Source organism: Columba livia, chromosome 9 (genome assembly GCF_036013475.1).
Source record: "Columba livia isolate bColLiv1 breed racing homer chromosome 9, bColLiv1.pat.W.v2, whole genome shotgun sequence".
NCBI classification, from domain to species: Eukaryota; Metazoa; Chordata; class Aves; order Columbiformes; family Columbidae; genus Columba; species Columba livia.
Window position 1 is genome coordinate 15,949,847 of NC_088610.1, and position 144,179 is coordinate 16,094,025.

General features: G+C 39.2%; 4 protein-coding genes and 2 long non-coding RNA genes across 9 annotated transcripts; 2 read left to right on the forward strand and 4 right to left on the reverse strand.

Annotated features, from left to right (window-relative positions):
* The first annotated feature begins 471 nt into the window (after positions 1-471).
* TFDP2 (transcription factor Dp-2) lies at positions 472-53,122 on the forward strand. 3 transcript variants are annotated; one of them, XM_065073008.1, is made up of 13 exons: positions 472-637; positions 11,935-12,028; positions 14,942-15,008; positions 24,770-24,873; positions 28,415-28,536; positions 30,922-30,969; positions 32,225-32,387; positions 32,918-33,064; positions 35,551-35,619; positions 36,164-36,315; positions 39,712-39,878; positions 44,997-45,102; positions 46,011-53,122. In XM_065073008.1, exons 2-13 carry the CDS (start codon positions 12,014-12,016, stop codon positions 46,192-46,194), a joined length of 1,344 nt encoding a protein of 447 aa, XP_064929080.1. In that variant the 5' UTR covers positions 472-637; positions 11,935-12,013; the 3' UTR covers positions 46,195-53,122. The 3 variants fall into 3 exon arrangements, with proteins under 3 accessions (XP_064929080.1, XP_064929081.1, XP_064929082.1); XM_065073009.1 differs by having other exon boundaries at positions 32,921-33,064; XM_065073010.1 differs by lacking the exons at positions 44,997-45,102; positions 46,011-53,122 and adding an exon at positions 43,756-43,948.
* Positions 53,123-61,298: 8,176 nt separating this feature from the next.
* LOC110361108 (uncharacterized) lies at positions 61,299-64,725 on the reverse strand. The gene is made up of 3 exons (XR_010474475.1): positions 64,597-64,725; positions 62,659-62,748; positions 61,299-61,433 (listed from the first exon to the last, which is right to left on the reverse strand). It is a non-coding gene; the product is annotated as an uncharacterized LOC110361108 (long non-coding RNA).
* A 394-nt stretch (positions 64,726-65,119) lies between these two features.
* Positions 65,120-90,946, reverse strand: ATP1B3 (ATPase Na+/K+ transporting subunit beta 3). Its single transcript, XM_065073013.1, has 7 exons — positions 90,640-90,946; positions 83,215-83,343; positions 79,047-79,154; positions 77,309-77,496; positions 76,522-76,572; positions 70,737-70,823; positions 65,120-67,456 (listed from the first exon to the last, which is right to left on the reverse strand). The coding sequence occupies exons 1-7, from the start codon at positions 90,746-90,748 to the stop codon at positions 67,286-67,288; spliced, it is 843 nt and encodes a 280-aa protein (XP_064929085.1). The 5' UTR covers positions 90,749-90,946; the 3' UTR covers positions 65,120-67,285.
* Positions 90,200-92,236, forward strand: LOC135580185 (uncharacterized). The gene is made up of 2 exons (XR_010474472.1): positions 90,200-90,320; positions 91,482-92,236. It is a non-coding gene; the product is annotated as an uncharacterized LOC135580185 (long non-coding RNA).
* Positions 92,237-110,771: 18,535 nt separating this feature from the next.
* Positions 110,772-132,803, reverse strand: GRK7 (G protein-coupled receptor kinase 7). Its single transcript, XM_005505893.4, has 4 exons — positions 130,046-132,803; positions 128,839-129,276; positions 115,762-116,033; positions 110,772-111,813 (listed from the first exon to the last, which is right to left on the reverse strand). The coding sequence occupies exons 1-4, from the start codon at positions 130,790-130,792 to the stop codon at positions 111,471-111,473; spliced, it is 1,800 nt and encodes a 599-aa protein (XP_005505950.2). The 5' UTR covers positions 130,793-132,803; the 3' UTR covers positions 110,772-111,470.
* A 1,170-nt stretch (positions 132,804-133,973) lies between these two features.
* RNF7 (ring finger protein 7) lies at positions 133,974-140,286 on the reverse strand. Of its 2 annotated transcripts, none has more exons than XM_065073015.1 (3): positions 140,029-140,286; positions 136,768-136,815; positions 133,974-135,290 (listed from the first exon to the last, which is right to left on the reverse strand). In XM_065073015.1, the coding sequence occupies exons 1-3, from the start codon at positions 140,197-140,199 to the stop codon at positions 135,234-135,236; spliced, it is 276 nt and encodes a 91-aa protein (XP_064929087.1). In that variant the 5' UTR covers positions 140,200-140,286; the 3' UTR covers positions 133,974-135,233. The 2 variants fall into 2 exon arrangements, with proteins under 2 accessions (XP_064929087.1, XP_064929086.1); XM_065073014.1 differs by having other exon boundaries at positions 140,022-140,235.
* Positions 140,287-144,179: the final 3,893 nt, after the last annotated feature.

The following is a 144,179-nucleotide window of genomic DNA, read 5'->3' on the forward strand; positions in this document are numbered from 1 at the left end:
TACCCGCCCGCACCGGGCGGCCGCTGTGGCCCTTCGCCGCGCCCCCCCCGTTCCCCTCCGGGCTGCACCGGAGCGCGACGCCCGCGGACCGTGCGGGGAAGCGGCGGCCTCTCGTCTGGGCCAGCCACGCCCTTCCGCCCCGCCTACCCCGCCGTCGCCCCGCGGATTCGCGGGCGGCATGTGTACACACACGCCATGCAGCCAATAGCGCGGGGAGGCCGCCTGACCTCACGCGACGCGGCGGCCAATGGGCGCACCTGGCTGCCAGACGCCGCCAAGCTTGTGCGGGGGAGAGGGACTCGGGCAGAGCACGGCGCGGCGGCGGCGCGGGGCGGCGAGCGGGGCCGGGGCCGGGGCCGGGCCCGGGGGGTGGCGGCGGCTGCCGAGCTGGAGCCGGGGCTCGCGGACTGGCCCTGGTGGGCTCCCGTCTGCGGGGCCTCCTCGCGAGCGGCGGGTGCGCGGCGCCGGCCCGGCCGAGAGGCGTCGTCGGCGCGCGGGGCCGGGCGGAGCGGCTGGCTCCCTGCCGCGCGCCTGCCGAGGGACCGTCGCCGTCTCGTCGCCTCAGCGCCGCTCTCTAGGCCCGGCCTGCGCTGCCGCGCTCCCTCGCCCTCTTCTCTCTCCGCCGCCGGGCTTGCAGGTGAGCGGGGACCCGGGGGGCGGAGCGGGCGGGCGCCGCGGCACCGTGAGGAAGGGGCAGCGCGTTTCTTCCCGGCGGGCCGGGGCGCCCCTTTCCCCGCCCCGCACCCAGCGGCGCTTAACGGGCGCCGTGTGGCGACTCGGGTCCGTCGCCGGCCCCCGCCCTCGCCGTGCCGCACGCGGGGCGGGCGGGGGATGCGGCGGCGGCTGCGGGCGCCTCCCGCGCCCCGGGAGGGAGCCGAGCCGGTGCGTGACACCTGCGGCGGCCGCGGGGCGGCGGCGTGCCCGGCTGGCGGTGACAGCCGCCCTGCGCGCCGCCGGTCACCCGCTCCTCCATTGTGGGGAGCGCGCCGGGCCTGAGCCGGCGCCGCCGCGGGTGTGCGAGGGGGCGGCCCTGGCTGCTGCCGCGGGGGGGCTGGGGCGGGAGGTAAAGTTCAGGAAGGGGCCGGGAGGCTCGCGGCCGCGCGGCGTGTGGCTGCGACTTGATAGCGTGGGGGTTGTGACTCACGGCCTCGCCGGGGGAGGGTCCGTCCGACAGCAACAACAACAAAACTTAATGGAGTGCCTCTTCCTGCACCCGCCGAGTTACAGGCCTTACCTGGCTGCCAGCCGTAAAAGGGTTCAGTGGCAGAGGTGAATCCAAATATAAACATTGTCTTTCGAATTGAGACTGCAAACAATAGGAGGAAAATACGGAATAAGGAAACATCCCTGAAAGGTGGAAGAAAACCGCGTCTGAAAGCGTGCTCCCTCGTTGAGTAAAGGCGGGATGCTGAGCCATATGTCAGAGCTTGTGCTGTTTTCCTCTCTGGAAAGGAATTTGGTTTTAATTTTCTCTCTAAATTTTTGAATTGACAGATAAAGTTAATAGTTTAAATTGATATACTGTGTAAAATTAAAAAAAAAAAATACTTGGTCAGTATTCGTCATTTGGAAATCACTTATTTTCATTACTTCGTTAATACTTCCAACAGCTGATAGACTTTTTTTCAGCTACTATCACTGCTGTAGCTTAATTTTACTGACAAAACAGAACAAAACATTGGAGCTTGTGTGATGTTGGAACTAATTGCAACTTGGTATAATCTTTGATTAAAAATAATTTGATGCTAGTACAAAATTATGTTATTAAAAGAGAAATGAATAATTTTTTCTCTATTTCTTTACCCATCCCAAATAAATTTTAGTTCATTTGAATATATTATATCCTGTCTTATACACAAAATGTATAATTTGTATACGTGGGGTAGAGACTCATGACAGATGACTGGTGTTATAGAACAAATGCAGAACTGTATTTCACAGCCCATATTTGTGCCAGTGCTGTGTGTACTCAAAGATGTTTTGTACATAGTGAAGTACTGAATTTCAGGAACTTCTGTTCAAAATAGCATATTGGGTGCTAACTACAGTACTTTGAAGAAACATGAAAGAGTAAGGAGAAGTTTGTGTTCTAGAGAAGACTTGGCAGGAGAGGTGGTCATAAGAGGAAATAAAGGACAGATTTTTCTCCTTTGAAAACTTTCTTGTTGTGAAGTGGGCCTAGTGCGTCTAGAAGAGAAAGGAGTTAAATGATTTAGTTCTATACTAAGGAAAGCACTGAAAATTATTAAATATTAGCAAGATTGTCTCATGGGAGAATTTAAGAGTGATCTTATTTCACTGTCAAATCATTGGGCTTTCTTTTAACCACTTCCTGTTTATACAGAAATCACTGTTATAACACAACGAAAAGAAACGAAACCGTTTGACTTGTACTATGTTGATGTAATTAATTTTACAGAAAACATGCACCACTGATAGGAATGCTCTTTATTGCTGCAGAGGGTTCTGACTGGCAACCTCACTGTTCAAAGTGATAAAGTACAGTTTTCAGTACAGCATCTTGACAGCAGCTACCCAGTGTAAAAGTGACAGGCCAGACAATTCAGCTGGGCAAAGGGCACAGTGCTGTTTGCAAGGGATGTCAATACTGCAGCAGAATTCTTGATCTTTGTCTGTTCTTGTATATGTTGGACACTACTGTAGGAGCCAAACATCTTGGTGTGGTAATAGCACACATATTACATCAAAGCTGATAGTATAAATGCCTGTTGTGGGAGCTGAAAGACTAGGTATATGCTAGGAAATACTGTAAAAAGGTGCAGATGCAGTAGGGAGTGATAGTTGTACAACTTCCTGCTTTGATTCTTCATGTGCTTTTTGTAACATCCAGTAGTAGAATGAATGTATTTGTCTCCCCTGTTTTTTGCCAGAGGGTGGGGCAGTAGTAAGGGATCTTATAGTTTCATTAATGGAACTTTTTTTCTGCTTTGTTTGATTTCCTTTGTGCAGTGATAGTTTCCAATACAGGTCTTTACAGGCTGTGTAAGTTTACTTTTATACCTTCCAATATTAATGGCATAAAAATCAATCTAAGCAAATCAAACTATATGCATATGATAGTTCAGTTTGCAGATTACTATATATTATAATACATGCTAATAATGTGTATTCTAATAAATGCATTAGTGGAATCTGTAACAAAAGCACAACTTTCTAGAATATTATATTTCTACTGAAATATGGAATAGTAATTAAATGAAAAGGTATGATGTTTGGAAATAACTTCTCCTAGATCTGCTATTCACTTAGTACTGTTAAAGAAATTCTTTGCCTTTCAGAACACACTTTCCAAAATCTACAGCCTCCTGAAGCCACTTTAGAGAATATTTGTCTTTACTGAAACCTATAAAAATGTTTAGATTTTTGCAGCACTAACTTGGTGAGAGTGCTTTATCCAGCTCACATTTAGTACTGGCTGCCACAATAGAGACTGCAACTAAGCTGGAAAAAGGTTAGCATTTGTTTTTGTTGGTATGCTTGGTTGTGAACTGCAGCAATACTGGTGTTGTCACATTTCATTTTTTTCTGACTTAGTGACAACGTTTAAAAGAGAGGTAGAAGACAACTTGATATTGTTAACTTCCCAAATCGCTTAAGCATGGATTGCGGAAGGGGCTCCCTTAGACGTATCTTTGAAGGCACTATCCAGAATTGTCATGGCACTGTGATCTTCTTGGTTTAGAGTCCTCAAGTAATTTCATAGACATAAACAGCCAGGTTTTTCACAAAACATCTAAATATGCTGGTAGTTAACATAGCTTCTAGAAATAATCCATTTTATAAAGGTGATGTTCCTTTTCTTTTGACTGGTTTTACATTACTTCAATGCGTGGGACATGCCCTGATGATCAGGTTTTATACAACCAGTAGTAAGAGGCAGCAGTGATGGTGGTTGAGATTATGCTTCTCCTGTTCTAGATAGCTGATTCTTTCCCAACAGTGAATGGAGTGCTTGTGTCCCAAACGTGATTTTTTTCTAACTTCTATAGACCATTTGTGAATATAAGTCTGGTCTTGCAGCTTTCTTTTTTTTTTTTTTTCTGTGGAAGTTAGGGCATGCTCCCCTGTTTGGCAAGTCAGGTTTCTCCTGTTTCATCAGGTTCCTGTTGCTGCCAGGTTTGTCTCAGTTTGGGCGGGAATAGCAAATGATTCAGTTCTGCCTTGCAACCTCTTTAGTTCTTTTGTTCAACAGAGTCCCTTACTAACCCTCTGTCAGGTGGCTATGGTCTGTCAGGGTGCATGAAAAGGTTGCTTTGATAGGAACTCATAATCCGTTTCCCCATGGTAGGTGTTAGCAGGTGTGTTCTGTGTGAATAAGTCACCGTTTTCATTCACTGGGTTGTTATTGGGGATTTCAGCCCAAGATGTAAGTGGAAAAGATCAAGAAAAATAAGATAATGTGTTCAGAATGAAATTGGCAGGGTGCTACAGGTAAACACTGTCTTTAAGGCTATGAACTTCTTGTGAAGTTGTATAGCTGAATTTTTAACGTGGTAGCAGCTATTATAAAGATATTTGTGGGAATTAAAAGTCTTAAAGCAAATGTACCAGTATTTGCTCATTAAGACTTGTGAATGCCAAAGCACTAACATACTAAAAGTCACTTGTGAACCGTAACAGTCATCCAAGTATTAAACTTTTCCCACATGAGCAATACTTGTAATTGCTAGAATAACTGCAATTGACCTGTAATAGAAAGTATGGCAGTAACATGACCACTAATTATGAATGAGATTAGGAACTGCAAGTGAAAGTGAGTTTATATCCCCAGAGTGAAATCAAAAACCTTTGCATGCGTCTCCATTTATTGTAAGGAAAGGGGTAACTTTCACCTTCATTATAAACTTGACCTTGAGACTGGAGGAATACATTTTGTTCTCTTAAATGTGCAATTTAAATGTTTATTTAAAATTCACCTTACAATTGCAAATACATTTAAACGATTTTTAAAAATCAATAGCTTCATCCATACAACTGATAAAATTTTAAGCTGTGTATTGATTCTTTATAACAACAGGCCTCTGCTGTCTGTCCAAACCAAATTATTCATCCTTCTTCTTGCCATAAAAGGAACTGGTAAAGCTGTGATCTGAACACAAAACAGCCCTCTTCTTCCTCATGGATTTTTAGAGCGTGCACACGCTCCAGTGAACTCTTCAAATGTATGGAGTAGTCTTCATACGTACAAACCATATCCAACCTTTTGTCACATTTCAACCCATAAGTAAATTTTCAAAAGATCATAATTGATTTTTTTTTCAATTTTTTTCAGAAACCAAGTCATGATGTGGTTCTGCAAATCAGACTAAACTGATCAAACAGCTTGCTAAATCTGAAGGGTTTGTTTTGTGCTGCGCACAGCCCTAGATGGTCATCTGAGCTGTCAGTGGGTTGCAGCATTTGGAGAAGTTTCTTATTCCTCCTTTTAGCCCCATTGTTGCTATTCTGACAGTATTCGAACTAAACTGGCTCACCAAGGGGGTCAGGTAGAAATGGGAAGGAGTGGAAAACAGAAGTAAGGGCAAAGTGGAAGATCTTTTTTAGCAATGATAGCAGAGGTAGGATCTTACGTCAGTGCAACTTGTTTCATGGAATTGTACCCTTTAGGTAATTTTGTGTGCTGTAATCAGTACTTTAAAGCTTGTGCATCACTAGAAACATCCCTTTCTGCCTTTGTAGTGAATTATAACTAAAGAAGTATGAATTTTTTTGTAACCTTTACTCTTCAGTGAATACTGTCATAATCTTCAATCCATACAAGAGCAGAGTTAATAATGGCTTTAAACTAGAAAAAAGCTTCTAGCAAATTGTAAGAAAAATGAGGGAAATAGTTATTAAGTCTTGCTCCATCATCAAGTTCCTTATCCCTGTATAACCTGGTGATCTTTAATTAAATGCAAACACAAAATTATCTTCAGTTCATTGGATGTTAAGATCCTTTCAGCCGCAGGGTGTAGACAAAAATGTATCTTGGCAGGATGATTAAACTGTTCTGTGTATTTGTCAATGTACTGATTCTCTGGAAATCTTAAAAACTGAAAATTAAAACTCATTACAAGACCAGATTAATATCTAGAGCTTTCTCTGATGTATCATACGGTATATGAGCTGGTGGTAGCAAGAAGCTTGTTTGAAGTCTCAGTAGTCAAAAATATGCTCTTTTCAGCTGAACTAAATTGAAAGAGGAGCTAATGTAAAATTGGCAATGCACAAAGACCGTCTTACCAAAATATTTTCAATTCATTCATATAGATCACTAAATTTTTTTCAAAAGTCAATCCACTGCTAAAATGTAATTTCTTAAGCCAAAAATATGTTTGTGAAAATAGAGTGTGCTCTTTACTCTGAAAGGAAAGTTGTACCTGCCTCTTTCCACTGAAGCAGTAGACTCTTAAATGTTGTGCCCTGTACAGTTGTCAGCTATGGAAAAAACCCTGGGCTAGAAACCCACTTAGAGAACAAAAGATGAGTTTATAGAATGAATTGTCTACTAAAAGATTTTCAGTTAAATTTCTGTTAATTCCAAATGTATCTGTGCTGATAAAAGTTGTCTAATAAAACTCAAAAAGAAACTTTAGATCATACTTTTGAAAGTGCTACATGTTATCCACTGTTTTGCTGTCAAGCCCTACGTACCTTATCTTGAATGACAGTAAGCTGGTTTGGGGAATTAAAAGAGCCTTCAAAGGTTCAAGTGCTTGGGAATTATTCCACATGTTTAATGTAACGTCCTCCTTGTTTGAGCAATAAGGGACATGCTTCACCTCACTGATTTTTGAATAAGCCATGAGTGCTGCTCCAATTCTTAGACATTTAGTTTACCACTAGTACTTGTGTGACACTGGGCTTGTCTAAGAGTGTGTCTGAGAAACTGAGTCCCTTGAGGGAGGAATATATAGTTCCAGGTTGGTGGTATTTGGGTCTTGGCACTGTCAGGACTGGACAAGCAGGAGAACTTGAGGCTCAACAGTGGAGTTAAGCTCATGGAGACTTTGAACACCTTCATCTCTGGGAGAGTTTGATTACAGCTTTGGATTTTCTTCCTGTGTTGTGTGTTCTTGTCACTTGTACATCTACTCAGACCTATTTTCATCCCCAGAGATTCAAGATATTCAGTAGTCTACATCAACAGTGCTCTTAGTAGTCATAATGTGTACAACAGTGAGAGTAAATATAGTAAGTAGTGGAAGTAATGGGGACGTAGCATTTGGGATCAAGTCCGAGAGTATTGAAAGGGAACCAATGCCTTTGTTGCCTCAGTATATGCTGCATGAGGTTCTTAAAGGGTCCTTTCCCCTGACGTGCTGTTAGCAAACCACAGTAAATGTTGGTTGTTCCTTATATAGTTTAAGTGATAGAGTTTATACTAATTGAGCTTGCATATAGGCCTCATCTGCTTTTCCAGGATTTTTTAATGTAAACTTGAGTCGTAATTACTGCTGTTGTCAGGAGGTGTCAGTTAATTTTTTCTGATGATACAGTGGCATTTTGCACAATCACAGCAACCTAGGAGAACCTGGTTAATTGTAGATACTTGTTTGGTTTTGTTCCTTCTGATTTCTTGTGTGTCAGCTGGTTCCTCCAACCCACAGCCTTTCCAGTTAGGTTCAGGTGGTTATATCTTCCATTTTCATCTTGATTTAAAGCAATCATGCTCATTTTGGTTTTGTGTCATGTAGCGGTGAAAACTGTACTTTGGATTCATAAGTTGCAGTCTTTTAAGTCATGTAAAAAACAGTAAATGATGAAGCTTTTAAAATTTTGTTTGTAACTCCCACTATCATTTAGCAGTCAAGTCACTTAGATTTTCTTCTTAGGTTTCTCTAATCACCTTGTGATTATCTACTAGGGCTTTCATGAAGGCATACAGTTGTTCACAGTAAAAACTGGAAAAAAAAGTTGTAGTACCTGCAAGACCTCATCATGCACATGATGGTGAGAGTTCCTTTCAAATGTTTCCTAAGAGCTACTTTCTAATTTTATTTTAAAAATAAAAATTACTGTTTGGTAGCTGAAGACGGTGACTTATTTCCCACTCTGTGTGTCAGACTCATTGGTTGGCTTTTGGAGTTCTTCAGTAAGTAACAAGCTGGATGTTATATGGGCATGGGTATTTCTGTCTTATGCAGTTTGTAGGTGAAGTTTATTTCTTGTATACATAAATAACTGATAAAACTGGGAGTAAGTCATCTGGAAAGGGCTCAGGAAAAAAAGTTGACAAATCAATGGAATCTTCTTATAGAGGTGCAAAATCTGTAATTTAAATTTCAGATATTTGATAACAAAGTTGTATTTCTGTTTCTTGGGATACCAATAAATTAGTCTGACTAGTACATACAGATATTTTCACTAAAATTGGTCCTTTTAATCTCAATTGCTTCAAAAAGGAGTTGGATATTGAAATGTTTTTTAGGAACAAGATGGGGAAACACTTCTTGGGAGCAGGTGGATTTCTGATAAGTACTTTGTAATTTTGAAATTTTACTGGTCTGAAAACTGAGACACAGTGAAGCAACATATGTGTAACAGGTGGTCTAATCCGTGTAGATGCTGTACGTAAATTAGTGGCTTAAAACTGAGCTTGTACTGATTAATAAGGAATCTTTTTGTCACTGTTGTCTTCTGAAATCAGCCTTGTAGTGCCATAGCTGTAAAGTTAGTATTATGGAGAGTTGTCTGAAGAATATAAACTAGTTTCTGGTGGAAAGGCTGGTGTTACACGAGTTTCTTTTTCTTGAAATCGATGGCACTTCATTTCCTCTTATCTGACCCACTTACTTGGAATAATTTTCACTTTGCACAACTCCTGATCAAGTAAATGAAAAAACACTCCTTGGTGATGATAAAAATCGTTCTAGTATACTAAATTATGTCTACATTTTTTTCTATGTTCCTTGAAAACTTTTCATCATAACAGTTTAGGTGAATGTCCAATAGTGGTCTTAATTTGTAGATGTTTAATACCGATGTAATACCTGCCTTAATGACACTTTCTGTTGTGAAGTGGAAGTGGGAGAATCTTTGTGTGGTGCTGGTCTGCATGAAGGTTTGATATGTGAAGTACGATAAGGATTTGAGAAAGCTAAAGAAAACCAGGATAGGTTTGGTAAAGCTTAATTTTCAGGGACAGAAAATAGACTGTTATGGTATGGGGCTTTATTCTTTTTTACTATTAGGTTTTAGCCAATATATGTATCTTAAAGGGATAATTTAAAAATAATACTTTGGACCGTAGAAAATAAACCTATGAAGGAATACGATCGTTTTCTGCAGATAACTGTTTTCTGTTTTGCATTGTTTCTTGTACTGGGATTCAGCTTCAGTATCACTGAAAGGTCAGAATATATCTGTCTTTTAACCTGTAATGAGAACAGGTAAGGATAAACACTCCTGTACCGTTTTGTTGTACCTAGAGCTTGATTATCTGTGCTTTTGTAAATTTAATGCCTAAACTGGCTTTTTAATGTCATTGGCATAAGTGATTAACAACATATGTTCGAGAAGAAACTACAGCTCAAAGTTTACAAAGTCAGATGGTTCAGTTGGCTCACTGTACTGTACAGTATTTGACCAAAAGGCAAAATTGTGGGAGTGGATTATAAACCAAGGCTTAGGTTATGAAGAGACAACCTTAGTTCCGATAAAGCAATCTTTGCATCTTGTGCTTCGGGCTCTAAACCTGTCTTTATGCAGCTTCGTTTCAGCAGAAACCAGCTAAAGAACAAAAAGGTTGAGGTTTATGTTTCTCTATCTGTGTGGTGCAAGCTGTCAAACAGCAATTAGGAATGAAGAGAATCTCTATTTTGAGGCCATCTGTGTAGGTTCTTTTGTCTGAACCTGACAAGAGGTCATGGCAGATGGTGGGGTCACAAAGTCTGGCTTCTCGAGCTTGACAAAATGTGTTCATAAAGCTGGAAGAATACCAACTGTTCGGACTGGCTGAAGAGCATTGTAGCAGAGGACTGTGATAGTTTATGGACAATAGCTTCTGGATCACTAAACTTGACAGCAAAGCACTTGGTCAAAGATGAAACTAGTTTGCTTATCTGTAAACGGGTTAAAACTGCTTAGCAAATGTGTTCTTAACTATTTGAGTATTTGAGTAAAATACTTGTAAAACCTCTTAAAGCAAGAGAGGGAGGTCAAACTGCACCGTGAATTTTGTCTAGAGCTCCAGAGGATGTATTTGGACAGTTTGTGTGGAAGGAGGAGGAAGCTGGAAAAAGAAAAGCCACATAGATCATAATTTTCAGACCCAATGCAAGTTTCGGTATTTGCTCTGAGTAATGACCACTGTAGCTTTATGGCTTTTCTGTGGCTTTATCTTCGGGTTTCAGGATTGCTACACAGATCCAGTAGCCCCTTTCCCCAGCATGTAAATAGATATCTCTTTGTAGTATCTTCTCTGAAGGCAGAGAAAAATGCTTATTTTCTTGGATGTTTTGTTTTGAAACTAAAACTTACAAGTTTTTATGGGAGAAAGTCTTAGCAAGCAGAATTGTGTAGTGTCCTCCACATGCTGGAGTAGCTGCTTAATTATGAATGCAATAAATTGAGGCACAAAGGAAGATAAATACAGCTCATTCAACAGGAAATGAAGAACACCTCTAAGTTGAATAAAATGTTTTTCCACTAACTCTAATAAGAGTGTAATTAATACATCTCAATAACCAAGAAATCTATTGAAACATCCTAGAATTGAAAATTCTTCTGGATTGTCCACTACTGTAGTGATGGTAGAGTTCCCCATTAGCTACACACACTACTGAAACAATTTTTGGCACTTTTCTAGAAGGGAGGTGAAGACACTGGCCATTCTCAAACTTTGCATAGGTTAAAATACAGTGGAAAAGGCATTAATTGCATCCTACTTTTGTAGTTGGTGAGTTCTGCTGTAAAAGTTTGTGACTCATATTTGTTAACTAATTCACACATCTTCCAAAAGATTTTGCTGAATTGATTCCACACTTGAAAGTGTGAGCAGCTCTCCCTCTCTTATATATCCAGGTGCAATTTAGATGTCTTCTCTAGTCCATTTATTAACAGCAAGTAGTACTTGTAAAGTACTTTTAAACTACTTAAATGCTTTGTCAAGCTAATTGTGTCTTTAAAATGGTTTGTGTTGGCAGCATTGATTTGTAAGTTGTTTTCTTCTGGAAGCTTTGATTTTAAAAAGAAGTCACTTTATATTTTTCAGTATATACCAAGGTGTTTGTCTTTTCATGGAGTTCTAATATAATAATTCTAATTACATGGCAATAATAAAAAGCCTGTAAATATTAAAAATATGAGTTTGAGCTGCAATTTTTTTCCTGGGTACATTTCATAGTTTATACACAGCAAACATCAATCCAGGAAAAATCATTGCATCACTGCATTTCCTACTTTTTATCAAGATCTTTGGATGTCTGCAGAGATGGAATTAGCAGCTTTCTCTGTTGTTGGAGGCTAAAGACATGATGAAGAGAATTAATTCACTTTGAGATTTTAGAGTTAATCTGCATTAGATGCAAATAATTGCATGGTTTTAATTACAAGACTTTAGTAATGGCATGACACACTTAGCTAGCACTTTAATATAGGTAGGCCTCTATGTAAGTTTATAGAATCATAGAATAGATTGGCTTGGAAGAGACCTTCAAAGATCATCTTGTCCAACCCCCCTGCAATGAGCAGGGACATCTTCAACTAGATCTTAGAAAGTTTGGCCGTATGTAAAGGCTATATGAAATTACATCTCTGCCTATTCCAAGAATATGCATTTCTAGTATCTGCACAGAAACCGACTCTTGTGGTAATTGATTTTATCAAAAAGTAGAAAAAAAAAATCTGACCTCTGGAAATGGAGGGTTTCAGATAGAGAGGTAACTGAAAATATATTTTAACTACAAACTTTTGTTAACTTTCTTACAGGATGTTCATTTTAAAGATTCTGTGAAGATGAAAAGTGATATCTTATGGTTTTACGGAATCTGAAGCAACATTGTCTGACATGACGGCAAAAAATGTAAGTATAATTCTATAACATGTATTACTTTTTATATTGGCATGCTATCAGTCACCTCTGTCTTTCAGAATTTGAAGGTCTTTGTGTTTGATTTTTTCTATTTGTCCATACAAGAAATCAAACACAAGGACCTTCATATTCAAAAATCTTGTCCGATTTTTGTATACCATAAATACATATCCCATCCTCTTCTGCAGTATTTTGGTAAATTTAAACTGATTAGAAACTCTTTAAGAATGTGGAGTTTACTCAGCTGTAGGTCAGGTTGATAACTGGGGCAATGCTTTATGCTGTTTCCTTCCTGATCCTTGTGGATCCCTTCAAACTGGAGATATTCTGTGATTCCTCTAACATCACTTGAGACTTATCAAGTAGCTTCTCATTTTGTTGAAGCATCTCACCTTCACACCAGAGTAAAATCCTACTGAGTTTGAGTCAAGAAAGAACAGAAAGGCAGCATATTTCTTTACTAATGTTGGTACCTTTCTTGGTTTCTAGAAGACTGAGCGCCTTCCTGTTTGTTCATCTCCTGCATTAACAAGCCTGTAGTGTGGTGTCTAGAGGATCTATATTTGACTCCCCTATTCTGAGTTCTGAGAAAGCTTATGAAATGTCTAACATCCTGACCTTAATTTTCTTCCTAATTAGCTGTGCTTCCTGAGGTACACAATTTGTAGAGACTACAGTTCTGATTGAGCTTTGTGGTCAGTGAGTGACTTTGGGCCCTGGGAAGTTTACCTGTTGGCTGCCTCTGATAGGGCATCCTGCAGTCTAATTAAACCCAAACAGGTTTAGGAACCAACATGACTAAGGAAATACCCCAGAATAAAAAAGCACCAATATGAACCAATTGGGAAATGAAGGAGCTGAAAGTTCAGTTGTGAACAAATTGCAGTACTGTCTTTGAAGATGTTCATGGGAATCATAATTCTTGTCTTTTCTCTTGTAATGAGTTAAGACCCTTACATCTAACACTTGATATTTATTGCTGTGGCTCCTCTGTTCCTTCTCTGAATTGAAATTATCTTCTATTTGTGTTCTTCTATTTCTTGCAGAGGCAAGGGTCCTAGGAAGAAGATGATACTGTTACCTATTGTGCAAAGGCAGCAGTAGTATGATCCAAGAGTGCTGGCTCTTCCTCTTGACTTTGCAGTTGTAATGCCCTTTCAACACTATATGCTATGCTATTTACTAACCTTTCCAACCTCTATTTTAAAGATCTGCTCAAGAATATATTTTCAGTGTAAGGAATCACAGTGACCTCTTACCACATGAGCTTTCCTTGCTGCCCAGGCACCTGGGGGGAACAATAGTAGAATGCTGCTGTTTTCCATATGGACCTGCTACCAAAACGCGATAAGAGACAGTTCTGCGTGTGTTTTCATGTCTTCCTTCTTTTTCCTCTGCCCAAATCGAGGCGTTCCCATTCACGTCCTCCCCAGCCCTGCTACATTGCCTCTGCACCGCTGCCACCTGCGGGGGAAAATGGAAAACAGAGAGCAAAATATGAGAGACTTGCTCTCTTTCAGAAGCAACTTCTGTCTACAACAAACAAAGCACTTGGGTGTGGCAGGAAAGAGCAAGTCTGATACAGACGTTTGACATAAATTGATGAACTAAATTGAGCATTCTTAGGGGCTTGTTTACAGAAGCACGTAACTTAGCTCATTTAGGCAGTTTTTTATGATCAGGGTAGTGCAGCAACAATTATGTTGCTCCTGATGGTGAAAAAATCTTAATAAAAGTATTTTCAAAAGAGTCTGTCACAATGCTGTCCATAGATTTTCTCCTTCAAAGATTTCTTGCTGAATACAAGCTTTCTAGTGGAACCAAGTGATTGGATGCTTCTAATAGGGATTTTTGTTGTTGTTCTTGAATAGCTTTAGTATTTTGTTACTACCATTTATTTTGCCTGCTATCAAATGATTCCCTAATTTGATATGACTAAAATTCTACAAGCAGCCCGAGCATATGTTCCCTTATTACTACATACATCTGTAAAATAAGGCAAATATTTGATTCTTGATTGAATGATTGAGTTTTCTTAATTTGGATACCTGAAGCCTTTGTCCCAATTATTTACAGATGTATTCAAATTTTATATTTTAAAGAGAGATTTTGTATTATTTGGTTTAATTGCCTACTGAAGAGCTCGGTCCCTCAGTGCTTATCACATCATCCGTCTTGGAAGCAAAACAAAACGCGTTGTTGAACAGAGGTTACCAAGGCAGTGCAAGCATGATGCTCTGAAACTGCAGAATACCTTCTCATTGCTGGCTGTTGCTGGGCCTGTCCCTGCTCAGCTGGGATCTGAGGGATTTGCCATCTCTTCCCTCCCTCATCCAGGAACGGTGGTCTTGCGTTTTTCTATACAAACTCCACCTTCCTGTGCTTTGTGTACATGCCAAAATCTGAGATGCACCATTCTGTATATGATTTAAGTTCTCCATGTCTCTGGTGATTTACCCTTGGGGTAAATCAGGTTATCTCTGAAGACTAGGGAATGTATTTAAAATGCATCAATAGTCACATCTCCTCAGACCTGTAGGCTGTGCAGCTTAGTACTGAGAATACTGAACGTCAGGCAGATTTCTGTTGTGTTATTGGTGGCAGCTGCTCTGTTTGACTTGGAGGGGACAGTGGCTTACACTGTAATATCCAGAATGTCCTACTTGGGTCATGTATAGAACACTATCAGAATATTGAGGGTTTTTTTAGGTAAGAACTTAGTTAAAATTAGAGTTTGTCTTGGATCCTTTGCTTTGAATCTCATGCTCTTGTAAGACTCTACTATCCATAGGATTATAATGTTTCAGAAATGCAGAACAGATTACTTTCATAATACTGTTAATTGCATACTAAAAAACATAGAAAGTTTTGTCATATTTTAAGACTTCAAAATGTTTTGTTCAGGTTGGTGTGACTTCCACAAATGGAGACTTGAAAGGATTTATAGATCAGAACCAGAGTCCAACAAAAGGTAAGAAAATTCTATTTGTATACATAGAAAAGAAGCATACATGAAGACATTTCGCTTTTCTTTTTCACATTCCTTTTTTAAATGAACTCTGATCTTTTATTATACTATGAAATCTGTTGTGTAATTGTGGTTTTACTGGGTTTAATTTTGAAAAATGCTGGGCTGTTCTAGGTAAACCCACTGCTCTGCCGGTTTGCCTAATAACAGCAGAGTGCAGCCTGGATCTTTGAGGATGCTGTTTCAAACTGCAGGAGAATGCCTTCAAACACCTAACAAATCAGCTGTTGCTCTTTCTGTACTCATATACCTGCACTCTCATTCTGTAAAATTAGCATCACTGGATATAGTTAATGTAGGGGAAATTTTCTGGCTTTTTCACGCTAAAAATGCATAATCAAAATGGTTAATCATTTGACCCTTGTACTCTAAAATTACTTTCTCTGCTTTTTTTTCATTCACAGGCTTAACTTTCAAAATCTCTTTTCTCACCAAGTTTATCCCCTGAACCGTCTGGAGCAGTTACTCTGTTGCTGCTGTTGGAGTGTGCTTTTGATCAGACTCCATTTATCTTTCCCACTACGATCCGTAGTGTTTATGCACTATTACCTTTGGATATTTTCCAAGTTTATTTTGCTAGAGATATTAATGCTCACAGACCACTTAGGTATTGCTATCTACTCTGTAAGTCTTTAAATACCGCTGCGTCACTTCTGCAGACTTTTAAATCTGAATTACCATTCCTAAATAGCTTGACAGGTTGTTTGGTTTATTTGTGGGTTCAGTTTTCTTATTGCTTGTTTGTTTCCTGTCCTTGTTATTGAATGCTGTGACTTTCTTGCTGTAGCTTTTTTTGATTCAGGCTTTTTAGAATACTTCCAGTTTTTTTTTTATTCCTTGTACTGATGATGTCTGGGAAAAAGAAGCATTTGTAGTACCCAGTGTATCTAAATACAATACAGATTTACTAAGGAGTTTCATCTTTTAAATGTGATGATTGCAGAATCAAAAGCACATACATGCCAATTTGTGTTCCTCATAAAAAGACTTGCTACCTAATTCTGAAGGGAACTAGATTTTTCTTTCTAGGTGCGCCTAGAAGAAATATCACAGTGCTCAGCAGAGCATTAACTCGGAATGTTGTTCACTTTGTTTGGTGAACAATTCCCATTCACCAGACAATTTACTTTCCTACGTTTATTGCCTTTAACTCATAGGTAGCAGGCCTTTTTGGCTAAAGCATCTCCATTTGGAGCTTGTTTCTTCTGCTTGAAATGAATACTCATAGGATCTGGGAGGGAATGCCACATATGGATGGCTCTTGACTAATGGCCAGGCTACTCATCTAATGCCAGGGAGCACTTGCTGTGAGGATGGTCATCGGGTACAATATTTTAAGTAGTCCACACAGCACAGTCTGGATATCTCCATTCTGAAAGTCATTTTCATTCACATTCTCACTCAGTCTTTGACATGGTAGATTCTTATTGTTACAGTTGAAATTGTTCAGCTGTGGCAAGCTGGGCCGACTATGCTTCCTTTCCTTATCTGAAAGTACAGACTGGTGATTAAAATTATTCCTGTAGGAGACCTGCGTTTTAATTCTCCCAGACAGAAAAAAAACTGGCCCTGGTTCTCATTCTTTAGTAAATGAATACTCTTGGGTTACTGGATGCAAAAGGGGGGCTTCCTCTCATGTTTTGGAGAACAGAAATGATTGTTGCTGTTCTTAGCCTTGGGGACAGACCTGTATGTATCTGTTAGGCAAGTGTTCTTCTGAAGTTTTGTCAGGGAGTGTTTGGAGAAACTCCTGGTGTGTCCCTTGCTAATAAGACTGACACACTCCTGGGTGTAGGCAGAACCTTGGTGCCTAATAAAGTTACTTGACAACAGCTAAGGCACTCCATTATTTAGGCAAAATCCTGGTTTAAGTGGCAAGATGCCTTTGTGGAGTTGCCCCATTCTGTTAACATTAAGTATAATAGTTCAAGTTAGTTCTCAAGTGGGTATAATTAGGTTTGTGAATGAGTTAGATAGTGACAGTTCAGGTGTGGTTTTGGGGTGATTGTTTCAAGCTGTGAATGAATTAAATCAGACACACTATAGCATTCATGTTGAAAAGTTGCACCTGTAATCAGAAGAATTTAAAATTTCACCTGGGAGAGAATCCCAGTCAATAAATTAAGCACTTGTGGTTTTGTAATCTTGTTCATATATATCACAGAAATGGAAAATCAAATATTTTGCTGCTGATTCCAAGTAGAAGGCACATCTGTATTGCCACTTGGTCACTTGTCCCATAAAGCCACCTCACCTTCCCTCTGTGCATCCACATGGATGTCTGTGGCTGTGAGCACTCCTTTCTAGGTTAAGGAGTAGTCTCAAAGCTACCTGATCTGCTAAATGTTGGAGATGCCTAGGTATGAAGCCGTGTAATACAATAAAGGTTTGCAATCAGACATTACTTGCAAAATTATTTTAGTAGTCAAAGCCGCAGCTGCTTCTCAGCTGTAAATTCAGTGAGTTGTAGTGCCATCAGGTGAGCACTCCAACACACCTGAAATGAGTTAATTTGTTACCTTTTGCGGTGCCAGGTAAAGGGACAGCGTGTCCTGAAGATTCTTTTGAACAAAATGACATATGTAAAGAACTCCCAATTTGAGAGCAACTGCAGATTTAAAAGATTTCTACTTGATGTGTGCAGTTGTGCAGAACAAGCTGAGGTGTGGTGGGCTGGGGCAGAGGAGCCATTGCTGCCCACCCTGCCGGCCACCCACCAAGGGAGGGCAGAACGGGACCTGCAGCCATACCGCTCCTGCTCTGGTAAAGCACCTTGTCCCTGGCACCAAGCGGTGTTGCTGCTATGGGGTTTGTGCCTTGGCTTTGCTCCTATGGGGTACTGATGTTTCTTGCCTCAAGACTCTGTAGCTTGAGCAAATTTCAACTCACTATGTTTCCAGGTGCTGCTACCTTGGTCGTACTGTGGTGTGGGACTGGCTGAATTAAAATTGTCCGTCTGAATTTAGGAATATCAGCGTGAATGACAATATTTACAACTGCACAGATGTGCAAAAAGAGGCTTCGTTTGGGCAGGTTTGGGACTGCGCGCATGTGCTGCCCCGCGGGCGCCCCCCCGCAGCCTGGCCAAGCCTGTATGAGTGCCTGGGAGCGGAGTGGGCTGGCTGGCTGGGCAGCAGACAGTCTGCACAGCATTATGGCAAACGGGCAGCTGAAATGTGCAGGCTGTGCATGGTATGGCAGAGGGTTGTGCTGCTGTCCAGGGGAACCTCCGCAGGCTGGAGAAATTCATCACCGCACCAGTGCAGGCTGCGGTGGCTGGCTCTGTAGAAGGGGACCTGGGGGTGCTGGTAGGGAGCAAACTGACCATGAGCCAGCGATGGGTGCTAATGGTGCCCTGGGCTGCATGGGAGGAGTGTCTGACAGGAGGACAAGCCCGCCACTCAGCCCTAGCGAGGCCCTGGGGTGCTGTGTCCTAAGAGACACAGACCTCGTGGAGAGGATCCAGCCAAGGGCCATTGAGATCATGAAGGGACTGGAACATCTCTCACAGGAAAGGCTGAGAGAGCCGGGAGTGTTGTCTGAAGAAGAGAAGGCTCAGGGACGAACTTACCAATGTATATAAATACCTGAAGGGAAGGTGCCTAGAGGCTGGAGCCATGGGTTTTTCAGTGGTGCCCAGAGGCAAAGGACAGAGACTGAAATACAGGAGGTTTTGTCTGAACATCAGGAAGCAGGTTTTTTTACTGTGAGAGTGACTGACCACTGATACAGGTTGCCCAGGGAGATTGTGGAGTCTCCATCCTTGCAGATATTCAAAAGCCGTCTGGGCATGGTTCTCGCCAGCCTGCTCTGGCTGACCCTGCTTGAGCAGGTAGGTTGGACAAGATGACATCCAGAGGTCACTCCCAACTGTTCTGTGTACAGATTCTTGTAACTTTGCTTGTTAAGTATGTATTTTACCAAGAATAGTTTGTTTAGGTTGGGAGGTGGTTTTTAGGTATGATTTAATGTTTTCATAAACTTAAAAAGTTGGGGTTTGATCAGAATTTTTACAATTACGACAAAAACAACAGCAAAATCAGTACAAATTATCAGGAAGGCTTGTTTTTTTTTGAAAAAAAAATCTTAACAGACTTTAAGCCAGAAACTCCCAATGAGAATTAGTTTCTCAAAAAAAACAAGACATCTCCTGTAACAAGGCTGTTTCTTTCAAAAATCATAGCTGCTCGTAGGAATAAGAAATAATACATCTGATATAAATGGAAAAAAATCTAGTGAGGATTAACTTGTATTTGATAGGTTGCATTTTTAATTGAACTGTTTCCAAGGTCTTGTTTTGGCATGCTTTACCTTATTTTAAAAGAGATCTGCTAAAATGACCAAGACAACAGAATCAATAGGTTATTGATAGGCCCACACTTGGTACTTTGAGATTCTTACAGCTGTTAACTCCTATATATTTGTCTCAAAATGAACAGTAGAAGACTGAAAATGTACTGGTCAGTATAAGCCTGAAGTACACTGAAATATCATCTGCTCAGTTTTGCTTTTTCTTTTCTACAGATCTCTGATTTCATATATTTCTAGATATGTATGTGCTTCTACAGACCTTATGGAATTTTAAAAGTTAGGTTTATAGCCTACTAAGTTTGTGCAATAAGCAAATGAAGAAATGTAGCAAGAAAATATATGTATATTAATAGCATGTTAATAATTCAGTTTTTCTATGTGTTTTTATAATATTGTGTCCTGCTCTTGGAGATCAATTCATGTTTTAGCATAATAGAAGAGCCAGAGGAAACATCACATGTTATCGCAAAATATCCTAGTGGACTTTCGATACTTCACAACTCTGAACTGGGTTTTTTACCATCGGTTACCATCAGGTGTAGGCTGTATTATTTAAAATGGCTGTTTGTTGATACACTTTAAAAATGTGTGACTTTCTTTCAGAGCTCTGAATATGAAATCCAAATTACCAACACTTCCCTGGTGTTTTGTCTAAAAATTCAAAGACTTGTTTTATTGATATACACATTTTGTATGACCCCAGCTGGTTGGTCTGTGCTTCCCATCATCTATGGTTTCCTTCAAACCGGCTGTGACAGATTCTATAGATTCTCCAATTTACATTGTTTCTGAATATCTTTGCAACTAAGCTGCAGACCTGGAAGATTTGGTTATACAATTAAAAAAAAAAAAAATCACTAAAACTTCTTTAGCTTCATATTCGTATAGGAGTCCATGCTGTTTGTGTGAAGTTAAGCTATTTAGGGTACCACATAACGATTTAAAGTTAGTCTTGTGAAGTGGTTAGTTACTGTGTGCATGTAAGCCAAGCACACAAGTACATAAACATGAATAACTTTGTTTTGTGACTGCCTGAAGCTGAACGTCATTTAAATTGAATTCTTCTCTCTGTGTGCAAGTACAACTATTTTGCAAATGCCAGAAAGAATAATAGTTATGTAGTGTTCATTTTTTTCTAAATATGAAAGAAGAACATCGCTGTTTTTTCTCCATGAGAAGCAACAACAGTGGTGACTGAGGGATGGAAAAATAATTCATGTAGAAGAGAAGTGCTTTTGTTCTAAGAGAAATAAGAGAAACATATATATGTCCACTGACAGATTTTTATTTGGAATTTGCATCAGTGAAGAGCATGCTCAGTTTGTGGCGGTTTTGTATATATTGCAGTCAAAGCCTCTCTCTGAGAGCTGTGAGCAGGTTTCTTTCCCATGTGCTAGGTTTTCCATTGGTAAAATGGGAATAATGATGCTGACCTCCTTTGTGCTTTAAAAGTACTGCTGAGAAACATTATATAAGAATTGAGTATTATTATACAAATCATTCTAGTCTGATCCATCTCTGCTGACCTTTTTCATCCATGCAGTAAGATTACCGTGACTAGGAGGCTGACGGGTCTCATTGTGCTCAGCTTATCACTGTACACACTGCTGGCTTTCAGTGAAACGGTGTAATCTTTTTTTGTCCCCAAATGACGGCTGTTATTAAGACGTGGAATTTGATCATGTTTAAAGCCTTTACAACTGCTATATGATAAAGTATAAATAATTAGTTTGGTGAACACTGCTTTTTGAACACAGAAATCCGTTGAATATTTTTTAGGTGATCTAGAAACGGTGTGACATCTCCTTCCTCCTCCTGCTTTTTCTATGCTGTTTTACAAATAAGACTTGAAGAGATTGTTCTTGTTGATGCTTGTTGTTTTGTAATACTACCTTGCCGTCAAAACATTAGAAATTACTAGTTCCTCAGCAAACAAAGGTGCGCTAACCTCAAAAATTGGTGTAACATGCAGCTAGTCATCTGAGCAAACAAGTGCCTGCTCTCTGAGCCAGTTGTACTTGGGTTTGTGGTGGTGCTCTCATTGCGCTGGGACAGGTCCTGCCAGCACCGGGTCTGCCCGTGACAGCTGTGTCCCTCGGACCCAGCTGCCCTGGGGCGAGGGCTGCAGGCTGGGATGCTTTTGGAAGCTGGACTTCTCTGTTTCGAGGAGGGTGGTGACTCTGACCGCTAAATGTGTCTCTTCAGGTTGGGGTTCTGATGTGAGCTGTTTGGAAATGCATTAACTTTTTGCACCAACTAACAGAACCCACTGTCGTGTTTGCTATGAAGAGAAATGGGAAGGTGGTGTTTCTACCATTCAATATTTGGAGAAGTTGAGATCACATGAGTATCTGGACTATGACACTATTTTTGAAAAGAAACAAACAGGAGAGAGGGAATGTTTTCTTTGTAATTGAGAAAACATTTTGTTTACAATTTTTTTCAACTGTTGACAAACAAACAAAATGACCTCTTATTGTGAAAAAAATGGTTACTCTTCTGTCCACAGTGGATGACAGAGACTTCACTCAAAAAGAAACAGGTCCCTTTCCATCCTGTCTATGTTTAAACGTTGGCACATTCACATATGTGTATTTACCCATAAACAAATATAAAAGGAAGGATGAGGGCAGGGAAATGTTTATTTGAAAACTTAAACAACTCTTAAGATCATTTTAACACTGCTGCTGCCAAATGGGGATTTGTGTAGGGATTAGAATATGAGGATCTCCTTTACTGACAGTAACTCTAGCCAGAAAGTCTTTTAAAGGTGTCATATGGAAGTGACTGTCTTTTTAGAAACTAGATCAAGTAATTTGAACAACCTTGTATTTACTGAAGTTGCCCTATTGGTGACCGTGTACATTAATCTAGGAAGCCTTTTAAATGAAGTGCAGCAGTAGCTCTTAATTAGTATTTTTTCCAGGGCTGCTACAATGAATCTGGTGGTTGTGTGCGGCTTTGGCCATGGGTATTGTATTCTTAAGCTACAGTTTTCAGAGAGCCTGCATGTGTCTGCATGTCTATATACATACATGTGTATGTTAAAAACTATTGCCCAGTGAAAATAGATTACAATCTACATGCCATGTGTTGAGAAAGGAGCAAACGGTGTGCACAGCGATTGATGTGTATGTTTGACTGTGCGGCACAGTGGGTCTGGCATGTCTCCATCTGGCACTGAGAAACGTGACGTGACGGTGCCTCGGGCCAGGAAGTGTCGCTGGGGACAACTCGGTGAGGTGGCTCTCTGGTAAGGGAACTGTAAGCCAAGTGCTGACGCTTCTGAATTTCACTGCACTTTGCCTCTCACCTTATGTTGTTGGCACCAGAGAAAGTAACTTATTTCTTTTCTCTGGTAAGAAAAGGGACAAAGAGAAATAGCTTGAGAGCTGATGTCAGAGAAAAGGGGGTCAAAAGTTGCAGCTGCAGCAGAAAAGAGTAAAAATTCTACAGCAGTACTGGGAAGTGACGGGAACATCACTGATGACAACAGCCTGCAATGACGGGGGAGACTAGGTTTTGATGAGAATATGCCAGCACAGTTTAGAAAATCCTGGGTAAAATCCTGTGGCAGAAGAAAAACTGACAAGTAACTGGCCAGTTTTGAGAACTATTTTGAGCTCAAAATGTGAACACAGTGTATGTAAATCATGAATTACTGTTGTCTTGTGCACTCTGGCACTACCTCGCAAAAAGTGTTTCCTAATGGAGCGAGGATTTACTGGGGGGGGCGGGGTTACAAGTGCAGAGGTCTTATAAGTTCTTTTTTTCTGGGTGAGTTAGGTAACTGAATAAATTATTCAATTTATTGAATAAAGAATAAGCAAGCTTCTTCTGAAGATGTTCTCAGATACAGATCTGCCTTTTGAAAAATTAATGTTAAGTAGTAGTGTTACTCAGATGCCAAAGGAATTTGCACAGAATGTTAGAACATCCTTGTCTCAACTTGTAAATATTTCTCATATCTCTTTGCATATGTCTACATCTTTTCTACTTCTGTGCTGTAACTACAGAAGATCCTTTAAGTATTCTTTTTCTCTCAATTGCGTTGCTTTTGCTTTGTATTACAGAGACATTACACTGAATTTGATTTTCCAGTTACCTCATGGCATAATATAGGTGTACTGAAATAAGAAAAGACAACAGTTCAGGACCAACTGAGAAGAGAAAAGTGGGCAGTGGAGAAGAACAGGTTATATGGGAAAAGACCAGGGAACAGAGATGTCAGACACCCCTGAGTCAGCTTGGGGCCGTCTGTGCTGGGCTGAGTGTTGGCCAGGTCCTGTGGTAGGAGGACAGGGCAGGGCGGGGGTGAACTCTGGGCTCTGCACTCTTCTGAAGGAACCTGTCACCTCAGATGCCTCCGGTTTCTGTCAGCTGGTGTTGGAGAGCATCAGTAGCTCTTCAGGAGCCAGTCCTTGTCCTGACAGCTCATGAGCACAGCTGAGGCAGTGGTGGCTCTTCCTTATATTTGCCTCCAGACCCACCACTGTTTGTCTCCATTTTGAATAAATGGGGGGAGGCGTTTGACTGATTGATTCCCAGCTCTCTTGCTTTGAAACTGTCATAGAAACAGGAGCTGCTGCCGCCACAGTGTCCACAGATAAGTGTGTTCACCACTTTGAGTGGCTTGTGTGCACCACTTTGAACACTTGTGGGCTAATGGTAGTGCTGTATAACAGTTTTGATTAAGACATTAAGTCTGAATAATCAAGGCCACAAGATAGGATGTGGAATAGAGGAGGAGCGGCAGCATTTGTGAGGCTCTCAGCGTAGAGGATGAGTTAGATCCGTAAGCAATCCAGGATCACAGAAATGGTGAATATCTTGGGATGAGAACATGCTGGGATGGCTGCCTTTATCTTGATGTCCAGTGTCCTGCTCATTTACTGTAGCTAGAGCTGTAAAGGTGTCAGATTAGTCCATCTGCTCAGCGATGGGCTGTGATATGCTTACTTCACTGGTGTTTGTAGAATACTTCAGGATAGTCAGATGCGGAGTGATTGATACAATATTTTGTATACATGTATACAATATTTTGTACACATGGTTATGATTATAAATAGGATTTGTATGCTGACTTTAATTTGAACTTTTAATGCTGAGGTATGGCAGGCTGTGTGTTCTTTGTCTTAAGCAAGAAGAAATTGTTTCTGGAAATAAAATACTAACATGTAATTTTAAAGGTGAACTAATGAAAGTATAGTTTTGTGAGGTGTCCTTCTGATGCCTGCTAAAAAGTCAGGAAGCTGCTATGTGAGAGTGTTGTTTGTACAAGACAAAAAAGCTAACCTGATTCCAGAATGTTAAAATGATGTGAGAATTAGCCAAAGCGTTATTCATAGGTAATAGGCAGTAATTTAAAACTCTCTTTTTACTGCTCTTTTTAGGTAATATTTCAATAATCACATTACCAGTTTCCAGCACCAACTCCCCAACTAAGATTTTGCCAAAAACCTTAGGACCAGTCAATGTGAATGTTGGACCCCAAATGGTAAGTTTTGTAACTTTGCTAATGCTAATTTGTAACTAGCTGTGCCACTTCCTGCTGATGTGATAGGGAGGCATGACAAACAAGGTTGTGAGCTGTGCTGGGGACTTGCCGCGTGCTGCCCCAGCTGCAGGGCTGCTGTAGAGCCAGCTGGAGGGTCACGGTGAGTTTGGCTAGCCAGCACCGGCCCTGAGCGGCACCTGGGGGACAGCTGTCTTCTGGCTTGAGTGGCACTGAAACAACTTTGCCAGTTGACATTTTACCCATTACTCAAAAGTATATTAAGAAAAATAAATCTCATAAAGTATGTTATTGATACTCTCTGAATATTTTGAGTCATGTTCTCACCACTAAATCTTCAGCATTGCCAAAGAGTAAATGTCTTGATGTGTCCCTAGAGATTTAACTTGTTGAAACTACTCTTCTTAAAACTGTCTTTTCCTGTGGATGGTAACAGTGTATGAGCCTATATTGCCGTTCCAGGGATTTTAGATCTGATTTTGAGAAAAAATTTATTTTCTTTTTGTAGGCAGTACAGTGAACTGGTTCTAGTAACCTGATGCCTACTTGCCAAGCACTTAGTCTAAGTACAAGAACCATTTGATAGTTTCATTAATAATTGTGGTGGGTCCTTCTCACATCAGCAGTCATCACTGTTCTTCAATGGTTTTGATTCTGGTTGGACAGACAGGCCCAGCATTACAGCCACCCCCCAGCTGCTTTCTCCCTGCCTGCAGCACTAGGCACTGCCTGGCTGCCAGTCGTGTTCCTCGGTGCGTCCGTACTGATGCAAGTACTGCTGGAGCATGTGCCCTGTAGCATTCCACTGGAGTCGTTCTACCACAACATATGTATTTTGGGAGTGCAATAAATAATAGCCAAGAACAGGGGAGAGCAGTCAGTTAATGCAGTACCTACTCTGACGAGTGATTTCTCAGGGCCCTGCTTTAGGTTTAAATGAACCCTAGTTCATAGTTTCAGTGCTATAGCAGGTAGCAGTGCTAGAGCTACTGCGTGGTGTGGACACATTTTATTTTGTTCTGCTGCTTTACAAAGATAGATCTGTATTGAGAAAACTTTTTTTTATTAAAGAGCCATTGACACAGGCCTCCTAAGACATCCAGTGTATGGCTGTGTTGTGTGCCAGACCATTGAAAAGTGAATGCTCACAAGTTCTCAATAGTGGAAATGTTTGCACTCCTTTTGCATCACACCTGCACTAGAAAAATCCTGCTGCGTTGAGGGGCTTTTGCCTTTATTTAACCCCACTGTAGGTTACAGCCCTGTGGCTGCACCAGGTCCTTCACACCAGCACACGGTCCTGGGGTCGGTGGGTGGGCTGCTGGCCGAGCGGTGACCGTGGGGCTGGATCCCTTGGGGTACGGCTGTGCAAACAGTGAAATCAGCACTGTCTGCGGGCTGCATTCTGCTGTACGGGTGTTTGTTACAGTTGCTTTAGATTCAGTCTGTAGGTGTAAATCTAACAGCATAAGTATTACTGATAAAATGTTTGTGCTTAATTACAAGGATTTAACACATCCTACAGCTGCTCTATTTCCTAAATTAGGATGAGGTTTTATTTTTCTGGTCTATGCTATGCACTGCATTTATTTGATTACTTCAGGCACACTGCAAAAATGTTTGCTGTTAAGATGGAATTAGTCCTTTGCAATCGCTCAGTGTAAGAATTCTTGTGAACGCAAACACTCAATAGTAAATGTAAAAGCGACACAAAAAAACCCCACTGATTTGTACAGGTGTGACCTCTGTGTCCCTGCAGCCCTGAAAGTGCAGCTGTGGCAGCAGCTGTCGGCAGAGGCTGCTGTGCAGGTGCAGGGGTCAGTCTGGGGAGCGGCAGCCGGGTGCCCCACTAGGTGGCACCAGGGGACAGAAGACGTGGGACAGGCCGCTCTGGAAACAACCCAACTGACTGTGCCACCTCAGTTTGTTACTGCGGTCACCACAAGAAAATTGTGAGGAGATTGAACATAAAATACTCTTTTGATCTGTGATTTAGAGCAATGTGAAACCTCAGGGAGGGGGGATGTGGTGAAACACCATTTCAGCATGCAAAATGTTTAAAATCTTTTCTCCCTGACATGCGTCCACCATATGCTGGCAGAATCATATGCATATTGGAAATAAATGTTATTATAGTGTTGCAAGAAATTGATATAAAAAGTTGCTGGATTGATGTGTAATTGAAATATTGCATTACTGATTCTCACATACCACTGTAACATCAGTGCTGAACTTGAGCTCTAAAAAATTAATCATTCTGTCACAAAATGTTTCTGACTTTAAGCCAATGTAGCAGTAAGTTGATGGAAGTCGATACCCTTCCTGTACCTGCATGCTGTGTGTAGGGCAGCCAGCAAGGGATCTTTTGTTCATCAGTATCAATCAGAAAATGTCTAACTTGTACCTGTGTTTTGGTTTTCCTAAATTTCTGTTTTCACTTGTTTCTGTCAAGCTATCCAGTTGCAAAGATAAATAAGATAAATTTATGTCTTTAAGATAAAAAATACATACGTGTCATCACAGTGTGGTTTCGGGAGGGATGTGAAATAATGCTCAGTGAGCTAAGGCAATGGGAAATTCTGCAGAGAGCGTTTTTTATACTTGTTTATACAATATTGATGGATACCAAATGAAGTATCTACCCTATACTTACATGGGTGTTGGGTGTTAAATTGTAAAAGAAACTATGAAGTTTAATACAGTAGGTATTCAAAACGTCACTAACAAATGGAGTGAAGTGAAACAACGTTGAAAAAAAAGGCAAAAGGAATTGTCCAGGAAGCTTTGGTTTGAATCTTCCTATAATGGAATCAAAATAATTTAACTTGTGTTTTATTTTAATGATTAACTAATTCATACTGTTTCATTTTTAAATACTAAGTTCCTTATGGGACCTCCTTTAAAGAATGAACTTAGATGTGATATAAAAGTTGAGATCAAGTGTCTTAGTGGTAACAACCATTGTACTTACGTACAGTTCACCAGGTTTGAATAAATGTAAATTCTGTCTGTACTGTACAGACTTTACATTTAACTCCTTAGGTACAATGTTGTACTATTAGCTTGCTGGAATGCCTTGAGACCTTGTGAATGCTAGAAACGGCAGGGAGTATTTTGCCTTTGGGGCCAAAGACAGAAAATTGCAAGAGACAAATCCATTGGAAAGCAGGCGTTATTGATTACAGTGATCAATAAATTGCTTAGACCCTACTCTTTCAAAGAAACAATTAGATGGATACAGATGCAGATCTGTCATACCTAGTAATTATTTCTGTTTTTCTAGATCTTGTCCATATGAATAATACAGTAATATGGTACAAAAAGTAAAAAAATTCACAGCATTTTAATTACTTTAATGTGTGAAGAACTTCTGATGACATCTCTTGTGTGTATTTCGACTGCAGCTTGCATCTGGTACAGAACTGTTATTTTTTTTCTCAGTACCATGCTTAATATGAATTTTGGGCTGTGGTAACCTCTGTTTTCTTAAGAGAGCTGTGTTTTTTATTTCTAAATGTCATAGATCATAAGCACATCACAAAGACTGACCAATTCAGGGAGTGTTCTGATTGGAAGTCCGTATAACCCAGCTCCAACAATGGTCACACAGACACACATAACAGAAGCTTCTGGCTGGGTCCCAGGGTAAGATTTTTGTTTTATTTAAAGATGAGGATCTGTTCTGATTTTTTTCCTTTATTTACACTGCTGTATCTATATGTTGGGTTACAGCTTCCAGTTCTTGCACAACTAAAAGGAGCATGCTCTCTGGCCTATTATGCATTTTCAATGTCTGGAGCATGTCAACGTAGAAGTACAAGCACCAGTCACTTCACAATCTGTTTTAATTTTGTTTGTTGGCAGTAACTGTTTCTTTGTGAAATTGGAGATTCACAAATTCATGAGTCCTGTTAAAAGCAACCTATATTTTTTTAAGTTTGTGGTATATCCAAGTAGCTTTGCTGTTGAGCATATCAGTGGGTGCCAACAGGGTAGGGACTGTCAAAAACATTTCAAGAGGCGTTTAAGAATAAATCTCTTCTGGAAAATTTAAAAAGTAATAAATGTTATATTTTTATTACTATTTTACAGTAGCAACAAGTTTTCATGGGTTTCTGAGGTACTCCAGAGTAACATGACTATCTTGATCTCTTCTAAGGAAATCTGGTCTTTACAGTATTTCATTTTTTTTTTAAATACCAGTACTGCTGAGCTATCTCAAGACACCTGTAGTGCTTTGCCTCTGAAAATTACAAAGTAATTTGTTTCTGTATCTGTGTGAATATTTCTAAACAGGTGATCAATGTCATTAGTACCTTTTCAGCTTTAGAGATGGGAAAATGAAGCATATAGGACATGGCAAAAATGAGAGTATAATGTTTATACCTTGACTTTCTTCATTCTGTGCTGTAAAAAAGGACTGTCATAGGCTTTTACTTCCCAGTCACTATATTCCCACCATAGAGTGGATTTTTAATGATTATGTATTTATTTCCTCAAATACCTTTTGAATCCCCTTAGTTCTGATTTTATTTGAAAAAGGAATTGTCAAGTATTACTTTGTTTCTGCAAATTTTGTGAAATGTGGAGGCCAGGCAGAAGTCCTTTCAGTGCCCAGAGGAGGCAAAAGCTGTAGTGTCTGTTCACAGCTAGCTACACCAGAGAATCAGAGCCCATTAGCCTTCTTAAGCTTCATCCAAACCCAGGTGATGGAGATGCCCAGAGAGAAGCATAGTTGCAGTGCATCAACCACCCATCAAGGAGAAGCACCATCTCTCTATTTGCATACTGGCAAAACTGTAGGCACAGTATTTCCAACGAGACTAACTATTATTTTGCTGATAAAAAGGAGCAAGATGTTCTCCAAACTGACTGATCAGTGTTGATCCCTGCAGAAGTGCATACAGTAGCTCATATTTTCATCTGAAGATCAGAGGTGAGGAAGGGTCTGTGGTATTGTTGAACTGAAGTGGCAAACCCTTGCTGAAAATGGTTCCAGAGGACTGTATGTCCAGACTCCTCGCTTCATCCATTGTTTACTCGTCTTCACTGATTCCAAATTGTTTCCAAAATCAAATGAGACAAGAGCATGTTCATTCACAGAGCTCTGTACAACCTGTACAAGCCTCCGCCCCTGTGGCTGCTTTCAGACCCCCGCAGCACAGCTGGAGCCGGTAAGGACCATGGACAGAGTCACAGATCCCCTGCAGCTGCCGAGAGCTGCCCATCGCCCAACCAAACACATGCCGTTTGCCATCGGTTTTGTTCAGCGCCCTTCATAACGTCAGGTTTTTAGCTGTGTAAGTATCTGCTGTGAACCCTGGTTTTGAAACTGCAGGGTGACAACATGAAGTAATTTACCAATGGCTCTCAAGCAATGTGCATTGTATTGGCCGCAAGAATAAAATACAAGTTTGGAATGCAACTTCTGAAGTCTGCTTGCTGCAGCTAATAGACAGACCAACACGGAACCTAGCAGTGACTGCTACTCCTATGTGAAGTTCATGTCCACTGCTTCTTCAGAGTGTCTCTCTTCAGCTCTGTATGCATCAGCTCTCATGTGAACTTGTTTAGTGTTTTTTGTTTAAAGATATGAAAACATTCAGTGTCCTGAAAATATAGGATATAGCTTATGTGCCGTTTAAAGGCATTTTTCTTCCACATGGAGGAATTTTAAATAGGAATTTTTCAAAGGAGCTCAGCATCTCCTTTTTGATGGGATTTGGGTATTTAGGTCACATCAGCATTTTCTGTAGTTCCAGATGAAGTGGCTTCCCTAAAATCACACATGCAAAGCATGGTAAAATTGAGACTAGAACACGTCTGACAGTGAGCTCAGATAACCTCCAAAGTCCGAACCACCTTCTCTGCAAGTTTGTCAAGCTGTGTGTGTGTGTGCGTGCTATTTTCTCCTTTCAGTAAACATGTAACAGCAAGCATTAGTACCCAGCTAGGCCCCAAATACATTTCTTTTGTTTGGTCTGGATATATAATGTTATTTTAATCTAAGTTTGAATTGTCTTTTCTTAGGGACAGAAAGCGGACTCGAGAATTTATAGAATCAGACTTTTCAGAAGGGTGAGTATTATTGAATGGTCATACCTGTTTTACTTCTTCAAATCTGCCCTTCAGAGAGATTGGTTGCCAGTTCCCACTTTCAGCAGTTTTCACTCCTCCACGTAAAAACTATCTTGTATGTTATTCCTTGTAGTTATAATTTATTACTCTTTATTACTTCCTGAAAAATACATTTACTGTTACTGATGAGTGGGAGCTGTGAAAAACAAACACATCTTCAGAAACAGGGTTGTTCTGCTTTTCTGTGTGACAAATACTTGTAAGCAGATGATGTTTTCTTTGCTTCCGAAATTTCTTTGAATGCATTCATGGTGGTTTTATTTGTTTACCTATCAGGAGTTATGTTGAGTAACTACGTAGGAATTAGAAATGATAGTGTTTCTTTTAAACCTTCTGCTGTTCCTTTCCACTCTTCCTTTTCTTCTGTCTTTCTTTCCAGTGTTCAGCTTTCTTAAATACATTCAAAATTTTGAAAAGCATTCTTGTATTTTAATGTTTTCCTTAGCTTGTTGACAGAACTAAGCCTTCTTCTGTAACATAATCAATCTCTCTGAAACATATTATCAAACCAACCTGTAAAACAGTAATTTAAAACAAAACACAGAGCTAAGTTTTTTAAAGGCTTCTGTTAACATATGCATCCAATTCTAGCTTGTGTGGTAAAACAAATTGCTCCTGTTGTTTTCCATTGCCATTATCTAAGCTCCTGCTTTTCTGGAGAAAGAAAATGAATGGAAAATAACCCTGACCTTGCCAGTTATTAACTCTGGCACCATAAAAACTAGTGAATATGTACTTATGCTCAGTCTTAACTATATGATGGCACAGATATTAAACTTGGTGGCTAGGAGAAATAAGGTACCTTCTGCTTTGTTGTAAACAGAGATGTCTGAGTCTTTCTATTTTAAGCACAAACATGAGAGTTCCCTGGAAATCTGGCTTCCAGGCACATAAACACCCTGTGAGATTTCCACCCCCCTTTTTTTTGGTTGCTCTTTTGTGAAACTACCTAGAGATCAATTGAAAATTGAGGTTTTTTTAAGCATCTACCGAGTAGCAAAGGGGAAGGGGCACCAGTACTGTTTTGTAAAAAACAAGAAACTGACTCCAAAAAGCAGAACAGTTTTATTTTTCGTTTAGGTAGTACATAGTGTCATGAGTCCTGATTCTTGTTGCAAAAGGTAGGCATTTTGCTGTGGAACAAAGTAGCTTATTAACATTCAGTGTATTAAAATAATCGCTTTTCTCCTTCCAGTAAGAGAAGCAAAAAAGGAGATAAAAATGGGAAAGGCCTGAGGCATTTTTCAATGAAAGTATGTGAAAAAGTTCAACGCAAAGGAACGACTTCATACAATGAAGTTGCTGATGAGCTGGTATCAGAATTCACAAATTCTAATAGCCACCCAGCTACGGATTCGGTAAGCAAATACGTGTTGAAATTTGTTATACCGTTGTAAAATTGTCTGGTTTATCATGGAGTTCTGTCCCTCCAGTTTCTGTGCTGTCCTGCCACACTCTATACTTACCTTCACTTACTTAAGTACTACCCAAATATAAAGACTTACCCATTGAAAATTAAAATGAAGAATTGAACTTCCTCTAAATTATACACAAAACAGAGAAGTCTGTGAAAATAATTCTCTTTTAAAAAAGGCTACTCTTGTACCCACCGTATGTGGTCTTGTCAGGCTTTTCAACTGTAACAGACATGCCGTGGAGGGAATTTGCTGTCCCGAGGCTTCAGGCAGACCTGAAGCTTCCATGTGCAACCAGACGCGCTCAGGTGGTGCCCGGGTAGCAACGCAGGTGAGGGCACGATGTTTAACGCCACCAACTGGGACTGCAACTTTGGATTTTTATCTTCTACATATCTATGAAGGATGTGCTCAGTGGTTTTTTTTCCTCTTTGAATTCTTTTGTGGTAATTAATGCTCCATTGTTTTCTTAGCAGGCTTATGATCAGAAGAATATTAGACGGAGAGTTTACGATGCCCTTAATGTCCTGATGGCAATGAACATAATTTCAAAGGAGAAGAAGGAAATCAGATGGATCGGCCTTCCTACAAACTCTGCTCAGGAATGTCAGAATCTAGAGGTAAAGTGAAGTAGGTGGGGAATTCTGTACAGGTCACAGGTTGTGGTACTGGAGCTGCTCTGCTTCAGACCAGGCATTTTTCTCAATTTGAACCGGATTGGGTTTGATTCTTGCACACTATGAAAATACAACTTTTGATATTTGAATAAACTGAAAGGATGTGTTTATATATGCTTAGTTCAGTTCTGTTTAGCATACATTACATGAAGTTAAAAAAAAGCCTGTTTACCTTCCAAAATGGACATTCATCAATTCAAGGATTATTGTTAAGATTAAAGTCTGTAGTAGCCTGAAATAACCGGAAGAAAATAAAAATAATTTATGGTGCAGTTATGCTTACAGAATGGCATACATTTGAAAGCAGACCAATTTTCTATGTACGTCTGTACTTGGAAATGCCATTCAAAGGAAATTAAACTCAGAAATAATTCCTGCTAGGATGTCAAATAGTAGTTATGAACTGGCAGGGGAAAATGAAGTTTTACTTATTGGTTATTTCCATTGTTTTTCCAGCAGGCTAAGAGTTACTGTGTTTTTGCAGGGATGCCAGAATTTATGTGCACAAATGTTTGTCCTTCAGGCCAAATGCTCTATAAATAAAAAGCACAAGTTACTGTATTTACTGCAGAGTGCTGTAATGACTGTAAATACATCTTAGTATGTATTACATTTGTGATACTTGTGACAGTAAATATCTCAAAAGGTGGGTGGGAGGCCTCTCCAGCACAGAATAATTTTTTGTGCAGGTTCATTTACATCCATTTTCTTTCTAAATGTGGTAAAAAAAAGCTTTTACTCTCCTTGTCCATTACAGCAACTTGGAAAATACATCCACCCAAGGAGTTAGCATGTGTTCAGTCATCATACTCTGGGAGTCTTTTTTTAAAAAGATTATGGATAAATTTTACATGCATTCATGTGAATGCATTATCTTCAGTATAGGTTATTGTTACAAATACAGAACTTGAATTTCGTTGTGTCATCTACCACGATCATGGGCAGTTCACTGTTTCAGGCTCTAATTACATACGCACAAAATGGAAGCCAGGCATATTTCCTTAAAATGTTGCTTTGTATGACGTAATAGAAGAGAATAGAAAATCAAGCTGCATTTTCCTGGTTTCAAAATCAAAATTAATTTTGCTTTTAAAGCTGTATAAAGTGACAACTCTTCTTACAGCGTAATTTTATAATAAGATTACCAGTACAAAAATGAGAAATCAGTACAAAAACCTTATTATATAGAAGCCATGTCTAAATTATATCTGTACTGTTTATTGGTTTTAAGAGTTACATATTTGACCCAGCAAAAAAAGTCATCTACGGTGCTCTGAAGGAAGCATTTTAAACATTGAAGTGTGTGGGGAGGGGAACCACCACAAAGCAACATTGTAAATAAAATAGGGGGGTTTAGGCCAGCTGATTCATATAGTTTCAGTGGTTGAATGAACAGGTAATTATAAGAGCTTAAAATTTTGGGGAGCACTGATAAAGTGCTGGCACCAACAGGATGATGAGGAAAAATAGTTTTTAAACGTTATGACTACTGTCCAATTCTTTAGTGTTGGCCCAGAACATTACTGGAAATCCTGTTGGTTGGCTGCATCTGCAGTGTCAGTAGGCACCTACTGGCAGGACTGTTGCTGTCCCAGACACTGCAGGCTTAGGTTGAAGATGGCTTTGCCACCTAAACTGGCATTAACAACTCTGTTGCAAGAAACTGATTCTGTGCTCATGTACAAAATGTTGCCTCTACCTCCTTTTTGTTGCTGAAATCTTGTAAGTTTAACTGTATCTCAATGAGTAGTCCAAACAAAAAATGGAGGTCACTGTTAAGATGCAGGTGCTGATCCTGAGCCCGGTCTCCACACATTGATGTCTGGTAGCTTACAGCTAGGAGGACAGTGGAAGGGACGTGCAGCATTCCAAAGAGGGGAGGGCAGGAAGAGGGAAAAACAAAAAAAACCAAACAACACACACAAAACCAACCAAACAAAACCCCCCACACCAAACAGACAAACAAAAACATCCACAAAACCAACCAACCAACACCAACCGCACAACCCAAAGCAGCCCCTCAAGCAAGTATTTAGTTTGGTGCTAATCAGCACTCAGCGCACAATACAAAAGGAATGGGTGAGCAAATAATACGGTCTCTTGTAATAATTGCATCTTTACTGAAGTTAAAAATTGTTGACAAAGAAAGCAATTACAGTTTGCCAGACCTGTTCTATGGAGAAACTCATGTGAATATGCAATTAATCTGTTTGAAAAAAGAAAAAAACATACGACGAATGGGTAGGGTCAAAAAGACTTGTTTTATTTACTTACCATGCTATGGAATTCACCACCATTTACAATGCAAGCACAGAGTTCCGTACTGGCGCTAGCACACTGGTCTAGCTCTAAAGCCTGTGCAGTTTGACACAATGGAACATACAAGGTAACTAAGTAATTATTTTGATGCATTTACATTTATTTTTTAGATAGAAAAACAGAAGCGGATTGAAAGGATAGAACAGAAGAGAGCCCAACTACAAGAACTGCTGCTGCAGGTATATTTAATTTTAATTATTTTTATAATAGAAATCATCAAGTGCAGATCTGACACATTAGAACTTCTGAAGTTCTTTCTAGATTTGTTTAGCAGCTGTGATATACTACGGAGAAAGGTTTCACACTGGTGACCTTTCTAGATTCTAGTAGGGGGACCTCTTACCCTCACTTTCTGGTTCGTTTTTACCTCTTGTCAAACAGCATGCTGCATCTTCATGCCACCAGGTTCTGTGAGTGTCTGCTGAAGCTTGGTCAACGTTAGTAGCAATGGGAGCAACTAACTCCTGAGTCCCTTTTGTTGACCTCAAGTCCCCCCAGAGTTCCCTTCTCTAAGTAGTTCTTAATGGAAAATGTCTCTTAAGTTTGTGTTTAACTCGTGTTTCTGGTGAGCTTCACTACTGCAAAGAGGAGGTCAGGCCACAATTTACTTTTTGACAGAAAATTACTGGAGGTATTGAGAGTTAGTAAATAAGAGATATGTAGTTCCACTTGCTGGAAACATTGGTGTCTCTTATTGTCAGTGATCATTCTTTCTTTCTACAGCAAATAGCATTCAAAAATTTGGTACAAAGAAATCAGCAAAACGAACAACAAAATCAAGGCCCTCCAGCTTTGAACTCAACAATACAGCTGCCTTTCTTAATAGTCAACACTAGCAAAAGAACTGTTATAGACTGCAGCATATCAAGTGATAAGTGAGTATTTATGGAATCAATTTTTAGAATTCTGTTTCTTTTGTGGACTGGAATTTTTCTTTGAACAAATGAGATAAGTTTTTATAGTTTACTGATTACGTGTTTAAATTTGCTACTGTGACTTCAGGGGGGTGTTTTGTTTTGTTTTTTTTGATATTTATTGCAACTGCAGTAGTAATAGGAATAAGCTTATCAACATTGCTTTACAGCCACTAGTTAAAACAGGCTGCCTTCCATTGTTGTAAAAGGTACTTGAGACTGACATTTCAAAGAGCATTTACTGCACAGAAGAGATAACCGAAGCAAGTTAGATACTAGGATAGCACTAACTTTTAGTAAAGCCATGTGCTAGTGCTTCTGAATTCTTATTCCTCATATGCCATAAATGTATTTAGTCAGAAACACAAGGTGATTCATGTGACACAAAAGTAACATCCTAGAGGTGATAACAACTTTGAAAGTGTCTTTTAATAGCAAAAAGGTTGTACCTAGCTCTTACAAGGAAAAAAAGGAAGGAAATTATATAGAAATTTGAAATGTTGCTATAATTGCACTCTTATCTTAATCGGAAAATCTTCCACTTAGGTACTGCTGGGTGCTTGTGTTCATCATCCTGTGAAAATATGACTAAAAGTATGAGGCACTGTTATGTTAACTCCTAATCAGATCACAACTAGTTTATTAGCTGAAAATAGCTGGCTTTGCTTTAATACTGTAGATTATACAGATTTCACTCTATGGCATACAAATCCCATACTGAACTTCAAGTCAATTAACATACAGCAAAAATAGACAGTCTCCAGTAAGCTAAGCACCAACATGGAAAAAAGCAATACTATTAAAAGTTGAATTTTTGTAGAAAATTAGACTGAAGTCGAATACATTCTGTGACAAAACATTTGAACATTCCCATCAGCACTGCAGTTCAGCAAGTTGGGAACTTTAGGATCAATATTGATTTGGCTTAACTATACTCTTCTTTTATAGGCATGCTATTTAGTTTTTACTGCACTTTTGAACAGTGCTCTATATTTAGGTTTGAAGTTGTTAGAAGGTGGACAATTTAGTACTGAAACTTCAGAACTGCTGCTTTGAACTTGTCAGAGATTAAACTGGCATTTGGGATCTAGAGAAGTGTAACATGCTTCTAAGATCTCAAATTGTAAGAAAACACTACTACTAGAAATAAGCGCACCAAAGTTATTTAAGTTGTTGATATTTCAGTTTATATAACTGAGCTTCAGTATTACTGTCATCTGGAGATCATTAAGTGTACCACCCAAATTAAACAAGCTTTCCATTGCGGTTTTTATTCGTGCAACTGATTAATGGCAGCAGCAGTATACAGATAGTGCCAAAAACTGCTGGTGTTTAAACCACTGCTACATTGATCTGCTAAATAAGGCAGTTGGCAAAAGTGGTTACTCAGTTTGGAGAACTCAGATTCTCTAGTATGTTGGCGAGTGTTTGTGCTGCCTAATCCCATCACTGGTCAAGTGGAGTGCTTGCCCTTCAGTTGCTTTCAACCTCAGTTAATAACTCACTGTTGTAATGGGCTTCCATTTGCCTTTCTTCTAAAAACAGTTATATAAACCATTGATTGGTCAGTATCTCTGATACAACAGCAGAAAGTCCCATGAACAGATAACCTCACAGCATTAGCCACTCAAATTTTATTTACAGAGGATCCTCCAGAACAAAATACTTGCTTGGAAAAAAAAGGTACATATCAGGGGGATTTAGCATCATGAGGAACATAAGCTTGTGTTTTCTAAGTTTTTTCCTATGCAAGAACAGGCTTTATTCAGGCAAAACAGAATGAAATTTCTCATGTGTGAAACAAAGACGTTATTGGGCAAGTTTTGTTTAGAGTTTGAGAAGGCAGAGAGTGCCAAGCAACTTACTGGGAATGACATTTCTGAAGCTGGAGTAAAGCACAGTCTTCAGAGAAGAATGAAGAAGTTGAAAATTATGTTGAAAAGCTGAGGAACCTGAACAGAAAAAATGAATTTAGTGTATATGGTGCTTCTATATAAATGCTGTAGGTCTTAAAAGAAAGACAAGGAAACAGAATACCTAGTTTTAAACACACATTCAGACGCAATAGAAGTATCAGAAATTAGAACATCTCTAACAGGAAATGCAGGTGATCTCACCATTGGAGATACAATGCTGTACATTACAGGAAACATGTAGGAAGTAGACCCTTGTACCCTTAGAGAAAGAATTACCTGCAAGAGCAGAAAATCTAGATTAAATTCATTGTGGATCAAATTTGCACTTACCATGGGAAAGGGACGGGAACATTACCCAAACTTTGCATACGCAGCACTGGCCTCTGGACCTAGCGTTAACAAAAGTTGATTTATCCGTGACAGCCAAAATAATGCTGCAAATTGTTAGAAAAAGAAAAAGTAAGAAAGACCTACAATCTAAAACCAGGTATGTGCAGTCTTTTATATCTGGAATATTATATGCTGTCTTGTTCTTGGAAAGGGTGTAGCATAATCAGGAGAGACACACAGGAGGGTATCAAGAAAGCCTGAAGGTACGAAAAGGCTTTCACAGAAGGACCGCATGGACTCTTTGGCCTAGAACGAAGACCCACCAGTGAGTTATCTTTTAAAGATCGTACCTCACGGATGGGTTGCTTTTCCAGGGATAAAGGTTTTGTCAGTAGAAAATGAGGTACTGAGAACTGGCTTGATATTGTAATCTGTGTACTAGTGCTGTCCAGGCTTTTAATAGCCTGTGATCACAGCATAAGGCCAGTCTAGATGCCTTCTTAAAGCTATATTAAGTTTATGTCACTATTTCCATTTTTATATGCAATGAAACACATTTTGAGAGTCCTGCAGCAGGAACGGTAGGTTGCAAACACACAGGACTCTGAACAGACTGCATTGCTAGCTGCATGCAAAAAAAGCCAAGTTCTACCAAGGTAAATAGGTCAGTTCACAGGAGGAGTGTTGCACAGTAGAAAAGAAGTAAAATGTAAAAGAAGGAAAAACAAAATAGTTATTTTGGTGACAGGGGTCCAGGTAGCCTTTAAAAGTGTTGGATTTAGTACAAGAGAAGGTTCATGTTCAGTAAGGCCTCCCTCTCCCCTTTGCATCTGTTTAATGAGGTAGAAAACGTTAGACTTTCTTCCTGCAGTGGTGAAGTTACTGTAATTGAGAACGTGCCATTTTAAATCCTGCAGGCCTGCCAGTCACAGAAACAGAAGAGGAAAAACAGTTGATTTTTTTTTTCTTTTTTTGAGGACCCTTCACAGATAATGAATAATCTGGATACGAACCTCAGTGCGTTCCAAAAAAGCAATAAAAGAAATATAGGCAAAAAAAGGCATAGTTGTGCTCTCTTCAAAACCATCTCACTTTGACTTTTTACATGCAGATTTGAATACCTCTTTAATTTCGACAACACTTTTGAGATTCACGATGACAGTGAGGTGCTGAAGAGAATGGGAATGTCCTTTGGGCTTGAGGCAGGCAAATGTTCAGCTGAGGACCTAAGAACTGCAAAATCACTGGTGCCAAAAGCTTTAGAAGGCTACATCACAGGTAAGTTAGAGTAGACTTTTAAATATTGTTCCTGATCAAATCCATAACATTAGTTAACAGAACAAAATTAACGATACTAACCTCCATAGGTGTGTGACATTTGAAATTTATGGGAGCCAGTAGGGTTTGTACAAAAATGAGTTATTTTAAAGTTAGTTTTGGAAGAACTATCACAGTTGTCCTGTAAACTTAAGTAACACTGATTTATAACAACAAACTTCTGAGGGAGCTGCATTATGAAGAAGTTATTTCTTAAATAACTAAATTGACACTATGTAATAACTGTGGATTTGTGGAGGGGCAAACTGGAAGGCGGCAGCTCTTGCCAAGTTTGGGAAGAAAAGGAAAGAAAAAGAGCATCTTGAAGTGGTTGAGTGTAATCCATAGGTGACCCAGCTGCATTGGCACGTTACTCGCCTGAGGCAGGGTGAGCTCTGCTAGGAATTCTCCGCATCTCTGTCCAGGTGGACACGCCTCAGTGTACTCTCAGCCCGTGAGTGGTGAGCTCCACCATTGGGTGGTGTTACCCAATGAATTATGAATACAGACCTTCATTTTTGAGAGGAGTTGCCCTGACTTCTCTACAAACTAGGCTTTGGTCTTGTTTAAATTACAGTAGTATAAAACTGTGTCTTTCACAAAGGGAGGTTGGAAACTTCAAATATTTGACTTAATTTTTTAAAAACTTTCCTAAAGTTGACTGTCTTCTGTTGGCAACATTTAATCTTCAGGATATTTTAAATGCAGGGTTTATATTAGAAACGATATTTTGTTTTGGTAGGAAAAATACAGTTAAGTAGTCAAGAAGCTGGACAGGTTGGTTTGTATTCTTGATTTTACTATATGAGGGAATTAAGAATGAAACTGTTGTTTAACATTCATGATGTCAAAACACTGCTGGATATAAATCAGAATTTAGTTACATTCACTGAAATTAGTACATTTTAAATACCTTAACATTTCAAACTACATCAAATGTGCTTATGTTTATCAACACTTGTTTGTGTTTTCCTGGTTGCCTTGTCCCATGGGTTTTAAAACTAAGATTGCATATTTTAATTTCAGTCGGTTTTGAAATTACACACCAAGCCTTTATAAGGCTGCACTGGTGCCAAAAAGAGAGTTTGGAAGACATCTTGATTTGTTCCTTGCAGGTTCATTCAACTAAAATTATTTAGAATGTGATTTACTAACAATATAAAAAAGGGGAAAGGAGCAGAACCCACATCTCTCAATAGTGTTGCGATCTTCAAGTCAATTCATTGCTCCCATGTATCGAGGAGCAAACTAAAATTTCTATTTCATTTTAAATCTGCATTTATCTTCAGAGTAAAGGGTTTCCTTACATTTGCAATAGAACCCTGTGTCATTACATTATTACTGAGTAAAACCAGCTTTTAAAGATTAAGCAATAAAACTACATGTCTAAACTAGTGATTAGTAGTTCCTTTTAGTTTCTTTTGAAAAAAATTCAGCCACACCAATGTACTGCTGCTGGGGTTTTTTATTGAAAGCATTAAAGGCAAAACAACTGTGATGTTCCTGTGCAAGTGAGAAACAACTATTTACAGTACTTTGTTTCAAGGAAAATAGACAAAACCAGGTTCTAAGATTGCATATTCTTCAGGAATGTTGTGATTAGGGTTATTTCCCTAGTTAGCAGAGCAGCAGCCAGAAAGCTGCCTCGAATATTCATCATAAGAAATGTATTGATTTTATTTTTTACTCAAAATGCATGGAGGCAAGTAATGTACTCTTCAGATATGGGTTACATTCAGATGTTTCAGCCTCTGAAAGAAACGAGTCCAGAAGTATTGTTACTAGACTATGTACATTTATTTTGAAGTTTTCTCTGTTGCTTCCAACTTAATCTACATATAAGAGTATGAATTGCACGGCAGATGTTCCTATTGGCAGTAGCTAACAAATAGGAGAAACAGATTTAAATGTTTGGCACAATATTTGAAAAGCCAGCATTTGCCTGGTTACATATTTACGGTTAAGTATAACTCCTCATTTTAACCTTGACAATCTTTATACACTGCATCTTACGCTGCAAGAGCAGTGAAATGGAAGGCTCATCACCAGGTGTTAGAATTCATAGTTACCTCCACAGCTCTCCTGATAGCACTTTTAAGTCCATTAGCTTCCATTACTACTATACAAGGAAAGCAAATCAAGGTCTCTTATTTATTCACTGAATAATTTTTTCAAAATCAAGATTAAAGTTCTCCCACACTAGCTGACTTCATTAACTCCACTGCTGTAGAAACCAGTCCTGTTCTAATATGTCTTAAGTAGGTAATTTCCTGTATAATGTTAGTCTGACTGTAGCCTAGTCATCGTTTTAGCAGATAGTTAATGACTTCCAAGCACTAACAACAGTTTGTTTTGTAATGCTTGCCAACAGGACTGGAAAACAGTTGAAAGAATCCAAGACTAAACCAGTTCAGTGAAAGAAATTTAAAGTTGACAGAAAATCTTGGACCATCTCAGCTTTTAAAAAAGTAACTTGTGGTTGCATTAAACAAACCAAATAATTTGCTTGGAACTGCTGAACCGATGTGTGTATCAGCACCTTACTAGTGGATTTTCTTTCCAGGAGGATCATGTGTTTTAGCCACTCTTCAAGTGCCCTAATTTGATAAAAATAGTGTCTTCTAGGCATTCTATAGGTTTCATAATGCTTTATCAAAAAAGTGTTAGGTTTTCTTAAAATATATATTAAGTACTATATTGATATGATCCTCAGGTGTCTGACTGCCATCAAAATCAGCAGAAGCTTAGGCATATTAATACTATAAACAAAATTATATCTATGTAAAATGATGTTTGTAACACATTTTTCTGTTGCTCGATTCTCATAGTTGATGCAGACTTCTAAGACTGACATGATTTGATCTTGTTTCCCAAAAGGGAGCAGGAGTACAGAACACAGCAGCTTAACTATAACTTATACTAAAAGTTAACATTAAAGCGTTGCTTTAGCTAAATCGGTAATTCAGAAAAAGTGATGGACACACAACAGACTGCACTGCAACCACAAGACTTGCCAGCTCTTACCATGGAAGGAGCAGTGTTATTTCTAAGCACCAGATTAAGATGGCATCCCCGAGTCACACTCCTCTTTACACATTGCTACCCATTTCTTCATTTTGACACAGTTACTTTCGTCTGCCCTCTTAATAAGCTGGTTCAGGATACAAAACTGCAGGCTCTTCATCTGGCAGATGAGTTTCTGATGATTTAGCATGTAGAACTATCTAGCTAAGGACTCAAACTAGAATAGTTCAATATGTAATATATAAGTTCAATATGTAATATAATAAAATATAATATGTAATATTATGTAATATAATAAAATATAATAAATATAATAATAAATACATATAAATAATAAATAATTAATGAATAATAAATATAATAATAAAAATATAATAATCAATAATAAATTATGTAATATAATAAAATATAATAGTTATATAATAATTATATATAATATATAATATATATAATTATATATATTATATATATAATATATATATTATATATATTTATATATATTATATTATATATATATTATATTATATATAATAATTATATAATAGTTCAATATGTAATATATAAGGAGGGCGGAAAGAAATATGGAACTGATTGAGATAAGCATAAACTCTAGTAGAACCATATCCAAAGGAACATCCTGTGCCTTTTAAGCCATGCATATATAACCAGTATTTAATGCAAAACCAAGTCCTGCCTTCATCAGCTGAGTCTTCACTCCTAGAAAGGAGACTACAGATGACAAAAAGCAGGAAATAAAAGTCCTGAGGCACTAATAGGTGCAGTAACACCATCCCATTTGTGTGTATCCCACTAGGGCAGTGGGCAGAGAAAGTGGTGCAGTTTAGGACCTCTAGATTACACCACTTATTTGTCCCTGCATGAAGAAGCACTCTGTGATCTACCTGCATAACAAGCCTGGACTGGAAAGCGGGCTGGAGTTGGAACTGAAGAGATAAGAGTATCCATTGAATGAATGCGCTCGTTCAGCTATCCTCAGTAATCCTGTGCAGCACTTCTGCTTGTGCATTAATGACTCAAGGCTAGTGTGGGTATTCCTTTACAGCCTTCTCCTGTGAAGTACAAATCTCTACCAAGTATATCTCCTACAAGAAAAGTCTAGTTCCTAACAAGGATGCCACTCTTCAATTGGACTGTACCACCTTCGGAAGTTTTTCCAAGCTGCTGTCCCTGGTTCATCAGTGTAGCTGTTAGTAATTGCTCTGCTCTGCTAGAAGTAGTAAGGCTTCTCATTGTAGGCAGCCTTCTCTTTTGACAGTCCTTTCCAGACAGCAAATGGCTTCTTAAACTCCCCAGCTTCCACAAACTTCCTCTTTGCCCTGGCTCCTCAGAGCCCTCTGCAACATAAAATTTAGAAATGTAGGGCAACTAAAGCATAAAGCAGGGATGTGCATCTATGAACCTTCTTTCTGCCTTATGTGTAAAATCCACACTTTACCTTGCTCTTCAAAAAAAAACCAAAACAAACACAACTGACTAGCTATTATCCCAAAATGCTAATAAAAGACAAGATTACTAGCAGTGACTTGTTATTCTTCTGGAATATTAAGCATGTACATACAGGTACACCCCTTCAAAAGACCAGGAAACAACACTGATACATCTCTAATCCATTCATTAACCTAAATACAATACAGACATTCCATGCGGTTTGGCCTTCTCCTGTGAAGACAGGAGACTGTCAGAACATGTTCTCTGTAAAAACAAACCTGTATTTAGGGCAATCTTAATGAAAGCCATCCAGCTATGTCCATATTCAACTAGTCTTGTCTATTCCAGCCTCACAGATCACCCTAAAGCTGCCAGCATCTAGTGATTTGTGCCATGTTCCAAAGCCTCTGCTAACAAGTCTCCACAGCACAAAACAAAGTAGCCTGTGAATCCCCATGGACAATGAGCCAATTTACGTGGCTGTGACAACCTCCTTAAAACAGTCCCTGTGCTAGGCATACACTGTCAAGAGAATACAAAGTTGAAGACTGTAGAAGGAAGAAAAAATTAAGTAACTATTGTAAACACAATTATGCTGTCTTCTAGATATGTCTGCAGGATTTTCGTGGATTAACCAAGGGTTACTTTCAAGCTCAGCACAAGCAGTTTCTCAGTTAGAGGTAGCAGGAGGCACTTCAGATGCTAAGTCAAGGTAAATAAAAATCTTTTTTCTATTCAACGATAGCAACATATGCTTGTGGTACTTTCAGTAACATCGCTATTTCATGCCGTTTACATGCAGGAAATGAGATGTTTTATATTATCGTTAATTTTTGATTTTGAAAAAGTCTCTTATTCTGTCTTCCTTGATAATTATATTTAAAAGGTCAAATCAATATGCTTTGAATTTTGAACACACTAGCTCTTTTGTATCTGTGTTTCAAAAGAACAGAATCACTTCCAAGCCTTTATTATTAAAAGCAGAGTTTTTCTGATTAACCTCAAGTTCCAGCCTGGGCATGAACTATAAACAGATAATTACATATGGGAAAAAGCCTGACAGTGTAATACTTCCGAAGACTACAAAAGAATATTCAGTGTCTAAATGCACTACTGCCTAAGCTTTCATGAAACATGTTTAGTCCACAGAGTCTAATAATAATTTTAAATTAAAAACTAAGCAGCAAACAACCACCCCCAACAAAAACCCAATCGGGGAAAAAACCCTCAACAACCATATGTTGCTTGGAGTTTACACGTACCTTAAAAAATGGAAGGAAAGATTATTCTGGAACAGGATCTTCCTCATGGCATTTAATAGCTTGATTCAATATTCCAAACATTTCTGTGTATTGACAAAAGTGTGATGGTTTTATTCTTTAAGCTTTCTTCAGCTTGAGCAATTCTACTAGTACAAAAAAAAAAGCCACACAATAACCTTTATGCAACTTTCCAATATTTTAGCAGTTTTCATGACTATTAGCTGTGTTACATGTAAAGCTTTTGGATTTTTCCTTGGTAGTAGCATTTACTTAACTAAAGGAAAAGCTGAGGCCAAAAAGAAAGCTTAAAACTTAATGAGAAATCCTCTAAACTTCAACATTTCTGTTGTTTTGATAGTGAGAATCCAGGGTTGTGTTTGGATGCTGAAGTGGCCTTAGCAACCGGGCAGATTCTTGCCCCTAGCAGCCAACAGTCCAGCAGCGCAACATCACGCTACTCTGAGTCACGGGGAGAAACGCCATGCTCCTTCAATGATGAAGACGAAGAGGATGAAGATGAGGATTCTTCCTCCCCAGAATAAGGACAGTAGAAAATGGAATATACAAAATGCTGCTCATAAATATTCTGAACAGGAGCTCCTGTTCGGATTTTACTTAAGTTTCTTGCCTTGGTTTCCACTGTATTCAGTGAAGCAAAGTGGAAGCTTCAAAGCAGATTCATCCACAGCTGAAACTGAAAACTTTTTGTAACTGAACACAGAGCGACATGCAGACACAGAGCAAAGTGGGTTTTTATCAGCTCTAACCAAGGAAAAGAACAAAGTCCCTGGAGATTTGGCAAAGTAAACATCAAGTTCACATTTTCCATTTTGGGACATTCTGTCTCAAGTCTGTCTTCCCCTTATCTTTACCAGATGGTGAAGAAAACAGAGTCAGTCCACAAATGCCAATTCTTGCATTGTCTTTTGGCTGTGCTACCTTTAGAAAAAGGGGGAGAGAGCACACGCGAATGTGCTAAAAGAGCTATTTAAAACTATCTTATATGAAAATTGTTCTAGGGAAAAGGGGCTGTTAGAATGTTTGCTTTTTTCTGTTCAACTTGCTGTATAGAAGATTCTTAAAGTAATATAAATTGCAAGTGATTAAATGAATCTCGAAATAGTTTAAATCCATTTTAGATACTCTAAGACACTAGGTATGTCTCTTTTGGAAGGTTCATATGTTCATTTATACTGCAGATCTAATTTATTATAAATAAGTGATTATTCTTAGCCATTATTAAACTGTCAGGATAAAAACAGCAGTATTCTCTGCACCAGCTTTTTTCAAGGAAAAAAAAGTTCAAAAATTGTATTTCTATATTATAGTGTATCCAGTATAGCTTCTCCTTTACTGTTCTAACTCTGTAATCCCTTTGATTTTATAGCATGTGTTGTTTTTTTTAAGAAGGCCTTTATGTTAAGGATCTCAGGCAGCATGCTTTCAAGCGGTATTTTCAAATTCAGGATGGGCAGGTCACATAACTCTCAAAGTCATAGGTTGAGGCTCTTATGAAAAAAATTACATTTCAACAACCCATCATTTCATGTTTTGCATTCTTGTCAGCTTGGATTATGATAAACTGACTTGCTTCAAGTGAAGCCCTGTGGCACTCACCTTGATGTGCCAGTAGTGTCCAAACCGCTTCTTCAAATAACTTGTGGCAAAAATTGCACAACACGAATCCCATTTGAACTGTTAAATTAGCCTTGCAACAGGAGGCTCCGTGTTCTGTAGTTAACATCACAGCCAATCATAAAGACCTTTAAAACAAACAAACAAAAAAACAACCCAAAACCAAAGCAAAATACACTGCAGAGATGTACTCTTCCCATGGTGTTCTAACATCCAGTATGTTAACTAGTCTCGAAGTTAACTACTTTAATTAGGCAAATCCAGTTTAAAATAGTGATATTTCTTTTTAGTTTCTATACTGCCTGTAAATAGTTGACCTGCTGCTAAGTACCAGTGTGTTCGCTCTCAGAGCTCCGTGATGTTGGCTCTGTTATTTAGGTACGAGATCAGGCAGCGCTGATACTGTTATTTGCTTGAGCCGTGTACCCCGGGAGTGCTGTGGCCGTTCCTCCAGCGCAGCGTGGGGTACGTCCGCGTGCAGTTTTACAGACAAACCTGCACTCGGGCAGCAAGCCCGAGCTAGTGCGGTAAGCTGAGGCTCCAGCTGCAGGGCTCCCTGGCTGTTGCGCAGGAGTTAGCACACACCTGGCTACCTATGGGACAGGTAAAACCGTGAGGAGTATACAAGCACACCTGCATGTTTGCATTGAAAATTTGGAAACTTTTCACAGGTAGTTGGAACTCCTGCATTTGAGAGACAGGGCAGCACCGTTATTTAGGTCCAGCTCTTGACTGAGCAAGTAGAGTCATCTCACACAAACAAGTTTCAAATGCACAAATTAAAAGAATTCTTACATGCCTACCGTGTTACTCACCCTCTGGGCAAGACTGTTAAGACTGTCCTGTGCTCACAGGCAACACCAGACTACGGGATTTACACCACCTCACTTCAACCAAATCTGTAACACTACCTCTATAGGAAGAAAAGCTTTACAAATACAATATAATAAATAATATTCTTGCTGAGTCAATGCACTTGATTGATGTGGCTTGCTTGTGAAATAAGAGGAGAAGGTAACATTGTCCAGACATATTACTATGGAATTATCAGCTTCATGAATGACATTTCATTTAAACAGATAATTGCTTTATTCTTAAAAACCCATTGTTTTCTTAAAAATTTTTCATCAGCATGTACTGGAGAAGGCAGATCAAAAATACCTGATACATGCAGGATCCTAAGGAACTCTTAAAGAGGGGTGTATTTTTAAAGTTATTATTTCCCCCTCCCCACCACATTAGGGGCACATTTAACTTTATACCTTCTTCAATAATAATATAGGAGCACATAACATTTATTTAGACAGTTGAACCAGCTCTTTAAGTTATTTTTCTGAAACTATGAAGTTGAATACAAAGGATAAAACAAGTTAGAACATTTCAAAGATACTTCAAAAGGAAATTATTTCCTTGGGATTCTTTGTGCCAAGTTCCAGTTGAGAATGAAGTGCAACTAAAGCACTGTGGTCTTGGGGTTACATTACATTATGGGAACCAGCAGAATTTTAGGCCCTAACCAGCCATGGTGGCTGGTGTGTGATCTCAGGCAAGCCCTTCAGTCATTCTTGTTGATCTTAGCTGACATATTGAAAGAATAAAACCAACAGGTACATGCAAGACCTCACAAAATGCAGCCGCTGCATCTGAATTGAGCTCTCACCAACTATGAGCAAAGGGACTGAGAATATTAAGCAACCACACAGCTCCCACTAAGCTAACAGCAGCAGCAGGTATTTGCCGCAATTAAATGCTCATCAGCACGACTGGTTTTCCCATTCTCCATTCAGTTACCATCGGCCCCTCGTGTCTCGTGCAACACTCGACATCCATTGGTATGAAACAAGTAGCAACTGGTACTAGTGGTATCTCTTATAAGACAAAGTTCACATTTACATGCAGGTCATGTTTCTGAGTCTTGGAACACTATTCCATGCTTATACATCCAGAAGGCACCTGGCTGCAAGCAATGTAATACTGTGTGTAAATGCTTTACATATATTGCAGTAAACAGCTTCATTTCTGGACTGACTTTATAGTGCCTGAAAAATCTAAATTTGACTTGGAAAAACATGTCAGCAGCACAAACTAGAGCAAAAAAAAAATTGAGTGGGAGACTGCATTTTTCTGTTCTGTGGAAATCTGACATAATGTTTGTGGATTTGTGTATTTAAAATTGTATTAAGGTGTGCCAGTCTTCTCCTTTCAACTCTGGAATTAATGGCAATAATCCACCCAATCCAAGAAAGTGTGTATATTTAAAAACTAATACCAGTTTAACTGAAGGCAGGATTTTAACTAACTTCATTAAACCTCGTACATGCCACACTGTAGACAAGTCCATTTTGGCTAAGGGTTTTGGTTAGTTTGTTGAACTATAGCTTGAAAATACTCCACATCCTTCTGAGCTGCTGGAAACTGCAGAACACCCACAGGACTTGTGCTGGTCAGCCAAGTCAGCCTGAAGTAACATTATGTAAAAAGGCCTAATAACCACATCTTAATTTTTAAGAAAAAGACCAAACCAACCAACAAGTTCATACATAAAATGCTTGAGTTTAGAATTCTACAGGTAAGGTTTTAAACATCAAGTGCTCGCTCTTCTGACCATATCCACTGTATTAATTTAAGCACACAGCTGAAACTTAATCACATTTGAACACCGGGAAATACTCATTTTTATAATTAACTGGCTCTGTTCAGCTGAAAACATTCAGGCAGTTTATGGAGAAGACTGTCCTTTCGGGCAGTTAAAGGCATTTTGGGTTTGGATTAATTTAATAGCAAAGCTAGTAACCACAGGCTATGGTATATAGTAAACATACAAAACAAGTTATTTTCTGACCAACCCCCCTAATTTATATCTTTTCGTTACAAGACTCTCTCAGGGACATAAGTATTTTAAATAACCAGATAGAAAGAAGCTGAGAAAAGACTATATGAGCATTTTAAAGTTTTTATTTAAAATGTTCTAGTAATAGTCATACTTTGAGGTGCCATCCTTCTGCTCTACTACAAGCTTAATTAGTTTTAAATAAATAAATGCTGCAGTTGAGTTACTCCAAGGCCTGGTATATTGTACAGCTGAAGGCGTCTAAACCTTCAGCCCTGGGAAACGGTGCCTCTTGCAGCGCTGCTGATGGCCAGGGAAGAGGCTAAAGACTCTTGGTCTGTTCATGGAGTTTGGGTTTTATTTTAAATATGCTACTTCTTGAATTCTGACTTATGTCTAGAGGCAATATGCTAATAAATAATTTATAATTTCTCATTATCACAGATGTGCTCTTGCAAGCATGTTACAGCTCTAAATACTTATTTTTCCGCTGGCAGGTGTTCATATAACCAAATCCTGATACCATGAAAATTCCTGAAACTCTCATGCCTTAGACTTAACCAAGTTCCCAGATCAGCTGGTGCTGACAGTTTGGTGAGGAAATGTTCATAGAAGCAGCCCCAAAGTAACGACGGAAGGCGCTGGTTATTGCAGCTGCTCAGAGAGTGCATGTTCATTATACATCTTTAATACTCCTGCCTTGTCTGGCCTACCCCAAAGATCAGCCAAAACCAACATTTCTTTTTTGCTTACCTCTTTTTTGACAGTACCCAAGAATCCAACATTTAGGATATCCGCCTAAGCTGCAGGACACAAAAAATCCTTGCTCAAAATTGTGCAGAAGAAACACCTAACTGTCCAGATGCCAGGAGAAAGCCCCCACTTAGGAACAATACGGAGCAAATTAATAACTTAATTTTTCCTTTCTCCGATAAGAGAAGCGGGCTGGCCTGGATCAGCTCAGGGGCTCTGTAAGAGGGCCATAATTCCAAGCAGATACAGCAACCTCCCAGCAGCCCAGATGTGCAGCTCTTAGTATCAGCTACAGTAAGTGGCAACTACTTCATCTTCTGACTTCTCTAAATGCCGTTCTTAAATACTCAGTGCTTTCCAGGCCTAGGCAGTTTAGATATATCAACACCATGGGATAGCAGGATGCAGCTAGGTAAAACTTCAATCCAGTTGTAGATATAAATCAAATTCATCTATGCAGTATATAGGAAGCTTTTTCCGAGACAAAATGGGTCTCTAAGTGTGGCTTCTTTTTAGCCTATTCTCATTATCCAGGCTGAAACAGAAATGAATCCCTAGCAGTGTCTGGTTCTCGTGCCTTCCATGCAGCAGCAATGGCACACCCCTAACAGCAAGGCAGCTCTAGAGGAAAAACCACCACATATCCAGAGCCCTTCCCATTGACATCTTCAGGTCACATACAATTATTCTGAACAGCCACAAATGTTGAAACATTGACCATAAAAGATGAAGTCCACAAAATTGGTCTCATTTTTTTTTGGTGGGTTTGTTAAATCCCTAATGTAAATTTAACAATTAGTAGATTTGGTTACACTAATGAGAGATGAAGTGGATCTCCCAGAATTTCCCTCAAAAATCACCAGCCGAATCACAACCCACCACACAAGTTTCTGGCACACTCCCTGGTCCCTAAAGCCGGGCTGTATATATGAAAAATACTTCAGAGACTATATGCAAATGTTACGACACTGTATCTCACAAGCACCTACTGTGAAAAAATTAATCCCATTTTGAACCAACCTGTAAGCACACGGGTGTGAGTTCATCCTCTTTCCTCAGCTCCCGGCTGCAAAGAACGCCCGTGGTGTCAGCAGTAACCCCGTGCAGGCACCGCTTGTACACACCGCGAATCTGCTGAATTCTGTCTGGTCTGGCAAGAGCCGGACCGCTGGCACCGAGCTGACGCCGACGTGCACAGCCCAAGGCACGGAGCCACCGCAACGTGCCGCGTGCGGCAAGACGGCAGGTGCATCCGTCCATCTGTCCCCCGTCACCCCAGCGCTTCTTAAAATCCACTCTGCATGGAAGCAAGTTCCTTTTCGTATTTAAAATGCAGAAACCACTTGAAGGTCCATTAACTTTTAAATCAATGGAGACTTTTTTTTTTTGAGAGAACACAGAGAAAGCTACTTTGTGACCTCGTTCAATGCTGAACTCAAAGGAGGGTTTGTAAATGTGGTAGGTGGGAAGAAAATAAGCACTGACAAATCCATTTTATGAGGATGCTAACTATATGGGATTTGAAGTTTTAATTAATTTTTTAATCCACTCTTATTCTCCCCCTCCCCCAACATACGTATTGGCACAAAGTGTCACACAAACACTTAGGCAGAAATTTTTCTCCCTTGTGCTTAACTCCCGAGTCTTTGGGAACGTCAAAGTTGCCCATTCATCTTTTAAACAACTTCCTGCATATTTTTGAGTTCTCCATAGATTAGTTTCTAATTTAAAGGAAAGCAAAGTTTTATTTTTGCAGAAACACTGCTATTAAGCTACGCTGATTTTGTTTGTCCTGATCAAATAGTGTTAATTTCTACTACCACACTGTACATGGCTAGGAGTAGTGTAAAAAAGAATGTGGTAGTATTATATGTGCTTTAAACACTGACAAAGGTATAAAGAAAAATACATATACAAAGTTTTACTTTCCTAATAGGAACACTGGCATTAGCAAATAGTATATTTGAACCAATAGGAAATATTACTTTGAAGTAGCGAACACTTTGTAAATAAAAACTTGTTATTTTTATAATGGAAATTTTATAGAAGAAGCTATTTCTGTATACTCAGTTGATCCAATGTTTACTGAAAATGCTGCAAGTGTGAACTGTACGTTGCAAAATGGGGTGGGGAGCAGGCAACGCTGACTGAAGTGAAAACTATGTACGCCCGGGAGAAAAACATCCAGCGGCCTGTGAGCAGGTGTGTAAAGCTTCACTGTACAAGAACTGAATAAAAGAATTTCAAGGCGACAGGATTGGGCTTGTGCTTGCAAAAAACATTGTGGGAAAAAGGCTGCTGAGAGTTAATGTTGACAGTATGTGTATCTCAGTACAAAAAAATAAATCCAACAACGGAATCTCCTACTTTTTGATTTAATGTCCAGGAAATATTGCATCCCTTGGTGTTTTGAAAATAAATATAAAAATCTAGCACTTGCAGCCTTATTTGTTAGTTTACCGCTCTGAGAAACTTACTACATCATTACCCAGGGAAAGATGCTGGACTTCTGAAATGGTTACATTTTGACACAGTAACTCACAAAATGTTTAGGAATCTTACTGTCCGTATCTCAGCAAGACACGGACCCCATCTGTACCTAGGAGAGGCCTCGGAAGAGCCAGTCGATGTCACATCAAATCAAATGCACGTTTCACACAGGCTCTCTCGTTCCGTTTCCTTAAAAGCATGATGTCCTACTGAAGAGAGGAGGGGGTTGAGAGCGTCTCCTCTGTGTGCCTCCCCCTGTCCTGTGGACGCCCTTCCAACACCTATGGGCTCTGAACTTACAGCCTTCCAACCGCCTTCCCATGTTTAGGTAGCAAGAATCCAAACAATAAGAACTATGGGGGCACTAAATACAGCCTCTCTTCATCCTCTGTGTTGGTTTTCCAACTCTATGAAATATAAAAATACCAAGTAATTTCACAGTGCTTGTTTTTCCCCACATGCACAGAAGACCCATGACTAAATATTTTGAATCTCAAGCCAGCTGAAAGTAAAGGTTAAAAGACAAGAGGAAGCCACTTGGAGAACTGTAAATTATTTCTTGTGTAATAAACAGAAACTCCAGCACAGACCCCTTTCATTTAAAATGCATTGGCATATTTGGGAAGGCATTTTCATTAATAGATTTGGCAGATTCTAGTTAGCCCCAAATAACCATCTAAAACCTCGTTACATGGGGTTTTTATGGGCAAGAAACACATCTGAAGGAATAAGAGGGTACAGACCTTATGTCAGTAATAAGGATATCACTTATTTAAATTAAATTAAATTAAATTTTGTGTCAGTGCTACATAAGTTGCTACCAGGAGAATTCTGCAATACTGAGCTATAGTGAAACTGGCTGGAATAAATATTCTCCTCTAAAAAATCCAAAAGGACAGGGTTTTGGTGTAAGTTACTTTGTTTCTTTGTGCTGTGTTTTTACCTGGTGATTCTGGTTAGAATTTCTTTGACTGTCCGTACGATGGCATCACACAAACTTGTATATTTTTCTTCACATAACTCCGTATGTTTTCTAAAATAAGAAATCAAGCGATGGTAACTGCTGCAGCATTAGGGTGCTCTGTGCTAACAATAACACCAGAAACATTAAGACAACAAGAAATCTTTTCCTTGGTTAAAAAAATAGCCTTTAAAATTCTATTTTGCTGAATTACAGACATTCTCTTAGAAAGCAAAAGGACCGCAAAACATTCAGGGAAACCAGAAACCCACCAAATTTGTGTAGGTTTATTATTCATTAAACTTTGTCTCAAGCCCAAGTGTAGGACAGGAGATAAATGTGCACACTGGTTCATTGTTCAGCCCGCTGTCACGAGTGACGTCCCTGGGCGCGTGTGACTCGTGTGGGTTGCTCCCGAGCGCGGCTCAGCGGCGCTGCCGGGCGCCTGCCCTTGGGCTCCGCAGCGCTCCCTGCTCCCGCTTGGTACCAAATCGCTGTTCCTTGTTCTTACTGTGTAGCATTTAAAAGGCTCACAAACCTAACACCACTGGGATTGTCGCCTTGCTGAAACCACCGTTCAAGGGTAACAAAACACAGCAAGCCGTTCCTATATATTTCACAGGATAAACAGTACTTCTGTCACAATGGCTAAAACAAGTCTGTCATACTGAAAAAGCCAAGTTGCTGAAGGGTCTGCATTCCTGCCTGCGAGCTCTCACAGCTGCCACCCAGACAACAGATTGCAGGCTTGATCGTGCACACTGCGAGGATCCCTCAGCAGTCACACAGAGAACTCACAGATCCACGAACCATAACTGAAAGCCATTGTCCCTGCAATGGCTGAGCAGGCAGTGACATAAAAACCCGCAACAATGAGATGACATCAAAAGGAAGAGGTGCTGGCAGGCAGAAGGGTTCATGTTCTTCCAGCGTAAGGCAGCAGACAGAGCTACAAAATCGCAAAGTTATCTAAGCACCATTGTTTTACGATACATGAAACCATGAGACCAATACTCCTTTGGTTCAAATGACCTGTGCTAACCCAGGTTTTCATCATTATGACACTAACGTCCAGGTTATGCAGCAATGACAATACACAAATATTACACATAATTAATCTATCAGCATTAATTGTACATTATTTTTAAAATATTAAATAAAAATCCTGTGTAATACCATAGTAGGTAAAAAGCAGCAGACTACATCTTTCCAGCAGCTGCCGGCATAAACAAGTTATTTTTAATAAATAAGCACCACAAAGACAGATTTCTTGGCACACGTAGGAATTAAAAAACATTTCAAATGAGTAAACCACACAAATGATGGGAAAACGTCGTAGCATTTACCTGCACAAAATTCAAGCCTCCGGCCTTCCAGAATGAAATTAAACAGCACTCAGAGCTCTGTAACAGGACCAGGCTGAGGGCACGGGCAAGAACAAGCTCCTGCAAGGTGAGGCCGGTGTGAACTCACCACAGCCAGCTCACACACTGCAGTTGCCCATGTTGCACCCTACAGAAAGCTGCTCTGGGATAAAGGTGAGGGTTGTCGGCTTTTTTCAAGGGGAAAAAAAAGAGAAGTGGAGCTTCCACTGTTGCCAGCATGTTTTAAGGCCACTCCTTAGTTAAGTATCAGAAAAAGAGGGGTTTGCATGTTCGTGTCTGTTGTTAACAGACAGTTCTTGTGGTTTAAATCTACTGTCACAAAACAACTTATGACCAGGCCAACCGTATTATTCTCCTCTCCGAAAGCTGCATCCCTTTCTTTGGGATATATCGTGTACTTGGTTCTCCATGCTTTGTTGGTGTTCAGCGGTACCTGCTCACCAGCTCAGCCTGCCCTTCGCAGCGCCCGCTGCCCCAGAGCGCTGCAGGCTGACGGGGACCGTGAACACACAGAGGCAGCACAGGCTGCTGCCCCGGGCAGGCAGGACACCTGCGCCGCGCTGCAAACACGCCGTGCCGACGCTCTCCTAGCACTTCCCAAGTTGGCTTTTTGCGCTCATTTCCCAGAAAGCACAGTCGCATTTTGAGGTTTCACACCTGCCTTATCACTTCCTCTGCACATCTCCCCCCACAGCGCAGACAATATGGTGGAAGCACACCACATGGAACCACGGGCTGACCGCCTTCACCTCTTTACAGCTCTACCAGACGCACACAGGCCCGCACCTGCTCAGCCCCTCTGGGTGACCGAGGTGGCTCGTTGTCCCAGCCCGGGCCCAGCTGCCCGCCGCGGCCTGCCCGCTGTCCCCTTCCGCCACCTGCGCTCCCACTCCAGAGAGCCCCTCGCACCCTCCACAACCGCCCACGGCCTCTGCACCAGAGCTGCCCCGAGCCCACACCTGCGCGGGCACCCAAGGGTGGGTTTAACGTGTGGGTTTTTACCTTTTTTGGAGTCCGAGGTAACTTGTATTAAAAGTCAAGACAAAGGAGCGGTGGAGGAGGCTGCAGCGCGGTCTCTGGTCTCTCCACGTGCTGGCGAGGCTGCCTGGGGGAGCACCACTGCTGCCACAGCTGAGCACAATTGTGACTGAGTTCTGCAGTAACAAGAGACTTACTTGCATAGAACCCTCCTTATATGGGATTTAAACAGAACCAGAACCAGATGGCAAATAAAAGCTAAATCAGCCTTTTTACAAACATTCTAGATTTTTAAAGAATTTGGAATTAACAAAGCTTGACCGGAAACACCTCGTCACCTCACTGAATGCCTTAAAACCCATTTCACAGCAGCCTGCCACAGCAGAGCCCCCTCACACAAGGGTCAGGTGTGTCTTTCCCCAGGTGATTTCAGCTGCCACTGATGGGGGGAAGAGTCAATTCTTAGTACAAAATAACTAACAAAAAGTGGTCAAAATCCAGGGTTTCCAATAGATGCTTTAACCTATTCTCCTTTGAAAGCCTTCCACAGCAGTGCCTGAGACTGGTCCCTGCATGGACTCCCTGACTGCATTCATGAAATCCGGGGCCTCTCACCATGAGAAAGAAAGATTGTTACTTCAAAATTCAGAGTAATACAGAATAATTGTGACAGAATACATTAATATGAAATGTGTGAAATCTACATGGTATTAATTGGGTAAAAAATAAGTGATTCAGCTATACACCTAGATCTTATAGGCAGTGAACCTCACAAAATGAAAAACCTTAACTGTTTTAAATACATTGCAGAGTCAAAAAATACAAGCAGCTCTGGAGAATCTGCAGACAAAAACTTCAAGATGGGAAAAGATATCAGCGCTTGCAAAACAGCCTTTGAGGGAGACCTCTTTTTTTTTTAGTTATAATAATCTTAACACTAAGATAACATTTCACATTACCATAACAAAGTAATTAAGTATTATTACTAGTAAATTAACAAAATTGTAGATGCAGCTGCTACACCTATCTGTAACAAGCTGACTTTGTATGAGATGTAGATGAGGGCAGCTGCTGGCAGTGTGGCTAGCCCTTCTGATGCAAGCCCCTGGAAAGCCCAGGATGTTCATTGTTACTATTACTTTGGAACCTTCTCACCTTTGATGTTTTCTCATCATCTCATCAGCATGACTAAAGGCAAGTTGGAAACATTCTAGGCGTATAAACTTTATTCATGTTCTGCCAAGATCATACCTACAGTTTTCTGACGTCAGGCAATATAGTAAGACTATTAAATTAAGATTGAATGAGATAGATCTATCCTCTCTAGGGCCATCGCCAAGTAACTGAGTCAACTATATCAGAGCATTTATCAGATCGGTATCTGTTGGTCTTTGAGCAGCAAATGACCGGCAGAAGCTTTTCTCCCCGCAGACACCTCATCAGGTTTGTACCTTAACTGAGGACCCTTCCAGCCCATGTGACTGTGGGATCGTGTGTGTTCATAAATAATTGCAGAGTCCAAAGAATCCTTGCCAGACTCAGACACAGGTCTCATTAATTCATTCATAGAGGAGTACCCCTATTTCAAACCTTTGGAAAAATTTATCCATCAAATGGTATATTTTAGGACTAATAAACCATTCACAGTTAGAGCAAATATACTGCACTAAAAGAATTACAGCCAAATATGCCCGCTCTGATTGCTAATGGATATAATCCCACAGACTGGGAGTTTTTTCTTGTTTCTATTCAACTAGTTAAACTTGTGTTGGAAAAAAATACTAAAATGTCAGTTGTAGTAAGAAAAAACAACAACAATAACAACAACAAAACAAACCACAAAACCAGAAGACTGCCCTGACCAGTGGTTGACTCTTAAAACATACAAAACCTGAAGGTAAGTAGCCCACACTCTGTTCTCAATGCTGCCCAATGTGGTGAGGAGGTACAAGGGCATGGAAACAGAATGGGCCAAGAGACAACGCTAACCAAGGGAATCCAGCTTCATGGGTACAGGATGGACACACACCACAACAAGAATACACACTGATGAGCTTTTGAAGGTGATACTACCTATTTCCAGAATGATTTTTTTCCTTCTCAAAGTTTTTGTAACTCCATAAAGAAGGTAAAATACTAAATAAACTGGATACCTAGGCATGTGTTTCCATTCTGCGCTGAAGCAATGAAACAGTGCTTCAAAAGAGGGCAAACACGGGCACTGTGCTCTGCTCAGTGCTCCACAGGGCACATCAGTGTTCGACAGAAGAGCAATGGCTGCTCCCACGTGCACAAACTGCAGAGACTTCTGCACTTGTCTCCACAAACTCCCATTGCTCGTTATTAATCACCAGCAGCTTTTCAGTCAGCAGAAGAGCTATTATATGTTATTAACTTTGCGTGATTTTCACTGTGCTACGTATGTTTGTTCTTAGGAGGAGCTTGGTAAGCAGGAAAATACAGAATCCATCTTCTGTGATCCAGAACGAGCTAAGGAGCCTTGTGCCTGAGCTCCCTGCAGACACGAACAATGTGAAACCTCTGACGAGCGCAGGCAGGCGACCCTGGCTCAGCAGACAGCAGGAACGTGAACTCAAGGGGCAAAGACATCTCACGATTCCAACAGCCACTCATGTCCTAGGGAGATTTCAGAGAGCTCTCTTGTCGTGTTTTAAGTCATGGCTGCATTTCTGTTTGTCAGAGTGCATTTGCTAGTTGCACAGCTGAGGTTCTATATGCAAGTCAGCCTACAGCAGTTTCCAGTAATGGCAGCTTATGCAATTTTTGACCTACTTTAACGCATTGGGGCGCTTGGAAACACGAGATCCACTGCAGCAGCTTTCTGCTTGACTGTGTTACACTGCAGCGGGAAGCAAGTCTTTAGACAAATACACTGATCCACTGAAATAGAGGTGACAAACAGACTTTGATTTTCAAGGTATGTGTCAAACCATTAGGAGCATCACCATACCTATTAGCTGGGGAGCTAAACACAACTACTAAAGGCAAGATAGCATATAGAAGTATTTCCACTATTCATGAGAACTAATCTTTGAACAGGAGGAGAAGTAGCAAGAAAAAACTGGGATGATTATTCCTTAATTTTCTTTCACCCACATGAGAAACAGGACTCTGATACAGTGATTTTAAAAGTTAGAAGACACATTCCACAATGTGTACCTTTCAAATTTGTAATCTGGTTAAGGTGTCGACCACAGTTATTTGAGTGTGCCCACAGACACTTGTCACCGCAAAGTTCAAGATCTACAGAGCGCCTTTTTTCAGAACTATCCTGGAAAGGTTTTGGTTTTTTTTGTCCTCCCCTTGTGCTGTTATTTAGACATTAGGAAACTTTTAAGCATGGCTGAAGAAACACAGTACACACCATCATCTGACTTGTATGTGTGGTTTGTGTCCCCCAGTCAAAACAACACTATTCTGATCTAGAGGTTTTATCACCTCCTCTGTCTTCTTTGGTCATTCTATATCCCACACTAATGGAATAGTGCTCTCTCAGGTTAAAAATCTATAGAGACTTAGATATGATTTTGACATTAAAATCTCATGTACTTGATACCATACAATCTTGATAACTGATGACTAATTTAACCCTATAGCACTTTTCCCATGCAGACAAAATAATTAAGTCCTTGTTTCTTTAATACATAGTTATCACTTCTTCCCTGCCATTCCAGTATAATTTGTACCTTACTACTACAATGCCCCTAATGATCTTTCCTCCATTACTATTATTTTTCTGAAATGCCTTGCTTTAAGTGAGGATGTTAGTACTACAAGTAAACCCTTAAAACTACAGGCATTTTGGCATACCAATTTGGGGTCAATTACTTCTGTGTCACATTAAAGGGTTTTTATGTAATGAAGGTTGTTCCTCACTGTGTTCTGGTTTTGTATCCTTTAAGATAACCAATAAAATTAAGAAGTGTTTCAGACTTCACCTGTAGGTTAATGCATCACCTTGAACCTCAGTGCAAACCCTTCTATGCCTACCAGCTTCACTCTCATCTTTCATTTGAAAATTGTTTAAGTGATAGAAGTCTATATCTGTTCTGTTCTGGCTGGAATTTACACAGTGAAAATATATTCCTTTTGTCTTATAAGTTGTCTGAAGTTTTCCTAAATTATTTTTTTTTCGATATAATTTTCTAAACTACATGGTACATTACACAAAAAGGCTACTAAAGAGCCTAATATTTGATCATATAGTTCTTCAAAAAAACAAAACACCACCAGGTTATATTTCACCTTTTAAACTTTTCTCCTATCCATAATGCTGTTGGTTTGTATATAATTCATTTCAGACCTTCCCAACAGTCTCTTAACAGCTTCAAGAAGCTTACTTATACCCAACAGGGAAGTTACTACCCAACCCACAGAAGCACTACAAACTTTCCCTGTCCCCGCCCAGTCTACACTGCATACTCCCTCCTTTTGTTAAGAGCTATTATGTTACCTTTGGGAAAAAGGTCTCCTCAATCCACAAGCATACAGAGCTACCAATCTAGATTGAGGGAACTACCTACAGGAACATTTCCCCTCTTTCAAAACTTACATTCTTCTGCCACACAACCTCCTTTCTCTTCCACAGCACAAGGGTCAAAAGTCTAAAGACGAGACCATGCTATGATGAACTTGAAGGTCTTGTCAACGCGACCACACTCCTCCAGTTCAGTATCAGGAGACAGTACCTGCTCTCAGCATGCAACGTGTACATCAATGCACCATCCACTGAAAGGACATATATATAAAACATTAAGTGAAGTAACCAAGATGCTCCAACCACCTGGAGAAATTTATCTGAATTCAGCTTTACTTTTTCAGAGGTAGATTTTTTTCTCTTCTTACAAAGCCAAGAACCCGATTCAGATCAACAATTTCATTTCACTTCCTTTAGCAGCTATCTTCTCTGTACTTCATGGGCTCATTACGCTGGGCTTTAGTCACCTGAAATGCTGAGGGTGGGGGACCAGGGGAAAAGCCTCAGAAAGCTCCTAACTTTACACCTGTGGCTATAGTTGGCTTTAACTGAATAGCTCAGTGCATTATTGAGCAGTTTGCTTAGGGATTTGTAGGGAATCAGAGGACAAATACTAAGCTGCTACTATACCTACTATCTCAAAAGAAGGCAGAGCCACCTGTGCAACTTTTCTTAAGGTTACAAATCGTAGTCTACTCTGTGGATTTGTTTTAAACAAACATTTAAACCCCTCAGGCTGAAATTTACTACCACTTGTAAGTCATGTTTTAATTAAGCAATTTCTAAACCCAAACACATTTTGAGAGAAACTTAGAAAATTACAGATTCTTTACTAATTCTAGGCTAACCTCTCCCTAAAAGCCAAAAGGAACAAAAAGAACTTAGGAGTTAACCAAAAACCATTCCTTACACTAAAACTCACCCAAGCTCTGATGCGTTATGCTGCTTCTCATTCACAAGAACACTTAAAAAGTTCAGACAACTTGGTACTAAGTAACAGCCATTAAAATACTTAAAGTGTTAAGTAAATGCACCTCTCCCATTTGTAATTAGGAGTGAAGTGGCAGTTTCTGAAGTTAGAATCTACAGCCACAGCAGGTTTAAGAGATACCTTCTTAGGGACAATAAACCCTGGAGGAGTCACCACTGTAGGGGCTCTCTTGTGTCAGAAAAATAGAAGTAGCATTAATATGCTCACAAGTCACAAAATATTTAGGCACTTGAAGGATGCATTTTTAGTTCATACAACTGTAAAGCCAATTTAAAAGATCTTAATCCTCTCTAACGCATAATACACACACCTAAATATACTTTCTAAAATTAACCATGGGATTACATTTTTTTTTCAAATACTTTGATACCTATCAGCCCTTTTAAGGAATTGTTGCCAAATGCAGATTAAACTCTTAGCAATTCCCTTCAGTTAATGCAAAATCAAAATGAGGCGCTGCTTCCACAGCTACCTGCAATACTCACTGTTCAGAGTCGCACCACATAAAAAGATTCAAGTGCATGCTAGCGAACATAACTTTGCAATTCCCATTACTGGCTTCTTCAGTTGCTTGCCTGAGACAAAAAAGTTTTACTTTTAGTCATGAATTATTAGAGCTGCTTGATCCAAACAAACTACGCACTGATATGCAAGCTTCTGATGACTCTACTGTTGCACTGATTTTGCATTAAGAATCACAGTCACCAAACTAACAGACTTCAAATCGCAATAACCTGCATCTTCAGCTTAGCTTTCCTCTGATTTTCTTCTCTCCCATTTAGACAGGAAGGAAAACCGTAGAAAGTATCCTATAGAGGTACTCTGTATTAACAAAACAATGACAGTTACTGCATATATTTTAACTAAAGGGCAACTGAACTACTGTAAAATCAAGTCTCCACAATAGGATCTTTGTCTAAAGCAACACTCACTTCATAGTCAGCTAAGTTCTAAGGTAAAAGAGGAGTCACATTTTTTGGTGTGTAGCCCAACACCTGTAACCGAACAGCCATCAGGATACAGACTCATTATGTGAAACAGCTGAGGTTAACAGTTACTTCAACTATTTATCCCCCCAGCAGAGCTAATGCAAGTAAAGCTTCCAATAAAGAGCAATATTCTTCAAAAGAAACAGGTAGAAAGCACAGTGGCCTCAGTGCACTTCTAAGTTTGCAACAACCAGTAGCAAAGGGAGACTAGAGTTCTACCTGTTGTAGGTGGAGTTTCTTCTACTCTCAACAGGTACACAGCTAGATCTGACCTATGGGCAAAACTGAACTGTTGTTTCTGAACACGCTTATGACTTCAATATTCTATTAATACAATGCCAAAAAAACCCTATATGTCTAAATTAAAGATTTTTCATGGTAGATGATGTTTAAACAGAATGATTTCTTCTATAAGAGAAAAAGCACTAGTTTTCAGGTATACTGACTAGAAACATATTAACATAAATTCATTAACGGGCTTCAGTAATTTTATGGTAGATTCAGCATGAATACTGACATGTTTTCACAAAGTGCCTAACTAGCAAGAAGATCAATGTTTCACTAGCAGGGAAGTCACAGCTCTGAATAATTGCAAGAAGATAAACTTAACACTGAAGCTTCAATTATTCTGAAGTTTGGAAATCTATACTGAGAGCTGCCCACATACTCTTACTAGATGAATCTAGTATTTTTCAGTTCAGCCTTAAATTATAAATTAAGATATTTTTCTCCATCACAGAAAATCCATCTCATTTTGCAAGAAGACCAAAGTATACTCTCTGTTTAAGTATGCAAAACTTCATGGTCAGCCTCAAACTCTATGTGCCTCATATCATCCAAAAATTATGATGAATAAGCTTCACAGAGAGGTAGAAAAAAAATTCTGAAATAGGAAAATTTCAAGTTCAGTGCCAGGTTTCTGAAAATATTGCATTTAAAACACTGTAGGAAATCAGTCAGCAGGGCTTGGTGCAGAGAAACATATTTTTCCTTTCCAAATCTCATACTGAGAGGGACGCAGAGTGCAGAGGATAAAAAAAACACAAACACAGCAAAACACAACCCCCAGCTCTTGTCTTTGTATAGATTCACAACTCCTTTGGTCTACAACTCTTCCTATTACTCTACATTTGCATCCAGACTTTTTCTTTCTCCCTGTACTGCATGTGTGCTACTGAACACATTTCAGTACAAAAGGAAAGGATGCCTTTGTTTTTATTACTACTGTCCTAGAAGCAGCATGGTGCCCAGCAGGAAGGAACTGCAGGTCAGTGCTAAATGTCATCTGTTCTCAAGGGATTATGTGATGTACTGCGTGATCAGTGTAAATAAAACCTTCAGCTAGTTTTGTCCTAACAGTCCTATTAACCCTGTGTGTGTGTTCATGTGGGGGGGGGCAGTGGGGCAGGGGCTCTGGCAAAGAGAAGGAGGTACCTCAGCTGAATTGGATATAAGTAGGTTTTCATGGTGGTACGAAGCAGCATCTGCAACCTCTGGAAATTCCACGATGTTTAAAAGTCCTTGTTCCAAACTCAAAGACACTAAAAGTTATCCAATAAGACAAATAAGTATTTACCAGTATAAAAGTTAAAACATTTCAGGTTTCTGGTAAAGAGCTAGTAAATTTAATTTTAAATTATGATTAAAGATTAAGTCGAAGGAACCTTTACTGTAAATTTCACATAAAGAAAATTAATAATTTTATCACATCCTAATAGTCAATACACCTGTTTATAAATAACTGCTAGATCATTTATTTATTCAAATGCTTAAGATACAGAAATAAAAATAAGGAAATAGTTCAGTTTAATTCAATAGTTTAACACTAGACTCATTACCCACATGTATTTCACATGCTAATTTTGATATCTGAACCCTTTCAAGTTTTCTTCCCCCCGCCCCCCCAACTGATAATCCCTGTATGATTAAATTTAAAAAACCACACTTCTACGAAATCTATGGAGAACAGGAGTTTATTGAGTTCTACCTGTCTGTAAAGTGCTGGTGAAGAGTCGCCATTTCATGCTTTGTCTATATAGATAAGTCGAAAGAGAAATCGTTGCAAAAATCAGCTCATTTGAAAACTGAGTGTTTCTCCAGAACTTCTTACCATTCCTAAGTGAACACAAACGTGAATTTTTTTTACATTAAGCTAGTCCTTTTCATTTTCAAATGCAACATCTACACTTTAAGTTCCCTCAGGACTATTAAAATACTTTCAGGCAGTATTAATATACAGAGAAGCAATTAGTCATATCTTCAAGAACCCAGGTATCCCAGCTCTAAAAGTGCATGATTTAAAACATTAGTAATGGAATATTTTGAAAGAATATTCTTATTCAGTATTAATGCATGCTATTATTACAAAAGTACCCATTGCATATTGTAAGGAACAACAATTTTTCTTTTGTAGACAACAACAAAAAAGCATGCTGAGTGGTAACAGATCGGTATAAATCTATTTTTAATGAGGTTCAACACACTGTTTAAGTCCCATTAGGAGCAGCTTCTTCCAACTGTGCACCAGTGTGAGCTTGCACGCTTGTTGAAATTTTGCACTGATGCGGCTTACACTGGCCTCAAATATTTTCAAAGCATTAAGGGCATTAAGACTGCATCTTGAATTTTAGTAATCATTCAATTAATTTGTTTAAATAAAATATTAAAAAACACTAAGAATTATGCATAAAAGCATGTTAACTAACAAATTTAGGCCTAATGAGCAGAACATAGAGGTATTTACACAAATGCTGATTTGCTGTGGTCTTCAATATTGAGAAGGCATCGGAATGTGGACCATGCGCTAAAAAAAAAAAAAAAAAGAAAAAAACCAAACAACACCAAACCAAACAAAAATCCTTGGGAAGAGCAATGTAAACCCCATGGCAGCCGGACTGCAGACGTTATAACCCAATACAGTGGCTCAACTTGCTTTAATGCGAGTAGCAGTCATACATAAACCAGTCTATTTGTAGCCATTTTAGCAACTGATTAATAAAAATACTTAAAACTGCAAGTAATCCACCCCAAGTCACTAGGATATTTCTATAAAGCAGTTGATGACATCCATTTTCTACATAGATGATAAGAAAATACAAAGAATATCCAAGATGAAAGAGCAGACGAAGACATGAAGCATGTTAAAATGATGCAACGAAACAGATTATATAAATTAAACAGGAATGTTTAATCAGGACAATCCTTTATCATTTTTTTTAACAGGTTCTCCAGGAAATGTTTTAATTGGAAAATGAAAGCCTATTCACACAGTGAGGCTGTTTCTTTCAAGCAGCTCAGTTACACAACTGTTACCAGAACCCTAAACAATTTAAATTGTTGTATATTGATATTTCTGAACTAAATGTTTTAAAATATTGTTTAGATTTTATTTGTGCTCCACATATTGCAAGCAATTAACAACACGAAGAAAGATTCAATTCCTCAGCTAGAATACCAAACTCTATACCAAGTATTACATGTACACAATACTTGCACAGTGACAAGCACAAGAAAGTACTAGTTGAGAACTTACTTTCAGAAATCCATACTAAGTCTTAAAATCCATTTGAATTCTTCCACGCCATCCAGTCTACAATTTAAGGCATCTCCACACAGCCATCCATCCACCCACCCACTCCCATACACACAATTTACGTTGGAGGTGTTTACTCTTACAAAAGAATCACTATGTCAATCAGGTACCATTTATTATTTATATCTATAACTGTGTCAGCATTGAGATATGACAGTTAAACCAGTGTTAAATCAATACAATATTTACATAGCACAGCACATTAAGCTTCAGACACTCACTTGGGGGATAAAACCACATTTTAGAGCAGGACAAAGGTCACCATTATAATGTGTTTGAAAACAGCTATTTACAGGTCCCTATGACATAACTATAGTCTGTACACTGTTCCAACGGGGCAGGCAGAAGCAGGATAGGCAGTTACTTTGAGGGATTTTAAACATACGATTTGGAAGCATATTATTATGCTACCCTGAACGCCATAAACCACCTTAACATTCTCCAAGGTGGTCTCATATCCTAGAATGGCAGGTCCAGCTGATACAAAACAGACAACACAATATTTACTTTGAGGAGAATGTTTTACTCCTGCTATTCAGTCATCTGAACTTTGAAGGCAATTCGTCCCAGAAACTTGTCACGATCATCTTCATTTTTTAAATTAGGTGAGCCCAGGATCTTACACTCAATTGCTATTTCTTCTTTGGTACTGTTGGAGTTAATTGCTAGTTGAACAGCCACTAGAGGCTGTAAATAGTGAGCCTAGTAAACAGAAAGATGAGGAAAATGTTTGAGATACCAGAGTAAGTTAGCATTTAAATTAACATTTAATCCATCAGAACAGTTAAGAAAAAAGCTAATTAAGAACCCCAACTTCCAAAGCCCCATCTGACTCAGGTAAGCATTTTTTTTTTCCAAGTCAGACAGTCAGGTATGCATTCTGCATACTATTTCTTAATTAATGCATTCAATATAAATTAAGTCACACACAGTATCTTCAAGAGGCATATGACTTTAACCCTTTAACCCTTTCTGGGTCAAATTTTTCTAGGAACTTTTACTTGAAACAGTCTCTGATATTACATTCTTCTTTCCTATCCATTCCATTGTCTCTTCTGTTTGTTTTGTTCTGTTTTTGAACTGCTAATTTAAGTGGTGTTTTGACAAAAGCATTATTCAACAAATACCAGTAAACTAGCTTCCCTTCCACCTATCCCATTTACTTGTTCAGCAACAATCTATTCTAAAATACGTTATCTGTTTGATAGCTTTATACAGAAACCTTTCCTTGAACATTCTGACAGTATCCTGGTGAATCATACTTGGTGGAACAATTACAAGTCTTGATTCTATTCCCTGTAACAAAAATTAAAATTTAAGAATGAATGCAGAATCAATTTTGCTTTTGTCAACCCAATATTATTTCTCAAGTCAAATTCAATTAGGAACTTGAATTCTCTTGTACAGTGTCTATGAATTAAATAAGAGCTTATTTATTACACCCTGCTAAAGCAGCATTTCATTCAATATTTATAAAGTATTTCTGTAATCTGTTTATAGTTTTTAGGTTAATACCGCTGACTGCCAATTAAGCAAAATTACTTATTTTCTTGGTCGAAATTCATATTGGCCAGCGGACTAAATATGAAAACAACAGAATTATATAAGTATAAGGCTTAAATTTTAATTGAACAAAATTTTGGGCTAGATGCTTTTTTCTCACTAAGGGATTCCTTAATACAATTCTGCTATTTTTAGGCTACGTTCTCTACTTCTCTGCCAAAGAAAGCACTACAGAATACTTAAAGTCTCATTTACAAAGAATGATGGCATGAAAGCTGATGTGCTAAAATCTTTAATGTAAAGTACTGGGAAGAACTAGACTGAAGTAACTACTTTTCCTTAGATGGCGATTTTTCTAGATTAGAAATCCTCCTGTGCGTCTATAAACTTCAAGCCAGGAGGGGTGAATGCAGCTAGGTCAGGCACCCTCAAAATTCTCCAGTTGTTAGGGTGCTACCACATTTGAGGTACTGAGTTTTCTAAAAATCAGAAATAAAAATCCCGTGTTTCCTCCGAGAAGTCATCTCATCGCCATCATTTTCCAAATAGGTAAACAAATTTCCGTCTTTGAAGACACATGATACCAGAATGGACTTTTTCTCAATATAATATATGAGAGGAGAAGATAATCAGCATCCTCATTAAGCATTACAGATGATACTAAAAAGGTAACATTCCCTAAGTTAAGAGAGTTGGGTGCATTGTACTGAGCAGCAACAAGCAAATAACCATTCTGGTTACCGAACTGTAGATATGAGTACATTTATGGCTCCTATCTTGGCACAAGAGCAGCAAGATTAGTTGAGTCCTCGTAACTCCTTTTCAGAATAAAGTAATTAAACAATTCCACACTGATGTAATATAAAAATTCTGTTGTATAGCCAAGAAATAAATCTAGTCTCTTGAGAACTGGTCAAGTACATCAGTCTCTTAGAACGCTCTCCACAGGCTCTTCTTTTTCACATTATGCTAATGTTATGAGAATTGAGCATCACATAAGCAAGAATCCTTCAATCCACAGCCCCTATTCCACACGACAAAGTGAACATGAAAGGACACTGAACCAAAATCAAAAAAAGTAAAGTTTTTCCTTAACCACCTAAGTCAAGCAAGGAATAGCACTGAGTTTTGCCTGATTTTGTTATTCTCCTTTCATAATCTTTCCTTTTCTGTCAGTACAGCAGCAAGACAGGAAATTTGTCAGGAAAGTTCTTCATCCCATCTTTGATACAAACTACCTCCTGATGTCTCCAGGTCTGCTGATGCTGTACCCTGCATTTCTTAGGGAAGCAGTGCTCTCTTTCCCTATTCTTTCATTCCAAGAAGGGGATAGAGTACATACTGACTCTGCCTGTCGGAGGCACAGGTTGAGCCTTTCTCTAATCTAATACGTCTAAGAAAACGGATGGTTTACCAATTCAGAAAGTCTGCAACAAGATGGAAAACACAAAACTACCCACAGGAAACATGAAAGCAAAGGTTGAAGAACAACAAACTCCTTCCTCGTTAATAAAAGCCTTGAAAGGATAAAAAACGGTTATGTGAACTGCTGCAAGTAAGTATGGAAAAATAACTGAGAAACAAATAATTTAGTACAAAAATCACTCTGGGAAAATTACAAACCACTGCTGTGGTACACTATAGATCTAATAGATGTACACGTTTAAAAAGTACTTATCTCTTCAGTGGTGAACAGTGAAGATGTTTATTAGACTAAATAAAATTACATTGCCTCTCACTGACCAAGTTATATTTGACAGAAGGTACAGATTTTCCCTGTGTAGTTATCACTAGCTGATGCAAGAAAAAAAAATAATGAAATTCAAGTTTGAAAATAGATTTGAGTCTTAATTCTACATATTCTGTGTCCATAAAGTAATGAGCTTTTTTTAAAAAAACCCAACACTTAAGTGTTACCTAATTGAAGAACACTTATGTTAGAATACAATGAAGATAGATGGCGCACAAAAAGAAAAACAAAGAAAAAAAAAAGTAAAAACCCCTATATCTATCTGTTATAATACCTTGAAGTGCTTCTTCATAAAATAGAACAAATAGATAACATAGCCATAGAGTCACAAAGGAATATAATCAACAACACCATCATGAATTAAACTATACATAAACCCCAAGGATTAACTATTACAAACTGTATTGTAATCCAAAGAACCAGTTTATTTTTCCTCCCTTCCCCTGCATTCCAAAAGATTCCAAAAAGATATCAGCAACCAAAGGCAGCAGGCGCCCTTAATACTGCTAGTATACAGCCTCTTCTTCACTATGACAATGCCCAGTTTATTTCCTTGTGTCTAGTAAAGCGCATCTCTAATCTCATCAAGCACTGTGAAATTCCTGCAGTGTAATACTCCTCGTGAGTACTTCATTACAAAGTTCAAACTTCAAAATCAATCTGATATTAGGAACTGTAAACAGAAATAAATCATTTTCAAAATGAAGACCACCATTAAAGCATACTTACATGCAAGCTTTTCCCATAGTATGGAAAGTACATTAAGTCAATCAAGCCTTCAGGAGGAAAATAATTTATCTCAACCCTGCCTTCTTCCTGTGATTGGAGACAGCAACAAAATTAGAAGTTAACACCTGCTTGATAAAAATGAATACAAAATTAGAATTATAACCCAACAATAAAGTGCAAGATCCCTAAAAAAGGCAACTAAGTTACAAACTTATAGAACACCTTCCAAACCAGATTTATTTTTGACAAACAGTTACATGCTACACACACCTGCTACAGTAAAGATTATTACCAACAGTATTTACATTAGTAATCAAGTCAAGACAGCTTGGCTTCACATTTCCCTTACGAGTCAAAGGAGAGAGGGGAAGAAGATACTCATTGCAATGAATAATTTAACAACAACCAAAAAAAACCTCTTCTGTATAAGCTAAAATCCCATGTATCCACAAGCAAACCTGTACAGTTGGTGAAGCAACAGCACATCTTCATTTAAGTTAAAGCTGAATTTCTGTTTAAAGCCAGGTTTTTAAGCCTCTCAGATTCAGAACAATACAACTAGGAACTATAGCCCCTGCCTGCAACAGTGTCCTGTTCATAACATTTGTTCAACTAGCCTTGGGATGCAGGCTACCTAAAGGGAAACCCAAGTTTAAAATGGTGATGATGTTACTAGAGTTTCTGTGTGTCATCCCACGTTAGAGGAACAATATACATATGCATGCCATATCACTAGACTTATACTCCCTAGCCGTTTAATCCCAAATCTTGTAATAAGAAGCAGCTACCTACAAAGTTGCTGCCAGAATTCTGACTAAGGAGACACCCAATCTGTAAGATATACAAAATACGTATATAAGATTGAGTTGTCCCAGACACAGGCTGTCAGCATAGCGATACACAGACACATCTCCCTATATACAATATTCCTCAGGACTGTATATCGCAAAGTATGGAAAATTACCACAAATTCAAAACAGAAAAAAATGCCCACATCTAGTGTAACTTTCTACAAGGTAAACATACCACCATGCTAAAGGAAAATGTCACTAAAACACTCCCCCTGAAATGCTAAATGTATCTTCAGAACATCACTGCTGGTTTGGTGTAATTCACAAGTTCAAAGTTTCTTAGTAGCTTTTGTTGTTTTTTCTATACTAACATAGACAACAGCTGCAATTTGAAAAAGATACACTACAAAGTTCAGAAGACAACTGCAGTAATAGAACTAAGCAAAAATGGAACACAAAGATCAAAACATAGTAAAAGATAAACCACAGCTCAAGAATACCTTCTCCTCACCCCCTCAAAAGAACATACAATATGTTTTTTAGGAATGGCCACATTCTTGTCCCTCTGCAGTCTAAATTATTGCAGTTTTTCAATTATGTTTATTAAGTATTTTGGACCTTGAGCTAGTAAATTTAATTACTAAGTATCACCGTGTTGCTTTTCACCATTATTCTTTGTTTTATTTAAAGCTCACGCAGCTGAAAATACTCATATTTCAAATATATTTCTGAAATAATGGTTAAAAAAAACAGCATACAGAATAACATAGGAAAGATAAATAGGAGCAGAGCTTTCTGGAGCAGCTAAACACAAGTCATGCATGCAGTCATAAATATATATGTTAGGTTATCAATGCAACAGCAGAGAGATTCTAGGACATGCAACTGCCTGTGTCATGCAACTGCTGCAGGGCTTGGGGTTTTCTTTCATAATTAATTAATCCTAATTAACATCCCTACACAACTTTTTAAAACAAGCTACACCTAAACAAACCGCACTTTCTGAAGAGCTTCAAGAATCAGCCTGTGAACGTCACTTTTTCTGTTTACCATTTACAATTTTCACAAAGATTTGCAGGTGGTCAGCAAATCTAAAAATCAAACCACTTAGCTGGACAGACAGACTTCCACCTCACTTACTGGGTCTTCATTAAGACCTTGTCTCAGAAAGAATAATTTTGCAGACGTTAACACAGTGTACAAAGACCCAAGGAAAGAACTTGGGCAAGACTGGCTGTAACCATTTGAAAAGAAGAAACAGTATCCTTGCACAAGATAAAGAGTAGTATCCATTAGGAGAAACTGTAAAACGTCTCAGATTTCTGCCACAAAAAGTGAGGTAACTCAGATGCTGAGTATATTGACAACAGCAAGGCACGTACTGTCATTAATACAGCCATTCTTCATCCTTGTAAACTAGAAGGCAATACCTAATAAAAAGTCAAGATGGTCACTAAACAGCAGAAATACAAGTATTTTGGAATTAAGGCTATTTGTCTTTTCTGTAGCTAAAAAAAATTTTTAAAATATCACACATCAAATGTACATCTACGGTTTTTAGTAACGGCAGTTTTAACTTGAAAGAATACTGCTGCAAGGTGTTCCAGAGCACATGAAATTGTACACCTTCAGCCCCAAATAAATACCTGAAATGTTGATCTTCAGATTTATTGGAAACGCAAACCTTTTTTGGCTTGTTTCTCTTTGTCAAGATCCTCAAGACAGGTCAGTTCCTCCAGGGTGCACAAGGAAGAACCAGCTGTAACTAGTGTCTGACACTGCAAACACTTCCCTAATCCACAGAAATTTCAGTGATGACAGTTACCACCATGTGGGGACAAAGGGGAAAGCATCCCCAACTATTAAGCATGCTGACTTCAAAATCATACATCTATCTAAAATTTCTCTATTTAAAACAAAGCCCATAGAACATGTGCAGGGAGAATAAAGAAGAATCACCTCACAGTAGAACGCCTGAAGAATATAAATTTCCAAGTGAAAAACTTAAATGACGTTCCAGGTGGCAAAGACTGCCAGAAGGCACAGACAGAAGCTATTAAACTTATTTTGTATTTGAGAGACTTGTCCTCTCAATTAAAAAAAAAAAAAAAATCATCTATTTAAAAGTCAGATTGTGTTAAGTCCAGGCAGACATTCATCCAAATTGCTCTCAATATATGTAAAATTCTAACTATCAAGAACCAGAAATATTTAAAACACAGACAAAGGGGAAAGAAAAATTGGTAGACAGCAAATCTACAGGACTAAAAAAGGTCTGCTCTATAATGAAGTGAACATGAAAGGATTTCTGCTCTGTTCATTTATATCACTTTTTAAGCAAAATTAGCATCTGAGTGACAAAGATGAAACATTCCTCTTACAAAATTTAAAATTACTAGCGAGTTGCATTCGTGCTATGAACTACACAAATATGCTCTTATATTCTATGAAGCTAATATCTTCAGAAATGCGCGTCACCTGGATTCAGGTTTGCAGTACACCATGAATTCTTTCAATCCGCAATTGCTGATCGCAACAAAGAAGAAAAAACAAACAAGAAAACCCCACCGCAACAGAACATACCAGTTAAAGACTAGGTAAACACCCTGAACAAGAGAAGTAATAGAGAAGTACAAATGACCACTACACTTCAACTTCTGAGCTAGTATTTAGGGAACATTCCGATATGGTGGCAGATGATAAATTTGTCTGCAAAATGCACAGAAGCCTATTGGCTATCCTTCTGCACCTTTCCAGTGTGCACACGAAAGGGTCACAATTCACATCCTTGCATCAAAAAGATTCAGAAGAGTCACAAGATATTATTTCCAGGTAAGCATTCACCTTATCCACTACAGAAGAGGAAGAGACCATTACAGAGCACACATATCCTAAAGAGTCGAAGAAATAAAAATGGAACTGGAGACAAGGCCTCATAAGCTGACACAAAGAACAGCAAAATCCTTGAAAGTATGAGTTTCAATAAGCAAGGGGCATAACAGAAAGAAGAAGTTCTGTAAAAACAAAGCATAGACAGAAGGAGAAAATGAAAATCGTTGCTGCTGCTGCTTTGTTGTCAACAGCAAAGAATTAATTGTTGCCAATACTTAAGCTTTCCTAAACAGGTATATCAGTATGAGCTAGGGCAAAAATAGGCTAATTTAAGACAAAAAAAGATGTGGCAAAGCCTGATAAATATTTTCCCTGGAAATCACTGAAAAACTAATAAGATTAATCATCTTAACATTTTAAAACACCACACTTGTGCAGATCAGACAAATTCTAACTGGATATGGTAAAAAGCAGTACTTTGTACTTAAAGAGGATGCAAGAAAATACATACTATAACATACAACACAATTTAAGTATCTCAAAGGGTAAAAAAAATAGCAAAAAATCCCACCATGATCAACCAAGTTGTTATCAAACATTCTTTTTCTAGCAAAATTACCTAAGAGGACAAGAAAAAGCATCAGCTGTGATTTGCCTAGTATAGCTTTTACCACTCTCATAAAGCATCCACACAAAAAAGCTGAAGAAATACAATCATCATAAAATAGGACTACCATCAGTATTTGATAAATCTCTTGAACATTAGTTCTCAACATCTCACAAGGCATTTCAGGTAGAAATGAAGATGACTGTCCTGGACCCTATTCAGTGTTTTCAATAATGAGTCAGCTCATTCACTGATGGCACCAAGCCAGCAGTGATTCAACACTTCAGAGAACTTGATCCCATTAAAATGATCATGAAAAAACAGAGAGGGGGAGCCAAAAAGAGCAATAAGAAATTGAAAGCTCTGAACCTCAAGAAATCATATATAAAAATACACACTGGGAAATAGCCAAAAGAAAGATCTAAGCAGTAAAATAATTAAAATAAAGACAAATGGCAAATTCACTTAGAGAGACTTTATTACTTCTAATGTGATGACAGAGGGAAAAAAAATCTGTCATTAACAACCTGCAGCTAGAGGCAAACTTCTGTCCAGTTTGGAACACCACATTATAAAAAATGATAAACTAGAGAAGTCAAAGAAGAAAGAGTCCTAGGAAAAGCAGAAGGAATTTAATAGCTTTATTCTAAAGAAATAAATAATTTCTCCAACAGAACAACATTTTTTTAAGCATGGACACAAAGAAATGAGTCTCAAGTAAGAGAAGGTATCACCCTTACTTGCAACAGACTGTCATGGGGAGAGCAAAACTTTCAAAGACTCAAAAAAAATCAAGTATTAAAATTTCTGCCTACCACAGGTACCTAGGATGAAGGCAGGATCTCTTACAGTATTCGTCTTGTTAATTACTGAAATTTCCCAGCCTACATTTTTATCAGTCACCTCAAACTAAAAGCCATGACTCCATCCCTTGCTTAAGCAACTAATTTATCAAGGCTTCTACTGCTCCCCAAGCAGTCTAGGAAAAATATGCAAAGGTCAAAGTAATTGTTACAGTTGCCATAAAACACTCTGTCTAAATGCACCGGTACACAACAAATATGCATAGATTAGCTCTTATTATTAATACTTTATACTTGATTTGAAGGCAATTTTTACTCGCACAGTAACATTAGTTTCCACACTGTGTCTTACCCATCATTTATAAAATTGTCTAAGGTGCAGTTGCAGCATGGAGAAAAAATAAAAATATAGGTTATGAAATGGGAAAACAAAACACAACTCAATAAATAAATAAACATGACCATAAATTACACGTATGCATTTTCCTTGAGTCTAAAGCAAGTCAGGTAGCTCAAATACATCAAAAGATGAAAGAACAACAGCAATAAAAAATTATAAGTATACTGAAAAATTAAATACACTAAAACTAAACTAGACATAAAGTAGATGAAAACAAGAAAAAAAAAGGTAAAAAGTCTAACAAGAAAGGAAGAGAGCGAAATAAATGCTCTGATACAGTATATTACTTCACTTTTCATCCTATTCACAAGGCAAATTAACTACACACTTATTTCTTACATTCAGAACTGACCTTAGATGCACACTGTATATGTGGTTCTCCTTCAGGCTTTAATCCAATTATCTGAAGGAGAGAAAGTTAAAATATTTATAGGCCTTCTTCCCTCTTCCATTATTACACACTGAATTTGAACTTTTCCCCCACTTAAATAAGACAGAGCTCATATAGGGAGCAAATCTATCTAGTGTCATTTCTATATGAAACCATTTTACACTAGGACTAATATTTAAAGCATTGTTAAGTCAAAGCTCAAATAGTTACAGTGGCCACAGAACGGACTATTTTCTTATTTTACATTCAGCATGTAACATTAATGGCTCAAACCAGTCTGCAGTTCAAGTAATGTATAACATCACTGAGAAATCAAATACTTGTTCATTCTGTAAAGCTTTCATCACCTTACACAGAATTACTGAATGCATGACATTCTAATTACACTTGTGGAAGGCACACATGAAATAAAACACACTTAACCTACACGGTGTTTTAGAATCTGTTACACAGAATAGTAAGCAAAACCAAAGAGCACCGTACTCCTTAAAACAGGGTTTTCAGATATTCTGAGGCAAATATCGAAGCCAATTTTCGTAAGCATTAGAATGCTCAAAAAGCTCATTTCATTTTACGCTCTGAACCACGTGAATTGCTAGACATTTTGGTTAATTACACTATTCCAGAAATGCAAATGTCTTGAGAAGGAAGTTGAACATGTATTTCAGTCCTTTTCTACAGTCATTTTTCATAAACTGGTAGCTGGGAGCACTTATACTAAGAATTAAAAAAATAAATAAGCACATACTCTGTTCATTTTCACAAGCACGCAGGGAGTTCCTTTAGAGTATCCAAAGGTCTTATCTTCCTTTCCAGAGCATTGTCCAAGCTCAGAGAGGTTAAAACGACATGCCTTTTTAACAGCAACATCATTCTGATCAAAAATCCTTCCTGGTGTACAGTTTATGTTCTGGGATTGCTTTGAATCGTCGTATGCTATAAAACACAAATAGCTTGTAAATCAATGGTATAATGCATTCAAGCAGTCAAAAACTGCAGAAGCCTATGTCTAATTTACAGTTGTTAACTTGTTTAGGAGTTTTCTCAAAGGACTATTCTCAGACCAGCATTTCTCTCATATCCACCTTAACCACTTTTTCAAAGTGGCACTGTACCTGAACGGAAGAATAAAGATTATTAAAATATAAATAATATTGTCCTGCTTTTCAAATTCTATCAATAACCACAACTACATTAATATCTGTACATAAACTAATTATGTATTCTAAATTAATAATGTGTTAAAATATAAACCGTCAAGTTATTACTTGGAAACTAAACCAGTTTTCCCTTTGCACATGTTTTTTTATGAACACACAGGAAAACTTCTAAGAATTTCAATGACTAGTATTAAATTGCCTCTACATTTGCATCAGGCAGTATAACTGGTATTACACCAACATTACAAGTAGTTTCTCACATTCTTGTGTTTCTCAAGTACACAGATAATCTGTTTCTATTTAACATGTTTTGTGGTTTTGTTCCCCTCCCTTATGCCAAGCCTTCAGCTAAGCATAAACAAAGGAAAATGGAAAAAGGGTAATTAATTAAAGTTCATCCTCAATGCCAGAGACCAAAACCCACTGAACTGCAGGAGAGGCGGGTAATCATGAAATGCAGCATTCCGCCCAGGAACCCCGGGCAGAGCTCTTAAAGAAAAGCCTACTCATAGAAACTTCTAGTAGGCACCAAAACTACGAATCCAGACAAATTCAAGTACAGCTTGTGTAGCTAACAAAGCAACTCATGCACACAGCTGAGATTTTACAGCACCTCCTCAATTCTGACTTAAAACTTTTGAGGAGTTAAACTTACTAATATTTTAAATTGACATCTGTATTTCTAGATTAAGTATACATACAGGCACATATATAAAATAATTTATGACTTAAACCAGTGATTTTGCCATCCTTCAGTCTTGTCCTGTGTTACCTTTACTCCATGGTCTAAATTCAGTGTTTTAATATTTCTGCCCCTAACTACTGTGTATCACAGTGAAAATTAAAAAGCTGCAATTAATTTAAGGTTTGTGTGCCTCATTTTTGAACAGGAAAATGCTCAAGTTCTTAAGATCAAAGAATTCTCGTTGAGTTACCAAGTCATTTAGATGAAGCCTGATCAGTTAAGTCTTGATAAACTTTGCCTCCAAATACATGACCTATGTAATTTTACACTGAATTATTTTGGCATATGTAATTTCTACATCTTGCAGCATTTCAACTACCGTGTCACCAAAACATTGAACTGGGACCCAAAACTCTCCATTATGTACTCCACCATTCCTCATACTCAGGCTCCCTGCCCAACACAGGTATTGATACTTACCTTTTTCTGTAAAGTACATACTTCAATAACACACATGTCTAGAGCAAGCCTGAATTTGCATCAGTTTTCATTAGCAATTGGTAACTACAAGCAAAGAAGGAAACTAATGCACTCAGCATTGACTCCTGAATTACTTGGGCAGTTTTAAGTAACTTACTTACATTCAAGAAATTTTCTAAGTGTAGAAACATATTCTGCATAAGACTGGGCATCACTCTTGTTGAAGTAAAATTCCAGTGCAGTGTCTGGCTTTGGTGATATCATAAGTCCTTAAAGGGAAAAAGTGCAAGTAAAGATCTAAACAAACTTCTCTTCCCTACACCACTCTAACCTAGTCAAAAAACATATCCATAAATTGGAAAATACCTATCTGTAAAGAAACATCTATGTTACCTCTATATTCTACAGTACTGGAAGGCAGTTTGTGTTTGAAATCAGTTATCAAAATCAACATGACATTAATTAATACTTGAATTTAATCCAACATATAATTGCAGTTCACAAACCAAACCAAACTGATTAAGAATAGCAAAATCAGCAACCTAATCACTTTCAATGAAAGTATTTTACTGATTTACTTTCCACTTTCCATATTCAGCAAATTAAACTTAAAAAAATAATTGAAAAAATACCAGAAACCATAGCCAGAAAACCTCCAGTTAAAGCTGTGCTTCAAAACTTCAGGCAGTATAGAGTGAAGCTATGATCGTATTAATCTTTGTGTTGAAGGATGAAAAAGATTGATATGAGACAGAATTCAGGCCCTTGATAGAGGTCAACTGTCCTTCTTCCCAGGATATGGATAAAGAAAGGCACAGAGTTGCATCTTAGGGATTTGTTTTTAACAGACAAAAGCAAAGGGTACTTTGGCTGTAATACACACAGCCTTGTACCACCAGGAGCTGCCACTAACACAGACAGCTAATGCTACTATTACTCATCACAGCTTCAGCAGCAGATGAAATAGCACTACATCACCAGATACAGTAGAAGAAATTAAATCTGTTCAGAAAAAGGTGTATGATTGATTGCTTTATTCACAGTACCTTAACATAACTCTTATTTAATTTAAATAATTAGACCAGATAAAAAGCCTGCAGTTGTGATTCACAGATGAGTGTCTATGCATCTGTCTCTTCAAGTACAGCTGAGAACTGACATTGCAGTTCCTTGAAAGAAAAAAAAAAAAAGAAAACAATAACAAACACCTTTTTAAAAATCAGATTAGTTTTCTTCTAAATTACAATGTAAAAATGGTTTGATCAACATCAAATTTGGCATAAGAGGAGAAGATGCAATTACAGTGGCAACTGTTAATAATTGTATCAGCCTAGGATGATACCATGTAGCTTCCTATTGTCTGGCAAAACCAATTAAAACTAGATTCCCAACTGAATAAAACTGAAGACAGAAAACAAGACTCATCTCCCAAAATTAAAAAATAAAATCAGGCCTTCCTTATGCAAAATAAAAATTTATGAAGATAAGACTACAGTGGGCAGCTAAAGTCAGATAAATTGTCATAATGTTGGATTCTTAATAGATCCTGTAGTTAATCAATCACAGTAAGCTTCAGGAAAGCATACACGAAGTGCAGTTAAGGAGCTCAGGTCTACTAAAGATTCACCTATAGATGACCAAGCTTTTCATCTGAAGGAGGAAGTTACTACAAACGTTTCAAATTGGGAAATAATAAAGGTATATACCAGAGATATAATTTAATGCTTTTTTTACTCTACCTTTTTGTAGGTTTCCAAATAAATCATAAATTCTTTGTGCATTAGCAGCAGTTAAATTCTTTCCAGGCAAGCCCCAACGAAACACCTTAATTACTGAGAGTCCATATAAAACTACAAATACCATTTTTGGCTGCAAATTACTTTGCACCATTAGTCACCTTCTGGTCTCCACACTGAACTGGGATTCAACAAAATACAAGACAATAAGTAATGGAGCTGAAAGGGGTTTTACAGACTAAGGAATCTTGGGGCAGAAGAGACTGTTATTATCTATAGAATTATACCATAAATGAAGGACTTAGATGCTGTTTTTCAAAGGAATATGACAAAGTAACTAAACTAGTCATCAATGCATGAAACAATAATTTGAAGAGATTTATTGCTTCAGGGAAACTTCAAAAATATCCTAAGAGGAAGGGACTGCTCCAGTTCCAGTGGATCACCATCTGCCTAGAGACTATGGTGTAAATTCTACAGAAAAAGCTCTTTGAAGGACTGATGCATAGACTGTAAGAGATTCAGGACGTGGGCTCTTCTACAGCAACAGAATTAGAAACTTCAACATAAGATCAGACCTAGGATTGTAACAGAGATCACATTATCCTCTAATTCCAAGAGGTATTTTTTTTTAAAGAGGGGTTTAAATCATCCAGATTTGATTGACATCATTGTATCTCAGTGTACAATGCAAGTCAAATATTAATTATAAAATAAATCAACTATGAAAGTTCCAAGTATGTTTAACACAAGAATAAAACCTTTGACCTACGCCATCCAGGTTTTGTGTGTAGCATGTTTTTTTATAATTTAAAGTTTTACAGCCAGGAACATGACATGTTTCACTGCAAGTGAAAAACGACAGAGTTAAAGAGAAACATTAAAACAGAAATAAGCAACTTTTTTAACTTATATGTATGAATAATCAAACATATTGTTCTTAAAATATTAAGTTAGAAATGCTATAAGTTCTTAAATTAAATACTAATTGTGGCATACCTACTTTTTTAAACAAATATCCCTTATGACTTATTTCAAACCAAAGGAAAATTAATACCCTAAACTGCAAGCGGCCCAAGAGAAAAAAATGTCACTGAAGTCAAGTATTAAGTCTCAGCTACCCACAGCTCCATCCACTACCAAGGTTCTGACCACCACAAAGAAAATGGGGAGAAACAGTCAACTAAGCCACCTTCTTCTTTTTTTTTTTTAACTAAGCAGGTCTTTATTATTATTATTTCCAGCATTCAACCCATTCTTAACTTGAAAAAACAGCATATATCCTTAAGAATCCCTTATATGAAGAGGACACCTGTCAGAGAAGGCCTGAACACTATGTCAAAACAACTTATTTTCAGAATCCAGAGGATTTATCATGTTGGCCCAGTTGCAACTTGCTGACACAAAGATAACTAGATTACTGTATTATCTTAAGTGTTGATGCAGCTGAAAGATGCTGGTTAATTTTAAGAGTTTGGAGATCAAAAAAAGGAAAAAGTATTTTTAAAAGTTATGTCATCTAACTTCCACCAAAATTTTAATATTGCATAGCCATTTAATTTTGTTGTGTTTTAAACATAAACTTGGTCCATAAGCCAAGTTATTATAAAATTCGAGATATCAAATTTTTGTGTGGCCATCTAAGTTGCATATACAAATCAAAGCCTTGCACATTCTCCAGAAACAGTAACTAGAAAACACTAATCTCTTTGGTGTAGCTAAAGTATGCAGAAGCATCTTAAATCTTTCAGAGTGAAAATTCTTCATTTTTTTCCAATATTGAGATATAAGAAAATATAATGTCAGATTTTTGTTATATATTTCAACAAATAAAAAAAAAAAAAAGAGAGAGAAAAAAAATACAACCATTTCATTATTTGTTTTTACTCATGCAGGTTCCTTCTTCTGTCACATATAACTCCTTGAAGCAGTCAACAGTGGGACTGCATGGGCAAGTACACAAAGGAAGCAGTAGTGCCAGGAAGCACTTTCAGTGGCAGCTACATGAGTGTCATCATAAAATGGGACCTTCTCTCTTCAGTGGTTTCATACGTAATATGACAACAACCTCTGGAACCCACAGACATTCCATGTCATTTGAAAGCTATCTAATACTATAACGAAAACTCTGGAAACACCTTTATGTCATAGACCTGCTCTTGAACAGATCACCCTCGTAATACAGCCTTCCTGTACTGTCTTCCAAGTATCGAATACCAAGCACAGGTGGCCTTCCAAGAGAACTGGTTTGTAGTATCTTTAAAGTAATTTTATTAAACTACAATCGAACTTCTACAACAGCATGCTGTGTGGGTGTGCAGGTAAAATTGCTGTCTACATACATGACAAATTCAACTGAGAACAGCTTAGAGAAAAAGCAGCAGAAGTTAGCATAAACACACAAAAAGCTACTGACTGAATTTATGCTATAAATGTATGTAACATGCCTCACATCAAGTTTCACCTTTGAAACCTGTAAGTAACTGAATAATAATCAGTTTTCCATATGCAGTTCATACTTCAAACAAACTCTCAAATGAAACTTTGCTGTTAAACCCAACAGAGATTTATGAAAAAATAAATACACTGTTACCTGGACTAGAAATCCGGTCACGATATTTTGGTATATCACTGCTCAGTGTCTGAAGCATAACCCACATTGTGAATGTGAAGAGTGCTGCTAGGAAGCCATAAAATACCAGATAGAATAGGAGGATCAAACCTGTAAAGAAAAAGTTAAAATTACTATTTTGATTTCAGCTAATTCAATTACTCGTTTTGAAAATCAAAATGGGAAATAAGCAATACGATCTTTGCTTTTGGTCTCCAAACCTAATCCCTTGCCATTCCTAATTGTAGTTATAAATCAATATGCCTTCAGCACACATACATACTGCACAATACAGAATAATCATAGAATCATAGAATGTCCTGAGTTGGAAGGGACTCAAAAGGATCATCGAGTCCAAAATAATGCATGGAAAAACATTTTCTTCATACTTTCTGGCTCTTAAAATTTACAGGGTATTTTGGCATCTCTATTTTTTAGATAAAAGCATTAAAAACCACTGTTTAGGCTACACAGGAAAGCTGACAAAGATGACTACGTAGTCCATTAGAAAAAAAATAGCTTAACTTGTTTAAGGGTGTTACAGTTTTGTCTATGGAAAGGAAGAGGTCACATGTAAGATAAAAGAACTGAACGGAAAGATAAGATTACTACACTGGATGCAGAACAGGTAGAAAGCAATTGGTGCTTTAATAACATAGTTGACATTTGAGCAAACTCCACACAGAGCATTCATTCACATGTACATCTTGCTACAAGAGACTTCTCAAGGTGAAAATGCTTCTGCTGCATATTTTTGAAAACAAACCAAGCCTTCTATTCAGACATATCAAAAGTCTTTGCCTAACACATCCATCTGCTTTACTAGCCTATCCCTGGGACCCAGCAACATTCCTGGAATTCACCAATTACACAGACGTTACCGGCTTCAACTTGCCAGTTCCTTAAGGAAGAGCTCCTCCAGACCCAAGGAAACAGCCTGTGACAACACTGGACCTCTCCACCACTTTGCTGCAATAGATTGCTGAGTGAGAACACTACTTAAGTAAATAGCTTGAAAACTTACTGTGATTAAGTGTTTTTATTTTCCCACTGGTCTTCCCCCACCCCCTTTTTCATTATGCATACACAGACATGCACTCCAGATACAGAGATCAGTCATTTACTGGAAAGAAAAGGTAACAGACAGGCCAAAGTTGAAAATCTCACACTGGAGATGATAGGGACTCAGATCAGCTGCAGTGGGTGAACTTTGAGCAGCTGAGACTTAAGGACACATGCATATACATTTTCAAAAAGAATGAGAGCTATACAAGTACGGAGGAATTCAGATGCTTGCACAGACAACCATCTTCAAAATCTTTCTAATTCAAAACCATAAGCAAACAAATATGCAAATCCAATTTTTATAAAATATTCTAGCTACAAGGCTGCTATCAGGAAGTCAAAGAGATATAACTCAAGTCAAGAAAAGCACATCAAAACCATTATGCAACATTCTACCACTGACACTTGGTTATATGAGAGAATAACGTGCAGTATTTTTAACCGTTCCACAGAAAAGGAAAAATGAAAAGCAAAAATGACTGAACCCCAGTGATGATTGCTGTCCACTGGAAGATGACAGAAGAAAGCCTAATCCCTGGCTCCTGTCCCAGCCACTATGCTTGCATTTTGCACTGAAATATTTTCTAGTGTACTGCAACCCCCAGTACTCTGTGACTGCTAAAGATGTAAGCACCTGTATTGCTTCTCCTGAAAGAATTCAACGTACCTCTATTAAAATAATGATATGGTTCCCAAATTATCTTTACCATAAGTTTTCTGCAGCAATCTGCTGAATGCTACTGAATTTTGGGTTGATTTTAGTTTTCAGTTTTACACATTGAGAAATTTACTTACCAATCTGCAATAATCTGAAAGTGATCAGCTACTTAAAATACATTTGGGAAACAATGAGATGTAAGATACAACACAGTGTTTAGAAGTTAAGCAGCAAAGTACGTGAATGCATGAACAAGCTTAGTGAACAAGACAGCTAGACACCTGTTATGAACTATTTCTAAGGCTATCTAGAAGCTGAAAAGGGCATATAAAAACAAATAGTGGAAATCTTAATCAACAAAAGCTATTATGGAAGTTGCATCTGTATTTGGCACACCAGCAATTTGCTTTACCTATAAGCTTACAATTGCTTTAACTGGATCCAAAACAGAGCAGTTATCTTTTGATTAATACCCAACGTATTTTGAGTATCAGAAACCCGACCAATGAAAAAAAAGCTCCGTTGCAAAACCTTTGGTCAGTTCTTATTTTGATCCCTACAAGTAATCAATTACTGAACACACTTTCATCAATCTGGCTAAAAAGTACACTTTCCACCAAGACCAAGACATTAATCAATCAGTTCCAATAGAACAGAAAAAAAGTTCGGCATTTAAGACAAGAGAAGCACCTTCTGTGGTAATTAGCATAAAAGCAAGAAAAGTCAGGGAAAACTTTTCCATTGAGCTATTTCAGAATACATCTGTATTTTCATTTCCAAAAGATTATGACTAACTTCACCAAGTTAAAAAAAAATTATATATATATGTATATATATATGTGTGTGTGTATATATATATATAAAAATAAAAAAAATATATAAAATCCCTGTCCACTTGTTTATTACTGATGGGCATAACAGCACCATGGTGGTGCACATCTAAGCAGATATAGCCCTAAGCATAGTACTGCTTTGGGCCAATACCACTGCAACATCTGCACTCCTGGCCTTGGCCCCATTTAGAAGCCGCCTGAACGGCTGAGCCATGCCTGCTGCAGCTCTCCTCCCCTGCCCCTCAGCCGAGGCCATGGTATCTACCCACCCACACAGCCTCTCTACTGAGAGGGGCAGGGGGCTGCTGGGGTCCCACTCCCCTGCCAAGAGCTGCAGCAGGGCAAATGTCTAGGCAGTCCCTGCAATGTCTAGGCAGTCCCTGAGGAGCCCTCATACCCAGAGGGAGTGCCCATACCAGGGAAAATGAGAGGGACGCCAATGTCTAAAACACAGTCATCGACTCAATGGTGAAGACTGCAGCGTCAACAGTCCCCTCCCAGCAACATCATACCCAGCGGGGCTGCGGCAGTAACAAGGCCGGACCGACTTTCTATGCACAGCCCTGAAACACCACTAACCTCGCTGAGTCCAGCAAAGCCTGCACACACACATACACAGTTATTTTTAATCTTTATTTTAATACAGTTTGTACATGCACTGCAGAACACTGACCACTCGACTAAATTGTCCCATTTGTGCTACTTTGCCACATGAAAATGAGGGAAAAACAAACAACAAAAACGCTCACTGCAAGATCCAACGGCCCCAAACTGCGTAAGCTGTTCTTTGTGAGTCTATTAGTATTAATTATCCTAAGCTAATTGCAGTGAACAAGCCATAACCTGTCAAGAAGCTCTGCCAAAATAACTTCACATAACGCTGGATTTCTTGTCAGGAAACAAGATGTACCCAAGTAACAGTGGAAAGCTATTCTCCACATTTAATCCAAGGAAAGTACAGCTACCACGCCTAACACGCAACTGAATTAAACCGTTGCAGAACATGTTGCTACACTAAACCCTTTGAGCCTCCCAGTCTGACACCAAAAGGTGTCACACAAGGAAAAATGTCAAAACCAAAATTCTGCATTACGGTTTTCCTAGCTGGTTGGTTTGGACTTTTTGTCTGTTTGTTTTTATTGTTTATTTTTGTTTGTTTGTTGTTTTGGTTTTGTTTGTTTAAATTCAGGTCACTGCAGTACCAAACCCCCTTCATATCCTAACCACTTCGATAAGCAAAAAAAAATGCTACTTCTGAAGGAACACGTTGGTGCCGTCATTAATTTGAGTTCATTTGCATGAATCAAAACACTTCTCCACTATGTAAATTAGAATTTCTGACTCTGGTGAATGCAAAATATCACATACATGGCCATCATTTCCACGATGAATAAAAGCTTTCCAAACTTTCCATGGCAGAAGTGATAAAAAGCATGCCAATCTGACATAAACTGGATTGGCAGTTCTACCTATATGTAATACACAGGTAGATATACACAGGTATCAATATAAACACTCTCAAAATGGACATGGAAGTAAATATTATACCTGCAACAATGAAAATGAAACGCCGTCTTTAAGGTTTGTTGGACTGAAGGATACAGCTAAGCTTTCAAAAGAATATTCAGTAGGTCTGAATTTCCATGTACTTCAAGACAATGCCATCTCTACATTGAACACCTTGACAAAACTAGCTTTACAGAAAGGCTTAAATAGGCTTGACATGACATCTAGTGTGACCATAAATGAAGTGCTGCTAGGTAGTATGTTGCCTATTTTTTTTTGCACAAATTATTTTGCTGTAACTTTGTGTAAAAAGAGATTACTGTCTGTACTGTAAGATGATGCACACATCCGAGTGTATAGTGAACATCCCATTACCGTACTTTCCCGATGATCTCACTCAGTTCTTGCTATATTTCTAGGCAGGCACAGCACCCTGCCATTACCGAGACAGATGCTGGTCTCCCTTGTACTTAAAGGAAGGCCCCACGTGGCAGTCTGCCAAGTTCTCCTTCCTTTGCCCTACTGAGTACACCCTGTGTGGAACCCCAGGGCCGATCCTCCTTCCCCATCACCTTTGCGAGGACTATTAGCACTCCCCGCACCTTGCTGCTGAGAACACCATCAACTCCAATCATCAACAGTTTTTCCAGTATCTTCTGCCTGTTTAATACAACAAAATATTATGCCAGATAATATTTGGCTTGAGGTTTTTTTTTTGAATTATTCATATTGAGTTATCCCTCAAGTCTGCAAAAGTAAAGTAGAAATCTCTCACTTTTTACAGCAAGAGGAGACTTGGTAGAGGGTTTTTGCCAAACTGTAAAAGGCAACACTTCACCAAGCTGTAACAGGGAACATTCCCCTGTACATGACAAATTAGTACAGAAGCCGCTTGTGTTTGATCTTTTTACAAATCCTGGTGTAGAAATAGCAAATAAGGATGAGTACTCCAATGCTATAGCACTCAGACTCACAGAGAATCCCTGCCTTGCAGTTACAATTTACATAAGCCACCAGAACCGCCCCAGACAGGGCAAAACATGCACATACTGTGAATAATTATTTAACAGTTTATTTACTGATTCTTTCTTATTTCTGTGTGGAAGCTGTCTTGAGACAAGAGAAATATGCACAGAAGAATCAGAGCCAACTGAATTCTTATCACACTGCCCCTGGAGACACCACCCTGCTGGCAAGCAGAGCTCTCTTCTCGTACCTTGCCTTTCAGAGGAGAGACTGACAACAAGCAAGTTGCAACAGTCAGTGAGCCTGCTCTAAGCCCTCATCAGTACCACAGGGGCAGAAGTGAGACCAAACCCTGCATATCCTTCTGTGCAAACAGAGCCATGCAATCAGTGTTCTGAAATTAAAAAACAAAAACCACACTGAAAGCACACACCACCCCCCAAAACAGCCAAAGACTATAATTTACTTAATATATGTAATTAAATTTAAAAAGCACAATAAGTTAGTAACAAAATGCCAGGACAAAAAAATACTAATAAAAAAATAAATTGACAATGTATAGTGTTGCTGAACAGTCACCTCTTAATGTCCAAGCTAAGGAAAAGGTATATAGCACTAACCAATACCAATCACCTGAACGACTTAAAAAACCATTTATTAATGAAGTAAAATTATTCAAACTGCTATCTAAGCCTATGCATACTTTCTCAATATGGAAAAACTTATTTTGTCAAGGGAGCTGGCTGTAGAAACTCGATTGCTAACTAAGTCATATCAAATTCAAGTGTTATCTGTTGGCCTTGGACTAGCACAGACCAGTAACACTGCAAGTGACTTATCCTAATACGGTAAGTTTAAACGGAGAGCGTTGTTTCAACTTCACTTTCTTTAAAAAGTTACAAGCTATTTCTAATAGTGCCCACAGCCTTTGCACTTGTCAGATTGGTGACCCAGTCAGACTTCTGCAATCCACACACCCGTTCATCCAGCCCACGCACTTCAGGAAAGATCACTAGACAACAGCATAGTGGAAATTTCCTCTCCCTTGCTATTCAACTGGCAGAGTAGCTCACAAGCTCTTATTTCCATCTGAATGGAGAACTCAAGTCAGAACTAGGGCCCTCTCTTGACAGACAGGAGACACTGGCACGGCAAAGAAAGCACAGCCCATGCACAGTCTGCTCAAGACTCCTCCTCACTATTTCAACATTAGTATTCATTGAGATTGTGTCAAGGCCAAGGATATATTGGCCTGTTCCTTTACGCCACGCTGAGATTCTTGTTGGTTTTGTAAGCACAACTATTAAATATCCCAACTACATCCAAGTTTTGGGAGGAGACGCTGCATTTTCTGAAGTCAGTAAATATGTCCCATGAGGACTGATGAAACATCCTAATATTAAGCATTTATACAACTGTTTAATATGAGAAAACATACTCAGAAAATCCAAATATTTTTATTGGAAGCAACAAGATTACGATAACATGCTTTCCAGCTCAGAGGAAAGCAATGGGAAGACTACCTGAAAGTAGGAAAACAAACACTGCCTTCACAAGCTCACTGGAGAACCTTCATTTAAAAGCATCATAAAAGATCCAAAAGCCCTGTGTTGGAGCAAATTTAGCATGATGACGTGCAATGATACGCATCAACCATTCTTTTGCAGACTATCTGGATTGGTGCTCATGAACTTTTTGGCTGGCTTTAGGTTTTGCCTGGGGGTTTTTTGGTTGGTTTGGTTGGCCGGTTTTTGCTTTCCGTCTCTGATCCGCAGCTACCGTGTGGAAGTACAAGCGCGATTCGCGCTCATTCATTCTCGATTTCCTGCCGTGCTGGAGCGCGGGGGGCGGTGAGGGATGGATGCCCCGATACGCGCGCAGGCTGCCATCGCGCGGGAGCGATAAGCGCGGGGCGGGAGCCGCCCCCACACCTCCACGGCGGAAGCCCGTCACAGCCGCACCGAGGCGGCCCCCGGCGTCCCCCCGCCGCCCCCCCGCGGACCAGGCGGAGGAGGAGCCTGTGGGCCCAATTTGCTGCATTTGCGTACTGAGGCGGGAGGGTGAGTCAGCTCGGGACGCGCTCGCAGAAACTCCCCCCGACCCCCACCTGCTACGGGAGGCGCCCCCGCCCTCCCTCCCCCCCGCTGTCACGGCCGGAGCTATTTTTAGACCGGCGGGCGGCGGTCGTAACGGTTACCGAGGCGCGTGCGCCGCGTCCTCGCGAGCCGCCTCACCTGCCCAGGGCGGCCCCCGCATCCCGCCCCGCATCTCCGCGGGGACCCCCTCGCTGCCGCCCGGCCCGCGCTCGGTCTCGTCCCCCGCCGCCCCTCGCCTTCGCCGGCGGCCCGGGCGGCCCCCGCCTCCACCGGCAGCCCTTACCCCAGCTCTTAGCCGTGCGCCCCAGGAACTCTCCGCTGTTGGGGTTGTAGACGAACTGCCGCCACTCGGCCATGCTCTGGCGGAAGGGCTTCTTCGTTTCCTTGGACATGGCGAGGCGAGAAGCGGCTGCGTCGCGCACCCCGGCGACAGAGCCCCGCAGGCAGAGAAAGCCGCAGCGAGCGCCCGCTCCCAACCGCTAAGTAACTGCCGCCGCGGCGCCCGGCGGGAGAGCGGGCGGGGGCGCAGCCTCCCAGGGCCGGCCCAGCCGCACAGGACCGGCCCTCCCCGCCGCGAGGCGGGACTCGCCGCGACACCGTTCCGCCCTCGCCAGCCAATCCCTGCCCGCCGCGCGCCCGCCCCCTGGCGGCCCGCGCGCTGGCACGAGGCGCTGCCTCGCGTCCGCGCCGGCTCCGCGTGCGGCGGCGGATGGGGCCGGGGGCGCGCGGGGGCTGCGGGAGCGGCCGGTCCCACTCCGCGGGGCGGGGGGGTGACGGGGCGGAGGTGCGGGCGGCTGTGGCGCCCCGCCCGCGGTTTCGAGCCGCTTCGGGCCGGCAGCGCGCGGCTATGGCCGGCGGCGGCGAGACATGGCCATCTCTGGAGAGGGAGACGTGCCGCGCCGCGGATCGCGCCCTAAATGGCACCTGCGGCTCCCCCGTCCCGCTGCCTTCCGCCCGCCCGCGGACAGCTCCGCCGGGGTCTCGCCGCAGCCGCCCCGGAGAGCCCGCGGCGCCGCCGCGCAGCCCGGGGGCTCCGTTGGGCAGCCTGCCCGTGCTGAAGCGGTGCCGCTCTTTCCCTTCCCGGCCCCGCAGTCGGTTATTGGTGACACCGTTGTATATTTACAGGATTGAACCGGTACCTGACCGCGCCTGTGTGGGGGCAGACACGCTGCTCTGCAGGAGCCGTTGCTGAAGCACAACGGTCTTAAAAATGCCAGAATAGGGAAAGGTTAACAAGCGTAATTCCCATCGCAGAACTTCCGTTAATTGTGCCACCATCCTGAAACCCTTGGTAAACGAACACACACGTGTAAAATGCGATAGAAGGTGTATTGACACTGCGACTTCTTTGAGCGCAAGACCTCAAAAACTCGTTTGCTACCACGCTCTTAAAGGTCACAGTAAGAATAGCACAAAAAAAAAATCATTCTCCATCTCTCATCTGACAGCAGCGGAACAGACTCCATTTAACTCGTCAAGCTCCCTCTTTCCGTGGAGCAGTGCCCGGTGCGGGCCGCGCACCGCCAGCCCGGCGCCCTGCGGGGGTCCGCTCCAGCGTGTTCTCCCTCAGCTATTGCTCAACCAGCGTAAATAATGGAATGTCAACTAGAGATTCTGTTCTCAAGTGGAACAGGAGAGCTACTACATCAAACCCGTTCTTAAAACAGTCAATGAGCCAGCGACCAAAGCCAAGTGAATAAGCTAATACAGACTGCATGTTAAAAATGTAAGAGCAACAATGTAATAAATGTATTGAACCAAAGGAATTAAGTATTTATCGCTATGGTTAGTTTAAATCTTTATGATGTTTGCAGTGTTATTAATGCCAGAAAGCAGTAAATGTGAGGCATAAAATAAAATACCCCAATTTGCCTCCTGAATGTCTGATTCCAGTAGTCTCTTCTGTTTCAGTACATCATCTAAATCATTCTATTTGCTGTAAAATGACAGCAGAAAATAACATATCGCTCACTACTTACTCTGTTGTCACACCGATCAGCTCATATATTCCTTTTCAGGCCAAAAGTAAGCCATCACCAGTTTATTCCAACAGGTATGCTGCACTCTTGAGGAGCAATATGTCAGCAAAATGTGCGTACAGCCACCTTCTTGGATGGGGCACCATATTGATTCAATAACATCAAAGTTTACTGGATACAAAGACTGGGGGAGTTAATACAGACCAAAAAAAAAATCAGATTGCCCCTAAGGAATAACCATGCCCTACATTATGCCAGGAGATTTCAACATTTAAATATATCCATATTTTTAAAACATTAAAGAAAATATAAGCCAAAGTATCAGAGGAACCAGTATTATCCAGCAGCCACTGAAATTGTTCCATGTGCTCGTCATAAAACACAGGAATCTTTTTGTGCTCTGCTCCAGTGTGTTCAGAGGCTCAGTTTGATTGTAATAACTATTGATTGTTTTAAACATCAGTGGTCTCATGCAGCCCAGGCTGACTTGGATGGAGTGGCGGATCCTCATCACCACTGGCAATCGAAAGTTTTTTGGCTCATGGACATAAAAACCCATTAGCCAGACATTGATCCCAGGTGAAATGATGGAGAGGTCCACCCATATTCCAGTCTTTGTTAATAAAAAATAACAAATGGCGACAGCAAGATCTGCAACTAAGGCCTATTCGTGCACTCAGAGCCATGAGGAGCAGGAACAAACATCTCAATTTTTAAAAATAATTAAATGCTGATAAAAACTAATTGCACTTCCATTTTAAACTTGGATTTCTCCAAGCTACTGATTTAGCACCGTAAGACATTTTGATGCAAGCCACCTGATTTATACAGAAATAACTGGACTGAAAACTGGCTCGCTGACATTTCAAAATGTAATTGTCAGTGGCAAGATATCAAAGAGTTGATGTGTTTCTAGCAGCATCCTTCAGGATGCTGATTCCTAAGCTGAAGGTACTTTGTGCGAGCCGTGTAGGTGGTCGTATAAAGTCTTTGCTGATAGAGTTTAGAAAGGATAGAAAGATCAATGTGCTCGTTTGTTCAGCAAAGCACAGGTAATGCTGTGGCAAAAGCAACTAATGCAATCTAGCATGGATAAAAACTTGTCTTCTAGAAAGAAAATCTCTCTGCGCACGTTGGTGAAGAAACATTACAGAAAAGCTTGCATCTGCTTCTGATATTTACACTAGCAGGAAAATAGAAATATTAGTGATAGATCAAAGAGTACTGGAAGGTGATCCAGGGAGCAGAAAACAACTAACTTACAATACAAAGCTTCCACATTTCAGCTTATTCAGCTTCTGAAAGAAAAAAAATTACAAGAGACTGGATTACTTTGAATAGGTACTTAAATATAAAAAAGAGATCTTGATAGTATGACCTTTTCAGCCTTGCTGACAAAGGCAATGGTATCCATTTGCTGGAAGCTGTAGCTAGACAAACTTGACGTTGACATAAGGGCGGTTAAATATTTAAATAGTTTCTATCAGGAGAGATAGCAGTGCACCTTTGCTTGGGTTTTAAACATGAGACTAGATATACTTTTTAAAGACAAGGTTTAATTCAGCTTTGGAAGAAATCCAGTTGTGTGCAGATAGGCAGCAAGACTTTGCTAACCATCAGACAACACTGCGATGCAACATTCTGGGTCAGAAGCACCACCATGTACTTGCAGACACCATCCAACTGTCTCTGCTGTCCACAGGGATTTTGCCCATTTTTGGTCAGATGGTTACAGAAATATTTAGTTGGATTCCACAGAGAGAAATGAAGGAGTGACACTGGTGGTTCTGAGTATGGATGTCTGATGACTGTCAGGTTTGGGCTCACTTTATCTCATCCACTGTTACAGTCTGGACTCATCGCCTCACAGACCAGGAACGGTCCTCAGTTTACAATTTCCTGTTTCTCTAGGAAGGCAGTTTTATCTACACAGCTGATCTTTGTAATGGTGTAATCAGTAATATATGTTTTCCAAAGCACAATAGGAAGAAAACCACCTTGACTCACTATCAAGAAAATAATGTATGATGATGATAAAAATGTAAACCATAGAACACAAAAAAACCCCAGATTTCTAAAATAGTAATTGTATAAAGATACCTGCTATGTTCTTTTTAGAAATTGTCACGGGCAACCCTGGGAGGAAAATAAAATATGTCAGGGAGCAAGATTGCTACAGTTTACAGTACGGATTGCAGTCCTTCAGCACAAGCTGAATTTCTTTTGTGTTGCCAAAGTGAATTTCACTTTGGCCCATTAGAGGATTCCTGATGACTAGAAAGCCACCCCCTTCTTTTCTAGTTTGGGTCTAGGGTGGACTGCAGCGAGACACAATTTTGGCATCACTTGGATGGCTCTCTGGGGCTGCTGTAACTTCCACAGGGGTCTGCCCAGTCCCATTGCAAAGCAGCTTTTGAATTGCAAGAGATGTACACGTAAGTTAGACCCAAATCTGCCTCTTTATCCCAAGCTAAGCTTTAAACTGGAATTAGAAAACACATGACAAACTCAGGAAGGAACAACTTCAAAAATATTATGACTGAGAAATACTTTCTACTTCATTGTACAAAATACCAAGAAGCATAAGACACACATTTTCGTGAGAAAAAAAAAAAAAACACAAAAGACTTCCCACTAAAAATGAAAAAGAAAATGTCTGTCATTGTGAAGTAGAAAGACTACAGAAACAGTTCTTGTGTTTGGTAGTTTGCCAATGAATCAGAAAGGGCTGGTAAAAATGCATTCATTGTGCAGAGCCCCCTCACTCTTGAAAAAAACTCCTTTATTCACAGAGACACGATTCTACTCACATATAGCATGACAACTCCTGTTAAGTCAATGGGAGTTGACTTGCATTACGTAGAGGAGACTTTTGCCCAGTTATTCAGCATTTGTTTACAGTAGGAAAAAGAGCCTCTAACTATTGTTGAAAACTATTTCACTGCTTATTTTTAATACAAAGGGCTCAAAGTGAGGAAAGTTCAATTTGTAGGAATTTCACTTCCTCACTGTTAGGATCATTATTCATTTTATAATACATGCACTCAGAGTTAAGTTCCAAAATTTTTTCATAGACAAGCAAAAGAGCCTCTTAATTAAAGATGGTTTGAGGTGAGTTTATAAAAATAAACTCTATCTACCTGAATCGCTGAAGCATTTTTCTCCCATTTTGCACTCATACTTTGGAAACAGCAATTGAGTGAGGGACCTCAGGCACTGTTACTGACAAGGTCTGTCTACAGGACACCAGTGAAGTATAATCCAAGGACCGAGGCAGAAAAAGGAGCTGGGCGAGACGGCTGGCATCAGTTGATGGTAACTCTGGGATGGGAGCAGACAGGGCAGGGGCAAATGGGAACCCATTAGGAAGAGAGGCTAAAGGGGGAAGACAAACAGGAAAGGCAGGTTGAGGAACTTGGGGCCAAAAATGAAGTTTAATGATGAAACTCACATTAATTGCCAAATGCTGCTGAAAGACATGGTCCCTCCTCTCCCTATTCCACTGTCCCCTCCAACCCTGGCTGTGATTTTTAGCATTGTTGTTCATCTTACGCCAAGATTACCTGATTCAGAGCTGAACTGAAAGAAAGCAAATCCTATAATACAGGTTTAGTTCCCTGACGGCTCCCAGGGGAGAGCAGGGCAGGCAGCAGGAGGAACGGGACTGCCTCTTTCAGCGGCAGCCCACAATGAGATTGGCAGAACCACATCCTGAGTTCAGCAGGGGACTCGGGCAGCAAGCCAAGGAGAAACCAGCACTGGCTGAGCCAGGAGACTGAGGCTGAAATGGAGAGTCTATGAAGACACAAAGCGGTTGAAAAAATGATGTTGGAGGGGAGGAAAGGCCTGGAGAAGCAAGGTAAGATTTGGAAGGAAGAAGAGGGTGGGAAGCAACTGCAGGAGACTCTGTTCCTGCTGGAGCACCATGTCCTGCCCTGAAACTACATTAGAAAATGCTAAGCTTCACTACCTCTTTACCACCAAATTTTGTGATGCTACTTACGAGCCAATGTGCAGATGTCATTGCCTTCTGTTACCATAGCAGATGACAATTTATTACTCTTATTGGTAATCAATCCATGCAACAGGCAAAACTCTGTTGCAGTAATCTAATCTTGTTGATAAAGGCAGGGGTATCATACCAACACAATGGTCTCATGATAGCACTGACATGTTTCTAGGTTGTTAAAAAATGGGAAAAGGAAAATATAATTAAGAAAAGGGGAAAGAAAGGAATTTTTAATACCTGTAAATCAGAAAAATCCTAGAAATACAGTTCATATAGGTTGGTTAATAAATGACTAAAGACAAGCAGGAACGACTCATTATACAGACAAACTTTTCCCCTAAAAATGATGCCTACAAAACCAAATAGCTTTGGAAGACAAATTTTCATTTAACTTTTCCCATTCTATATCTGGTATGTCTGTTTGTACATCTATCACCTGAAAGTGTTAATTTGTTTTCATTCATCTTCTGCATCTACATTTCCCTACTGATGTAAATTGGGTCTATAAGTTGCTGACAGCTTGTGCAGATGACTGTGAAATACAATAGCTTGCCCCTCTAATTTATTTAAATTCTACTGAGAAATCATTCTGTGATGGGAACCAGTATTTTCAGTTTTCCCAGTCGAGACACTGATTCCCTTAGTGAACTTGAACAGATCATTTTTTTAATTGTACCCTTATCAAGCCAGCTGGATAACTAAAGTAAAAAGCAGCTCTTCATTGCAAACCAAATGCTATGCCTAAACTGTGCCTTCTGCGGTAAACAAACACGGGTGGGATGAACCCACTTTCCCCTGGGACCATCATCAGAGAGTCGAGCATTCCAAATGCATTTCAAAACCTAGAACATGGGTTCAAGTTTGGTCTTGAAAGACAGTTTTGCTAATCCAGAAATTAACATGCTGGTTTTGCACAGAATAAAGGATCTTAAATATTTAGAAGCATATTATCATAGTGTTTTTAGAAGGGTCACTATTTTTTAAAACATATTGATTTACTTGTTCACTTCAAACAGACTAGATCTCAACTGTTATGTTTCTAAAACTCTGGTGGTTTACTTAATGAATGCTTCTGACTCATAAGGCCTATTATTAGTGCTTCTGAGCATACATTAGCTAAAAAAAAAATTACAGCAAGCTAGCATTTATGTACTGTTTAGGAGAAAGTTCACTGTATTATATAAACCATTGCTATGCAGTTCTCCCTTAACTGTTGAAAAATATATTGTAGCCTACTTGTTTTGGGTATGTTTCATTTTACTTCCTAATCCAAATAGTGTGTATTCATACATACACTTTGGTGATGGTGGCATCAAACTGAAATAATAAAAATATTTAAGCAGCTGGTATATAGGAACAGCTCTTGACTAATGCATTCATCTGTAGTCATTTACTCACTCTTGGTGAATATTTCTGCCACTCCAGGAGAGCCAGATTTGTTAAAAGGCTAAACACCTTCATCTCTCATTAACCACAACTTATGTTGAAGATGCTCAGTGTTTTTTCAGTGAAGCCCTACATCCCTCTGTTCTTGACAGACACATTCGCAGGGAGTGTCTCTGTAGTGAGTACAATTGGGGAATGCCCACACAAAGTCACAAGACTCACAAATTGAGATAACGTTGACTTTTTATGTTACACAGTCCATCTGTTTATTTATACGATTTTGAAAGAGGAAGTTGGGAAAGAAACAACTTTTGAAAATGGAAAATGAGAGTCAGCATTTTTTTCTAGTCTGAATGTGTGGGAATTCCACCATTACTCTATTTTTGGTCTCACTTTTTTACAGCATTTTTAAAGATTATATTACCCTTACAGCAAATTGCTAAATAATTTTAAACTAAATTGTAACCTCTTTACAACTGATTTTTGTTGATTTTTAGCTATCTGTGGTTTTGAAAGAGCAGTTGATAAACTTTGTAGTCTATAATACAGTTTTATAAACAAATACCATAGGAATAGTATAAAAGAGAATCAGAGCTACACAGGATCCATATGTCTGTTTCTTTTGATTCTGGAGCCTCCTCTAGGTTTCATTCCTAGTGGCACATTTTTGCAGAAGTGCAACCAATAATGGTTTTAAATTATTTTAAAATTGTATTTTCCGATTTCTCTTACATTTGAACAAGCACACACAACAGGTCTCCCTTTCCATTGCTCCCTAATCATAATACAATCTAAAAATGTTCATTGTACATCCTACTGCCAGATGCAATCCTGTGAAGGACAACTGTACTTAAACCAGTACATTTAACTGATCTCAATATACTTTAAGGGCAACAGTGGTTACTACCAGATGATGGTAAAATACAAGTTTATAAATACACAGTGGCTCAGGGAAAGTTTTTTCAGATTAATACTGCAGATAAAAACAACAAAAATCCACACTTAAGTGCTCACATAAGTAAAACTGCTGTGTGTTCTCCCCATGCTGTTCCCCTGTGCCCAATAGGAATGGAAGTAAGAGGAACTGAAAACATGCAGGAACACCATGTCAAAATGTAGTCTGTTATAATCACAGAGCCTATGAGAAAATAAAATGTTAAACTACAAAAAAACCCCTGAGTATTAAAAAAGAGACTGAAATGTTCTATATCACTTTTATTGCAGTTCTCTGCTGCTGTAATTGTAATGGGTGCTTTGTTGTTATAGTGTCATCAATCTTAATTTTTTATTTATTTACTGAATTGTTTGCTAACAGAAGAAAGATATGTTTGTTTATAAGAAAAGCTCATCTGCATAGATTTGTGCAATCATAATTGCACATTCTAACATTCAGTCCAAAGGTATGATGATATCTAAGATATCTATTTGTTAATAAATTTGGGGCCACAGAAACAGGGTTTTTTGTTTGTTTGTTTTTTAAATAATTCCATAATATGAATGAAACAAAGTACTTACACTCATCCTAAGGAACAAATCTAGTTGTGATTTCTGGCAGAAATCCCAATGGGGTTACCCTGTGTGAGAGATGATTTGTGAAGCTGATGAAGGAACTGTACTTCACATGTTCTGTGAAGACTAGTGCTGCATTCTTAGCATTTAAACACGTAGTCAGTCACCACACTAAAGACTCCTATAGTGTTAAGGCTGCTGTAAAGCTGCTGTCCTTGCACTTCATGTTGAGCTGGACTACTGAAATGTGGCACATAGAAAAAGGTTATTAAGAAGGTTATTAAGGGTTATTAGCCAATACTTCAGAGGAATGACCACTGTTGTCCTGTGTAACTACAGCAGAAAAATACAGAGTTAATCACATTTAGAACACTGAAGTCACTGAAGAGGAAGCGGTTCTTTGCACAAGCTGTTTCAAAGGACAGCAGGCAATGGATTAATATACCTAGCACAATGTATGCTATACAGCAAATTTCTCAAATCCATTATATATTGCCCAAAACAGTATTCAAATAAATACTACATGTCTGCCTTAAATTTGACCATGAAATATGATCATACCTGTTCCCTCCCCTTTGGTAACTGTCAAGTGGTTGAGATGATCTCAATCAGAGCAGATTTTTTTAGGATACTAAGTCATTATGCCAATACACACACTGAAGTCTAGGTAGGGCAGCTATAGTGTATGTCTCATAAATATGCATTCTGTAATTTAAAACACTCTTAGAAGGAGGCTTGATTTCAAGTTTTTATATTAATCAACAATTCAAATGACCAAGATACAAGCCCAGTTCATCTTATCTACATATGGTGATCTACATATACACACTCTTGAGTAAACTGGGAGACAAATAAGCCACAAATTGTTAAACAGACCTAAGAAATTCTGGATTTAGGGGAAGCCAGTGGGAATTCAGGTTTTGCAATAAGTGCCATTTCTGTAGTGGAAGGACACAAAACCTCATTTGCCATCTCAGCCATTAACTTTGAAAAAGTTTGTATCTTTGTGCAATTTGAATTTCTTGCATTTATTTACAAAGCTGTGAGTATTCTACTATTGTTATCAACATATTTCTATTTTCATTACGTTTGGGGCAGATTTCTTATCCTGTGATTAACACGCAGGTGAAAAAATAACACTGAAGACTTAAAGATGGGGCAAAGATTTGTGTTTCTTTTACTAATTTGTTTCTGGCTTATGCATGGGTTCTACATGTCTGTATTATCTAAATGATACAGACTGTGCTTTCCCCAACTCTGGTTGCAGCCTGTGTGGAGAGGGAGCATATGATTATGTAAATATAACAATCAGCTAAAATTGCATGTGAGATGTATTATGAAATATATTCTTGAAAAGAGAAAGTTTAATTCCCAAAATTAATTTATCCATAATTCTTCAGCTGCAGTTTTTTTCTTTTCTGTTTTAGTACATCCTCTGTTACTGGAGTTGTTGTTCAATAGCAGAGGTTAGTAGCATGAAAAATGCAGCAAGACTCATTTAAAATCAAAACCTGGGCAATAAATTCCCAACAATGAATGTCCTGAATAGTCAGATGTGATCTCCATTGTTAATGGTACAAAATCATTGCCCAGTTTTAACGCTAGAATTGTAAACTGGGGGGAAAAAAAAGTTTTCTAACTTGGTTCCTGTAATACAAATAAAGATAAAATCCCATTGTGATATTCACACTCTGCTGTTTCCTAGACATTTAATTTCCACTTCTTTTGGGTCAAATCATACATAATAAATCAGTTTCTAGAGACAATTAGCTGATTAAGATTCCTATTAATTAAAGAAGTCATTCTTTCATATTACTCAGTTTTCTAAGTCTGTGTGCAGTTTGAGTCAAGTAGTGCTGTGTTCATTGCACTTCTTCATTTGTTTTTAAACAACTTATTTCAGAATAAATCCTTTTGGCATCTGGAAATCCAAAGTTTTCCCTCACTAGAGCTCATGGCTGTTGCTCAAATAAGAAAAGAGGGCCTATGTTTTTTCATAAGGGTATGTGCAGTCCTAAAGACATTTCCTACCACACCTCATTTTTTTTCCATCTTTCTCTTTCATGACTTCTTCCTGCTCTAAGAAGGGCTGACACTAAGCACAAAGTAAATAAAAATGCTGCTGTCTGAACTTGAAGCAGCAAAACAGTCTTCAAAAAAATCCTTAGGGTATCACTTAGAATTTCACAGATAAGCATCTGTGACCACAGAGACTCTTGTAATAAGATTTTTTAAATTGAGTTCTACTGAGCACATACACTGTGCTCTCAAGCTGTTCAAGTGTCTCCTTCTGTGGCTCCCTCCCCATTGTTTTGCTTCGTTAATGAAATAAAAGCCCTTTAAGTTGACAAAAACATTTATGTTTTCACTAGAAACAAGAAACTATAGAAAGGGCCATGCAATACTCTTTAAATCGTACACTGAGCAACTGGTAAGTAAACCAGCCCTCTAGGGATGAGTACAGAAAATTTCACTGCAGTTAGCTTAGTAGGCAGGGTTAAGCTAGTGAGGTAGTTCTAGCTTTACGGTTATAGGATACATGAGTGATTTTCAGTTATTGTTGGAAAAGAAATTAATTGCTTTTAAACAGTACAAATATTTTCATATTATCTGGGTGACCCAAAGATATATGTCAAAGTCTGAAACATTATCTCTTCATTCTCCTATTTATCAGTTTTGCTGGTAAAAGCATTAATTGCAGTCCGCTAGCTATATAAAAGAAAAAACAAATTAATAGAGGATTGTTCACTTGGTTTACTATAAATTAGAATGTATTTGCAAGGAAAAAATATTCAAACAGCATTTCCTCTCTTGCTATTGTAAAACAAAAATAAATCATTGTTCATTTAAAATAATAGCTTTCACAGAATGAGTCTATTTATTTCCTTACCGGAAGACTGTGGGAACAAAACACAATTAATGCATTTGCTGCCATTCTTGATTAAAATGAAGACTTGAAACCCTGTATATCCTGTTTTAAACTGATTTTTAAATGTTTATATATTTCAGATAATGTCAAGATCATGGTCATTTCAGAACAATAGTTTATAGTCTGAAGCAGAGGCTGTTCCATGGATCTCAGAATAACAAATTCTGTGCCCATCCAGACAAAAACAGAAAAATGTTTGCTAATATAGCTCACGGATTACAGCTTCCTCCCCTCACAAGCAAAAACTACCATAATTGTTTTGATTTATAATTCTCAAATTAAAAACTTTCCCTCTATTTTAGTTCTAAACTGAGGACTAAACAGGTACCTGTAGCTGATTTATTCCTCAATTCATTAGCCTTGCTTAAATATAAACGGGACAAAAGGCTGAAGCGGTGCGCAGGATTTATTCTCTATTGCTACACAGAATATAATTTCATTACACGTTTGTTCTTTATTATTAGCATAATAAAACTAGAAACCTTGTTGTATGGTATCCATGGCCAGCCTTTGTCTTCAGACTTTACCAACCATCTTCATCTTTTCCTTCTCACTGAAAAAAAGAGTTGCAAAATATCTGAGAATTTAGATATTAGATAGATTAGATTTAGACATTAGATATTTAGATATAGCACATGCTCCACATGTGCTTAGAGACTGCTCTGAAATCGCTAGTATAAACACTAAAGATATGGTGTGAACTGCTTCACAGTCACAACTAACTCACAGCTTTGAGGGAGGCCAAGTTTCAGAACTGATGCATTCCGTTCACTTCAAAGGAGTTCAGTTTCTTAAATTGGGTAAATCCTGACATTTTTTAAAAGAACAAAATATACAGAATCCTGAAAATCAGGGTCATATTTTATTCACTAGCAAAGGCAGTTAAATGATTTCTGTGCAGTAGGAGATCAGCGTGCACAAAACCAGCACCTTTCATGAACTTAGTGGAAAAAAAAGTAAAATTTGGTTAGAAAGCACGTGAGGAAAGCCCACACCTGAACTGTGTGGGCTTTCTGGACCACATCCCAATCTGCATGTGAATCAGTCCTGCGCTAACCAGAGCAAGTTCTTCCAGCTTGGCCATTCTGCAGAACCCGTTTCCCTCACTGCTCTGAGTTTTGCAGACAAGAAGAAGCTGTTTAAGGTGAGGAAGCTGTTTGTTGGCAGGAAAATAAACTCACTTGGTAAGAGATCTGGAGGTTTCAATCTCTTGGCAAGAAATCAAACTTTTTCTCCCTTGTTTAAAACACTTGATCCACTATTTTCTGTACAAGGCATATGAAAAGTTCTGAAGAGATTATCTATTTCTTTATTCCTTGCCCTGCCTGGAACTGGTATAACGTAAAAATCTCTAGATGCAGTTGTGCAATACAGTCATAGAAAACAGCTGCCCACATTTCTTAAAATAGTGATTAGAAAATTGTTGCTTTTACTATTTATTAAATAAAACTAGAACTGAGTATCAATAGATGCATAAATATCTAATCATTACACAACCTTTTTACAGCCTCTCAGAGTTCATCCTTTTTAATGCAATACTTCAAACTGCAAGTTTTAATGCAGGTGTGCTGTGACAGCTCGTTAGTTTGACGCCAGGTTCCAGATTTCAGCACTATCATTTCTCACTTTCAGTATGTTAGCGTGGGAAACCAAAAGTTTACATACTTGTACACAGTGTTGGCAGCACAGTTTAGCTATCTTAATTAAATATCCAGAATTAAGTCTTTGCCTTCACTCTGGACAGCAATATATTTAAATTTGTCTCCTCAAACCTTACTTAAGATGAGTATTTATTTCTATGTGGTTGCTGATTAAAACAGTCTGCACCAGTGATAGTTTATTTACAGACATGTACAGGAATTGTACTAAGGAACTGACATGAGTTAAAATCAGCCCCTCACTGCTTGAGAAAATATTCCTTTAACTACATCCTAATTCTCAACATACGTTGATTTCATATTTTTCATCCTTTTGGACACCGGTCTTACTGATTAACTTGCTGATCTCTCATTCCGTTTTCAAGGTAGCTCTGTTTTTACCAACTCCATCAGAGTTTTGTGGTCAAAAATAGTCTCTTCTCTGTTCACAGAAATGCATTCATATATCAAGTCAAATCAGGGATAGTATAGAAGCCAGTCTGGAGGGAGGAAACAGACACCTTGTAAAGAACAAAAAGAAACATTTCCTGTATTCATCAGAATAAACTTATCCACCTAATGACTGTTTTCAAACCAGCTTCATAGTTCTTGCATAATTAGGATAGAAAAAAGCAGATTTACACACAGATACAATGTTTGAGATTACTATTCTGTCAACTGTCCTTCTGCACAAGTTCAACAGAGTTTCCTCCTGTTGTTCACAATATCCTGTTGGTATTGTGTTTTGGGAATAGACGCAAAATTCTTTTTGGCTTGTTTGTAAATCAAGTATCTCTAGTTTATTACAGAGGAACAGGCTAAATTGGTAATTGGTGCTAATGCTGCTTCTTTTTAATCATTATGTTCTTATTACTGGTAATGACAAAAACGTCCATACTTCTGACTAAGAATTTAATTCCCTCACACGAGGAAGCGCACACACAGGAATGCTTTAGGGGCCTCCCTGCCTGGTGTTGTTGTGGACATTATCTCACCAGTTCCACTCTGATCATCCCTTTCTATCAAGAAGTAGCTCTACTGTCATTTCATCTAGAGGGGCCGTTCCTAACAGTCTGACTGACCTGACTCAGCACGTCATGCAATGTGACCTCTTTTTCACCGCTTTCATACACCTGAAGCCACCTCTGATGTACGTGCTGATGACGTGAGAAGCAGACTCAGGCCCTCAGAAGCAACCAGTATGGTGATGTGCTCTGCTCCGTGTCCTCCTGAGAAGTCCAGGATATCAGAACAATTTATCTCTTTGTAGTTCCATCCATGCGTTTCCACAGACTGACATGTAAAACTAAGTGCTACAGATGAGCAATGTAGTTAAAAGAAAGCTTTCACCCCTGTTCAAAACGTGTTCTGTCAGAATAGTCTATATTACTGTAGGAATGCTTGCAGACAAGACTGTTTAACAACAAACCTGTACTTTCTTGCAGAAGACCTTTTGCCCCAGCAATTCAAAAGTCACGAGACGTGTCTAGCATATCCCACGTCAAGCTTGCATGGAGTCTTGAAAGGCAAACGTAACTGGGCATTTCTGTACAATAGCTGTTTTCTTAAACAGTTATTCCACTATTGTTAACTGAACTACAAGTTATGACAACTGATATATCCATAGTCATCCCTTTGGCATTCTTTATAAAAACACAAGTCACAGAAACATTCATCATGAGGAACTCCCATCATAAGGACATGTATACAGTGTCATTCAGCCTTGCTGTATCTTTCCACTCTGTAAAATGTAACTGTCAGAACAACCTGAATGAATCGTATAGGCCAACATGGAGATTTGGTAAAGAACTCCTCTGATAAAACACATGTCAACATTAATTAGTCATGTTTAGCTTCAAGTAATGCTTGTGTGCAGAAGAACAATGAAAATTTTCTTTCTTCCTAAGTTATTCTACCAAACACTGCAGTAGCACCATGTTGGTGTGCATTAATCAGAAAACAAAACACTTGGAAGAAACTGGCTTACTAACAAAGCTCAGACATGGAAAAGCATGGATAAAGAGCACAAACAGGACAAGATAACTACTGCAGCAGACTGTGCTTGCACTTGGTCAACAGGAAAGGAGGAATTAACCACTGCGGCAGGGAAAGGAGCAGAACTGACATACCCAGAAGCCCTTGCAAAGAGACCAATTTTTTTTAAAAATAGGATTCTCCCCACCTCACCCCACTCTCCCAAAGCCTTTCACCACTTGGAGTAACGCTGACTGAAATGGTGTTGGCAGCTGCTCTTTACAGCACCTTTTGTCTGTCTAAGCTACAGAATTAAGTTTCCCTGAAAGTTAAAGTGGCTTCACTCAGAATTGTGCCAGCCCTCTGGAGGTGACAGAAGATGGTACGGATGGGGGATAAATGGAAGAACAACATATTAATACCATGTCCTATAAAGGAAATGTATTTAAGAGAATGGTATGAATGGTGCCACCTACAGATGTCACCAGCTGTATTTCCCCATAGCTGTTGGTACTTGCATTGTCAGAGACGCAGTGACACTCCCTGCGTTCTTGCTCTTCCACCTCTCCAGGCAAGAGACACCTACAAGATTTCCACTCCCTGAGGAACACTAAGTATTCATTCCCACGTTTGCAAATGCAGAGGGCTAACTGGGAAGAATTTTTCCACCAGCTCTGCTCAGGTTCAGACAGTTACATAAACAAAAGTCAAAGAAACACCACAGAATGACTCCCTAAGAAACAAAATCTTTTGGTCTACTTTTTAAATGAAATACTAGAGTTACTTGCTGTAATTATGCAATATCTAATTATAAGAAGTCATATGCTTAATTGAATTTGTTTTCAGTTTCTGTCCATGCATTCCTTAATGTGTCTATGAAGCTCCCTAAGGCTACCACAACACACTCCATAAGCCACAATGACCTTTACCCATAAGACTACAAGTGGTAGATCTCATACTATAAAAAGACAGTAATTTCTGCTATTCATACATTTCAAAATTGATGGGTTTGTCACTTGGGAAAAACGTATGCTTTGCTTTTAGAAAAAGTCACAGAACTGGTAAGATTTTCAGCACTGCTGTGGTGCTATGAGCCATAGTTGCTGAGATCTTAATTTAAATCCTATTATAGAGAAAAAACACTGTGCATAATTAAAACATTTTTTACAATTCATTACCATGTAAATAGATGAAAGTAATTTAAATCTTTTGGTATTAAAAATCTAATGGTAAAAAGATACAAATTGTTATCATAGCGTAAAAGAAGCAACTTATACTTTTTAAAGTGATATGAGCATACTTACTTATCTTAGCCATAGATGTGCATATTCAGATCAGAAAAATGTTACATATATATTACCAAAAGCTATGAAAGCAATGTTTAAAATACAGTATTATGAGCATTTTATTTCTAAAAGCCAATGCTGATATTAGAAGTATATAAAACCATGCATCTGCTGCTCTAACGAGAGATCTCATCTTAGTTCTTCCATTTTGCTTTCTGTATCAACATTTATTTATGGTTGAAGAAACAACTATCTCAAGTATTATGCTGGCTAACAGGCTCAACTCAATGTAAAGTTGCCTTTCCTGATCCTGATGCTTCTCAATAGCCTGGAAACTGCCCACAGCTTCCAATTCCTAAATCTATTTCATACTGGAATAGAAAAGTGAACTACTTGCTTCAATTCAAGGTGTTTATTGACTAAGTGAGCCTTTGCCATGAGACAACTGAAGGTATGTAGCTAGAGCTTTATTGCCACTGACAAATAAACTGTGAACAATTACTTCATCAGGTTAATACTAAACCTCATTTTGTCCTCGGTGAAGATGGCAGGGTAATGGTTAAGGGTAACGGGGATGGTATCAAATAAAATGTGGACTTGGAAACTTTTCCTTTTATACCCTCTGTCCTGGTCTTGTTAAAAACAAGACCAGTTTCTCTTTGAGTGAATTTTTCTTTCAGCTAGGTTCTTAGTAACTGCACTTTTCTGAAGTTGGATACATGTTTCACTAGACATAGCAATGGAATGCAATGTCGCTGATAAGAATGCACATCCTGTAAGCAAGGAGAGGTGAACTGGTGACTAAAACTGACCAACTAAGAATTCCATCTCATCCACGTCATACATCATATAAAGGTGGGAGATCACAAGGGTCTCGGCCCTCTTCATCTGGGGAGGACCCTGCGAGTTGTCCCTGCAACCTGAGGCCTAGTGACAGACCCTGCATCCTTGAATCCAGTTCCGGTCTGCTGCAGAGTCCGACCCAGGACTCCTGGGTGCCTGCCCCGCAGCTGCTGGAGCCATGTGCAGCCACTGCTGAGTTGCTGGGAATGTCAAGATAGGTTTTGTATATTTTGTATTATTTTCTCTATATTATTAGTAGCATTAGTAAAACATTTTTAATTTTTTCCAACTTGCAAGTTCTCTCTCTGCCCACCTATTGCCTTTCCTTAGGGGGCTGAGGCTGGGGGGGGAAGGGGAGGGGGCTAACAAAGCATCTGCCACAGTTGATTGTCGCCCTGCAATCAAACCGTGACACCCTCCCAGTGCCAGCAGCCTTTCTGCAGTGTTCTCTAGGGCACTTTTAATTACGTTCTCATAAGAACAGATTTCAAGTAATTACAAATCTCACATTTCAGCCTTCTTTAGTTAAAATTATCAAGTTGTTCTAACAGCAGTACTAAGTAAAATAGGGCAGGAATGACAGCACCGTTAGCACAGTCACTGCAGAGCAGGCAGGGCTCTCAGTAACCTTTCACAGATGGCATTTAATGCAATAGAGTTCACAAATTAGTTTGTTATATTAAATTAACTCCTGAATGCATATTATCTGCCTGTAAAAGAGGCAGGCAAGTGAGACGCCACAAAGCTGGCAAAGGAGGACAAAGAGAGACAGCTAGAAGAAGAAAATAGCAGTTTCAAATTACCTAATTTTCTTTTGCCACAAGAACTTCAGTATCCCACAACCACTTCAGTATCCCACAACCACAAGGTTATTTTCCTCCCACAGCTTTATCCTTCATTTTCTATCATAAACATCAAATGACCTGGCAAATACATTTGACTCGGGCCCTAATCTTGCACACTTGCACATATGTTTAAGTTTACTCACAAGTAGCAGCATTGGCTGCAATCAGACAGTTCATCAAATGCACAAATCTTTTAGGATCACTGGCTTTGTCTTTTTTAAGATGAAGCAGGATTTTAAAATAACTTTGTTCCCAAAAGTTTAACAAGGAACTTTATAGCGGCAGAAGAAAAAGAACCAAGCATTTCACCAATTCCTTTAAAGAAGTTGAAATTAATTTTTAAAAGACTTACTGAAAATGCTAACAGAAATACAGAAATAATCTTTCCTCTGTTTTGCCTCTTCATAGTGCAAAACCAAATTGTCCATGTTCTGAAATAGAGAATTTTAGAAAATTAAAATTAATACTTTCAAGCTATCACATTTTTCTCTGTCACACACTGTGCCAAATTGTGCATTATCAGACTACTGATGTGCTGCTTTGAATGATTCATGGAACACTTAGCATTACAGTATCTCCCTCATCCACATCCTGCTGGGTTTTATAGACACTGTAACATTTCTAAAACTAAATAACCTAATGTTATGCACTTGTGATGTCCTGATTTCATAGACCTCAGTATTGCAATACATTTTGAAAAATCCAGACTTGAAATACCGGATATAATAAGGGATATAAGATACTAACAAGACATTAAATTCTGGTTCTCTCTGTACAGAACCTCTTTCCATATAGGAACATGTATTGATACATACTGAAAAATTAGTTATGCACTAGATCATCTCCAGTCATTTCAGAGTACTGCTTCACGGCTCTGGAGGATTTGTGAAACGGCATTTGTATGCATTTGAGATGTATCAATCCAGGACAAAAGTCTGATGCCACTAGCACTAATAGGTCCTTGCTGTATTAAGGGGGAGGGGGATTTTTTGGTTCGCCCTTTTATTTTTTTTAATGTATATAATAAAGTTTTATGTGAGAGGTTTTTACAGATGGGAGCAATGAGAAATAAAATGACTGGATGTCAGCAGTAGAAGCGCTCTCCGAAAACGCTGATGGAACCACATGGACTCTCTTTCCTCTCAACCTCCTCTGCTTTTCACAGTCTTTCAGGATCATCCTTCTCATTTAAAATCCCAAATCAGAATTCAGTTGATATTGTTTTAAATTATTTGACAGAAAGTCTCTCCTCAAAAGGCAGACAATTATATGCTTATGATTCATGAACAGAATTATCCACTAATCCTCAGTAACACTGTTCTTCATGATTTACACTTGAAAATTAAGTATATAAAGCACTGGAAAAGCAAATCTAAAAGGAAAAAAAGAAACAATTTTTTTTCTACTTGGAACAATGTATTAACAATGTATTACTTATCTGTGACTAAATTACTTAAAGTATTTAAATCTAAAGAGTTTCTGATTACTGCAACGTCTGGGATGAGCTATTAGATCATAAGTAAACACTATGTTATGTATTGCGCGTGACAGACCCGACTATAGAAAACATATCAATTGGTTTTCCTCTTTTAAAAAAGATGTGCGAGTTCAACTCCAGTGTCAATATAAAAGAAGCCTTTGAGTTCAGTAGGGGGTTTGCTCTATGAAGAATAGGAAATAGGATATCAGCAGCCTCCAGGGCTCTGAGGAACGGAGCAGTTTCAACTTCTGCTTTAGTCAATGGAAATTATGGCTGGAGAGATGACAGTAAACAGCACGCAGAAATCAGTTGTAAAAGTTGTTCCAAACAACTACCACCTGTTTTCTTACCAGAGGAAATCCGTAGGATACAGCTCAAGAGTATTAAACTCCAGCAGTAGCAAGTATTCACAGAAATGTTTCCAAAAATACCAGGAAACCTGATAAAAGTTTAAAACTGATTGTCAAAAAGAACATGTATTTACTTATAATTAGATTTTTCTTTTATATGGTATTATCACTTAAAAGAATACACTTAATAATAATAAATAGATGCTTTATTCAATTAAATTGGTGCAACCATATTCACTCTGTTAAAATCAACTTTGAAAAGAGTTTGATCCCATCGGTCCTATTTCCTAGTGATATGTAGAACCTTCTTTTACATTTTATGACAATTTGAACATATTACAATCAAACCACCAAAAAACTAACAAGTTAAGAAAACAACAGACAGACTGGCTAACCAATAACGCTCTGAGTTTGACACGGTATATATGAGCTCCACTGTCTAACTGAGAATATTACTTGAAAATTAAAAAAATCTTTCCTGAAAACTGTAGAACAAAGAGAAAATGTAAGTAGCAATAACAAGAAAATTGAAAGAAAACCAACAAATGATTGTATTCAAAATGGTGGTCAGTCATTTTCAAAAGCTGTTGCCTCTTCACTCTGTTATTGCTTTTTATCTCTCAGAATTTCTATCATTCCAAATTTCTTTGAGAAATATGGTTCTTCATCTTGATAAATCTCCAATAATCTCTTGGATAAATCTCCAATCTCTTTGCTAGAGCAAAGGAAAATAATATAGTCTATACAGCTGGTGGTCCTACATAGCCTGTCAATGTCATGTTAGACTGTTCGGTTGTTCTTGAACAGATGCACTGAGTTTCTGAAACAGTGTCAGAATATGGAAAGTTCTGAGGTGGTTTCTACTCCTTTTGTTAATGATGTGATATTTACAACAACAAACAAACTCCTGACTTAGCTTCACCTCCATTTGCGTATCCCCCGGAATCTACTCTGTTAGGATCATTCAGTTCTTCAAACAGTCCCGTTTCAATAATCTCTTCCTGCCAGGCTATAGGGACAGCACCTGTCGCAAACTTTTTGAAGAACTTCTTATCTTTGTCATCAAACTCAATTCCTCGTATTTCAGAGAAGTCAGCAATGTCTGCAACATCTTTGGCATAGACAACTGATGGATCTGGCACAAAAGGAGGGTCAATAAGGTTTGCCTCTAGCCTGTGGAAATTTATTGTTTTGAAGAAACTATGTTTTCTTGGGTCGTCACCTTCATTTCTGAAAAAAAGCACAGGTTTGTTAATCAGTATGTTGTTTTTCTTTCAGATAGATACAGATGTGCCTGTGGTGTATACACGGAAGTATTTTAAAGTAAGGAGATATATAGGTATAGTGCAACGCAATTCCTTTTTTCATAACCAAAGAACTCTGCATTGCATAATATAAGCAAAGCTCAGAAGCAAAAAACATCCTGATGCCATTATTCATTACTCCACCTGCCAGGGTTAATTAGTCTGGGAAGGTGCTGGGCAAGAGCCGCAGTGCTGCTTCTGGCAGCGCTCTGGTACGCCCCATCCAAAGATACACTTCAACCAGAAACGAAGATGTGGCAGGATGGGGAGGAGATGTGTTGGGTTTACTGTCCAACAATGGAAGTCCAATGGTTGGCTCTATATTAACTAGGATAAGAATATCCATGAATCTCCAAACCGGGGTATGCTGGGTTAACACATCTAGGGACTGACTCTGAGGAACAACAGCCTGACTAGGACACTGGTGACAAATGACATTTATCTTAATTCAAAGCAGTTATGCATTTATATGAAAAATCTCAGTTATGTTGCTCTAATAAACTCCCCGTTTTAGTGAGTCCATTCAAATGAACTACTTTTATAAATTAACAAAGATTTTAAGCAAGAGATTAATAAATTATTACATTAGCAAAGGCATGTGTGCCACTGTTACAAACACAATCCTTTATTAATATTGTTAAAACCCAATAATAAAATCAAGAAATAATTGTAAATACATATTTATACATATGCACTTTTACATATGCACTGGTCTTGAAAACAGTAACGTGAAAAAAACACATTTGTCTGGTTTTTGGCCTCAGAAAATGGCAGTTGCTAACACATTGTTTTTTTCTTTTCCCACCTCCTTATGAAATCATATACTTAGCCAAGTGTAAGTTCTCAAGTATTTCTAGATAACGTTCTACGAACAAAACGTAATGCAAACCTTCAGCAAGTCTTTTTCTCTTGGCAAACGTGCAGAAGCACCACATTACTTCTTCTGTTAGTTCCACTCATGTGACCACAGAAATCCTTCATGTTTCCAGACCTCAGACCACGCGTGCAGAACCGCTCCTCCCGCTCGGCCCTGCCGCCAGGTCCTCACGCGCTGTCCCGCTGTCCTTCCAGCCCGCCCTGCTGCTCCCCAGGCACAGCTGGGATGAAGCTACAGCTGCCCTTTTGAGCACCCTTGTTAGAAAATTGTCATTTTGTGCCACTGCTGCCTGGTTCTGAGCAGGTCAGCACCAGCCACTAACCACTGCACAGCACCGTGACCAGGATGCTACCTCACAGCCTGAAGAATGACAGATGCTCCCATTCAGGCACCCTGCGCAATGAAAAGATGATGTTTTCAACCCAAAGAGCCATATGAACACAATTATGAATGTATAGATTAAGCCAACAGGGATCATGACCTCTGCATATATGTAGTCTTGCAAAATCATCTCCTAACTTAACTAGTTAGTGATAAGCAAATTCCTGAGCAACCCTAGAGCCTGATGTCATTTATTTACATTCACTGTCAGTCTGAAGTAGGTTACAGTTGCTGTTCAAATTAGTGTCCTGGGACACTAGTAGTGCCAACAATCCTACTGGGCAGATGCACTCACAGCAATTTCACTTTACTTTGCTTTTTCCTTCTGTAACATAGACCAAAAAGCACTATGAGCTGGTGAAGGTTCCAGAATGGATTGCTCCAGTGTTTCTCCTACTGATACGTTTTCTGACACCACCAAAACCATAAAAAGTTTAGAATCATAAAGCTACAGGAACGCCATCTACTGGAACCAACAGAGGCATCTTCCAACCAGCAGGAGATGACCTTGAGCTCTTCCTGCGTGAACTGCACGTTTACATAACTTAAGTAGAGCAAATGAACCCATTTAAACTCTTGTCAATTTTGTATTCCTTCATCAAAAAACAAACAAACAAACAAACAGGTTTATAGATTTGGGATTTGAGATGCCAATCCCAAAAAGCTTGAGTGGAGAAAAAGGGGTACATCTTTCCTGAGTTCGCCAGTGACACTGAGTCTTCAATAAAAGAGTGGAGTATTTTAAAAGGTCAGGTGTACAAAGTAAAGCTGTCCTTGAGCAGCTTTAACTTATGCAACAGGAACTTATGTAGATAACCCAAGGTCTTGTTGTCCTTCGTAGAATTACAGGGCTAATCTTTACATGAGGATGAGCTGTCCTGAATAGCATCACCCTGTTTAAAAGGTACACGCAGCTTTTTATTCTGCATCATGCACTGGCATGGCATACACCCTATACCTTCCTCCTCTAAGTAAGGCAGATAGGAGTACCTCAAATAGCAGAACATTAAAAATAATGCATGCAATTACCTTTCTGTGTACACTTCTCCCATTGCTGAGAAGTAATGGAACAGTAAGCAGACAGAATGCCTGTAAATGATTCCCTTGGCAAAGGGAATGTGCTTACAGTAAGTGAGTCGTCTGTTACTGGTTTTCCTTCAGGCTTGCTGAGTGAACTGGACCACGTCACTCAGAATGTCTAAATTTCATTTTCCCCTACTCTGAATTTTGTTTACTTCACAAAATGCTATAAGACCAAGTGTCTGCAAAGCATGCTGATTTTTAAGGTAGAACACACTCCACGTGATTTTGTATTAATTTTCCAAATAAGCTTTTTAAACATATTAAAATAATACAGATTTTGTATCAAACATACTCTATGTGCTGTTGAAAATATTTTTTTTCCTGCAGCCTTGCAGAATTATTGTGAAAACTCATCAGGCACAAAGACTACTCGTCTTCATTTACCACTGGAATAATAAGAATGTGCATATTAATGATGTATTATCTTTCACTAAAGGTAATTCTTTCAGACAAATGTGTGACTAACCTATTGCAAAACTATTCCACGTTGTTAGGAAATTTAACTTTAGAAGACTGACTGTGCATTTTCATTAAGACCTCGCATCTATTTCATCTTTAGATTGGAAAAGCACACGATATATATATTTGTATTCACAGGTGACTCAAATCATAGTGTATTCTAAAGACAAGTGCTATCAGTTTCCTATTCATTTTTTTACATTTTTATCATATTTATTTCATTTTGTCTACATTGCAAATGTAGATCGTCAATTTGTCCCATTAGAAATGCACTAAGTGATTTTATATATATATGTATACACACACAGACACATCAGAGGGATCAGACATATTACAAGTTAAATACCACAATGCTCAGCCTTCCAGTTTTTTTCTTCTTGAACAGTTACTCGAAACTGTTAAGTCAGGGGCACATGCATCAGTCTTCACCAACCAACGCAACCTCTGAAGTCCCCCAAAATGTTTCGCTTTATAGAAATTTGTGCCCAATATTCTTTTGCTCCCTTTTCTCCCTGGGTTGAGTTAGAAAGACCAGAACCTGTACAAGATTTTTTTTTTAAGTACTTGAATAAAGCAAAGGGGTTAAGATCTCTTTAGTAAGAAGCCAATGATGCTGCCTCACAAGTTAGATCTCTGCAGGGAAGGATCCACACTGCAGATTTGGAATTTTGCCCACATCATTCCAGCAACTGATATAGCCTAAGATTCTGCATTCAGTCTGCAGTAGCACAGATGCGAGTATCTACTTGAAAATCCTTTCTCTTTAGGAAAGAAAATGCACAAGAAATGGGCTGCTCCTTTCTCCCAGAACTATATAAAGTCTGACTCCATAAAATATTATGCCAAGAAGGGAACTCGAAGTCTGGGGTGAGAATGGACAATCACACTATTGCAACAGATTTCCTTATTTCCATATTACCTTCAAAACCTTCCACCTCTTCTCTAAAAGTAAAAGCGAAAATTCAGTACAATGTAGAAAGTCAAGATCTGACTTCATTTTGTGTAATATGTAAAATAATAATACTGTTTGCAGCTTTAATTTGGCTTCTACTGGGTTTGAGAAGTAAGGCATACCTGCTTCCTAAACGATTCTCTGTTTTCTTGGCCAAAAACAGTCGGCAAATATCTTTCGCTTCCTCTGTAAAGTTGGCATGTTCAAATTTCACCTCATCTTCCAGAGTTCTTCTTTTAACTTCATCCTTCCCGACCTTTTCTTTGAAATCCTTAAACGGTGTTCGTGCAGCAATCATCTCATAAATACTACATCCCATAGCAAACCAGTCCACAGCATAGCTGTAATCCTCTTCCTTCAGGATTTCCGGAGCCATGTAACCATTTGTCCCAGCCTATTGCAAACAGACAGATTTACTATACAATGTCAACAGTGAAATGTATACAATTAAACAGACTAGTCTGTAATTCTTCAAAAACGTTAGTAATACAATTTATATATTTTATATCTAGAAACTCTGTATAATTGTTGTATTTTTTTCTCTAGAAACTCTGAAGTGTAACTCTGTTTTAGCACATAGACTATTTCTGTCTCTAAACATCTCAGCATATGGGAAAACCGTCTTAAATATGCTCTTCAAGGGGGAAATGCCTGTGCAATTTCTGCCTAAAAGTGGTTTCTTTTAAAATTAATGTTTAGCTTACTTTCTTCTTCCATATTATTTTTTCCTGTTGAAGACAGTGCTGTTAGCTTTGTCCTGTAAGCACACCTAGCAATGAATGTGAAAATATTTTTAAAAAGACAAAAAGTCAGACAATCACCCATTCTCTCCCTGTTCAGTGGTTCTAACTGGTCCGACACAGGGGTCTGCTGCCAGTGAGAAAATTCTCATCAAGCGGGTAGCTGAGCTGCCTGAGGAGTTCTTGCCCACATGCACTCCCTGTTGGTTCCTGGTAGGAATTACCATCATCAAGGGCCAAGAAAAACTTGTAAAACCACTTTAAGAAAGTAATCCTATAAAATCATAATTAGTAAGTTACCATGTACTCAGATAAAGGAACGAGTTCTTATTTCCTAACTGAAAAAAGCTCTCTGAATAAAGGTTACAACTATACACAGCACTCATGGCCCCTTCTCCATGAGAAGCGGTGACCGCTCGTTGAGAGGGGACTCTGCCTGTGCCATTCCCAGAGCCCGCCCGGCACGGTCCCCGCGGGACAGACTGCGCCGTGTCCCCAGCGGCCCCCGCTGCCCCTCTCCGGGGAGCCCATTCGCCTGGCAGGGAGCAGAGGAGGTCAGCGTCTCTATATATACGCTTTCTGCTGCAGTTACATGACTGAGCGTGTGAGATTTCCATCGAAACAACACTCCCTCAGCTCACCCAACATTTCCTGCTGCATTTGATGCTGTATCTTAATTTATATATTTACCAGATGCAGCTACAGTGATAACTATGTCAGAAGTTGATTGAACCTCTCTTATATATTTTTGAAATACTGGGACTGAACCAGGTGTATCATCGTTTAAAATGAAAAATCAGGTTTGTGCAAAATCCCACTAGAGGTTATTCGAGATGGTCCTCATTACTTCTACAGAACGCAAGTAGTGACAGAGACTGACTCCAAAGCAAAACAGTTAGAAAAAGGTCATTAAAGAGCTCATTTAGGCAAATTATATTTGTAAAAAACACAACAGATAAATTTTATTTTATTTTATGGGGGTTTGTGTAACTCTTCTAATTTTTGCAACTTCAGGCACAGTATTTCCAAGTCAGGTCTCCCTATAAACTTTATGTTGTGCCACTACACATGAGCATATACTCTACTGAAAACACTGTGTGCAAGAGGAGATATCTTAGCATCGATTACAACATAAGCCTCATGGGCAGAAAATTAAATCCAGTTTGTTTTCCCTCTTCATATTTGTTTTGACTTTTAGGGATCTAGAGCAAAATCTTCCATTTGTTTGAAAACCAGAAATGAGATGAGAAGAACAAAAGTATGATTCAGGTTCAAAGCAAAAGAAACTCTTGTTTCCCTCATTAAACCCACTACAGTCCAGAGGAGCCAGGCAGGTATTGCAGCAGCTGACATCATTCCACAGGTAATTTGTACCGTTCGTATTGAATTTCTCTAAATGAAAGTTAATATTAAGAGATTCATAAAAATACGATACTGTCAGGGTATGATTACTGCTTCAGAAAGGGGGACAAGTATTCAAACACGGACCACAGAACCCACATGGGTCTGGTCTCAGAAAATCATGAAACCTGTAAGGGAGAGAAGGGGTTGAAAGCAGTAGAGAAATTTTGGTACAAAAAGGATGCACACAGAGCTCATTGGGGGTTAGTGAACACAAACGCTAAATTGGCTTTTGGAATATTTTTTGTCTTTTTTTTTTTTTTCTCTTCTGGGAAGCAATAAACATTCTCATTTTTAGTGAGATGAAGCTGCAGCGCTAATGCCTTGAAGAACTGATGAGTCATATAATCATCCCAGTGTACCCTGACAACACAGTATGGTCCTTCTGGTAAGACATTACTTTGCTGCAATTTGGCATCATCATCTGGGAACGGGATAAATCTGACACGGAGAAGTCAGAATTCGGCGATCATAAATATGTCTCAAGGCAGCTCCTTTCAGGTTGCTTCTCTTCCACCTGTGTTCTTTCTTCCCTGTTTTTTCAAAAGAAACAGTTGCCAAGTAACTTCAGTCTCTCCCATGTGCATTTTCCATACAGCTTTCAGTACGCCACACCACACAGAACATCATCGTGCTTTGACACAGGACTTGTGTTGCTCAACAACAGAAAAAGCAAGACTATAACTGCTGCCCAAAAGACTACAAGACCACAATTTAATAGAAAATAGAGAGGGACCAACAGCTTCCCTTCAGTCTGAACAGAAAGACTGTGGATGGGGTTAGTGTCAAAAAGAATTAAACTTCAAAATTCAAAGTTAGTAGCACTGACATCTTTTGAGCTTTTATTGAGCTGATCCAGCTCCATCTGAGAGAACTTTAGAAAGATATATTGTTCCTCGGACATGTCAAACCATTGCAATCCAGAATTTTAAGAGAACTGTTTTTCTCATAGAATTTCATCAAAACTTGAACCTAATCTTAAAACAAAACCCTTCCAATCCTGAAGCTTTCCTACAATTCATAAGGAAGGAACAGGCTGACAAACATATATAAATATAAACCTAATCTCACAACCCCTGAGACTCAGAACTCACCTGAACATGACCACTGCATAGCAGAAACACATTTCACAAATAGTCAGCAGTGATGTTTAAGGAGAAAGAAACACAAGCTGGGGGAAGAAACACACAAATCTCTGCAATCTTTCTCAAAACAGGAATTTGAAGGAAAGAGATTAAATTTTAGCCTTCTCCATCTCTACATATGTGGAGCTTTGGCAAAATAATTCGGGAAAGAAGATGATAAAGCCATAAGCATTTGTTGTACTAGTGAACACACAAAAAAGGAATTATTCAGCATAACATCTTTCAAATGGAGATTTAATTCTGTCTTTGGGGAGTACACAGCATTAGACAGAAGATAAAACCTAACACCCCTGCACTAATCATTATGGAGAACAAGAGGTCAAAAACTCAGATTCCTCCTTTTTCAACTCTAAGTATGGATTACTGGTATGTCTATTGCACAAAAAAATAATTAGGTTTGTATGATTTTGTACTTGTTTGCACTCTATACAATCCTTAAGTAAATTCAGAAGTTGTGTATTAACTGGAAAACACTTTCTTACTAGATCTTATTTTACATGGATAAATTTCACTCTGTTAACGGAAAGACGCAAATTTAAAAATCCACACCCAGAAAGCTGAATTCCTTGTTGTAAACCCTGCACTACTAGGACATGCTTTGCTTTTCCACTGAGACCGAGCACATTATTTTCTTCTTTCCTGTAGGATTCCTGGTAAGACCAGTAACCACCTGAACAGTTGAGTTGACTACCCAGGTGATCTTATAGAGACACATAAACACATGGAATTACCCCTTCACTGATCTGGAAGTGTCTAATGGGACACAATAAAAAATATACCACAAAAGAGCCAAAGAGTGTTATACTATCCCAACCTTCTTACAGAAGGCAGAAATGGTAAGTGCCATGGCAGAGACACACAGTTTTCTGACGTGTAGTCAGTGCAACACTACCTAGTTTTTGCTTGGTTGCCATCTAATACTGTCTTTTGTGATGATGAGCAGGATGCCTTACTTGCATATGCTGTTTGAAATATAGCCATTACATTTCAGCCAATTAAATTTTAATTGACTTGCTCTTGAAAAGGGTTCAAAGATTTATTTGCCTCTCTATTTGAGAACAACCCAAAACACAATTTTTTATTAATCCTCTAAAAGATGTAGTGACCAAATGTTGTATTTGGATACATTAGTGAAGAAGTTCTTTTAAGTGGAATTGTTGCTTTGAGTGTGGTTTGACAGGGCATAGTAGCAATGACTCATCTGAAAGTATACAAATATTTGTTTCGTGAAATGTGATCCTGCATAAATTTTTAAGAGATCACATAATTATAATATTTTAATTATAGAAGATGTGGTCCTGAGAAGCACTAAGTGCACTCAGCTCGCAGCAAAGCCAGCAGGTACCCGTCAGACCACAGCTCCGAGCAGAGCGATGCCCACAGCGTAACTGCGCTCACACCCTGCTCAGACTGCGGTTCTGAGAAGGGCAAGTCTCTTGGACACACCGTTATCCCGGCTACCGGCAGGTGCAGGGGAGAAACGAACAGAACTCACAGGAGTTTGCATCAGCACAGACAGACAAATGAGGAGAAACGGGATTTAGATCTCTCTACCTTTTCCCACAGATCTTTGCAAAACAAACTCAATTGATATCACAAACCAAACAGTAAAGCAAATCAGAATGACTATCTTTTGTTTGCCATGGCACAAGAACTGTTGAACAGAGGAAAAACAACAAGCTGAGTTTAGCTCTATCAGCTGTTTCCTGGGGCTCGGTCCTTCCTTCCTCCAAGGGGTGCCACTGCCTGCTTTGTTCTCCCGTCCAGCTGCTCCTCCGCTCCTTCAGCAATGGCCTCACCGGACCCTGCAGGAATGCAGAACAGACCGCAGCAAAGCCCGCTCTGCGCACCAGCTAACGGGCCCGACATGCAGAGAACAACAACCGATCTGTCTCTGTCACTCACTTCACAACGCTCATTTTTCTCCAAAGAGCCACTGCGAAGAGGATGGAGTGTAATTTCAATGATTCACGCAGAACTGTCGCTCCTCCACACTTTCTCACCACATGTTCGTACAGTAACAAGAAGCCAGTTGATCAAGTGAACAAACAGCTATCTTTTAGAAGAAGATAAAAATCAAATCTCATTAGGACAAAAGGCACCCTTGAAAAGTCTCACAGAATAAAGATCTGGGTAGATTGCTAATGCTTGGCAAAGGGAATGACCTTATGATGGGAAAACCCATCATAAATTGATGGGTTACTGACTCAGAAGAACACACGGAAGACTTCTCAGAGTACCGGGAAAAGATAATGAGAAAGACTATATAGGAGCCTAGGAACTACTGAAACCCACATGCTTACATAAAATTCAAGACCAAAGTTTTTTACATTTTCACAGATACATAATTTTAACAAGGAAAGCCGTCTGCCTTAAAAAAACCCACCCAGATAAAAGCACAAAAGAGACAAAACAAATTTCCACTATATTAAAAAAAAATTACTTCTGTGTTCTGATTCACTAACTGGAGCAGTAAAAAATTCCACAATAGGTTTTTACTTTTTACACTTGGACATCAGTAGTCATTAAAATCTCTGACTATTTCCCATCTATAATGTGGGAATAATACTATTTCAGAGATGTTTACGGTTTTATTATTTAATGACCACAGAATATTCCATGAGCAATATTAACAAGGGAGAAAATTCTCCTTCTACTTAGCTCTGTACCTATGTTATGAAGCTCTTTATAATGAATGCAAACACAGCATCACAGCAGAACGCATAAGCAGCTTTCTAAAAAGAGGCCATCGGAGAGGAATTCTGAGTTCAGTGCCAAAGGCACATATGGCCAGTTTATGGTCTGTAAATTGGCAAAAAAAATTGATACACAGGGAAGACTAAGAACCTGGTATTGATACTTCTCTAACACTTTACAAACTCCGACCATTTGCAGTTGAAGGACTTCCAGATACATAAATGGTTTCTCTCAACAAAGTTCTCTTGAATCAACTGCCCATTTCCCCCTTTGAACCCAGATGAAGTTTTAGACACTACAAGAACTTTTGCAAAAGAGTCCTGCAGCTTTCCTACACACTGTGTTAAGAACCACCCCCATGTATTTCGAACCCACCACCCACCAGCTTTCTACCAGCTCTAGAAACTTGGTAAGGAATCTTATTTTCTTAGGCTTTATTGTACATGCTATAGCATTAATTAACGGCCAGATTAAACTGAATGAAGAACACAGTTAAAAGTCATGCAAAGAGATCTGATGCTACCTCTTGATGGGCTCCAATGTGTCTTCCCAGACAGAAAAACGTGTCTCATGGGTGGCATGCCCCGTGTAGGAAAATCAGTTCATGGGTCACAGTGCACTCGTAATTGCAGATGACTACAGTATCCTTTCTGCCATGGCCAAAACTGCAGGAGGCAGAAGGATCCCACAGAATCATTTCTGGCCCCTTCACTCTCATGATCATGGCATTCATAGTGGATAAGGCTGCATTCTGCAGAGCATCCGTCATGATGATGAACTTTGTAACAATTATATCAAAGTTTTTAAAAACAAAGTTCTGCTAGTAAAACATAGTTAATTTTATACGTTATACCTAAAAATGCATAGTGGTTTTGAAACTAAAATAGAGGCAAGTCACTATAATGCTGAACAAATGAAGGGCTGTCATTTTTCAAAGTGTAAAGGAAGAATAATTATTTTCAGAATCTTATCCAATAAGGATGCCGTGTGATAATGACCAAAGGTCAACTGGAGAATAGCTTGCCGAGTTATTTTTTATTTCACAAGTCTTCTCAACTGCCTTGAAATTAAGCTGCAAGTTTCAGGAACATCTAAATAGATTTCCTTCTGTTTTCCTAAGAAACAGAATCTTATAATAAACAAACACAGAGGAGGGCAAAAGGACATTTTGGGTAAGATTTTAACCAAAACATGTTTTTCCTATAAAAATATTATGATGTCCTTCAAATATATAAAACATAGCACGGGAAACCTGTGAAGAAGCCTGAAGCCTCTGAAGATATGAATGTACTTTTATAAATACTACAAAATATGTTTGTCTTATTTTCCACAGTTATTATGTCAATATTTAAGCTCTCTGGCTCACGTGCATCTGCACACGAGTACTTCATAATTTACAAGCAACAGTTCCTTCACACAAAAGCCATGTCCAGTAAAGGCGGAAAGTTCTTCCCAAAATAAACAGCAAATATGCACTGACTTCTGGAAAAATTGAATTAAGCTCTCTGTATTTTGGTATGAGGGTACTGAACAGAAGAACACGCTCACTTTTCTCACAACCATTCTCAGGAAATTAAGTAGCATTAGTCATTTGGATAAGGGCAGGAGCATTTGACTCCCATACAATGAGCGAATTTTGAGTTGTACGAGAAAAAGTTGCAGAGACGTCATGAAAAAGGATGCCAGGTCAGACTGTTCAAGAGGAGGAACTGGGAACAGTTTCTGTCATACGCAAAAAGAACTAATTCCATAATCAATCAAGTGAATACATAACTAGACAAAACATTTTGCTTATGTGAAAGCCATCTTGGTCATCTCTCAGTTTCTCCTTGTTGCCTATTACAATTATATAAGACAAAGTGAATATCAACATTTCAAATGGCATAATTTTCAGATGCAGTCTAGCTTATGCATGGTATGGTCAACACATCAGAACAGATGCTACAGGCACATTTGTACAAATAGTCATAATGATATTTCCTCAAGTCCTGAATAATTATATTATCAGAGGCAAAGACCCGATTTCTGTTCCCAGGGATGTCAGTAAGAACTCAGCCTAAGTGTGAATATACACATTTCTAGGTAGATGACGCAGATACGTGTATGTATCACAGGAAGTTCCCATATAATCCATGTTTGTTTCATGAAGGAAAAATACACTGTAAGTAGCTTTCAATTACCTTCTACTTCTTTTATTTCCAAGAGTGTTATTGTTCAAACTTGTGTGTGTGTGATTTCTCCATTCTAAAGCCAGCTAGCACTTCAGAAATACAAATCAGCACACCTTAGTTAAATTTAAGTTTTCTAAACTCTGTAATTATTACTCTACCGATTACTTACAAGTGCCTATATATGTGCAAAAATAACATTTGCATGGAAAAACAGATGTTTCTACTTGCTGCTTTAGCAACTGAAAAGAAGGAGAAAACTGAGGCTGGGTATCCAGCTCTTTCTAGAGCTTTGTTAGGAGCATTGTTTCTGTAAGCAGGTTATTTTTATTTATTATAGTTACAGGCAATTGGTATAGAGCGCACAAATATTCCTCAAAAGAAGTATACGTAATGCCATTACTTAAATTCTTCAATTACGTAAGTATTAAGTCATCAGGTGCACAGTGCTTTTGCTGCGACATACACATATTACCTTATAAGAAGACCACATTAAAGTCACCCATCCAAAATTAAAAAAACCCTTCCACCCACAAATAAAATAATCTTTGGTTGGTAAACAGTACATAAGCATCAGCATTTCATAGAAAACTTCACTGAATACTTGGAAAATGTCTAAAACAGGAACTCGTTAACCAGCCTGCCACTTGTGCCATGTGATAACCTAATCACCTAACAGGATTTACAAAAGGGATTTATGGATCCTCCAGCCAATGTATGGGTGATGCGCATTTATTTAAGTGTAATAGGCTAGGAATTTTTTTGATGCTTTAAAGCAGAACAATTTTATCTTTAATGGTCTATACACTCCTGAGAGGTGTACAAAGCTTTCAGAATGAATCAAAATACTGTATTTTTTTGCAATCTCTAATGAAATCAATACACAGATAAATCCATATATTATACACTAGTCAACCCTACTGTTAAGGAATAGACTGCCTTAGCTTATTGAATTATTTGGTATAGTGCTTCTTACAGAACTTGTTTAGAACTGCTTATATAGAATTTGCTTAGCATAAGTAAGTTTGCTTGACGTAACTTCTGCAAGCTGGGAACCTTTGAAGTTTCTGCTTTGTTAAAGTAAAAAAGGCCTCAGAATCTTCAAGCTCAAAGATAAGGGGAGCTGCATCCCTGGAGATGGTAAAGGAACAGAACAGCACCTAACAGAAGACGAAACAGAGGAATGTTTTGGTTTGCTAAGAACTTATTTTTCTCCAGCTGCAGGTGCAAAACAGCAACTAAAGGTCAGGACTTTGCCTGACAGCCCGCCTGATGAAAATGAAGAGATCCAACAAAGAACAGGGAGACCCCAGGCTCTAATTTTGCAGCTGGCCCTGAGTGACACACAGGAGGCGGGAGCCTGGATTGTGGGGGTGTCATTGTCCAAGGGCACCAGCTCGAGCTGCTCTGTGCTGCTACTTGCAAATACATTATTTAAAAATCTCTGGAATCCCTGCCTGGGTCTCCGCTACAGGAAGCCCAGGGTAAAAAAACTTCCTTAACACTGTATAAGGAATGATGAAAGTCATCATAGGATGTTTCAACTTCATAATATATAGCAAAAAAGAAAGAGACACAGAAAAAAAAAAAAGGCAGAAAACTGCTTTGTTTCACTGTCTATGACGTAGTAAGAGACATTTTCATACCGGCATAGTTACAGTCAAACACATGAACATTTTGTCAGTAGGTGTGTATGGTCAGATGTTGGCTCTGCATTGTTTACTTGGCTCCTCCTGATACACAGAAGGCATGGAACAGATTTCTCTTTTATTTTGCTTATTTACAAGGAAGATCCACTTAACAGCTGAAGAACTAGAGAGATCATGAAAAGATTAGCACTCAGGAAGAAAAACCTAAATTGCTGAGAGAGATTTTTGGACAGTTGTTGAAAAATCTTTAACTATTTTACTTTAGCATCTATTTAGGTCACATCTGCAGAAAACAATTTGGAGGAGAGCGCTGTGTTTTTAAAAAGGCACCAATCTCATCTTCATTTAAAAGTATGAGACTAAAACAGGATCTCCACACTCAGAATTAATACAATCACATAATAAAAGTAGCTTTGCTGAATACAGGGGTAGCTGGCATTGTAGAAATCTGTTCAGTGTAAGGAAACTCAAGAAATTCAACAGATATTTCTCAGAAGAAAAACAAGAAATCAATGAAAGATCAAACAACCCAAGCTCACAAGCCTTCATGAGACAGCAGAAAAAGAAAAGAAGTCACCTTTTTTTAATATATCGTCTTACAGTAAGACCACAATATAAGCAATTAAAAAATTATTTCTACCTTACATTTAACAAACAAGCTATCTTAATTCTTCAGAATATGTTAAGAATGGCTAAGTAAAATTTATTAGTTAATTACTTTCAGGCAGTACAGTAACTTATGCATAAGATTAAAGCAAAAGTAGGCATTACTCTCATAGCGCAAGAGAACAGTATTTTAAGTGTGATACTGAGGAACCAGGTCATAAAAGAGGGTTACAAGGTTACAAGTCTCTAAAACCAGAACTGTTGGAGATACCAAGTTCAATACAGCAGAATATGCATCGAAACAGAAGAATTCATTGCAAATGGATAAATAAACTGAAATTGAAAGGTTTTATGCTATAGATCAGCAGAATTTTCCCTGTAATTAGTGACTGAAAATTGTGAGCCCTAAATCATCAGTTCGGACCACCGTCCAAAATCTAGGGACAGCTCTACGGTGCCAGGTTCTTCACTGATACAACACTGACTTGGCCTGGATGATACACATTCCGCTTCAGCTTATCAAATTGCCCTTACAAAAATGTGTCCACAAAATGGTGCAACTGTCAAATTCAATTTAATAAATCTGTCTTGGGGCCACACATCTTCTAAGGTGAAAAAACACCAGACCTATACAAATATCTTCTCTCAAGATTTTTTCCAAGTGATAACAGTTTGGTAGCCATACTCAAAAAGCATGCTATGATATACATTTTCTGCCAATTTTAAGTCACAATATAATTGTGACTAGGAAACAAAGAATAATTTAGCAGCACAAGTTTTATTGTATTACATAGGTACATGGTAAAGCTTAATGCAACAAATTTTGTAAAGGTGTTTTTAGGTCTTCATGTGTATGACATCACTATAAGTAATAGTAATATCTAGCTCTCGTATATTTTTTGGCAGCAAGTTTCAAATTACTCCAACAGGGTCAGTTTATAGAAATGTAAAATAATACTGGGAATTATTATTCATTTAACTCACTCAAAGTTATGACACATAAAATTAAAAACAAAACCAAACCTTTTTCTTCCTTCTCCTATTTCAGTTTCCTGTATGAATAGAACTGGCTTTAACAGAAACTCCTTGTAACACATTACAATCATGTAGTATGTTGTTCACTGCAGCTTTTGCTCTATTAAAGGCACCCATATAATGGTGAATAGTGCTACTAAAAACATCGGAAAAAACCCAGAAAAAGAATTATAACAACTTGATTACTTTGTCATAGAAAGTGAGGAGGAACACACAAGTAGCCTTGTCCACTGCTACTTTGAGATTCTACCCTAATCCAAACAGAAGTGATAGAAGTGGCTAGACTTGATTCCTAAATCCACTCTTTTTTGTTTGGTTGGTGGTTGGTTGGGGGTTGGTTGGTTGGTTTTGTTTGGTCAGTTTTTTGTTTTGTTGTTTTTTGGGAGGGTGTTTTACTGTTGTTGTTGTTCTGCCAAATCCCACAATATTTACAAGTATTAAAAACTGCCCTTGGACAAAATGATTTTTTTTTTCTGCTCATAATAACTGCACCCACCTGTAACTTGCAAAACACAGTAAATTTTATAACTTTGAGTTCACTGATCAAAATGCCATCTTCACAAACAAAATATGCCTATTTCACATTTGTTCTATTTAAATACCTACCTCAGCTTTTAAAGAAACTGTATTTTCATATCTGAAACATAATGTAGTCTCATTTTAAAATTATTTCCTATCTAAAATCACATGAGTTTCCATATTTTCTTTCACTGAGAATTAAAGACACTCATAATACATATGGGTTAAATTTCCAGGAAAAAAATTTATCCTTCAAACTACAAATTATTGTATTAAGTAACAACATCAAAAGACGTATACTTCAAGCACAATGCAAAAAGGTCACTAGCAGGTCCTCTCTCTTCTACTGAATTTCTGCTGAGTAACTTGAAACACTTGGGGAGTTTAACATAAGGCAGTTAAAACAGTTCACAACGTGGCTTACATTTCTTCATATTTTTGTTGTATTTCCGACACATTCACTCGTTATATAGATCTTTAAGCTCCAGACACCATGGGAGAAATACACTTTTGTCATGGTTAAGCTATATGAATACATCTTTCTTGTGCAAACCTCATGACATTATTACAAATCTGGGTTGGTTTGGGATGAGCACAGGCACAGCCACAGTGCTGCACAGTCTAACTCACACGGCAAAAACCAGTTGGTCATCCGCCTCTTTTTTCCTATACATACATACGAGCACGTACACTTGCAAAACTCAAAGTCTGCTAACTTTTCCAGGAATTAATTTGTGGGGGCAGGAATGCTGGCAATGGTTTATTGTGCAGCACCATGAACACCTCCAATACAATCAGTAGCGTCACTTAAGAGTAAGCTGGAATAAACTGCATTCTTCTGGGAGCAGAAATTGAATACGGAAGGAGTCACAATCTTCTTTGATTGCTGCTCATTCTACCAACAATCCATTGGTTAAATCCCTGACTATGCACTATTGCTCAAGGCACAGCGCATCTGTGTTAGTCTCTCTAAAACTATTGATTCAAGAGTTTATCTTAAGAGAAACAACACGTCAACTTGATTCTACTGTTTCTGTGTAAGAGAAGTTGTTATACTACATTTAGTGTCTAGAGAGTTAATTAACCAAATCTTCTTACCACCTGTCTCTTAGAATGGAATGACCACATAAGGTCTTTAGCAAAGAACAAATCCCGGGGAATTAAGTCCTGGATTCATAATGTATTAGAAATAGAACAGCTTCCCTTCCCACTGCCCATGTTCAATGAATTTGTACTCACCCTCTGAGTGATGCTTTTTCCCTCTTTGACTTGCACTGCCAAACCAAGATCTGACAGTCTGCAATTACCGTTATCATCCAGGAGGACGTTTTCTGGTTTCATGTCCCGGTACACAATCTTGATGGAATGGAGATGCAGAATCCCACAGGTGATCTGAGCTGAGTAATAGATGACCCTTTTCATTTCCAAACCCTTTTCTCCCACATTGTAGATGTGATACTTCAGATCCCCTCCATTCATGAGGCTCATGACAAGACACAGGTGGCTTTTGCTCTCATAGGCATAAGCTAGTGTGACTATGAAAGGGCTGTTGACCTTCTCCAGGATCTCTTTCTCCAGTAGTGCCATCTTTTCTCCACCTTTCTTTTTCAATCTTTTCTTATCCAGTTTCTTGCAGGCATACATCTTGCCAGTATTTTTCACCTGGATGGCACAAACCTAGAGAAGCAAGATGTACAAGGAAAGGTAATGAAGGAATTTTACATATACAGACTCGAATATCAAATACCAATAGCCAGGAACTGAGGAATCACAGATGCCTATTAGTAGCTGGTAATGCTAACTTGTGTGGCAGAGCACATTAGCAGAGGAAATATGCAAAAAAACAAGCATCCAAGCTATTATCTTCTGGCCCAGTATATGGTAGACCTCATGCAAAGTTCTTGAGTACAACAGTAGACACGTATTAGCAAAATAAATGAACAAGAACCCATTCTCTGACCTTGACAATAAGCAATATATACAGCTTGCATTAGTATAGCTAAGCTCTCTTCCATCTCAAGGAAAGGCAGCCTCATTCATATAGTGATTTGGGAATAGATCCTGATCTGTGCTATTCCTTAAACTGCATCTAGGAATGATCTGGAGTGTGCGAGCTAGCAGAGGCTAATACAGTGCCAAGGAACAGATTAGTAATAAACTAACGGACAGTCATGCAAGCTTTTATAAGCCTGCTTTTTTACTAGCATAGATAAAGAATATAAAATTTTGAAGAGTAATTCTCCACTAACAGGTGTCTGGAGCCTGTACCGCAAGCAAGACAGGTAACAAACCCAGCCTAATTTCTGGGAAATGGAAACTCTGAAGGAGCAAGTTTTGCAAAACCTTAGACAATTTCTTAATCCATTGCCAACTTCCTCTTTGCTAACCCACCTGCTCATACTGAAAGGGGAGGGATGACCAACATCTCTAAAAGTACAGCTCTTACCTCTCCGAAGCCACCTTTGCCCAGCACTCGGAATTCATAGAAGTACTTCTCAGTTACCGGCTGCTTCTCAAAAACTTTCCATTGGATGAATTTGTCAAAGAGAGGGCTGGTCTGGAAGTCCTGGAAGGGCTTGTCTCTAAGGAAGGCTTTGGTTTCCTCCTTGGCCAGCTGTATGATATTCTCATAGTCTTTTGCAGTAGCTGCCTGGCATTTGCTGGCCAAGTCAGAGCTCATGAAAGCCAGATAGTTTTTAGAGCCTGTCTTAAGAAAATCTGTGACCATATTCTCCATGATACTGGTCTTGGCATTGTCCTCTGCCAACTCCCAGTTTGACACCTCATCCAGGAAGCCCTTAGCTACCAAATATTCTGGCACTGTTTCTAAGAAGTCTCTGAAGAATTTCTTGCCAATGGGCTGCTGCTCACAGATGCTGTCATAATCAGCAACAACCGACTGCCTAACCTCTCCACACTGATCAATCTTCGGCAGTGAGAGGCTCTTACGTCTCTTTTGCATCTCCTTGGTGTCTCCCTCTCCACTCTTCCTCGCCTGCAGATAGGCCGTGTTGGCAATCAGGTTGTCGAGTCCCCCCATGTCACACATCCTGGCAAGCTCTTGGGGTGGCAGAGCCCAGCTGAGACAAAATGAGTAACTGGCCCAAGTGCTGTGCTGCAGGCGCCCTGCACTTCTTGCTAGTGGTGTGTGAGGGCTTCTGAAAAACACCAGAGAGACTAACTGCTTTTGCATTAAATACCTCTCAAGGATTTTCACTAAGTACCTTTGGGTATATGCACCATTTGTGGAAAGTGACTGGTAAGAGGTTTCTCTGTAAGGAGCTTTGAGTTTGCTATGTATAGCTGAGGGATGACATCCTAGGCAAACCTTCTCATGGCAGCACCAAACGCACGCAGATCAGCTGGCGTTTTTCAGAATGGGCCCTGATAACCTTTAAATGCACCAAGATCCCCCCTACATGCACTGTCCCTGGCTGCTGAGAGCACGCAGATTCTGTCTGCAGTACACGCACACGCCGAGCTGACTCCATAGGACAGCCTCATATCTCCCTTGCTCAACACAGAGAACACCAATGTAGCAACAATTACATAAGCTGGGATCTGATTTTAAAAAAAGCTTTTATCACAATCTGCCACCCCTGAAACAGAAGTTGACATAGATGAACATGAGTCATTGAGCTTTAAATTATCACACAATTCAGTGCTTCGAGCATCTACTTTCAAAACTCAAGTAATACTCAACATCATTGACTCTGAGCTCCACAGACATGTCAGGAAAACCTTGATGCCTCATGTGGCTCTGTCTGAGCAGATTACATGCAGAGGCTAAGACCTGCTGCTGGTCTAAAAATAATGATCCCTATATATGAAACAACATATAGTTCTGACTTAATCTCCTACACACAGATAAAGGAAAAACAGTTTGACTGATCAGCCAAATTTTGCATATGTTATTGTGGCCTCAGTTGATTCTCCCTGCTGAGCTTTATGACAGGAAGTGGCAGGATGAGACCATGGCAACAGCGTATGGCTGAGATGGCATCAACAAAGGGACAAAGCTGATTATAATCAAGTGAAGGCAAATTCCACCCGACTTCACTCACTGGCTGCATACCAGGATGTCTGTGCCTAATTTTTTTCCCAAAATAAAAATCACGTGTGGCACTTTCTAGGCTAAGCCCCCTTCTGCTGTGGGGTCATGTGATTTGGCTGCTAAAACCTGAAATATAAGGAAGGTATTATGGGAAGAGGAAAACCAGTTCCATGATTCTTCCAGTAGCAATGGGGTTAAGCTGTACTCCTGAGGTCAAGGTCAAGTTTCCTTTCTTTTTTCGCTCCTGGAGCACGCTGAAGGGCTGAATCACAAACACTAAACATTACGAGTAACAACAGGCATTTCTCAGGCTCCCTACAGTAAGTGCTAAACCCTTCTTGGCTGTTTTTGTCACTCTACTACAATGCAGTATTTTGTTTTTACATGCTTAATCCTGCCTGCATTGATTCCATTTGACATATAACTCATGGTTATCCTCCACAAAGTTACATTAGAGGGGTGAAGCCTTTTTCTAGCTGTGATTGAGAGGTCCATCCATCCCAACTGCCACGTGTGCATGAGAACGCGGTGTACTCTGAAGCGCAGTATTTGGAAGCCTGGCTGGTACGGCAGTGGCTAACTCTCAGGTGAATGCAGGCACGGGGCAGGAGAAGGTTACACAAAGGGCTCAATAGCGCAGCCAGAGTGAGCAAAACGAAAAAAGTCAAAGGAAGAAATGCGGAATTCTGCTGGTGGCTTTCCTAAAACGGTGCCCGTGGCAACATTCCTATAAAATCCTTGGTACAGAAAAGCAAGAAAGGATGTAGTAAAAGCTTCAATTTCAGGTCCTAAAATTCAGCAGGGTCCTTTTTACATTTAGCAAGAATGCCACCACAGCTCAGGCTTAGAGTAGCAGTATGAATAGCTGGTAGTTGGGGACCTACGGGTGAGCTCACACCAGCTAATGATATATTCATGTCTAAGCAAATCAAGAAAATACCTAATTTTTATGGCTTCCACATAAGAAAGACACATTCACCGCTCCAAAAAAATCATTCTGCTCTGTTAATTAGAATCTTTCCTGAGATCTACAGAACATAAACTTTCTTTAAAAGAACATAACTTCAGAAAAAGCAAAATATGGCAATATGATGTTTGGACACATATTCATTGCTCCAGTCACCTTCAAGAGAAGACTCTAGCTACATCTGCTGAATTATCCAAGTCTGCCCAACATTTATTGAACAGTGGGAAAAAAGTAGATCAGCATTCACGTGTTAATTGAAGATGGCTATTTAAGTTAGTATCACCTGCTGGTAAAACAGTATGTTTGGGTGAGAAGCAAAACTGTTTTTTGTGCATGTACAAGAGGTGAACAAACTCAGGACTAAAAACAGGTTCTCACTAAGAACCATGCTAATGGAATACCAGGGCATGATTTGGTACAGGAAAGAACTTCTCTGGTACAATGCTCATAGAAAGATTGGAACTTCAGCTAATCTCTAAATCACAGAGAAAATATGCAAGGCTTAAAATTCAGTACCTTATTTTCTGCATGAACCTCTAATTACCGGTCCATAAGACATATACCATACACAAACAGCTGCTTTGATTTCAACATCAACTTTTCTAATACCTCACTTGTGTTAACAGCCATTGAGCCAATAGTTTGGAAAACTTTCCTAGAATCGTAATTCTCAGCTACTCTCATCATGTATGTGAAATAAACTGAAAGCAGGGTGAAAATTACTTCACTACTTTCCATATTCACCTATAAGGCAAAGCGAACTGAAGAATCCCTCTGATGGGACCAGCTGGAATTAAAAGACGTTAAAGGATGGAGCCTGCAACCAAATTCGGGCAAAGAAAATAGGTGGTAGATAAGACACAAGTTTAACTTCTAGAGTCAAAAATTATTTCCACATCCAACCAGATTTCCTTTTGTGATCCTTTTAGGAAGAATCCTTTTACACAAACAGAAAAGCTAAGATGAAATACTCCACAACAACAGTAAATACTATAGGCTCCTCCCTACTACTGTAGGACTGGCATCATCTGGGATAACAACTGATGAGATACATTGTAACAGTGACACAGAGGATTTTGTTTGTTTCAGTGTGTAATGAGACAAAAGCTATATTTTAAAAATTCAAAATATTTAAAAAACAAGATTACATGTATTAAACAAAACCACGGTAAACTCCGCATGTATGCTCCCTGACACAAAGATTGCCACTGGAACTACTTTATACAGTGAAAATAAACTTATTTAAAACCACTTAAAATAAACAGAACCAGACAAATACATCTGCTGAGAAATGTATTAATCCTAAACATTTACAATTATAACTCTGAAGTAAACGATGATATGCATATAATATTGCTTCAAGTTCACCCAGGTTTATTAACCATTTTATTAAGCCTGAATTTGTTACAGCCTTAAAGTAGTAATTCAACCGCTTTATCACATATATTAAAAAAAAATCCACAGCATACACTCAGATTAATAGTAATTACTTTGCATATTTAGGGAAAAGACGAAGTCAGAGGCAAGCACTTCAATATTTGTAAGAAAAAAAATCACATGATTAATATAAAAACGATACATTGAGGATTTCCACAAAAATGAAACAATGCTCCCTCCCACTTCTAAAACACTGTAACCAATAAAATGATAAAGAAGTTTCTATTAGCTGAGTTTTCATGAAACCACAATTGAACAATTTTCCTAGATGTAATTAATACCTGCTTTCCTTGGGATATTCAAGTTTTATTTGTTTTCTATATTATTCAGCTAACCAGAGAGATGGTTTACACCATTGGTTAACTGATATAAAATACATGTCGCTATACCAAAAGCCTCTGGATTAAAAATACATGTCTCCATGATCTCCAACAGAAATATAAATTAAAAAATATTAATAACACTACAGTTGTAGAAATCATGTATAGAATATAACACAGCAACAGACAGAGATACAACAAAACATTTTCTGAAGTCATAAAGAAAACCTAAATTAGAAATGTTTAGTATAATGTGATGGAAAAAGCACATAGCAAATGCTTTACACACTATTAATTTTAGATTAAAAAACAGAATACTATCTAAAAAAATGCACCAACTCTGTTTTTGTACACAATATTACTTATAAAACAATTTATTTATTTATTTATCCTGACAGTAAACTATACAGCCTATTAGACTTATGGGTAAGGTTGCCCATTGAAATGAATTTATTTATCTACACAGAAATATGAAATAAACTGTATTTAGGGTATAATCTGCATCACCACACTGCTATGCTCCGATACAGTTAACACTCAAATTGTAACAGATATGTCCGTTAATGTAGTGTTTCTCTTCTTTCAATTGTGAAAACACCTGCAGCAAGACTGACCATTGCCCCCTCATACAGCAAAGAGCATACAACAAAACCACACTGTTCTTGTAGCAAATACACTAAATAAGTCATGCCAGGATTGACATGTTCTGTTCTTCTGTATGTGCATATAGCATAATACATACACTATTTCAAGAGGTTCAACAGAAAAAAAACCACAAACAACTTTGAGTGTTTTTATTTGCCTATTCTCTGGACTACCCAGTCCTGCTGGCAGAGGGGACAGCGATTATTCTGTTTCACCCACAAGGACATGCAGCAGTTGTGGAAGGAGTGATTGCATTCTCCCCAAACCACTGAAAGAGAAGAAAGAACACGTTCCAGTCACACTCAGCTGTGCGATCAACACCTACAGGAAGGTCCTAACTATTGTTCTCAGATGTTCATGAAGACTGCAAGCCTTTGAGAAAAACGGGTCATCACTGAATTATTCACTGAGACTGGATTATTACGGCCATTCTGATGATTGTCAGTTCTCTGTCATCAATCCTTCTACTAATTTCCAATTATGAAAAAAGAAATGCATATATTCTCACCTTCTTGTATAAAGTGACCCAGTTTTGTTAACGTATAAACACATTTATCCGTTCTGTCTGGGAAGTACCCAGGTTCCTCACTTTACCTTCCCCAGTACCAAACCCCAGCCAAAGCATTACTGACTTCCTGACACACAAGGGCAAATCACCAAACTCTCATCTCAAATGCAGTGTTCAAACTTACATGGGTGATACCAAGGAGGTACTTTTGACACAGCAGATAGCCTCAACATGAGATCTTACACCAGAAGTTATTCACAGACTACAATTGTTTCAGCAAAACAGAAAGGGTTGTCTATTGTCCATCTATTCCTGAATAATATTAGAACTAGTAAGGAAAAAAAACAATAACTATTTTCCTTTTTGGAATACAAAGGTACCAATCAAAGAAGTGTTGCAAATTACACCCTTATTCCTCTCTTGACTATCTTAAATAGGACACTTAGCAAGCCAATTAAGATATCTGGAACCAGAAATTCCTGTTCTCACTTTAAAATATAATCAAAAACAACAGTGGATTAAGTTTGAGACAATATACTTCAAAACAGAAAGAACAAGAGCACTGAAAGTTTTACCTCCGGTTTAAAAGTTGGCTTGAAGGTTTAAAGCAAACTCTTTGAGACAACTTACACTATTTCTGATTTAATTATATCAGAATTAAGATCTGCTTTTGCATACACTGATATGCAATTGAAAATATGTTTATGTTTAAACAGCATTATAGCAAACTGAAATGTATCTACTTTTCAAATGAAAAGTGAACAAACGAGCAACTACCTCCACTATATCTGAATTAAGACTGGAAAAAATACAACTTTCTAACCCTGACAAACTTTTATCTCAGAATAGATGATTTTCATTGGTGTTACCATTGTGTCTTCTGGCACCCATCTTGGAAGGAAAAAAAAGAGTAACCTTTTCCCACCCACTTCAGAAGTGAACGGTGTCACCTCCTCAAAGACGGTCAGGGTGAAACTTAAACCTCTCAGCTGCATATGTGCTGACTGCAAATTTGAAACGATTTGGTTCTACAGCATGTCTTGAAGTGAAAACTAGTTTTATTAGTGCTCAAAAATAAAGACTAAAGTATTACTAATGTAAAAAGATGATACAATGTAGAATGAAACACCATTTTACTGTTGAGTATTAATAAAATCAGTATTCCCTCCAAACTTTAAGATGCACCCTACTGAGAGAAGCTTCAATTGAAAAACAAGCAAATGAAATCACTACATACCAACACAATCTTCTTGTTTGTTTTCAGCTTGACATCTAAGACAGGCATCTAAAAGTAAACAAGAACAAGACTCAATTTGATTCTCAGGATTCCATCTTAAGAATAGGTTTGTCAGAGGAAAATATAAACTTTAAAATCAAGTTATAAAGGTAAAAAATCCTACAGTCTGATGTCTAGTGCAGTCCTTTACATTAAACAACCCCCATAAATTTTAAAATAGTGCACATGAACATGAAATATAAATTTGAAAGAGATCAGGACTCCAAACTGTCCAACAAGTTTTGTTTGTTTTCCATGGCTTTGGCATTTTCAGAACTTCTGCTGAAAAAAAGTCTTCTCCATTTTGTAGATGTAACAACCAGCAGATTTGTGCCAAGGTACTCAGGCATATTAAGACCAGAGAAAGCACAAAGCCAAACCCTAATTACAGGCCTTTGTTTTTCACATGTCAGCATCTCCTTTTAAGGAAATCATTCACAATTTTGAATTTTTTTAGGCCGTACATCTCTCACCACAACACCCACCTCCTACTGCTTTAAATATAGTAGTTTTCATTACTAAATACCTGCACATAATTTTCACAAGAGTTGCATACACATGCAAACATATTGGTCAATTTGATAATATAAACAAATAAACACGGAACAATAACTAACTTTTAAATATCATCTTTATGCACTCCAGTCTGTGGCTATAGGACTGGATGGCAGGTTCAGGACTCAGTAAGACACAGAAGAGACAATTTCCAGGCTCAGTACTGTGCCACACACGTACAGTGGAAAAATGCCTCTGTTTCTCCTTTGCCCCAACACAGACTGACTTACACGTGCACATACCCTGCCCAATAGAAAGTGTTCAGCTATTATGGGAGCAAACACATCTTCATTCCCTCCAAAGAAAAGGTAATAGTTTAAACAAAAGTGTCCCGCAGGTTGGAACCAGCCAATGTGTCATTAGTTAGACCATAGTTTCTTAGAAGACAGAAACATGTTGTGCTACAGAATTTAGGTTTGAGTATCGTTGCTTTCGCTGTTAGATATGGACAGTACTTCTATTTTAGATTCACCTGCCCAGACATTCCTCATTTTCTCAGGCAAAGAACAACAAAGAGGACAGAAACTCTGAAAAAGTTGCCACTTCCTCATGGAGATAAAAGGCAATAAATAGTTTCCTGTGGTCTTTTCCTGTAATTTGTATTTCCATAGCATCTAAGGGCCAAGCTGCAGGAAGATTCAGCCAAACTGCTTCAACTTGTACCATGGTATATCGAATCAGCCTCATCTGGGGTCATCTCAACACATGGGGCAGCAAGCTCTGGCAGACTAGTAGTCACTACAAAAGCAACTGTCCTGTCCTAGCCTCAAGACTGGCAGTTTCAGACAGAAGCAGCAGAGAGAGACAAAGACAGAAATCACTGCAACCGTGGCAAGGGCAGCTGTCCCCGCTCCCGCATCACAGCCCTGCGGATGTCAGGCTGTGAGAGGTTCAGCAAATCCAAGTCAGTACTGCTGCAATCCTGCCCTTCCCAGCTAACACCTGCAGCTTTCCTTATTTCCCTTGTGCTTCTGTGATCCTTGAAGACCACGTTAGTTCAAGGAATTAAATGAGTAGAAAATTAAGCCTTGCAAAAAAATCAATCAAGACTAACTTTCAACGGGTGCCAGCTTAAGCCTGGCGCTGCCTGCAACCTGAGGTTCCCGCAGACACAGCGGCTCTGCGGGAGGCAGAGCGGCTCTGGCAGGGTCAACGTGAAATTGCTAAACTCGAGTCAAGAATGATCAAGTTTCACGTTCTAACAATGCGGTTTGTTCTCAAAAAATGGTTACCAGATTTTTCTGCTAGTTTCAGATGAAAAGTACTCCCTTAGTCTAGTTATGAAAAATTATACATTAAATCAAAAAACCCCACCCTTTTATAAAAGCTCTGGATAAGATTTTATTAATTAGAATTCTCTATATTGCTCTTTACAGGCTAGCTAGCACAGGGAAATACATTCTTGAAATTATGGCTTATGTGACAGGAAAAGCCCATGTCATATTTCCAGGGTGATCGCTGTTCACTGTACAAAAGCAGACAACCTTCATAACATGCTTATCAAAGGTGGATCTCCCACCACTCCTGGACTGCACCTTTTTTCCTCTAGTATACCCTTCATGCATTTTCTGTTCTACAGAATATTCTCAGTAAAGACATGTATGAGAAATGACAGCATTGCATATTTTATCTCATTTCTGTTAAGCCAAAACCTGACAAGATTTGCAGCATCATGCTTCCTGGACCCACAAGAGCAAAGTGCTCTGGAGGAACTGTGGGTCATGTGTCCTGCCAGACTGTGCCAGGCCCAGCTGAGAGAACAATCACACCTGGGATGACTCAGCACAACAGTAAAAATTGGATATAGGGTAGAAGAAGCATGTAAAGAATTTTCAAAGATCCAAGATAAGTGTCATATGTCAGAAAACAGTGATGCCAGTGAAAGACAGGGTGCTTTTAAAGAGATTCTCCAGGTTTTTAAACCAGGTAAACTAACACCGTGCTTTTCAATAGACTTTTCTGGAGGTTGTCTGTTAAACTGCACTAGTAAATAGAAGGCTTAAGTAGAAATGTTAAAGGCTATGGACCAACAGATTTGGAAAATTATTTTGGATCTACATCCACAACTGCTCCTCAAAAAAAAAAAAAAAAAAAAAAAAAGAAAGAAAGAAAAGCCAGCAAGCAGCACCCAGCCGCAGCACACAGCAGCACTCGGGTCAGCTCGCTGTAACTCGGCGCTTGCAGAGCTTCCCAACAGACGAGGCTGCCGAAAGCAGAGCCTTGGGCCAGGGGTCGGCCCGCTTGACGACCGCGGCTCCCCAGCGGACAGGCCCAGGGCATCAGCCCCGCAGGCGCTCCGGCCTCCCCCGGCAGGAGGCGGGGGCGGTGTGCCTGAGGAGCCGCTCCGGCCGCTGTGCCCGCCCGACCCGCGGGCACGGGCCTGGGCCGGCCTGCGCGCCCGCGGGCTCCGGCCCGGCGCTGCCTAGGCGGCGGGGCCCGCTCTCCTCTTCAGGAGCGGGCGCGGCCGAGGAAGAGGAGGCGCGGCGGCCGCCCTCCTCCTGCCGGAAACCGCGTCTCTCTCCTCCGCCCGCCGTGCGCGGGGAGGGCACGGCTGTGGGGCGCCGTCCGGCCCGCGGCTCCGCGCTGCTGAGGCGCAAGCGCCCCCTGTCCCGCAGGAGGGACGCGGCCATGGCGGCCGGGGCCTGTCGGCCGGTGCTTACCCATGACCTGCACTCGGCAAATGGCGCAGGTGTCGCACTCCACATCCCAGCTCCACATGGCCACCGCGTTCCACTTCTTCAGCGAGAACATCTTGTCGGGGGCGCCCGCCTTGGAGCCCGCAGAGCCCGGGTGCGAGTGGGGGGCGCCCGGCTCGTCCCCGTCCTCCGCATCGGCCATGGCGGAGGGGCGGGGACGCGGCGGCAGCGGCGGGCGGGCGGGCGGCAGCGCCCCCCCGCGGCGGCAGCGGGCGCTGCGGGAGCCGGCCAGCACAGCTCGGCCGCGGGAAACCTGACAAGCTGTTAATGAGAGGCGGTGATGAGCCGCCAGAGCGGCCTTCTCATCGGTCTGCTGCGGGGACAGCCACTCTCCCCCCGCACAGCTGGGGGAGGGGGCACTGAAGCAAAGGGCGATAGCACTCGGGAAATAAAAAGGGAATTTGAAAGCGGCTGAGTACACCAAAAAATAAAATATTTGCATATACAACTACATACATCTTTAAAAGTGGAGCTACAAAGTGTGGATAAGAACAAATCTAAACAGTATACATCATTACTTTAAAAACTAATGGAAACTTCCATCTGTTTTCTAATCTTTACCCAAATAAAATATACAAAATGTACTTTCCCACCACAATGCCCTGTCTCTTTAAGCCTACATTAAGATAAATTTGTTAAATAATGCTGATATTCATGTACAAATCAAACTTTAAAGATAAAATGTTCTATTTAAAATCAGGACAAACAAATCAATGGAAATTATAAGAACTAAAATGAAAGTCCACCTTTATTTCCTCAAGACTTATCAGTATTTCATCTACACAAAAGTTCTCCTGTCACATTGCAAAATAGGTCAACTACATTCAGAATACCTAAATGTGCTCAACAAATTTTTAGTTTTGCAGTTTTAGGTACATACACAGCATTTATTTTTGTATGTAGTCTAGGACATTTCTGTGGAGGTGCACCCTGAAACATTAACAATCACAGAATGGCTGGGGCTGGAAGGGACCTCTGGAGAGCATCTGGTCCAATGCACCTGCTAAAGCAGGTTCCCCAGAGCAGATCGCACAGGAGTGTGCCCAGGTGGGTTTGAGTGTCTCCAGAGCAGGAGACTTCACAGCCTCTCTGGGCAGCCTGTTCCAGGGCTCTGGCACCCTCAAAATAGTTCTTCCTCATATCCAGATGGAACCTCCTGTGCTTCAGTCTGTGCCTGTTAACCTACCCCATCATACACCTGGAATGGGAAGGATCAACAAGACATCACAGATGTGCATGGACCACACTGGCTCACCATAGCTTATCCACCAAGCTAAAGGGAAAAAAAGTCTTCTCTAGCCCCAGATCTGACCCTTGTGCATGCACACATAAACACACCTTCCCTCCCTCCCCCCACCCTGCCTTTAATTTCTGATCAGTTCATTGCAATTTGTCAAGTCTCTGACCACACTGCAGAAACCTCAGTATATCCGCATTGATTTTGGTGGTTGGGCTGAACACTGAGCATCAGCTTGCAAAGCCAAATGACTTCAGTCACACTTAGATTGCTGGCTGAGGCCAGATCTTAAATGTGAGTGAGTTCCCACTTGTACCGTGGAAAAAAATCAGTTGGTGCTCTATGTGTTAACCCACTCTTAGAAAAGTCACACAAACCAGAGTACTTACCTTCATTGTTCTGTACTAGTACCAGTCCAGTTCTGGATCTACATCAGATTGTGGTGCTAAGCTTTTAAAACTAGGCTGGATTACTGCTTACTAACTTCAGAAATGGTTCCTCTCTCTACCACTTAAAAAAAACCATAATATCTAGGCTCAGCAGAAATGTTGCTGAGTTGAGGTTTCAAAATACTAACTTCTTGGTTTTGCCAACTTTCCTTCAGTAACAGTTGCTGCTGATTGTCACAGCTGGGTTGCATACGATTATGAAGGCACAGGAATGATAATGTGTAAGAATACGGTACATATAAGAGCACAGAATAAAAAATAAGATAATTTAAAGGAAAGGCAGAGACAGGAACTGCATTTCTTAAACCCCTTTTACCCTTCAAAATATTATTCCATTCATAATGTAGTGCTCCTTGCAACAGAGTAAGTATCATTTATGTCTGTGTAATTCAGCTCTTAGATGTTAACAACAATAAGGTAATAGGTACAAAATTAATGTGAATTTGAAATTTTGTTTGAGAAAAAGCAGAAAAGCCTAGACTTTCTTTATGTTGAGGAACTAGAGAATCTTTATTTGTAGAACCACTGGAATGGTTCCTACCTTCAGTTATGCTGAATATCATCCATGTTAAAACACACACTGGTTTGATGCTCTAAGCATAAACTTATCTTCTGCTTGCCTGGTATAGCAGACTCGAGAAGGAAAGCAGCTCCAAGTCACTCTGTGGACCACGTATCAATCTCGGAATGAGTTACTGCACGCGTAGAAAAGGAGCACACGGTGCATTCATCCAGCTTTGCAAGCGCTGTAGCGTAACACAAAGTGTGAATAGAAATAAAAGCTTTTCACATGTACTCATGCACTTTTAAAACCAAAGAAAACTTTGTGCAAGATTTTTTAGTACATTTATGTGTTTTAATAACACTTTAAATGCTTAAACAGGACACTTAGCAGATGCCAGATTGACATTGCTCATGAAGGCTGTTCCCTACATACAAAAGAGCATTATGAGAAATGTAGTGTGAGTTTCTCCAGCTGTGGCTCACAGCTCCATCTGAACGGGCTGGGCTGCCCTCACTGAGAGGAGAGGATGACCCCATCCTCCTGGAACTCCAGCTCCCAACATGATTCCCAAGACTGGTAACAGAATAAATTACACACTTTGGCAGGGGGTTGCACGTTGTGCACCTTGGCCACAAAAATCTGGCCTTTGGTAATAAAGTAAAAGAATTAGTTCAATCACTTGAGTTATATTGTTCTTAAAGATATCTTGTTTCTACATTAATCAACTATCAATTCAGAAGGACCTGTCTTTTCCTTGAAAACACGACTAAACAACACGTGAATAACATATTTTGCTCTTACCTCGGTTGATTCACACTTCTCTCAATCCACACTGTCCAGTTCCCAAGCTCGCAGAAGTCAGCCATGGAAGCAACAACTGTTGCCTTGGTTTGGCCAGAGAGGATCCACCATATGTAGCTGGTAGGACACTCAAGCTACTGCTATCGTTACGCTAATACAGCAGTGCATGATGATAACATGGACTGTAGCAAATGTACTAAAAATCCCATCTAGTTCCCAATCAGAAAGAAATGTTATAATTAAACTACAATGAAAATATTTAGATGCAAAATTGCTTGTTTTTCCTTACTGTGGATGTATCTTACCAATATGCCTCTCAACAGCTATCAGGGAAAATTTGGAAAGATCAATGATACGAAGTTGAAGTAACTACTTTCTAGTCATAAAATGTCGTTAACTTTGATAATTCAGTTATTTGTAACTCACTTTTTTTCTCCCTTAAAAACACCTCAAACCACACGCACACTAAATACCAACCAAGAACCAAAACAAAACCCTTGTGGCACTTTGGAATCTGAATTACTGGGACTAGGCATAATCCAGAAAAGTTTTAAATTAAAACTGCTTTTTGTAAAACCTGAAAATTAATACATAATTTTCCTTTGATAACACATTGTATTTGTATACCTTTCGCAAAGATGTTTAAATTTTGAATATATGTTACTAAAGTAAAAAAACCTTGAAATTTAGTTTCTACTACGTTGAGTGTCAACTGCCTCTAAATAGAGATTTAAAAAAAGCCTGGTGTAGTCACTCTTAATTTACACAAATTGTCTTGTCATCTCTGATTTTTCTTCGCAGGGATTAGATGGAAACTGGATGCAGTTCTCTTCAGTTCTAAGAGCTCATAAGACCAAACCATGATACAGATTATAATTATGTTTGGGTGCTATCAAAATGTTGCATGTTTCCTGTACAGTCTGCAAATGCAGATACAAAACACACCGGTTTTTAACCTGTAACCATTCCCTCAACTTAATTGCTTCATGATGCCATCAAGCAGTTTTTCCAAGCACAACTGAGAGGGGGGCAGCAAAACAAGTGGCTCAAGGATGTAGGAACCACTCTGGATCGCCATGAATAGAAAAAAGTTGGTAAACTACCAGACATAGTCATTACAACAATTAGGA

Excerpts from the sequence above, each read along its gene's own strand:
- TFDP2 (XM_065073008.1), top strand. Across the intron at positions 35,620-36,163 it reads TACAAGAACTGCTGCTGCAG|CAAATAGCATTCAAAAATTT; the intron begins GTATATTTAATT and ends TTCTTTCTACAG. Across the intron at positions 39,879-44,996 it reads TTTAGAAGGCTACATCACAG|ATATGTCTGCAGGATTTTCG; the intron begins GTAAGTTAGAGT and ends GCTGTCTTCTAG.
- ATP1B3 (XM_065073013.1), bottom strand. The coding sequence starts at position 90,748 with ATGTCCAAGGAAACGAAGAAGCCCTTCCGCCAGAGCATGGCCGAGTGG. Across the intron at positions 76,573-77,308 it reads TGCTTGTGAAAATGAACAGA|ATAATTGGATTAAAGCCTGA; the intron begins GTATGTGCTTAT and ends TCTCTCCTTCAG. Across the intron at positions 70,824-76,521 it reads ATATACAGTGTGCATCTAAG|GAAGAAGGCAGGGTTGAGAT; the intron begins GTCAGTTCTGAA and ends CTCCAATCACAG.
- GRK7 (XM_005505893.4), bottom strand. The coding sequence starts at position 130,792 with ATGCAAAAGCAGTTAGTCTCTCTGGTGTTTTTCAGAAGCCCTCACACA. Across the intron at positions 116,034-128,838 it reads GAAAAAGCATCACTCAGAGG|GCTGGGACAAATGGTTACAT; the intron begins GTGAGTACAAAT and ends TGTTTGCAATAG. Across the intron at positions 111,814-115,761 it reads GAGAATCGTTTAGGAAGCAG|AAATGAAGGTGACGACCCAA; the intron begins GTATGCCTTACT and ends GCTTTTTTTCAG.
- RNF7 (XM_065073014.1), bottom strand. The coding sequence starts at position 140,199 with ATGGCCGATGCGGAGGACGGGGACGAGCCGGGCGCCCCCCACTCGCAC. Across the intron at positions 136,816-140,021 it reads TTGCCGAGTGCAGGTCATGG|ATGCCTGTCTTAGATGTCAA; the intron begins GTAAGCACCGGC and ends GTTTACTTTTAG. Across the intron at positions 135,291-136,767 it reads CAAACAAGAAGATTGTGTTG|TGGTTTGGGGAGAATGCAAT; the intron begins GTATGTAGTGAT and ends CTTCTCTTTCAG.